Consider the following 144,179-nt stretch of genomic DNA (forward strand, 5'->3'; position numbering starts at 1 on the left):
CAATCCCTTCTTCTTCTTTTTTTTTTTTTTAGCATTAAGTCTCTTTCATTTCTTATTTTTTCATTTCTTGTTGCTACTATTATATATGTCCCAGATCCCCCCTCCTTGCCCTCCTTGAATCCATGCCACACTGGTGTGAGGTTGTCATGATCATATTCTCCATTGTACAAAAATGCAGACTGAGGCTGAAAGGGATTAAGTACCAGGATGGGTCAGAGCTTGCACTCCAACCGAGATTTAGCTCATTCCAGAGTGTGACCATTAACTGCAGCATATCTCGCTTCTGCAGTTCTAATTTGCTCTTTCTCCCAAGCACTTACGCTTCTAAAAATTAGATTATTTTACCAAGTCATAGGTCAGACTTAGCACAGTGCCAGGTAAAAAGTGGACACTTGAGAAATATTTGTTGAACAAATGTGTGAATGTATAAGGAAGGCCTCAGTCTCCTTGCTGAGAAGGTCCATGCTCTTTCTACACCAAGAGAAAGAGATGTCCTGCAGGAGGGACTTCCCATTTTAAGGCAGCTGATGTTCCCTTGGGGTCCCTAATCCCTCCAACCCTCATTCTACTTCCCTTTATCTTTGACTGATGTATTGCTGCAAATGCCCTACTGCTATTCTGAGTTTTTACTTTTTATTCTTGTGCTATTTTCTTAGATGGTAGTCTGCCAGGAGGACTGAAGCCAAATCTAGTGACATCCTTGGAATTTCTGAGCTATTATTTCAGGGATTCTGAGAAAGTCCCCTTAACCCTTAATCTCCCTTTACTTCCTGGGAATTTTAGAGCTAGAGCATCTTTAGGTGAGGGTTTTATGTTATTAGAACTTTGTATATTAGTGTCAGTGAAAGATCAAGGGCCAATCCCCGAGGTGGGAATAAAAGTTTATAGGGACCCTGGATGCGTGAGACTAAGAGGGACGGGCAATGAGGAAAAACAGACGCTGATCCAATGGGAGGTCATACTGGGAGAACTGAAGACATTGTCCTGTTGTCCACTTTAAAGCAGGGCTGGCTTTGATGAGGTACAAGGTGGCGGGAGCCAGAGCAGGGCAGGGGGATCCCCCTGAACATTCACCTCAACTATGCAGCTGCCTCCTTGTGTAGATTTGGTCCAGGAGACAAGTGCCACACCACTCTGGGTCTCATTTCCTAAGCTATACAACAACAGGGTGAGGGCGTTTAGGCATTTACTTCCTTCTGTTTGGGAGCTGTAATAAAAAGGGATTCGAGATTGGGAAAGTGGCAAGCTGGGCTCTGTGGAGACAGGCTAGAGAGGGCCAGGTAAGGAGGGGATAGCTCACTTCCGTTTCGACGGCTTGGCGGGTGGTCTCCTCCCTGGCCTGGGCCCTTTATTCTGGTCAAAGGTACTCTTGAATTTGGGAACTACCCCCACCCCCACCCCAACCACATGCTGCCTTATTGCACCAGCTGATCCTCAGACCTTCAAAGGCTTAGCAGGATGCTTGCTCCACCCGACATGGCCCCCTGGGGAGGGGACTGTGCCTGAACACTTAGCCTAACGGGGTGTTTTGGGATTTGCCAGAGGATATTTTTCAAACCTCTGAGCTGACAATGATGATTTTGAATTCCATCCACTATTTTACTGTTTTTAATTTTGTAAATGATTAATATATCATTATTATTATTAGTTAATCCCCACCCAAAGATTTTTTTTCCATTGGTTTCTTTTAGAGAAAGTGGAGGGGAGGGAGGAGGGGGGAGAGAAAGAGAAAGCGAGGGAGAGAGAGAGATCAGTGTGAGAGAGACACATCAATTGGTTGCCTCCTGCACTCGCCCAACTGGGATCAAGGCCCCAACCGAGGTACGTGCCCTTGTCTAGGATTCAAACCCAGGACACTTTGGTCCTTGTGCTGATGCTCCAACCACTGAGCCAAACCGGCCAGGGCATGATTAATATATTAAAAAGAGTCCCAGCCCCAAATGTATTTATTGATTACACATATGTGTTTGATTTAGTTTCCAGGGAGGAAAAACTCTTTGCTAACAAATTTATGGTCATTCAGCCGATACGAGAAATTGATTTAGGTCTCCTCATTGATCTAACCTAGGTTTGTGAGTCATCAACCTCCCACAGACTTTGTGCAGGAGTTGGAGATAAACAAAATACAACCTCTGCTTTTGGAACTCCTAGGATAGTGGAGAGGAGATGGGTATGCAAACAGGTAATTCTAATGCAGTGTCACAAATGTTACTGTGGAGGTGACAATAGAGCATTACAGGAACTAGGAAGGAGGGGCAGGGTCTGTTTGGGAAATTAGCTAAAGTTTCATGGACCACATGCTCTCTGGAGTTCGGTGAAGTCCCCACATTTCATCTCTAACCTTGAGATGACATTTGATTGTGTGAGGGCTCAGCAACAAATCTTTCCCCTCCTCTGCGCTCCCTCTGTAACCCAGCAGAGAATTACAGTCGGCTGAAAAGCATGAAGGCAAACCGCGTAGGGTTAAAGTAAGAGCCACTCTTTGTTGACTTGGGTTGGCTCCTGGAAGCTGCAGAGAGCACTTAATTTTATAGTTTTCCTGATTAAGGCTTTTCCCAGCAGCTCCTTCAGTGGAAACAGGTAAGCAAAACAAGCAGCTGGCCAGCAGCGTCACAGATCTTGTATTTCAGTCTTCTCTGCTTCTGGCATACTTAGCAGGATGTCATCTGCCTGGTGCATGAGGCAAATAAAATTGCTCACATGAGGCCTTGGTTACAGCGAAGAAGGGGGGAAGTAGGAAGGAATTCAATCTCTGGCTTAGAAAAATCTAATTCTCTCAAGGTATATTGAAGTCTGGAAAGCAGTTATCTTTCTGAGCAGCTCGGTGAAACCTGGCATGTAGCTCCTAATAGCCTTGGTGAGATTAAGTGAAGTTTCTGTGATTGTGGTCATCACACCCAGGTCACGTAGGGTGTGCTGCCCTTCCCTGCAATCAGCCTGGACCTATGGTCCCTTCCATATTCTTCATCTACCCCACACTTTTTACCTCTTTCCTGCTGCCCCAATCCACTGGCATCTCGACGGGAGGAAGGAGAAATGAGAGGCTTGACAGCTTGAAGGACACGTTTAATAGAAATTCATGGAAGTGGCCCAAGAAGGCCACCCTTCTATTATTCTGGCAGCAGGAAAGATTATCAGGGCTTGATGGAGCCACGCTCTCTAGCTGAAGTATTTTGTGACTCAGGAGACTTGATGTTTACTGGACTTGCAAGAGAATTGGGAGAGAAGTTGAAAGGGAAATGAATTTGAACTGTAATTGACATAAGGTCAGTCACGGTGGCGGGAGGAGAGGAGCTGTGGGAAGGTTTTTGGATGGGGTGAGCAATTCTGCTCCAAAGTTGGCACCAGGATCCTTTGTTGTAAGAAGTGTGATTTGGGAACAAGGGGTCAATTTGCGGGTCTGGTTTGATTATCCTGGAGGTATCAGCCTTTCAAACTGAAATACGTATTGGTAAACATCCAAACAGATTTGGTGGCACCATTTTCTCTCTACTATTCTTTGAGTACAACAGTTCATCTCTGAAGAAATTCAGACTCCTTAGACGAAGGCACTTCAGCAGCTGCTGCCTGGAATTACGCTTTAGACTGATTTCAGTTTAGTATCTCTTCTTTCTTTTTTTCCTCCCTCCCTCTCTCCCTCCTTCCCTCTCATTCTCCTTCCTTCTCTCTTTATTTTATTCTTATTTCCTTATGACTTCAGCAGCCTCTTTATACAGAAGGAGAGGGGATATGTCTTCCAAGGATATCCTAAAAATCCTCACCTGTCCCCTAACTCAGGCTGAGAAGTGACTTTCCTGAAAAGCGAGATTCCCAGAGATTCACAAGGAACATAGCTTTTCTTCTTTGACCATTTGCAAAACAGGCACACATTTATCATTACCTAATAATTCCTGTAATGTCAAAGACATAAGCCAACTCACACTGACTTAATGAAGACAAAGGGGGACCTGTTGGCTTATAAAAACAGAAAGTTCAGCAATAGCTCTGGGGTTGCCTCTGCTAGATGCAGGGTCTCAAAGGATGACGTCAGAGCTCTCTCTCTCTGCCCCCATCTCTAGACTGCTTCTCTTTGTGTTCTTCATGGTGATGGGTGATGACAGCCCTAAGGTCATTAAGAGTCAAAAGGATATACTTCATTTTCAAATTTTATGTCACACTCGCTTGCAAGGAAATTGTAGTCTCTGAGTTGGCCAAGTGCCCCAGTGTGGCTTAGGGAATGGGAACAATGATAGGTCAGATCTCATGTCCATTCGTACAGACGGCATGTAGGTGAGGCCCTGTGACCGACAATCTTGCTGGACCACATAGAATAGGAAAGGTATGGTTTCCAAAAGGAAAGACCGGTGCTGAGTAGACAAATATAACAGATGTCTACTACTTGAGCGTACCTGTGTTTCTCTTTCAGGTGGCTGTCATTCTTGGAGAAGATAATATTCTCTTGGTAGGGATACAGTCTGATTTGTCTCTCTAGACATCCCAAGTCCTATATATTATCTGACCTCTACCTACGTTTTTAATTTATTTTCTATTGTTCCTAGAGTCATATCTAGGCTCTGGGCAGACATGACCACTCATTATGCTTCAAATATTTTTTTCTCCATGTCTTTTTTTTGAGGATCCTTGGGGACAGAATTAGGGAAAATTCTGCTTTTACAGATTAAGGAGTAGAATATTATTTGATTGTTTCTTTATAAATATGTTTTTAATTGATTTCAGAGAGAGGAAGGGAGAGGGTGAGAGAGATAGAAAATAGATGAGAGAGAAACATCTACTTTCCGCTTCCTACACGCCCCCTACTGGGGATCAAGTGCACAACCTGGGCATGTGCGCTGATCAGGAATTGAATCAGTGACCTCTTGGTGCATGGGATGATGTTCATCCAATTGAGCCACACCAGCTGGGCTGGGCAGAATTTTTTTTAAAATGTCTTATTTTATTTCCAAACTTGAACTAAGATTCAGATTTCTTTTTTCTTCAAGATGCAAAGCCTGAATAGTATTTGAATAATGTCTCCCCACCTCCCCACCACCTTTGGTTCTTTTGTTACTGTTCCAGCAAAATGATTTATGGATCATTGTGTTATATTCTTTGCTCTCCTTATCTGTACTGTTTTATAGCCTTCTAATTAATTTTTTCATGTTTTGTTTTAAAAGTATTTTTATATCTCCTTAAAAATATATAACTACCTTGGACAATAGAAAAAAAAGCATACAAAGGCTTAAATTAATATGTGGTTACAGGAGAATGCAATAGAAATAGTGACTATAAACGTCTAAGAAGAAAATCAGGCCTTGGATAGAAAAGGCCATTTTGCTTAACGGTGCCTTTGTTCACTTATGAGTGCGGATTGTCATTGTGATGAAAGCACCAAAAGAGACACAGAGATTAGAGGAGATCTTTTAGCATTAATATCTTGAACAACTCTTTTAAAAGTTTGTTTTTTTGAATTTTTCAAGCATTGTAAAAATGGGAATATTTCCATTTTTTGTTTTTCGTTCTTGGATTTTCAAGGACTACAAAAGTGTAGGGGTAAGGAAAAGTCCCTGTAGTTTTAGCTTATTAATTGTGTTACTTCCATTTCTAATACCCCCTTTCTCTTACTTCCTGTGTTGCAATCTTTAATCCTTCAAGACCCAACTCATGGTTAACTCAATGAATTTATCTCTGAGAGCCTCAGATAAAAGTACTGTTTCTATCTGCCATCCTATAAAAACTGCAGGTCTCAAAGGGTAGTCCCTGAACCAGTAGTATCAGAAACATCAGAAAGCACTTATTGAAGATGAAAATTCTTTCCTCTTCTGCGCCACCCCCAACCTCAACCTATTGATTCAGAAACCGGAGGAGGGGCTCAGCAGTCTTGATGTAACATACCCTCCAGGAGATTCTGATATATGGTAAAGTTTAAGTATCACAGTTGTAGAACTTAGCTTTGTATCTCTTATTTACATAGGGAATACGTAACATCTACTCTTTTGACAACATGCTCCTGGGAGAATGTCTGTGTTATATTTGATTTTTAGGCCCCTATGAAAGGTAAAAGACATTGAAACATGAAAGTTTGTAGATGAATGGGCATAATAGGGCAGAGAGCTTACATAAAAGAGAGGGGAACAGAGACTAACCTGATTTCTCCATTTGCTTCGATGGAATGGACCGAATAATTACTAAATCTCTATTTTACCTTATGGCCAAATCCCTTTTTTGCTTTTTGTGGTGTCTCTCTGAACACAGAATAGATATGCTCTCATGCTATAGTCACTAGATATGTGCTCACTGATGATGGTCTGCTTTCCTTGATGTAATTCAGCAATTGCAATTCTGTTGCTTAGAGCTTTTGTAGAGTCTGCTGGTCAAGTTTAAGTAAAGGGCAAATCCACTCTAATTTAAATATATAGAACAGTGTATTAAACATTTTTGTTCTTTTGAAGGTACTGTTCTTTCCCATCAAAACAGACTCTCACTCACTTCAGGTGTTGCCCCTGAGGCTGGCTGAGCTCTCTGAGTGTCTAACCTTGCCCTCTTGTCATCAGCTATTAAAACTGCTAAAACAGAAGAATGCTTAAACGCTCCCGCTGTTAAAACATTAGTACATGCTTTGGTGAGCTCAAATTTAAATGCTTTGAATGGCCCTTAAGGGGATCTTCCTCCTCTTTTTTTACGTTAGTGTTCAGTCATATTTCACCAATAGTTTTAACTTCTTCAGTCCCTGGATGTACTCATATTTCTCCAATTTTCCCCCTCAAAAGGTCCAGTTAGCCATTAGTCTGCGGATTAACTTTTTTTAAAATTTATCTTTATTGCTGAAACTATTACAGGTGTCCCATTTGCCCCCCAATTGACCCCCTCCCACCCCCTCCCCAGGCCTTCACCTCATTATTGACTGTGTCCATGGGTTATGCATATATGCATATAACTTCTTTGGTTAATCTCTTCCCACCCTCCACCCACTTCCCTCTTTCTTCTACAATATGATTGCCTGTTGCATGTGTCCAGTGTCTCTGGATCTACTTAGTTTGTCAGGTTGTTTTGTTCATTAGCTTCTTCTTAAAGAAGATTCTTCAACATTTCCTGTAGTGCTGGTCTGGGGGTGATGAACTCCTTTAGCTTTTTCTTATCTGTGAAGCTCTTTATCTGACTTTCAGTTCTAAATGATAGCTTTGCTGGGTAGAGCAATCTTGGTTGTAGTTCCATGTTTTTCATCACTTTGAATATTTCTTGCCACTCCCTTCTGGCCTGCAAAGTTTCTGTTGAGAAATCAGCTGACAGTTGTATGGATTCTCCCTTCTAGGTAACTAAGTGCTTTCCTCTTGCTGCTTTTAAGATTCTCTCTTTGTCTTTAACCTTTGGCATTTTAATTATGATGTGTCTTGCTGTGGGCCTCTTTGGGTTCCTCTTGTTTGGGACCCTCTCTGCTTCCTGGACTTGTAAGTCTATTTCTTTCCCCAGGTAGGGGAAGTTTTCTCTAATTATTTTTTCAAATAGATTTTCAATTTCTCGGTCTATTTCTTCACCTTCTGGCACCCCAATAATACAAATGTTGGGCCTCTTGAAGTTGTCCCAGAAGCTCCTCATGCTATCTTCATATTTTTGGATTGTTTTTTCTTCTTGCTGTTCTGGTTGAGTGTTTTTTGTTTCCTCATATTCCAAATTGCTGATTTGATTCTCAGCATCCTCTACTCTACTGTTGATTCCCTGTAAATTATTCTTCATTTCAGTTCGTGTAGCCTTCATTTCAAATTGGTACTTTATTATGTCATCGATTTTCTCAATTATTTTCATCATAATCTTACTAATATCCTTGAGGATCCTTATAACCATTATTCTGAACTCTGTATCTGTTAGCTTGCATGGATCTATTTCATTTAGTTCCTCTTCTAGAGATTTCTTCTGTTCTTTCCTTTGTGACATGTTTCTTTCCCTCCACATTTTGGCTGCTTCCAGGTGTTTATTTCTACATATTAGGTAGAGCTGCTGTGTCTCCTGGAATTTGTAGAGTGGCTTTGTGTAGTAGGTGACTTGTAGGGTCCAGTGGCTCAGCCTCCTCAGTCACCTGAGCTGGGCCTTCTAGGTGCTCCCCTGTGTGGGCTGTGTGCTCTGACCTGTTGTAGTTGAGCCTTGGTTGCTGTTGGTGTCACTGGGAGGAACTGACCTCTCAACCAATCAGCTCTGAGGACCAGCTGCAGCTACAGCCAAAGAGCTGCTGTGCTGGAGACATCCCTATGGAACAGGGTTTACTTCAGTCAGGCTTTGGTGTTCACCAAGTGGGCCCCTTGAGTGTCACTTGTGGATGTGGTAGGGTTGTAATCCAGCCTGGTCGAGTCTGCCCACCAGGTGCACTGTCTCTGAGGCCTCCCGGGAGGTGCAAAGTCAGCCTGTGGCAGTGCCTTGCCCGGGGCCACCCAGCATGAGCTACACAGCAAACCGTAGTTGGCTGCTACTTGTGCTGGGCTTGGAGGTGCCCAGGAGAGGCCAAGCTATGAGCCAATGCAGCTGCCGCTAGTGCCAGGCCTGGGGCCACTTATCAAGCTGTATGGGGCTGCTGCTGCTTGTTTGAGAGATTTTAGGAAAGTCCTAAGCATGAGGCTCGAGAGGCCACTTGCGCAGAAAAGCCCCTGGAAACGGCCTGGATGAGCTGCAGGTGGGGGGGGCGGGGCCTCGGGAATCACGGGGCGGGGCCAACGGTGTGAGTCAGGTGCTGGCGACTCAAACATGGCGCCTGCCTGCCGGCTGTGCGGGGAGGACTCGCCACAGGAGCCATGGCCTCCGCCAGCCCTTCTGCCTGGGAGGAAGCCGCCCTCCGCCTCTCGCCCGGATCTCAGGCAGGTTAGTTCCCCCCCGAGTGTCCCGGGTCCTTTCAGGCTGCTGCCCGGCGCTGGGCTCAGAGGGAGCGTCCGAGTGAGTCCCTGCCGGGCCCTTTAGAGGAGCTGCTGGGGCTCCCGCAGCCTCCGCGACCCTCAGGGACAGTCCCCGCTGGTTTCACAGCCCGAAGGTGTGGGGACGTCTCTTCCCTGCCCTGGAGCCCTGGGCTGGGGGCCTGCTGTGGGGCTGGGACCCCTCCCTCCTCCGGGAAACCTCCACCGCCAAGATGCCCTCCCAGGTTTAACCCTCAGCACCGTGTGTGGGCCCTCGGCCATGTTTCTGAGGTTTAGCCGGGATCAGCCCAAGTCTCCGCCCCTCCTCCCGGTCTCGGTGCTTCTTCAGCTCCCTGGTTGTGGGGCTTCTGTGCAGCCCGATTTCAGGAGGCTCTGAGTGATGGTGGTTCTGGATTTTAGTTGTAATTTTGATGTGGTTGCGGAGGTGGCGGGTGCAGCTGTTCCGTACGCCGCCAGCTTATTTCCTCCCCTTGGGTTAATTTTTAAGCTGTTAGTCTGTATTTAAAATTCAATAGTTAAAACTCTAATGGCTTTTTCGCTTTGTTTTCTGTCTTTCACTTCAAGGCATCACGGGCTTTTTTTTTTTTTAACTCTAAAATTCCAAATGATTCTTATAGGGTGGGTCAGGATGGGATCAGCCAAAAGAGTGTCCGAGGAGCCTCTTCATTTTACCTGCCCAGAGGACCTGTGGTGCAACAAGGAGCTCACACCCTGTCTGTGTTTCCTGGACCTTACATTAATCCCTTTCTCCCTTCCTTGCACTCACATCTTTATTTCATAAATGCTGCCTTCTTATAATTCTCTACCAAATTTTATAGGATTTTCCTTTAAACTCTTGGTTTGTTAGTTCCTTCATATATTCATATATTCTCAATTTGGACTTTCCTTAAGGAAAGTATCTAATATTCCCAAATTTATATAACTCAATCCCTTCCTTTCCACAGAGCTCCAGATCTCTGTTCTGCTTGTACTCAACTTGGTTATTTATCTAAGGTCTTGCTAGTCAACATGTGGTCTGTGTATCGGCATCATTGGCATCATCCTGGAAATATCAGAAATGTTGGATCTTGGGCCCATCCTAGACCAACTGAATCACAATTTGCATTTCATCGAGATCCCCACGTGATTCTGTGCACAATAAAGTTTGAGAAGGACTGTTCTAAGAGGTACCCACGTTCACTTAGGCTACAGCGAAATCCTTGACTTCTTTTTCTGTCTAGCTCCTCCCTAGGTTCTCTTTCATACATTCACACCCCCATTTCTCTTCCCTTCCCTTCCCTTCCCTTCCCTTCCCTTCCCTTCCCTTCCCTTCCCTTCCCTTCCCTTCCCTTCCCTTCCCTTCCCTTCCCTTCCCTTCCCTTCCCTCCCCTCCCCTCCCCTCCCCTCCCCTCCCCTCCCCTCCCCTCCCCTCCCCTCCCCTCCCCTCCCCTCCCCTCCCCTCCCCTCCCCTCCCCTCCCCTCCTTCCTTCTCTCTCTCTCTCTCTCTCTCTCTCTCTCTGTCTCTCTCTCTCTCTCTCTCTCTCTCTCTCTCTTTCTCACTCATCTCATACAATCCATTAGGAAGCTCTATGGGATCTACCTCTAATGTATATCACAAATCTGCCCATTTGTATCTATCCTCTTGACAACTATTTCTTATCACTGTATTATGTTCATTATATTACTTATCGCTATATAGGGCTATCTTATATTTCTATACTTGTTTTTTTGTTGTTGTTCTCACTCCCCCCGTCCTCCTTTCCAAGTAAATGGTAAAGTCCTTGAGAGCAGGAACTTGTCTGTCTTGTTCATGGCTGTATTCCTAGCACCTAAGATGGTGAACAGTGTGGAGAAGATCCTCAAAGATACAGTGGTTGAGATTTTCATGTTACCCAAACAACAGCTGTCTTGATAGTGTGAATAACTGATGTGCTGGGACTCAGCACTGGCTTCCCTCTGGGTCCTATATTCTGATGTGGAGAAGTGGTCCATCCTGAAGAAGGAATTTTCATTCTGAACAAATCGACAGGTAAACTAACAATCAGTCCTGAAAATCAAATAATTTGAGTTCATATCCATAGTTAGTACATACAAACCCTGTGACTCTGGATGCTATTTAAATTTGGGTTTCCGTTTTCTCATCTGTACAAGGAGGACATTGCGACTACCGACCATGTATTTTCCTGGGTGAATACATTCTATAAAAAATGTTTTACCCACCCATTTTCCTTCCCCCATTTCTCAAAAATTACCTGGTACACATGAACTAATAGGCTATTTGTGCTCCTGTGTTATTGCTACCAGTTATTATGTTAACAACTTTGAATTAATTATACTTTTTAAATTGAAGATGAATATATTTCAATATAGAATTTTGAGCTATCCAGATTTAACTCCACAAAATTACATCAAGAAACTGGGCGACTGTGAGAGATGGCTGACGTAAAGGAAAAATAGTATAAATAAAGCTTTGAATGTACTAACTCACCTATTATGTTCTATATTTCTATGCTTGGTATGGATATTCTCTTTTTATTGTTCTTAACAAAATAAACTTTAGCCTACATCCATGAACATGGACTTCTGATCATGGAGCCTGCAGTTAAAAAACAACACAAATAAATTTTGAGGCATTTGGACAGGTTCTCTAAGATCTCTGTTTTAAAACACATAATCATATACACATATGTTACTTTACATGTTTATTAAATTATAATAAATTACGGACAAATCAGTAACTCAATAATGAAAGATGTTGATATAAAAAAGTACATAGGGCTTCCATCCGAGATGAAGAAACTGGGGCCAAATTTATTCTTCTACCTGAAACAATGAAAAATGAAACAAAATTTATGAAAAGACTATTTTTGAGACTTTAATCAACAAAGAATAAATAAAAGGAGACCTAAAATTTCTAGGCTTTAACTCATGGGAAAGAGCACAGTGCGCTCTCTGCGTCCAAGAGATAAAGCTGGGAGTCTGGGAGGTTAACGGGGCTAGGACCATAAGAAGAGAGAACTGCAGAGATAAGAGCTTCAGAGATCTGAAGATCTCCATCAGATCATACCCCTGAGTGTTGATCAGTGCATGTGTGAGAAACTTCTGAGGCTGGGGAAATAGTCATCCAAAATGAGTACCAGGAAGAGTGCTCAGAACGGACACAGAGCCAGAAATAGTTTCTGCTTCGTGAGCCAGAGCAGAAAATTTCAAACTTCATAAAAAGTTGGATAGAATATGCAGAAGGATTTTGCTTCAGTGGTGTGGTGAAATTGGATGTAACCTAAAGGCTGCTGTATTACTGCAAAACAAAGCTTCAAAATAAGATCTGGAAATATCAATTTGATTCAAGGTAACACTTTATTCCAGAACAAAGCTCAATAATATCTACAGAAAAACCAAATTATACAGGACTCAACAAAATAAAATTCACAATGTCTACAATTCAATCAAAAATTATTAAGTATGCAAAGAAGAAGCAAAATATATCAAACATATCAAAATCGACCCCAAAATGTCACAGTAGACTGAATTAGTAGATAATAACATTATAAAATTTATTTTAGCTGTATTCTATATTTTAAAGAATCTGAAGGAAGGATTGAACATGTTAAGTAGTGATATAGAAAATATAAAGAGACCCAAATTAAATTTCTAGACATGCAAACTATGTCAGAGATGAAAAACTACTCTAGATGTGTTAAACAGTTGATTAGACATTGCAAAAGAAATGATAAGTGAATTTGAAGACATAGCAATAGACATTATCCAAAATGAGACACACAAAGAAAAAGAAAAAAAAAAAAAAAGAACAGAAAATGAGTGAGCTGTGGAACAACTTCACTGACTTAATATATGTGTAATTGAAACCCTCAGAAGAAAGGAAAGAATTGGGACAGAAGTGATTTTTGATTAAATGTTGTCTGATAATTTTGTTTGGTAGTTTGATAATTATAGCAAGGAAAAAGATACATTATATACACAGAAGCGAAGACAATAGACTTCTTGTTGAAAATGGTGTAAACCAGAAGGCAGTTGAGCAATATCTTTAAAGTGAAAGAAAGTGGAAAAGAAAGAATAATACTGTTCTCAGCAGATATCTTTGAAAAATGAATGAAAAATAAAGACATTTTAGGATGTAAAAAAATAGAAATAATTTATGACCAACAGTGACACACTATAAGAAATGTTAACGAAAGTCTTAGAAAAAAATTCCAGATCAGCAGAATTGAATATTACAGAAAAGACTGAGTTGTTGGTCTTTTTCAAAATTAAGACAATTTGCAAAATTAAGACAAGCCATAGACTGAGAAAAAATACTGATAAGCCACACATAGAAATAAAGGACTTTTATGCATAATTAATAAAAATTCTCAAAATTCAATAGTAAGAAAAGAAACAACCATTTAAAAAAGTGGTTGGAAAAAAACTTCACCACAAAAATGATGCTATATGGATAGCAAATAAGCACATAAAAAGATGTTGAACACTGTGAGTTATTACGGAAATGCCAATTAAAACCACAATGAGATACCATTACAAATCTATTAGAATGTTCAAAATGAAGAAAAATTAAGACGTCAAATGTGAGTCAAATGGAACTTTTGGACCCTGCTGGTGGGAATGTAAAATGGTACACCCAGTGTGGAAAACAGTTTTGTACATGGTTGGGTAGATACCTACCAAAGGACCCTACCATTCCACTCCTTAGGTACTTTACCCAAGAACAAAGAAAACATAATGTCCATACAAAGGCTAGGTCATGAATATTCATAGCTCAGTTTATAACAGTCCCAACCCAGAAACAACCTACCTGTTTATTAAGGGGTGAATGGAGAGACAAAATGCTGCATAGACGTATAATGGAATGCTCCTCAGCAAGACTGCAGGAGTCAGTGTTCAGGAAAGAGTTAACACTCACAGGCCTGAGACCACTGACCTTGAAAAGGCCTGCTTAGCCCGGCTGGTGTGGCCTGGTGGTTGAGCATCGACCTGTGATCCAGGGGATCGAGGTTCGATTGCCGGGCAGGGCACATGCCTGAGGTTGTGGGCTCGATCCCCAGTCGGGGGTGTGCAGGAGGTGGCCGATCAGTGACTCTCTCTCATCATTGATGTTTCTATCTCTCTCTCCCTCTCCCTTCCTCTCTGAAATCAACAAAATATATATTAAAAACAAAACAAAAGGCCTGCTTACATGATTGGCCCTTTGCTGGCATCTGGGAACTTGAATTTGGACAGGGTTCCCACCATTCTCAGAACTGTTAAGGACGACTCAGTGCCCCTAAACTGTTCGTGCAGGCAATCTAGTTTATGCTGAACAGCTGCTTGCTTCGCAGAGTATGGAATTTTGCTACAAGCCAGGCAGAGGCAGGTACATGTCCAGCCTCCAGTAAAAACCTTGGGCACTGAGTCTCCTCTAAGCTTCCCTGGGAGATGGTATTACACGTGCTTTCATACTCGCTGCTGGGGGATTAAGAGCACCCTGTGTGACTTCACTGGGAAAGGACTCTTGGAAGCTTGTGTCTAGTTTCCTCTGAACTTGACCTCTTGCATCTTTTCCTTTGTTATTTATACTTTGTATTCTTTTTGTATCACAGACATGGTCACAACTATATGTTGAGTCTTGTGAGTTCTCCTTGCGAGTCATCAAATCTAAGGGTGGTCTTGGGATTCCTGACACAGTAAATCTTAAAAATATTCTGCTGAGTGAAAGAGGTAAAGTGGGGATAAACGTGATGGAAGGAGACTTGACTTGGGGTGGCAAACACACAATACAGTATACAGATGATGTATTATAGAGTTGTATACCTTAGACCTCCATCATTTTATTAACCAATGTCACCCCAATAAATTCAATTTTAAAAGAATAAACAGAGAAAGAACTCTGGGCAGTGTGGCTCAGTTGGCTGGACATTGTCCTGTGCACCAAAAGGTTGCTAAGTTCTATTCTCACTCAGGGCACATGCCTGTGTTTTGGGTTCTGTCCCTGGTAGGGGATGTGCAGGAGGCAGCCAATTCATGTTTCACTCTCACATTGATGTTTCTCTTCCTTTCTCCCTCTCCCTGCCTCTCTCTCTAAAAATCAATAAAAATCTTAAAAAGAAACTAGACTTTTCCCCCTTAAAAAAGAGTACATACTATATCATTTTATATGTATATATAATTTATATATGTAATATATATATATATATTATAATAAAAACTAATCTACAGTGATAGAAAAAATAAATTGTTTCTTGGGATGCTGGGGGTGGGAAGTGATGGTGTGGAGAGCAGAAGGGAAGAAGCAGAGAAAGGGGTGTGAGATAATTTTGGGAGTAGGGAGTATATTTATTTTCCTAGTTGTGGAGATGGTTTCATAAATGTATACACATGTTAAAACTTATGAAATTGTACAAGTTAAATATATGTAGTGTTTTGTAAGTCATTTATACCTGAATGAAGCTGTTCTTTAAAAAGTACATAGCACACACCTGTCAGAATGGCTACCATCAACAATCAAGATGTGGAGAAAGGGGAACCCTGGTGTGCTGCTGGTGGGAATGCAGACTGGTGCATCCACTGTGGAACACTGTATGGAGGTTCCTCAAAAAATTAAAAATGGAACTGCTTTTTGACCCCGTGATCCCACTTCTAGGAATATATCCTAAGAATCCTGACACCAATCAGAAAGAATATATGCACCCCTATGTTCATAGCAGCGCAGTTTACAATAGCTAAGATCTGGAAACAGCCCAAGTGCCCATCAGTAGATGAGTTAATAAAAAAGCTGTGGGACATTCATACCATGGAATACTATGCAGCTGTAAAGAAGGATCTCATACTTTTTGGGACAGTATGGAAGGACCTGGAGAATATTATGCTAAGCGAAATAAGCCAGGCAGAGAAAGACAAATATCACAGGATCTTGTATATGGAATCTAAAGAACATAATAAACTGATGAACAAAATAGATTCAGTGACATGGAAGCATGGATCAGACTGATGAATCTCAAAGGGAAGGAGGGTGTGGGTGTGTGAGCGGGGAGAGATTATTTAGGGAATCCATATGCATAAATGTATAACCCATGGACACAGACAATAGTATGCTAAAGGCCTGGGGAAGGGAGTGGGTGTGGGGTGGAAGGGGTCAATGGGGAAAAAAGGGGATATCTGTAATATTTTGAACAATAAAAAAAATACAAATTAAAAAATTTTGCATGATAGAATTACTTGAAAAATCAAGAAAACTGAAAAAAAAGACTACAGAGTTCTTGTAATGTGTCCAATTGCAAAATTAATATACAAAACTTAAGAGTAGTGATCACAACCTTAAACATCTTCAGGAAGACAACAAAAATGAATGAAGCAGACTGGTGAGGACCTCCTGTGACTGCAGGAGGCAACAGCTCCCCAGCTCCTGCACATTTTTGTCAAGAGGGGAAGTGAGACCCGAGTTGCTAGATATTCTGGTTTTTCAAGAGGATTTTTAAAGCTAGATTTTTGTATAAAACTTCTTGATTTTTATTAGCAGGTAACTAACGCAAAAATCATCTGAACTAAACATATTCAAAGACTAGATTTGACTATGGGCTCCAATGTGCAGCTTTTGATCAGTGTTTTCCTATATAACTCATCTTCAAATATGATGGTGGGAAATGTGAAATGAGACAAAAACTGATTAATCTTTAAATACCTAACTATTTGAGATAAAATTAAATTTCTACTTCTTAAAATAAAGTACATAGCACTTTCTATGTAATAGGTCATATGTTCAGCACTTTTGCTTTGGCCTTCTTAAACCTTGTGAGATAAGCAGTGTTACAATTCTCAGGAAGCTGAGTTCGAAATAAGCAAAGTGACTAACCAAAGCACGTAAAGTCAGAGAAAGGGCCTGGACCTCAACCAAGTTTGCAGAATTCCAAAGCATATTCTCCATGTACTGCTTCATATTCCATGGATGAAGGACTGAGAATTAATTATTCAAAAGTTTCTCTCCTGTGAAAGATCTTCCATTGGCACTTCAGCTTGGGGACTGCAGGGTCTCCTTAGCTCAAATCCGTGTCCTCTGGCTCTCTGGCCTGTTGAACACGGCTGCCCTGCCACGATGGCCCTGGGCCTTTGGGAAACAGAGGCCAATGGCTTCTGTTTCAGAAGCCACTTATGCCGAGCCTTGGTCTGCCTTCACTCAGGTTCCCTTCCTCATCTCCCTGTCCCTCTACCCTTGACTCTGTGCTTCAAGCCCCAACTTGTTTCAAGTTTCCTACTGAGTTACCAACTCATTTGGTCTCTTTTCCTACCTCATTACCTTTTGCTCTCTTTATAGTGCTTCAACTGTTGATTCTGTGGGATTCTTGGTGATGACAGCGTTCACTGCTCTGGGCGAGAGACCCTCTTTCAAGCCCTGCATGACTCCCATAGTTCAAGCTGAACCCCGTCTCTAGAGAAGAAAAATCAGACATTGAGGTCAGTGAATCGGATAAACTTTCAAAGATAGAGCTAAAATGTAAAAAGGCTGAAAAAGAATGTCTGCTCTGGTGTTTTGATGTATGTGACTTCTTGCTGTTTGGAGCTCTGCTTACATCATCTGCTGTTGTTACATTTGTCCTATCAGTGAATCCGAGGCAATTATGAAACTGCCAACTCCATTCTTTTTATTTAACAAGGCCGTGTCACTCTGCAGCTATTGACAACCTTCGCGTCTCTCTTAGTTTGACATCCCCCTTTCCCCTGCTGCTTTTCTAGCATTCTGATCACTGGTGCTGATATGGCTTATGAGATAGTTGCACAAAGAGGATATTAGGAAATTAAACAATACTGGTTGCACCAATCTGAAGGAATAGGAAATTATTTTCACAGAGCTACCTGGTATGTGCATTGTAACAAATTATGTGAGGCATTTTCAAATGGAGGGAAAAAAATCATTTTCTTAGAGCATGGACCACCTGAATGTCATGACTGACTGGGTCGTGTAAGGAATAGTTTCACTGGCATAGGAAATAGTTTAATCACCCAGAATTTCATGTCATGTCATAGACTTGCAGTCCGGCCAGGAATCGGAGAGTTCACCTTTCTTTATCTTTCTCGCATCTAGTAACACTAAGAAGTAGTAGTGAAAATATTACTTTGGTAGTAGTTGGAATTTAAAATTGGTGTCCAAAAACCTCATTGCTGTGGAGCCAGAGAGTCTATCTGGGAAGGTCAAATGCTAAGTGTGTGCTTATACCTGGGCTGCAGGTCTCTCTGCCCCATGATCTTTCTTCGTTTAATGAATACAATATAGGAAGAGAGGAATGCAATTTCATGGAAGCTTATAGGAAAGGGGGGAGGGGAAATCCTTGAATTTTATGACAACGTTTGACGATCAGACCAAACTCTCTGTCAGGATATTCCTTTCTTTTCCATTTTTTTCTTCTTTTTTCTTAAGTGAAAGATTGGGGACTTGATCTCTCAGCACAGCAAGAGAATTTAAACAGGGGCTATGAAATTTATCTTAATTCTACTTGTATCTGAATAATACCACTTAGATACCTTTCAAAAAAGGAAGTAATAAATAACTAAATAAATTGGTATACGAACTCAGAAAATGTAGTTAATTTCTCAAGCCCCCAGCATTTATCCTTTATATGGTGCAGATAAGTGAGGGACCAAGTGGTATGTAACTAAATTTAGCAGTGCTCATGATTTTGGCCCAATTTGTTCCAGCAGGCAGGGTGGGTAGGAGTAGTTGTGCAAAGTGATCAGATGCTTGACTTTTTAAAAGAGAATAGTAGAGGTATTAGTAAAAATAATTTTGCTTGCAAGTTATAGAAACCCAACTCAAACTGATTTAAGCAAGGAGCAAAGTAGGCTTGTTTAAAAGTTCATGGTTAGGTTTTGTCAGTCAAAGCTGGACCGAGGGGCTCAAATGATACCTTTAGATTTGGTTCTCTCTCTCTCACTTATGTAGGCTTCATCCCACATGGAATCTACTCATATGCATTCTCTTTCTACAAGATGGCTCCTGGAAATACCATACCTACATTCTGGTGGCTCTCAATTTAATTGGAAGGGCCTCTCTTATTTTTCCACAAACAATTCTCCCGAAGTTTCATTGGGCCAGCTTGTGTCCTAAACCCATTCTTGAACCAGTGACCTGGGGGACGCATTGCTCTGACTGAGCAGGCTTGGAGCATATGCTTATGTCAGGAACCAGGGTGGAGTTATGTCATAAAACCACACATGAGTAGTGGAGGAGAGGTTCCCAGAGGAAAAATGTGGCTTAATTTTTCTAGAAGAAGGAATAGATCCTGGGCAAGAATTAATAATCTTTGTGGACGATTGTATAGTGCTTACTTGGTGCCAGGCACTGACTGATCTGATTGCCTTAGATATGTGGAGTTATTTATCATCAAGATAACCTACCTTACAGATGAGGACATTGAAGGACAGAAGTGTTAGGTAACTTGCCTAAGATCATACAGCCAATAAGTGAAAGAGCCAGGTTCAAATGCTGGCAGTCTGGCAGTAGAGCTCATGCTCTCTAATCACTGGACGACACTGCCTCTCAGAGTAAAAACACACACACACACACACACACACACACACACACACCCCCCCCCCCCCCCCCCCCGCTTCCACTCAGGCTCTGGAATTAAAACTCAACTTTTGAGTCTTTTGCTTATAAGCCATTAGTCATGGGCAAGGTTCTTAACCTCTTTAATTTTGTTTCCTCATTTATAAAATAGTGGCGGTGATATTACCCCGGAGATGAAATAAGTAACTGTGTTGCTGGCACGGGGTAGGCACTGGACAGTTGGTAACTGAAATGACAGTCACAGTGTGACATGCCCTGGGGCGTGGAAAAAACTCCCCACCCCTCAGAATTCCTAAAACAGTTATCAAGGAATGAATGTGAAATAGTATTTCCTTCCCTACTCACCAAGAAAATGGTTCAGAAGTAGATCTTGGCTCCTCTCTCTTCTGCCTGATTTACCTTTTCGTGATTGCCTCCTCGCTGGCTTCACATTAAACACAGAGGTGTGACTAAACGGTTCTGCCTCACAGCATAAAGTTAGAGAACGAACACGCGTAGAATTTCACTCCCCCTCCGTTTACCTGACACCTACACGCCGTGTGGTGCTCCAGTCCGTGCCCACCCCTCATTTTCTTGGCTTTTCCTAAAGTGCCTTTTATTACAAAATGGAAATAAATCACTGAAAAGTAGGACATTTTCCCCCAGTAAATAAGTAAGGGTTTATATAACGCTTGTAAAGAGATAGCATAAATATGTATTTTAGTAACATTTTATCACAAACATGGGTGACAGGAGTTTTCTAAACAGGAACCGCATATTCAAAATAATGAGACAGAACTGTTAGCTTTTGGAAGAAAGAGACAACTATTGCTTGTTTTCCTGTTTCTTTGGCTACCTATCAAAATATGTTTTTCTCTCCTTAATGCATCATCTTGCTTTTCTCCTAAAAGAATTTTGCCAACTACTTTAAGGAGTAAAAACAACAATAAAGAAAAGTTATGATGGCATGTGTTAAAGTCTGGCTGTTGGAATGGGTAAATGATAAAGCTTTTAATAAAATACCGAGGAATCAGAAAATGGAATTCCTTTTTCATTTAATTAAAAGGATGTTTGGGAGATAATATTTAGCTGCCGATGTAGAAGACACAGCAAGAAGGTTTAACCTTTCACATGAAATGTTTGGGAGTAGCCCATATTGCCTAATATGTAGCCACAATGAAAATTTCACTTGTCCTGGCATTTGGTAATCTTTCATCTGGTAAACCTCACTAAAGTAGACTTTCCATTTGAGTTTCTTTGGCCCTGTATTCTTAGAGATGTTGCACAGAAAGGGGCATTATCAGTGTCTTTGGCAGATTTTGGTTCTAATACTGGCTGTCAGTATATGACCTTGGGAAAGTTATCTAGGAAGCAGGTTCATTCTCTTGATGATCTGTTAAGAAAATGACCGTTTTTTTGCCAAATTTACTTGTGATGGTATAAAAATGTTGTTATGGTTAACAAGAATATGAATTATACTAAAGTTGATATGCTAGCTGAGAAATTTGTCAAAGAATTTAAAAAATGGTAAAAAGTTCCTAATAGAAATGTTATTTTTCAGCCAACATTTTGACTTTTCATACATGTTAGGATTGTTTCTGCTCCTTCTTTTGGATCAATTTGGATGCTTTTGACTATCACTTTGTATTTTTTCAAACTTTAAATTTTAAAAAAAATATATATCTTTATTGATTTCAGAGAGAGAGGAAGGGAGAGGGAGAGAGAGATAGAAACATCAATGATGAGAGAGCCATTGATGGCTGCCTCCTGCATGCCCCTGACTGGGGACTGAGCCCACAACCAGGGCATTTGCCCTGACCGGGAATCGAACCTCAGTCTCCTGGATCCTAGGTCAATGCTCAACTGCTGAGCAGCACTTTAAAATTTTTATTGCCAACACCTCAAATGGCATATCAGCTTTTAGTGTGTATCTCTAGCCATTTAAAATTTAAATTAAAAAGCATGTTAAATAATCACAATTTTAAATTAAATTAAATTTAGTTTTAACTTTAAATAGAATCAACTGTTCATTCCAAATTAAGTGAAATTTCCAGTTACTATAATTAAAAATTAATTACATACATATTTAAATTAAATTAAAATTTTAAACTTAAATCCAGAAGCACCTTAAAAAGATAAAAATAACCTGAAAAAAAAATCTCAGCACAGAGAAAATGCAGAAATTATATTTGCTGAGAAGAGACCATTGGGATAGGCCAATGTGTTATAAGTTTATTGAAAAACCAAACATAAAAGGATTAAAAAGTTTAAAGTGTGTAACTGTTCATATTACTTTGCTAAAGTAGATCATATGATTAGTACCTCTATTTTTCCTTGACCAGAAATCAGAAATTGTGAAGGAAGAATATTAAAATTAGACAAAAAATTCTAAAATTGCTAAAATTTGACAAAACAGAAATAATGTTAAAATGAGTTTAGAAATCAGTAGAAACTGAAAAAAACTTTATGCTGACATTTCTGTTTTGCTAAAAAATGTTTTATTAGCAGAAATCAAAATTTAACCTTCCTTTTAAGCTCTTAAAATATTCCTGCTTGGTTTTCAGTTTTCTCACAATTCAAGCTCTAAAAACCATTTCAATTAGACCAGTAAATCTGATAAATAGAACAAATTGACACTTAGGAAGTTGAATTTTGCTGAATTCATTTTAAGGATATTAGCCTACTGCCAGTTGCTAAGTTCTCTCAGTCTCAGTTTCTATATCTGTGACATGAGAATGACAATAACATCGCCTTCTTTTTTCCTGTCATCTCATCTATATTTCTCTCTCTCTTTTAAAAAATATGTCTTTATTGATTTCAGAGAGAGGAAGGGAGAGGGAGAGAGAGAGAGAAAGAAACATCACTGATGAGTCATTGATCGGCTGCTTCCAGCACGCCCCCTACTGCGGATTGAGCAGAAACCTGGGCACCTACCCTGACCAGGAATCGAACCACAATCTCCTGGATCATAGGTCAATGCTCAACCTCTGAGCCATGTGGGCCGGGCTATATTTCTCTTGTACCATATATGCATTTCCCTTAAAATATCTTGTTTCATTTCTGTAAATACTCTCAGGGACTGACACAGTAGAATATTAATAATTTAATAATATTAATAACTGCTCATATCATGCCAGACAGTGTAAAAATGCTTTACCTAATTATCTCATTTAATCTCAACATAAAGCCAGTAATAAAATTACTATTATCTTCTTACTACATATAAGGAAGCAGATGCTCAAAAAGTGACTTATGAAAGAGAGGCACAGGTAACAGTTAATGGGGCTGAACTTCAAACCCAAGTGGTGTCACTCCATGTTTGCTGCACTGAATTCCCAAGGATACCAATAGCAATTCTTTTTTAATATGATATAGTCCTATGATATATTCTGGTTCATTTTTTTTCTTTTAGGACTAAATAGGTTTTCAAATGTAAGGCCCTCACAAGAGGCGTATAAATGCAGGTATTTCTTTCTGCATTTACTTGGACTGTGTAGGATAAGAGACAGGAGGAAGGTGGGATGGGTAATGTGACGAAATACATGATAGCTTACAAGGGGAAAGGGCATGAAACAACGCCTACAAGTGGAGACAGCTACCCAAGTGAACTTATATTTTGACTCACAGTAAGATGGTGTGGATTATTCTGAATTCAAGAGAACTTCTGGGTCATTAGTCCTCACTGTTTCTCATTAGCTCTGTGGAATTACATAAAGTAGATTTGCTGAAGATGTGTAATGAGCTAGGGCCACAGACACACCTCCTCTCTCTCTCTCTCCTTCCCTCCCTCCCTCCCTCCCTCCCTCCCTCCCTCCCTCCCTCCCTCCCTCCCTCCCTCCCGGGAGTTCCTACTGTCTTTGCCATGTGCAGTTTGCAGCTATAAATATGGTAAAACTTACACATTCTAAAAATTAGCAAAGAGCAACTGGCTGTCCTTTTCTAGGGTGAAAGTTTCATCTGATGTAAAATGTTAGCTTGCCCATTGAAAAGGACTTAAGTCATCCATCCCTTGAACATTTAATGTGCTCTTACTACATTTCAGACACTGCTAGGCATTAGAGCTATAAGGATAAAATGATATTGTCCCGGCCTTTGGGTTAATAATCTAATAGGAGAGACAAATGGAAATCATGATGCAATCAGATAAGTGCAGCCTAACAGATATAAGGTAATGATGATTTCCAACATTTGTTGAGAGCTTAATTTGTGCTAGACATTGTCCCAGCATTTTATATATATTATATCATGTCATTCTTATAAAATCCTATGAGATAGTTACTCTTATTATGCTGAATTAAGACAAGAAAACCAAGACACAGAGATTTTAAATAACTTGTCAAAGCCATAGAGGTAGCAAAGAGATGAACCTCTGTTTGAATCTAGATAATCTATCACGAAAGTCAATGTACGTGAAACACTGCAATGTTACCTCTTTATGGGAGTACAAAGAAGCTCAATAGAAACATAGAACACATTCTCATTGTATTCAAGTTATACTGAAGGCTGAAGACTTAAAACAAATTTCTGACTTTGGGAAAAGAAACACAAATCTAAATACACATGTCTCAATTGAGACAATAAGAAACTGCTTAAGAGCCCGTCTGCTGGTTTGAATCTGGGCTCATCCACTTATTTGTGGCTATGCAACCTAGGACAAGTTATTTAATCCCTCTGAACCTTAGTTTCCTCATCTGTAAAATGGAATAATGTTAGTATAGAACTCATAGGTTTGTGATGAAGGTTACATGAGATAATATTTGCAAAGTACTTAGCAAGGTGCTTAGAGATTGGTAGGCAGTGATCAATGAATACTAGCTCTTATTACATGCAGTCAGGAACTGTATGAATTATTTCTTTACAGCATAGAAACTAGTAGTGTATCTGTTCTGAGTTTTGAGAGGAAATGAAGTCCGGTAGTGGTGAAGTAACCTGCAAGGTGGATAGTGTAGCAAAAAAGTAAGAAAAAATACAAACACCAAAGAGGAAAAAATGGTTCTGAGTTAAGTTCTAATCTGAATAAGCTAAATTTCAAAACTGAAGAAATTTCCTAATGTGGATTTACTTAAACAATACTTAAACAAAAGATTGTTTCTAAAATGGCAGAATATGGAGCTCAGAGAACCCCAAAAGATAAACAAACAGATCTGCATCTAGATATTTATCACAGTGAAATGGTTGAAAGCCAAAGGCAAAAATAAAAACTTGAAAGCAGCAAGAGAAAGATGACAACACATAGAGGGGAATAATAATATAATAAATAAGTGCTTATAGCTCATCAGAAACACCGGAACCAGAAAGCAGTAGAATGCCATATTCAGAGTGCAGGAAGAAATGAAAACCCTGCCAACCAGGAGTTGTAAAAGTGAAGGCAAGATAAAGACATTCCACAACAAACAAAGACTAAGAAAATTCCCTGCAAAGCACCTGTCATGTCCTATCTGATTTAATCCTGGCCAAAAACTTGTTCGAGTTTCCCTTTTTTCTTGTTTCTTTTTTACAGATAGGGGCACTGTGAAACCAAAAAGTTAAATAAATTGCTTGAGGTCATACAGCTGGCGAATGGGATTTGAACCCAGATCAGTTGGATATCTGGGGCCATTCTGACTTCCCCACGAAGTTTTATTTCATTAGTCTCCCTGCCTTCAAACTACTGCCCTTAGAACTAGTCTACTTGCTGCTGCTACTTGGATCCTCCTGAATCTCATTTCCTTGATATTACTTTTGTATTCAGAATCCTCGAATGGCTTTTTCTTACCTATACCATGAAGACCAAATTCAGCGGCCTGACTTTTTAAGGACTTAAAATTTGGCACTTAAGTACCATTCAAACATGGTCTCCTAATATTTCCCAAGTTGAGGAGCACATCATATCTGCCAGTCCCTTCCTCTCCATCAATTGAAATCCTCCTCAATTTTTTTTGCGATTAGGAGGGGAGTGAGGGGGACACCCCACTCAAATTCAGCGGCCTGACTTTTTAAGGACTTAAAATTTGGTACTTAAGTACCATTCAAACATGGTCTCCTAATATTTCCCAAGTTGAGGAGCACATCATATCTGCCAGTCCCTTCCTCTCCATCAATTGAAATCCTCCTCAATTTTTTTTGCGATTAGGAGGGGAGTGAGGGGGACACCCCACTCAGAGCTCATGTATTTTAATTCTTCCCTGATGTTTCCACCTTTCTTTGTGGTCTCCTTTTTACTATATTGCCATGATCTTATTTGATTCTATGCATTGCTATATTTTTTTGCCCTCACTCGCACATATTTTGAGTTACTTATATGTATGATAATATATAAGATATACACATATATATGTACATACATATATGTGGGGGAGGGCATAACAGGATTGGAAGCAAGTTATTTTATTTCCTTTATGGCTTGAGCAGGACTTAGCACAGTATCTTCTCTATTATAGTAGCCTGTTAAACATTACTGAATGATGTCTTATGGTTTCTGGATAAAAAATTTAATATTAAAGTCAAATAATAAGAAAAATATTATTATATCCTGCTATTTAGAGTGGTTCCATTTACTTGGAAAATTATGTCAGTCTGGAGTCTTGCTAAAATCAAATCTGAAGAAAAAAGAAATTCCTCTTTTCTTGCTCTAGTCCCAGGAGGCTACCCCAGTATTTCAAAGCCAAACACTTAGGGATTTTTTCTTAACCATCATTGCTATAGACCTGAGAAAATCAAGACAGATGTTAGTGGTCAAGGAAGCTCACAGCTCATAAATTTGATAAACTAAAATGGTAGCCAACTGCAATTTTATGGGGCAGGTATGGGAAAGTTATTTCAAATTCGGAACATAAAACATTGTGTAATTCTCATGCTTACAAAGAGCAAGCTGATCCAATTAACTGACCGAAAGCTAGACGCTTAGATATGTTGTAAGAGTAATAGGGAGGGTTAGCATTCATGAAAAAGTAATTAATTTCCTAGTGGAGACCGAGGACTTAAACAATTGCTGTTTGTGGAATTTTTGTCTGTGGGTCTGTTTTCTTCTCAAAATGTGACCTATCTTTAAAGACACAATAAGGTCAGTCACTAGCATGGATGTTTTTCTGTTTCTTTTTTTCCTTAAGCTTCTCCTTTGAGCCCTTTCTTACCTCTCTCACTTTGAAAAAAAAAATCAAATCTTGTTAGGAATACCCTTTGCCCCAATACCTACTAGTTTCATTTATCCCATTAAATATGCTGTAACTATACCTTCATTTATCTAGGTCACCTTCTGGCTACATAGTCATTCAATTTACCAAAAGTAAAACACAGTAAGACACCTTGATTAGTGATAGGTAATTGATGTTGGTTTTCTGCCCGGCACCCTGATTAAAGTACTCATCATCTAAGGGAGGTGGGGAGAGGGGGCTGTGTAGAAAGAGGAGGGTGAGTTCAGGTAAAGAACTAGGAGGGGGATTTCTTTCTTGGGAAGTGTGGAGGCTGGGGCCTCATATCTCCAGTGTTCTCCCATTCCTGCCTGGATTGGGGCCAAGGAGGTGCAAGAGTATGCCTGTAACTACTGTCGCTATCCTGGAAACCCCAGCCAGCCAGAGGGGCAAGAGTCAATATTTATGGCAATGCAGATAGCTGTGAGGTGGGACCAGGCCACCGTCATGGGGCTGCATGGATTTGTATTGCACACTCTGTAACTCCTGGTTGGCAAACTGGGTGGACTTTTTGTTAATCTTGCAATAATGCAGTCAGGCATTTAATGTAAGTGAATAGTAGAGCTCATATAACTTTAAAAAAAAATATGTTTCTATTGATTTCAGAGAGAGAGGTAGAGAGACAGAAACATCAATGATGAGAGATAGCTGCATCCCCACCCCCCACTGGGGATTGAGCCCATAACCCGGGCACATGCCCTGACTGGGAACTGAACCCCTATCTTCTGGTTCATGGGTTGATGCTCAACCACTGAGCTATGCTGGCTGGGCTCACAGCACTTTTTTTTAAAGGGTTTTACTCAGCTCTTACTATACGCCAGGCACCGTCCTATGTGATAGAGATAGGACGGTGAATTAGATAGGCATGGACCATTCTTTTTACTGCATAGTTTAGTAGAAAGAGCAATCACCACTTTTCTCTTAATTATTTCTTTATATTTCGAATCAAGGAGAACAAAATTATTTACTTCTAATCAAAGTTTATTTTGTCTGTATTATGGTAATCAACCAGGCATAAAACCCTAATAGTTGGGTGGGATGATCTAACAGTAATAACAGCTATAACAAAATACCAAAGAATTTTGGTATTTATGACATACGTTCCCCTATCTGATCCCTTTTAGCCTCACTGAGTCTCTGTTTTCTCATCTGTAAAATAAGGCTTAACAGTATCTACCTTGCATGGATATAGACAGCTAGCCTAGGGCTGTGCCTGCCGATTATGAAGGTCTGCATTTTATAGATGCCAAACATGAAGCTCAGAGAGGCTATGTGAATTATCTATGGTTGGGAATAAAGTCAAAAGGAAAAAATGGGACTCTAAAGTTTATGGTTTTTCCATTACATGTCAGTTGTTGCTCAATCGACCCATCAATCAGTGAGGAGCCAGGAGTATCCCCTCAGAACATCTCCAGACATAGTTCTGGGTAAGCTGGTCCCATTTTCCCATTTTTGGCAGCCCATATAATAATAGTGCAACCAAACAGGGAAGAAATAGAGAGCAGAAACAGGGAACATTACTTTAAGGTAATAATAAAATTCCTCCATAAGCTGACCACCCAGAAATAATCAATTGTGTGCACATCCTTCCAGTCATTATCTTAGAATGCACTTATATTTCCAGGCTGTTCTTGTTTCCTTGAGCCCTAGTCACAGGGAGCTGTTTTTGCATTTGTTCCATGTAATATTAGAGCAGAAACTGACCTTTGAGTCCATCTAGCCAACCCCCCCGTTATTCCGATGAGGAAGTCGCAGTGAGAACGACTAAGGCAAAGTCCTAAGAAGAGAAAACGATTAGTAACTTAATGAATGTTTTTCTACACGTAATGGTTTGCTTACAAAATGAACATTCCATAGCCTAACTGTAGGATAGTATTTAAAAACTTCCCTGAGTTTATATTTAGAAAAGATTTTGATATGCTACGTCATTGTCTTAGGCCTCACAGAGCTTTTGCCTGGCTTGATATATGGAAGGCTCTCAAAAACCATTTGTGTGTGAGTGAAGGACATATGTTTATACACTTAGGAAATAATGAACACAATTTACTAATCGAAGACCATTTCCTTCATAGTCACCATCGCCAATGACATTTTGTTGAGTGTACCCTCCATAGAGTTGTAACAGGAATGGGAAAGAAAGGACGCTTATAGAAATACTGGGCCACTGGAACTGATTTGTGTGGCGATGGAAGTTTGAATCTGTGTGCTCTTTGGAGAAGGAGATGGAGGTAGGGCTCACTCAGGGGAGCGGGGAGTGTAAGATGCTACCATTTGTGGATACAGGAGTGACAGAACCTAATAAAGGAAATAGAAATACAGCGACCCCTGTTGTGCATGGAAAAGAAGTCGCCCGCATTCAGGAGTCCAGAGCAGGTGAAGGGCGGGGGTACAGTATGTTAATGGTTTTACTGTAGAACAGCCCACGTACGGGTCTGGTCACCAGTTTTTGAACACCAGCAACATAGAGTCCTGGTGTAATAGCAGCCAACACTTACTTACTGAAGACTTGCCGCCACCCATGGTGATAAGCGCCTCGCATTATTGAATTATTTCACCCTCATCAGAGTCCTGTGAGGCGGGCATGGTACTGCTCTCATCTTACAGGTGAGAAAAATGGAGCCTAGAAAGGCTAAATAAACTACTCAAGGACACTCAGCTATAATGTGGAGGATCCAGGATCTGAACTCAGACAGTCTGGGTCCAGAGCCTATGCTCTTAGGCACTTAGTTGTACTGCCCGCTAAAAGCTTCGATGTGGAAGGAAATTTGGTGACTCTGCGGTATAATAAGACTCATTCTACAGGTAAAACATCCAAGGCCCAGAGAAGGTCAGTGACTTGCTCATGGTCACTATTATTTTGACAGAGCCTAGACCATGCCAGTTTGCGCTCTGTGTGCAAGACTGAATTAATTGGAGACAGGTTAGGGTGACAGTAGCCTGAAGGTGCCATGTACTTTTATTATATCTGCCATTCATAAACCAATCCTGAAAGGCTGGAAAAATGGGGTGGCCCAGACAAGTTTTTAAGCTTTCTTTCCTCATGGGAGGCACTTCAGTAATTCTGTGACTGGAAACATCATTCTTGCCTGCTCTGGATAAGGGACAGATTCCTTTGAGGTGTACAGTAGCATCGATTCCTTGGCTACTTAAGTTTCTATGTTGAGGAAGGACCACCAAAAGAAAAACCGAGTGGTGGCTTTGTACCAGGGGGATTAACAAAAGATGAGGGACATTGAACAGGTGATCTTATTTCTCTCTCCCCTACCTGGACAGTTTCCTCCACCTCTTGTCACTCCAGAAGGAAATTTGTTCACAATATTCTTAGAAAAGAGATTCTACAACCTTCCTCTTCATTGCTGATAAAATAATAAGAAACCCAGGAGGGGCATATCTGGTGTCATTTCACCCCTTTAACTAGAAAATCTCCTCTGGTAAATACCTTGAGGCTCACTGGGCCATGCACATCAAAGAGAATTTGGCTACCTGCAGTGTCATATTTCATGGGGAGTTGAACGGGGCAATTTATCACAATTGACCCTATCAGAGAAGGACCAACCATCCTTGGTAGACCCTGGGTTGCGAAATGCCCCCATATTTGGCCAATCAATTTATCATGTCAGGAGATCTATGGTCACCACCATGTACTGTGAAACATGGCAGTGCTGCTGGGAGATTTGTCTTTGTTGGGTCTGACAGATTAGCCTTGCATTTCCACGTAGTCCACTCTTGCACCCCGGCGCCATCTATAAGGACCCATCAGGACAATCTGCTTGGAAACAAGACTGGCAGCTCCAATAAGCTAGGATGGGTGTAGGAAAGCCTCCACACATGCACCTATTTGAGGAGCACTCTGGTAACATGCTGAAAAATTATTCAGTGACTTCTTTCTCAGATAATTATTTTAAGAAAAGTAGCACATTACAAGGGAACTTAGGCTCTTGATAAATCAACATCATGGGAGGTATATATGTTTAACATTTAATTTTTTTTTTCTCATTTCACGGAAAAGAAGCAAAGGAACAGGCATGGTAGAATATCTTCCTTATACCTGAGTTCCTCCTTGGGCAGGCGTGTGAGGGTGGCAAGGCTAGTTATCAAAGTTTCTGCCTCTCAGCTCTCTGTTCTCACTGGTTTGTTTCCTTTGCACTTAGTGCTCTCGGAATCTCTGCATATGCAACTTTTCCTAAATTCTGTTGAATGCATTCACTTACACCAGCATGTTGTAAGAGAGAGATACAGCTTCATAGCCCTGAACTGTTGGATTGCTATCCAATCTCCAGGATGTGTGCCGATTGACCCTAGGCAAGCCCTGAAACCTCTAAGAGTCTCAGATCTGTGAAACATTTGGATAAATAGAAGCAATTCTCTCTTAGAATTGGTATGAAGATTAAAAAGAATTTTATACATATTTATATCTATACTTTTATAAATTAAAGAGCATAATAAAAATGATTTTTTTTGTTTGTAAAGGCAGCAAAAGAGAACTGGATGTTAAAATTCTAGTTGTGTGACTGCAGGCAAATCATTTAGTTGCTTTGAGTCCCTATTTTCCATTTGTTAAAAATGAGAGTAAGTGTTGTAAAGATTTAATAAGATATATATGATGTTCTTTGGATATTCTAAAAGTAGTATACAATTTTTTAAAAATTTACACCTCATCTTGTTATAGAAAGCATATCCATACCACAAAGAAAGTTCCATTTGATCCTAGGTAATTTGATTCTGAAATCTCTAGCAGGAAACCCCCAAAGGGACTCTGGTCACTTGGATCATTTGGATTTTATATAAGATTAAGATAGATGGCATTCCTAGATAAAGCATAGCTTTCCCCAGTACAAAGACTAGACAGAGACTTGTCCCTCGGGCCCTCAAAGAGAGGACATGATGATCAATATCTTCAACAACATCATTATAATAAACGCAAAGGCAAGAATCATTGGGCTGTAAATAAATGTTTATTTTACAGTTTTCTTGGTGTTGGGATGTTATAAAACAGGCAAAGGGTGAACTCAGCTCCAAAAGAATAGCTGTTTATTTCCACCAAACTGTCATGGTGAAATCCCCTGATACTGCCCTGAATCACTGTAGTCACTGTCACAGGTGCTCAAAGTCAGTTGCAGTGACTCCTAATGACTTTCTTGCGAAGTTCTTCTGGTTTCTATGCAACTCCCTCTACTACAGGTCCTAAATGTACTACAATTTCTGTAGTAAACATTTCCTTGGTGACCTATTTGATCTGCTGATTATTGCTGTCATGACTAAAAGAGAAGTCCATGTACATGGTAGAAATTTTGAGAGTTACCTCTTTTCTGAGAAGCCTATGTTAAATAATCTGAGTTCTTGTTAAAATTTTCTGCTAAATCAGAATCTTTCAGTAAGAGACATAGGAATCTGTATTCATAAAAAGCTAACAGGAGAGGTTTTTATGCAAATTAAAGATTGAGACCCTGAGTGGAAAGTGGGTAAAATATTGTAATTCGCTCTCAGGCCTGACAAACTCCAGAGGGAGAAATGCAAGACCCTCTGTTCCTGTTTGTGTACATAAAGTTGTCTGCAAAACTTTGAAAATGGGGTTGAAATTCCCTAGAATTTAATTAGACTCTTTACACACAACTCTTTTGACCACAAGAAGTAAATTAGCTACCTGGGAATAGTACACACCACAATTTCTGGATGACTTGCTCTTGGGCCAGGAGGTTCTGCTCGTTGCCTTGTGATCTAAAGAAAGGCTTCATTCTAGACATAGCCCAGATCTCCCCTCTGAATTCTTGGTCTACATTTATAAGCCTAATAAACTCCATAAAGATATTCTGCTGGTACCTCTGACTCAACATGCACCAAACTAACATGGTACTCTCACATGCTTCCTTTTCCTGTGTTCTGCCATCATAAATAGAAAGTCCATCTTTCTATGCATCCACGCAAGAAACTCTAGAGTCAAACCAGCTTTTCTTCCCCCACCCCATTCCCACAATTAATCTGTCAACAAATTCTGTTGGTTCCTCCTTTAAACTAACTCCATGTCTATTCCAACTGTCTAGTCCCTCCAACAGTGTCCTCGATCTTAGGCCATTATCATCTCGTATCTGGTCATTGGCTTCCAATTCCTAATGTACATTAGAATGTCAGATTCAAATTCAGTGAACTTCCCTGAAGCATCTCCTATAATTAATCACTGGGCTGTGTGTTTCTGTATATTTATCTCACTTCACTTTCATACAGTTCTGTTCTTAATGCTTCCATTTGCAACTGGAGAAATTGAAAATCGGCAGGGTTCTGTGACTTACATCAGATCACATAATTGCTGAGTGACAAAGGCAGGATTTCAACCCCAGTCTTCTAATTCCCGGTCCAGCTATTGAAAATTTCTCATCTGGAATCTATTCTTCACCCCGCTGCCATGGTTAGCTTCCTTCCACAGTCGTAACACTGCTCAAAACTCCCATACTTCCCGATTGTCTACAGCAGTGTTGATAAATGGTTTTTCATTTTGTAACCTTATCAATAGAAAAAATTTGACTACACATCCAATGTATGTAGATTTATCTATTTATTTATAAAATACTTGCATTTATTAAGCATACTAGTATTTATAAATTTAATAGGAAAGAGAAAAAATACAAATAGAAATTAGAATATATTTTCATGCCTCTGTGGATGTTTTTTAACTTTCTCGGGGGATTTCACTGCACTTTGGACATCACTGAATTCAAGTTCAAGGGCCTCTATGGTATTTCCTGAACCCAACTTTCTGCGCTCACCTTTTCGAATTTTCCTTTCACCCCCTGTGTTCAAGCCTCACTACGTCACTCTTGGCTTCTAGTGAGTACTGTACACTTTCATGTCTCTTTCTTTGCTCCAGTTGTTCCCTCAGGCAGAAGTGAGCATTACCCTTTCTTTGCCAGTAGAAAACTATTCTGTTGGACTAAGCAAAAAGTCCCATCTCCTCCATCAAAAGACCCCAGCCAAAACCCACCGCTCCTTGAGCACATGACTCGAATCTCCATCATGACATTTATTTTATTCTGCCTTTCTTTAGAGTTGTGTACTTCTATTTCTTTTTCAATATAGTGAACTCTGAGTACAGGGGTTATGTCACATTCATTTCTGTGTTTCCCATAAGGTGCATTATATTTAATTGAATAGTAAATATTTAATAAACATTTGCTAACCACTGAATCAAAACAGCATTATATAGATGTACTATCTTGTGCTCAAAGATTTGCTCTGTGTTGAATATATTCATTAGTTCCAATGACTCGATTATTTTTTAAAATTATTAAGAATTCATAATCACCAAAAACTGGGAGCAGGAAGATGTTCTTGCTTACAAACACAGAATGCAAGGTACTCGAGTGGTTAGAGCATTGGCCCACGGGCTGAAGAGTCCCGAGTTCAATTTTGGCCAAGGGCATGTACCTTGGTTGCAGGCTCGATCCCTGCCCCGGTCCTGGCACATGCAGGAGTCAACTAATTGATGTGTCTCACATCGATGTTTCTCTCTCTCTCTCTCTCTCTCTCTCTCTCTCTCTGTGTTTCTCTCTCTCCCTTCCACTCTCTCTGAAAAAGCAATGGAAAAAATATCCCCAGGTAAGGATTAAAAAGAATTATTTTTATTATTTTATACCTTAGGGTTTACTCTTTGTGCCAAAAAGTCCTATTGGTTTTGAAGAGTGCATGTCATACATCCACAACTGCAGTATCATACAGAAGAGTTTCACCACTCTACAAATTTCACTGTTTCACCTACTGAACCCTCTTCTCATTCCCAAAGCAACTGACAAAAACTCATCTGTTTATCATCTCTGAAGTTTTGTCTTTTATAGAATATCATATAATTGGAATTATACAGTATGTCACCTTTTTAAACTGACTTCTTTCACTTAGTTATATGCATTTAATATTTATTGATGTCTCTGCCCTGGCTTGATAGCTCATTCTTTTTATTACTGAATAATATTACATTGCATGGATGTACCACAGTTTATCCATTCACCCATTGAAAAACATCTTCCTGCTTCCCGTTTTTGGTGATGATGAATTCTTAATAATTTTTAAAAATAATCAAATCATTGGAAATAATGAATATATTCAACACTGAGCAAATCTTTGAGCGCACGATAGTGCATCTATATAATGCTGTATTAAAAGAGTTTTTCATGGCACTGAAGAAAGTAAATAAATCTTTGTAGTACACAGGTTATATACTCAATACGTTCTCAATGATGTGAAACAGGCACATGTATCTACATCTGGAAGAAAATACAGCATGATAGTCACAGACTTTATCTCTGGGAATTGGAATAATAAATAAATAATAAATAATTATTGCTTTTATAATGAGGAGAAAATAAACCAAAATTGTTTCTACATCATGATTTGAGCTCTAGATTCTGTAGGGAGTTGCAGTTGCTTGCACTCAGAAGGATTTTTGAAGTTTTCCTCCTGTTCCTTCCAGTTCTTAGAGATTGCCTTTCTGGGATATTTCTTCTATGCTCTAGACTAATTTCCATTCTTCTGGCTCTTCAAAACCTCTACGGATTTTTATGCAACTTTATTTCCCCTTACTACTTTCTTTTCATCTCTCTTTAAAATCATGACAAATATCACCAACCAGACACTCTGATTTTCCTATTAGCAGTGGTTCACTTGGTCCATGTAGCAATCAGGATCTTTATTTTCTAGAGTACCTTGCGTTCTGTATTGGTAAGCAAGATTATTTACATTCTCTTGGCACTGGGTGTCGTAAAGCTTCAAGCTATTACACTTTAAAGTATCTTTGGTTATTATTTTTATAGTGATGGGTGGAGGTCACAGGGCCATTAACATACAGGAAGAGAAAGGAAAAAATAAAATTAAAGTGAATGCGTGTAGATTTAGCATGCTACTTCTGAAAGGTAACTGTTTCTGTCACCTTAGCCAGGTGTATTTTTCCATAAAGCCAAAACTAATGATGAAAACTCATGTGGTTTTGTAGGTGGATGTTTAGAAGAATAACAAAGTACAGCTCCCCAATTCTTACACTTTTAAAGGAGCTCTTAAATTTCTGTTTCTGTTTCAAATAAGTTGATAGAGTATGTATTTCTATGACCACTGGCAAAACTATTTAGACAAACTGTATTTCTTTTGGAATATTATAAATTCATTATGTTTTCACCAAATATTGAAACTTTAATTTTAAGATTTCTTCTCTCTCAGTACTAGAAACACGGGGGGAAAATGTATATATTAATTTCAATGTACTCCCCTAACCACATTGGAAGTTCTGCAATTGATGAAAATGGATACACCCAGCTGACTGTCGACACCTGAGCTCTGCTCTCGGAAGATTTATTTTGAAAGAAGCACCTTTAAAATAGGGAGAAAACCACATGCTAGGGTATAAAATCGTTCTTGCCAATGTCTGACTCAGCAATGGTTTCCCAAAAAGCCCAATATTCTGGAAAAAGAGATGGTTCTGAGCCAAGTGAGGCTGGTTTTCTGAGCTTCTTCTTTATTATAGGCAGTGTGTTAAGTTGCTGGATTTTTGAAGGTGAACAGTCCTTGGTCAGTATATCCATTCAAGAAGTGTATAATCTAACAAGAGAAGTAGAGACAGAAATGATTCTATGAAACTGTGTGATGAATGGTACTCTGGGGCTAGGACGCATGGCGTGGTGAGTGCCATTTCCCAGGAGGTGAAGGAACTGGAAAGGATCTGGTAGCGCCATTCTCAACTGCTTGCCCATGATCATCTCTATACACACACACACAGAGAAATAAACAAAAATAAAGACTTAAACTTAGAAACATATTGGCTGTTTCTCTCATCTCTCTCCTGTTGAAACCATGGTACCAGATTGCCTATCTCTAAAATATCATTTATTGCCTAAGAGCTGAACATATATTATATATCCAAATAGAGTGAAGTTTTGGAGTACATACTAGCTGGAACATTTACTAATATAACACACAATTCCTAGTACAACTTCAGCCCATGATGGTTATTCAATTAATTATTTGTTTACAATTAGATTTTTTAAATGAAAAGAGGGATAACTAACATTTCTTAAAAACCACTTGAAAACAAATGGTTATACATTTTAGAAGCCTAAGAAGAGACTTCTCATAATCAACCTCGGGAACAAGCTTCTCCATCCACTTCTGAACCTGTTCGTTCCCTCCTGAGACTTCTGTGGTCTGTTTATTGAGGCTTCTGTGGTTTTGGTCTTGAATTTACAATGATGGACTAAATAAATGTGAACCTTTTAATCTAGGGCAGACTTTGAGATTAAGAAAAGAAATCAATTATTTAGGCAAAGAACAAGAACAAATAAGTAATGAAAGGGGGGTGCTTCTTTAAATTAGATGGTTAGGAATGGCCTGTCTCAGAAAGACACATTTGACTCAGGAACTGGTTTGAATAGAACAGACGTCCATTCAACAAAGGAGGGTTTTTGTTTGTTTGGTTGGTTTTCTACAAAGGGTGAGGAAATGGAGCCCAAATTGAGTTAAACAATATGCAGATCATACAGAGGTTTAGACAGAGTTGGAGAAAACCCCAGATAATTCTAAAGTTCTATGACTTAATGCTATTTTTCCATGTGTGTGCACACGTGTGTGTGTATGTCCCTTATTACTCAAGGTATGGCTTTAGATATATGTTTATATTTAAAAAAAGTGATGTATACGATTACCATCCTTGTTTCCAAGATACACTGTGCGATCAAATATGAGGGAAAATCTACCTTATAACCATTTGAGAGGTCACATCACAGCTCCCAAAGATGCTTCTCATCTTTTCCTTTGTGATGTTGTATGTGGGTTTTGCCACATCCATCAAATTGATGAAGGCTTCGGCACTCTTGGTGGTTCATGGACATTTGATAGAAAGTGTTTTGACTCCAACCAGTACTTGTTAAATTAATCAAACAAGGAGGCCATTAGGCTGGACAGCTCTAATGCTGTGGCACCTACTTAAGCAAACCAAAATCTATGCCTGGAAATACTCAAAGTTATGAAATTGAAACCTAAAGACAACCAATCACAAACAGACAACTAGGCTTTAAGCCAATCAGTTTCTTTACTTCCACATTTCCTCTGTAAAGTTTCTGGCCAGCTCTTGTGCCCAGAGCACTTCTAGCCCCTTCTGGTTTGGCCACTGTTCTATTCGAAACAATTTTTGCTCAAATAAATTCTTGAAATTTTAATATGCCTCAGTTTATCTTTTAGCATAGTTACTGCAATCAAATTAGAATACATCTATTGAGCATTGGTAAGGGCTTTTACGGTTTGCGTACCAAGCCCCAGATTCTGTTTAAGCATCTCCATCAGTTCTCCCAGTTCGTGCTTCTATGTCTCTAGTATCAGAAGCTGATTACCTCCCAAGTTTGTCTAGTTTAGCAACTCTAGTTTGAAGGACTTTTCTTATGTTAATGTAAAATCTGGTTTCTTGTAAGCTCCAGTCATTTTGCTCTTGGAGTGACACAGAATGAGCCTACTTCTTCTCTCACTTAATGGAATTTAAAACATATAAATGCAGTTCAGTCTCTAAATTATTCCTTTCCTAGTTAAACATAATTTCATTCACTTTGTCTCTTTCTCATGAACTGGTCTGTCTTTCACTGAGTAGATCATCTTCCTCTATCTCAGATACTCGACACTTGACCTCATAAAATTATCCTTTCCATTCATTCTGAATCTTCAAATTATCATTTAACAGCTCTCAAGTACTTGTTAATTTCCTTCTCAAAGAAAATTTAAATAGTTTTGACCCCTAGAGAACTTTGGCTGCTTTAGGAATTTTGTGAGCTTCACTAGAAATAAGTCCGTTCTTTCTTTTTTCTTTTTTAATGCTATGATCTGCTAATGTGCTCACAGATTTTTACCAACATGAAATTCCTGGCAGTGATGTTTGTCAATGAACATTTCCAATAATGTAAAGCAGTGTTTGCCAGGGGGAAAAAATGTATTTCACCTGTTTCCCGGGGAGTGACATCTTGTTACACAGAGATGGTTTTCTGTAGAATGATTTTTAAAAGGAGATGATTTTAGCCTGGCCGGTGTGGCTCAGTGATTGAATGTCCACCCATGAACCAGGAGGTCATGGTTTGATTCTGGTCAGGGCACATGCCCGTGTTGTGGACTCGATCCCCAGTAGGGGGCGTGCAGGAGGCAGCCGACCGATGATGTTTCTCTGTAATCCATGTTTCTATCTCCCTCTTCCTTCCTCTCTCTTTATAAATCAATAAAAACATATTTAAAAATAAAATAAAATGGCCAAAAAAAGAGATGTCTTCAATAGGCCTATTGTCAGTGAGCATAAATACTTTATCCTTGAATGTTCCTTGGAGTTACCCACACAGCGACCACGGGGGATGTATGTACACAGGTGGGGGGTCCAGCTCAGCTAGGGATGCTCCACTTTTATCTGGTGTGTGCGTGTGTGTTAAATTGGGCTTTATCATTAGATTTAGTTGAAGAATGACTAAAAATATCATTTTGAAAACTACTGGAACCTGCTGACTATTTTTGATACTTGGACTTTTTCCTTATAAATAGAATGTTCTCATTAAACCTCTTGCTAAAGCTGGACTCTTTCATGGCACTGAAATAGTATTTATAACAATTAATAAAGATGCCACCTACAAGGGCTAATGACCCTAAATGAAGAAGTAAAGCTAAGGACTAGATAAACTCAGGACGGGCTGAAACCCTGCTGCTGTGAAAATGTCCTTGATAACAAAGAAGAGGGGGTAGAACCACAGCTCTTCTGGCTTTATGGAGACGGCTTTGTTTCTGTAGAGAATGTTTCCCAGCGGTTCCCTGAGGCTGTGCAGCTCTTTAAAACAGCAAGCCCCCTTTATTTCCAGTCACAGAGTGGCAAAAAACACCACCTTTTCTCTTTTCCTCTTTCAAGAAACCTAAACTGTGAGTATTGTTGAGTCACCTTATCTCTCTTTGAAGAGGGAAATGCCATCCCTTTGTAGGTTGAATATAGGAGATTTATGAAGAAAAACAGAGTGGCGAAATGGATCATAACAGCGTTGGATTTAACATTTTCTTCGTTTTACAATGCTCTACCTTGCTTGACATGTTTACTTTGCAAACACTTAGATTCCGGGCTCAGAGTTGCTCTGGGAACACCACGGTGCATAATTAATGTCAAGGTGGAAGGCCATTATGCCGCAAATGTTGCTCCCTCTGCTCAGAAAAGCATTTTTAAAGCCAATTTAGGTCACACAGGGTTCATTCTCTTGGAAATTTTTCTTAATTGTTCAGCTAAAGAGAATGCCTCAGGGTGTTTATTAACAGACATTCCATTCAATGGGCTGTCTGTCCTGGGGTGTGCGCGTGTGCTGGGGAAGGTACAGTATCTCAAAGGGCATGGCGAGGGTGGCTTACTGTAGGAGAGAGGGAGCCTGAGAACAGTAGCTTTTTAAGCCTCAGAAACATAAGCAAATCAACAAAGAACACAATTTAGCTAAAAAGCATGTGACAAATTGTGCACTGTTTGAAAAAAGAAATGTCTTCTTGTTTTCCTCACTCCAGTAAGCCTCTGAGGATCATGTGGCAAGGAACATGTCAGGCTAGAAATTAGATACAAAATACATTTTTAAATGGACTATTTCTCTTCTGTTCAGTTGTCATTTGTTACTTTTTCCAGTCCTCTGCTGACAGGAGACTAGGCTGATGAGCTTGCAGTAGCAGTCTGAAGTCACCCTGATGGACAGTTCTCAAGCTTTTGTGTGTGTGCGTGTGTCTATAGTCCCTAAGGCTGGAGCCAGAAGAGGTGTTCTCCTAGGGGTGGCAGTCAGTATGACTGGTAGTGTTATTGGGGGAAAACATGCCTTGTTTTTCCCCGTTGCTAGTGGGAGTGGGGTTCTTGGGGTCCCTCAGGAATAAGCATTTCTGGAGGCCCCCATGGGAGGGTGAGATGTGGTAGGAAGCTTTATTTCCATGGAATTACATCCCTGGGTTTCCAAAGTCCCATTTCCCTCCGTCAGTCATAGAAGAAGTGTAGCTGGGGTTTCAGCAGAGCTAAAATTAGAGCCAGTGTCCAGAGTTTCTTTTCACTGTTGGATCCTGGTCCAGTCCAGCATCAGGCTAACTGCAGTCCATTAGGGTGTGGGGGTCCACATGGCCGTGGGTCATCTGGGAGGATGCCAGGAAGCCAAGCATGAGCCATGAGCCAAGCCTGCCCAGAGGAACCAGGAGAGCGTTAAGAGAGTGAGCTTTTTTGTTTAGGGGATTATATATCCCAAATTTCCTCCGGCTTATAGTGGCCACACTCATTCTGGCCAATGACCTCTGTCCTCACGTGTGACTGACAGCACCTTCCCTGTCACCCCAGCTTTACTAGGCATGTGTCTGTCTTCACTTTGTCCATTTTCCTGCCCCCTGTTTTGCAGGGAACATACCTATAATGTCTGGCCTTCCCTTTGCTCCTTTCCTGTTATTAATAACTAGCTAATTAGAATGGTATCGGTATGACAAGGAAGAAAATGGAGGGTTGTTTAGATTTATCATCTGCACAGAGGACTATACCAGCCTGGGGTACAATAGCAGCAGATGGCACCCACTTCCTCCTTCCATGTTGTGCTTCCCAAAGTGTGGTACATTCGGAACCCCAGAGCTGATATGGAAGGGGATCTGCATATGCCACTTTGGCATAAGGATTAATTTTAGATGAAGGCCATTGTGAAAGAAACCTTCTGGGAGCTTCCCTTAAGCAGCAACTCCTGGGAATAAGGCCTAGTTTCCTTTTTAGGGCAGATCTTCCCCTGGAAGGAAGAATGAGAATAAAACCTACCCAAATTCCTTATCAGGGGAGTTTTATGTCCCTAAAGGAAATAAAGTGTACTTATACCTGCGTAGACAAACGTCACATTTTCTTCGCTCCAGCTCGTTCTCGTTGAAGCCCACTCACCTTTCCTAAAGAAGATCATTTGTTCTTTTCATAAAGTCTTTTCTGCCCCTACCCTTTGCCTTGACTAAGTTAGGTATATGTGCCTCTCATCTCAACCACTGAAGGAGCCAGGTACTTTTATTATTAGGTCCCATGTTCATATAAATAAATCATTTTCTCTGGTTAGTGTCTCAGGCCAGTTTAGTTTGCACATCCCCCTCATTGAACCTAAGTGGGTAGAGGGAAAGTTTTTCTTTCTCTACACCAACTTTCCACCTTCACCACATCATCATAAAATACACACCAAATTTCTCCATGTTTCTCCTGAATCACTGTATGGGCATAATAAATGCTCCTTGTATATGATCACCATGTGGCTCAGGCAGGTAATTAAGAAGCGGGGCCTAACAAAGGATTCTTCTACAACGTGTTTGGCGAGGGAGTGCTGAAATCTGAAAAGGCGTGAGAGAAGCTGGATACGGTAGGGAAAGAAGCTCTGCAAAGCTGTGGATTCTGCTGAAGTCTAGCCTTAGCCTGATCCCCCATGGAGCTGTGGACCATGGCACTACATGCTGGTCCCACCTTGAAACAAGGGGAGCTAGTTTTTGTTTGTTTTTGATTACCTACCAGTCAGTAATTGGCTCTGGGCTGCCCCTGGAAGGGGAGCATTTCTAGGGGGTGGCTCCAGTTAGGCTCATATAGGCAACTCTCATGAGAAGGAAGTACCTGTGAGCTGCTAGGGGCCAAGCTCAACAGTTGGGGGATTAAGGAAATCTTGCTAGAGCAACAACATCTGCTATACCATGCAAAATATCCATCTTGTCTAGTAAAGTGCTTATGATAGGGATATTCCAGGACTCATTGCAAATATGTTAAATCTTTGTGTGAAGAGAATTATTAAAGCTACAGGGCAAGGGTCAACACCCTTGTAAGGGTCTAGATAATAAATATTTTAAACTTTGTAAGCCAGATGATCTTTTTGCAACTACTCAACTCTGATTGCGGTTGTACAATAAAAATAGCCATAGACAATATATAAACAAATGGGCAAGGCTGTGTTCCAATAAAACTTAATTTTAAAAATCAGGCAGGTGGCTAGATTTGACCTGTAGTCTATAGTTTGCTGACCCCTGATATAGGGGATAAAACAAAGAAGAATAATCAGTATTCCCAATTCATCTAGGATATTTTTATTTTTTATTTTTTTAATTAATTAATTTTTTAAATTTATCTTTATTGTTGAAAATATTACAGATGTCCCATATTTTCCCCCCAATTGACCCCCTCCACCTCGTTCCCACACCCTCCCCAGGCCTTCACCCCATTATTGTCCATGTCCATGGGTTATGCACATATACATATAACTTCTTTGGTTAATCTCTTCCCACCCTCCACCCCACTTCCATCTTTCCTCTGAAATATGATCATCTGTTGCATGCATCAATGTCTCTGGGTTTATTTAGTTCCTCAGATTCTTTTGTTCGTTAGCTTCTTCATAAAGAAGACCCTTCAACATTTCATGTAGTACTGGTCTGGTGGTGATGAACTCCTTTAGCTTTTTCTTATCTGTGAAGCTCTTTATTTGACTTTCAGTTCTAAATGATAGCTTTGCTGGGTAGAGTAATCTTGGTTGTAGGTTCTTGTTTTTCATCACTTTGAATATTTCTTGCCACTTCCTTCTGGCCTGCAGGGTTTCTGTTGAGAAATCATCTGACAGTCGTATGGGTGCTCCCTTGTAGGTAACTAATTGCTTTTCTCTTGCTTCTTTTAAGATTCTCTGTTTGTCTTTAACCTTTGGCATTTTAATTATGATGTGTCTTGCTGTGGGCCTCTTTGGGTTCCTCTTGTTTGGGACCCTCTCTGCTTCCTGGACTTGTAAGTCTATCTCTTTATCCAGGTAGGGGAAGTTTTCTGTAATTATTTTTTCAAATAGGTTTTCAATTTCTTGGTCTCTTTCTTCTCCTTCTGGCATCTCAATAATATGAATGCTGGACCTCTTGAAGTTGTCCCAGAGGCTCCTTATGCTATCTTCATGTTTCTGGATTCTTTTTTCTTCTTGCTGTTCTGGTTGGGTGTTTTTTGTTTCCTCATGTTCCAAATTGCTGATTTGATTCTCAGCGTCCTCTACTCTATTGTTGATTCCCTGTAAATTATTCTTCCTTTCAGTTCATGTAGCCTTCATTTCTGATTGGTACTTTATTATGTCATTGATGGTCTCACTTGTTTTCTTAATAGGCTTACTAATATCCTTGAGCATTCTTATAACCATTATTCTGAACTCTCTATCTGTTAGCTTGCTTGGATCTATTTCATTTAGTCCCTCTTCTAGAGATTTCTTCTGTTCTTTCCTTTGTGACATGTTTCTTTGCCTCCACATTTTGGCTGCTTCCAGGTGTTTGTTTCTATGTATTAGGTAGAGCTGCTGTGTCTCCTGGAATTTGTAGAGTGGCTTTGTGTAGTAGGTGACCTGTAGGGTCCAGTGGCTCAGCCTCCCCAGTCACCTGAGCTGGGCCTTCTAGGTGCTCCTCTGTGTGGTCTGTGTGCTCTGACCTGTTGTAGTTGAGCCTTGGTTGCTGTTGGTGTCACTGGGAGGAACTGACCCCCCAACCAATCAGCTCTGAGGACCAGCTGCAGCTACAGCCAGAGAGCTGCTGTGCTGGAGACATCCCTATGGAGCAAGGTTTACTTCAGTCGGGCTTTGGTGTTCACCAAGTGTGCCCCTTGAGTGTCACTCGTGGATGTGGTAGGGCTGTAATCCAGTGCGGTCGAGTCTGCCCACCAGGTGCACTGTCTCTGGGGCCTCCTGGGAGGTGCAAAGTCAGCCTGTGGCAGTGCCTTGCCCAGGGCCACCCAGCATGAGCTACACAGCAAACCGTAGTTGGCTGCTCCTTGTCCTGGGCTTGGTGTTGTCAAGGAGAGGCCAAGCTATGAGCCAGTGCAGGCTGCCACTGGTGCCAGGCCTGGGGCCGCTTATTAAGCCATATGGGGCCCATTGCTGCTTGTTTGAGAGATTTTAGGAAAGTCCTAAGCATGAGGTTCAAGAGACCCCTTGCACAGAAAAGCCCCTGGAAATGGCCTGGATGAGCTGCAGGTGGGGAGGGGCGGGGCCTCCGGGAATCATGGGGCGGGGCCAAAGGTGAGTCAGGTGCTGGCGACTCAAACATGGCGCCTGCCTGCCGGCTGTGTGCGGGGAGGACTCGCCACAGGAGCCATGGCCTCTGCCAGCCCTTCTGCCTGGGAGGAAGCCGCCCCTCCGCCTCTTGCCCGGATCTCAGGCAGGTTAGTTCCCCCCCGAGTGTCCCGGGTCCTTTCAGGCCGCTGCCCGGCGCTGGGCTCAGAGGGAGCGTCCGAGTGAGTCCGTGCCGGGCCCTTTAGGAGGAGCAGCTGGGGCTCCCGCAGCCTCCGCGACCCTCAGGGACAGTCCCTGCTGGTTTCACAGCCCGAAGGTGTGGGGACTTCTCTTTCTGGCCCTGGAGCCCTGGCCTGGGGGCCTCATGGGGGGCTGGGACCCCTCCTCTGGGATCCCTCCACCGCTGAGATGTCCTCCCAGGTTTAACCTGCGGCACCGGGTGTGGGGCCCGGCTGAGTCTCCCGATTCAGCCCCGATCTGCCCCCATGTCCGCCCCTCCTCCTGGTCTCAGTGCTTCTTCAGTTCCCTGGTTGTGGGGCTTCTGTTCAGCCAGATTTGAGGAGGCTCTGAGTGGTAGTGGTTCTGTATTTTAGTTGCGATTTTGATGTGGTTGTGGGAGGCGGCGGGGACTGTGGTTACCTACGCCGCCAGCTTGTTGTCCTACATGGAAATATTTTCTCTACCATTTTTTTTTTTTTAAATAATTGTTGAAAGTATTACGGATACCCCCTTCCCCCCCCCCCCACTGACTCCTCTGACCCCCACCCGCCTCCCCCCTCTCAGGTCTTCACTGCCGCATTAACTTTCAAATAAAAAGCTTGTAACTAACATATTCTCCAATTTTGGTTTACATTTTAGGCTTTGCAGTTATAGAGACCAGAATTTCACTTCTGCCACTTTCTATGCTATCCATTTCACAGGGTCTTGTTGAGAAATAAATTAGAAAATGTGCTCCGCTGGAGTGGCTCAGTTGGTTGAGTGTCGACCTGTGCACTGAAAGGTTGCTGGTTTGATTCCAGCTCAGGGCACATTTCAGGGTTGCAGATTCAATCCCTGTTTGGGGCTGGTATGTAAAGCAACTGGTCAGTGTTTCTCTCTCACACTGATCTTTCTCTCTCCTTCTTCTCTCTAAGCTTGTTCTCCGGCAAGGATTAAAAAATGAAAAAAAGAAAAGAAAATGTTTCTAATGCACTTATAATCTGGTGGCTGGCACTTAGTGTTTGATAAATACTTTGTTGTCATTGCTGTTCTTTCCCATTGAATAGTGCTTTATAATTGCTTCATTGGTGCTATCACTACTTTTATTCAGTGTCTGATGTACTTCTGAGATGTTATGAAATTGGAAAAAAGTTCTGCAGAATAAATATAACTGCACAAGAGAAGTTCTGTTTTCTTACATCAAGTTGACCCACGACTGACACATGCTATCTGATTTCCTAGTCTCCCTCTCTCTTGCTCAGCAGAGATAGATGGGATAAAGATTTATAAATAGATCCACATGTAGAGATGGAATTGATATCATGGAGGAATGAGATGGTATGGAAGTCTGGTAGAAAATCTGACATATAAATGGATCCTATTTTCTGTAACAAAGAATTACCCGAATGAGAAAATGAGATGACCTGAGATTGCACCTTAACATGGCCACTCCCTTGGTTATCACTTGCCTCCATTCCTCACTGAATGCCTGAGTGAGTTTCTCACTCCATTGCGTGTAAGTCAAAACAACTTTCACTTGTTTCATTTAACTTCCATTATAGGATGAAGACAAGCCTTGAATTGGGGGCTTGATTTAAAACAGAGCTGTCTCTCTCTGTTTCTTAGGCAGAAAAAAAAGGGGAGCAAAAATTACTCTTGTCTCCAAGGTCCCTGTGGAGTTGGCCCCTGTTCCGGAGAAGAAGCTGGAAGGACCAGTGCTGCTGATGTGGATTCACTGAGGACATGTGTTCCTCAGAGGCAGGTCATCCATCACTACTCACTTGCTGGGCTTTCACTGCTCTGACGAGTACATAATGTCCAGGATGGACATACAACTCTGCAGTGGCCCAGGGGAAACAAATGGCACCCCTTTGGTAGATGAAATGGATTGGCCATCAGAAAGAATCTGTTTTATGGAAGCATTTGGCGTCCTGAGCAGCCTCATGTTACAGATAAATGAAATCCTACAGCAAAGAAGCCAAACCTGCTTTTAAGTTATTTTTCCAGACTTAGAGCCATTTGTTGCCAGAAAAAGTTCAGCTTCATGATAACGGGGATCACTGGACTGTGACTGGACTGAGAGTATCCTTGGTTTTTCAACTAAAATCCCAAATTCTCATCATGGCTATAAACAACTCAGGGTCCTGCCACTTGCTTCCTCACCCACAGGCTCCAGCCACAGTGGCTTTCCCTTTCTCCCTCAACTGTGGCAGATGGATACCATTCCAGAGATCTTGCACATGCTGTTCCCCTGCCTGGAATACCGTTGACCTAGGTCTTCACAGACTGATTCTTTGTGATCATTGATTCAGCTCAAAGGTTGTGTTCTTGGGGCATTGTATGCTGATAGCTCCCACTGCAGGGGCCCCCACATCACATTGTCATGATTTCCTGAGCTTATCTCTCTAGCACTTTTCACCATCTAGGACTCTCACTGATTTTCTTTTTCTTTTTTTTTAAATTTTATTTTTTTAAATATATCTTTATTGATTTCAGAAAGAGAAAGGGAGAGAGAGAGAGAGAGAGAAACATCAATGATGAGAGAGTCATTCACCGGCTGCCTCCTGCACGCCCCCAACAGGGGATCAAGCCCGCAACCCGAGCATGTGCCCTGACCGGGAATTGAACTGTGATTTCCTGGATCCTAGGTGATGCTCAACCACTGAGCCATGCCAGCCCGGCCTGATTTGTTTACTTGTTTGTTGTTGGAGTCACCCTTCCAAAATCTAAGTTTCAGGACAGTTCCTTTTCTCTCTGTGTCTTTAGCTTCCAGAAAATGCCTGGCACAAGATGATACTTAATTAGTGTTTTCTGAAAGAGTAAATTAAAAAATGAGTCAGATGATCTGGATCATGTTCAAAACTAGTCCTGTAAAAGTGGGAAATTTTCATATTCTTTCTGGGTCTCAGTTTTCTTCAAATGAATGGAATGGAGAATCTTAAAGAATTTATACACATGTATTTTATGACTCTGTGGGGATTTTTCTTTTCACTGACTTCAAATTTTGTTAGCTATACAAAAAAATCATAATATTGGAATTGGGAGTTAGTATTCTGTATCTTTCTCTGGCTATATCCTCACAAGGCCAAAAAAACTAAGTGATTTCATCAAATATGTTATTTGACAGCATAAAATGTTTATTTTCAGGTTATATAAACACAATTTAAATAAACAGTTAAAGACAAGATAAAACTAGAATAGTTGGCCTTAACATCCTGAGATATCAGATGCAAATATTACTTTTCCAATTGTCAGCAGATTCTTTTTCACTGAGAAGTGAGCCTTAGTGATGACAGTAAATACGGCATGCACACTAGAATTTGCATCAATAACACTTAAGAAATCACTAACTTTGACTTTGATTTTTGTTTGTTTGTTTTTGAAGATGATAGAAAATCTCTCCAAACACACAGCTCCTACACAGCATCAACCTGTCATGTATCGTGAAGCTTACACCTTTTATCAGCGGCATGTTCCTCTTCTTAGAAGATTTTAGTTGCTTTGCCCAATTGCTCATTTTTGTGCTGAGATTACACGCTGGATGTTGGTGGTTAATATTATTTGGTTAACTCCATTCACACTCCATTCCATGCACATAGCAGTGAGTATAATTTATAATTAGAAATCAAAGAGTTTTCATCAGTATATTTCAGTTTTGCTCACAGACACTTAAGCGTCTACTACGCCCAGTGCTTTGGGGAATGTAGAAAAGAAAGTGGGCCACATGGACCCTGTCCTGATTTATGTTCCATATTAGATGCCGTGGACATGAAATAGCTACTGTTTACCAGGCATCAGTTGGATACTTTTCCTTTAAGTATGTCATTTGTTCCTCAAAACCATCATGCTTTAAAGGAGGTGCTATTGTCCACAGTGGGCAGATGGCAAAACTAAAAGTTCAAGGTTCTTGCAATTTTCCCAGGATTGAATGTATGTCAGAGTGAGTACTTAAAAATAGTTTTCTGATTTCAAGTCCAGTGCCCACTGCAGAAAGACAAATAAAACGTAGCAACGACGAAATGAATATAAAGTCAGAAGAGCTACTCTAAACACAGAAGACGAGGAGAAACATGTATTTCTATGTCCCCATTTCAAGGAGCCACTTGAATTAGGGTCCTGCAAGCTGATGACTTAGAAGAGCCAATGGTGTGAGTTCCAGTCCAAAGGCCAGCAGCCTTGAGACCTAGAAGAAGCTGAGGTTTCAGTTCAAGTATGAAGGCAGGACAGAACCTATGTTTCAGGCTCTCTGTCTCAGGTTCAAGGTAGGATGAGTTCCCTTTTACTCACGGGTCCCACTTTTTGTTCTAGTCAGGCCCTCAGTGACTGGATGAATCCTACCTACATTAGGGAAGGCCATCGATTTACTCAGTCTACTGATTCGAAGGTTAATTTCAGTCAGGAACACCCTTACAGACTCACCCAGAATAATGCTGGACCAAATGTCTGGGCACTCCATGATCCATGAAGTCCACGGGACAACATTAACCATGACCGTGGTTTGCCCTACCCTCTCTTGATATGTATTAGTAACAATCACTCATAATTGCTTTTGCATTAAAATCCTTATGTCAAGCCCAGCCGGGCGTGGCTCAGCGGTTGAGCATCAACCTAGGATCCAGGAAATTGGGGTTCGATTCCCAGGCAGGGCACATGCCCAGGTTGTGGGCTGCAGCCTATCAATGACTCTCTCATCATTGATGTTTCTCTCTCTCTCTCTCCCTCTCCCTTCCTCTCTCTGAAATCAATAAAAGATATATTAAAAAAAAAAATCCTTATGTCAAGATTTATTTTTCTTTCAGTTTAGGCAGATGCTTTTTTTTTTTTTACACTGCCCAGTATCCATTCTCTTTTTGTACCAGTTCCTGATATCTTTTTAGGGAGCTTCCTGTTTTCCCTTGCCTGTTCTTGAGGGGACTGTACGTCAAGGCACCCTACTTTTCTCTACCTGAAGGGCAGACAGGTGATTCAAGCTCATCTCAACAGACTCTCTCTCTGGGACTGTACATCTGAGTTGAGTAGACAAGGAGGAAAAATGGGTGAAATTGTTTTGGTGGCAGAGATTCTGAGTACTTCCTGCTGCTATGTACCTGGAACTGCTGGGCTTTAAGCCTGGTTTTTCATTTCCCCTTCAACATCCTTCTAATACTTTTCCCCTTGCTTAGTTAGCTACAGTTGTTTTCATTGCTTATGATGAAAGCACCCTATCAGATTCAAGTGTTATATGATTCCCCACCCTTCTGTGTCTAGTCTCAGTGGGGATGAACGTCAGCTCTTTCAGACATGTCACTGGGATGGATTTCCCAGAAGATTAAATATTCATCTGAAGCTTGAACTGCCACTGAGAATTCTGTAGCAAAGCTGTTTTTTTGATGTGCTTTCTTTTTTTCCATTGTTGGATTTGGCTGCCTTTGACTTCTATGGTCCCCGCATCCTGAGACTGGGACTAAAGCCATTCTTCTTGCTTAATCTTAAAATCTCCTATAATACTCACTTTTCAAGTGGGGTTCCTAGAGTGATTCAATCTTGTATGTTGCCTGCTTTAAAGAGGAGTAAAATGGCTGATTATGCAGCACTTTTTCTACCACTTAGTAGAGTTTCTGTACAGTAAGGGATGCATGACCAAGACTCTCCATCCCCGACGAGGCAGCAGAGGCCACGAGAGACGGGGTGGCTGGCTGGAGACTCGGCAGCACAGAAGACGATGCGGGAACTGAACTCAGAGTTTTCTCCTTCATGGGCTTTAACAGCCTGATTTGCAGTGTTGATCTTGCTCCCTCTGTCTTTCTCACTCGGACCTGCGCAATTTGTAGAATGCTCTGGTGTGTCTCCAAGTTGGACACTAGCACTGGTGCACTCGATCCAGCCAGGAGCCTGGGCTGGGCCAGGAACCAGCAACAACATCTGCTTCCAAAGGCCCGGTCCTCCTGCCCTTGCTTCCACCCTTCCGCTTTGCCTTGGCTGCCGAAACCGTCCCCCTTCCGCAGGTCCATTTGGCTCCTTAGGGCCTTACAGATCCTCACGTGGCATCAGGGTTCTTTCCTGTGGCCGTCAAGGGGGTCCCGCCATTGCTGCTTTTCTGTATTCAGTGCGTCAGGCCTCTGCCCCCTGGCTCTCTTTGGCTCGTATTTTAGCGGAGTCATACTCGGCACAGTCTCATCCTTACTTCTCTTATATGTATATAGAGTGTGTCATGGGTAAACCCTCTGCTCCCACAGTCACACCAGCAAACATTTAATGCTGCCTTTTATAACCTGAACACGCGTTGTTATTTCGCTCACATTTCATGCCTCAGTGGTTGTTGTAAATTCCCTGCTGTATTACAACTGCATTTCAGACACTCAATCCTCGTCTCCACTGGGACATCACATATTGCTAAGGTCAGAATTTTCCCTTCTGTGAAACTGTGCAGTTTTGCTCCTAAAGATATATGATGTAGTTAGGATTCAAGATTTTAAAAATTCAAGTAACTGGCCTTCCTTATTATGGCATTTAAAAATATTCACAGGTCTACAGGGACAGTTCAGATTTTTTCTGACCCAGAGAGCAAAATGAATGAGTAGGGGTGAAAGTCTATGCTTCACTGTACCCTTCCCACCCTTGGCTCATATCAGTAGCACCTATAACATATTGATCTGTCCAGAGTATATATTTTTACTTTTTCATTTTCAGGGACTACATTTGGCATTTCAAGTTAAGCATCTGAAGCACTTTCATACAAGGGTTTTCAACAACCTGACTTAATTCAGCATAACTTTGACCTTTATAACTCCCAGACAGGAATGACTGCCTTCTCAACTCTGCATTTCCATTCCTATAATGAAGGTGAGAAAGCATCGCTTTCTGGGGAGGTCGGAGGATGTCCACATTTCCCAGATTTATCTAATTCCTTGTGGGCTTCCGCTCCAAGATTATGATAATCCCACCTTTTCTTTTCCAAGGTTAACTCTTCCTTTCTTCTCTGATCCTTTGAATTGCAGTCAGTCCCTCCTTTGATTATTTCTTTGATCTCTATCTCGTCCAACACACGCAGCCCAGTTTCTCTATGTGCTCAGATTCTCCATGTCATAAAACCCATTTCTCTCAACTGATCTCATTTTCCACTCACCACCCAAACTTACAAGTTCTGTTTCATCACCTCCTAGTCATCCCTGAAGAGTTTATAGTAGACTTCAGCTGTCATTGCTCTTCTAAAACTGTAAGAATCTGCCAAGAGGTGGGGGAAATATGTAAGCTTAGACTCAATGTGGGAAAGGGGATATGAGAGAGAGCAAACGACAAGGACAGGAGCCTGGAGGTAGGACTAATAGGATGTCTTTTGTCAGAGTCAAGTGGAGTGATAGGTCTCTCAGAAATGAAAATAGGTTTAATTGGTAGGAAGCTTTCATCTTGTAAACTAAAGAAAATGGAAAGCAAAGCAAAACCTCGACTTGCTACACAGAGTAAAAGGAGCAGACAGGAGAGCCCTCTGTCACCACTGTCACCACTGTTCTCATGATTTGTCCATTGCCTGAGTGGTAATTAGGATCCCAGCTTACAGACTCCATGGACCCAGTGCACAGGTTTCAGCATCCCTTGGGAGGTTACCATTTAGGCAAACTCTTGGTTTATCCAGAAGCCCCAGTCACTGTCTACAAACTTCTCTGGCTTATGGATCCTGGTGTATTGTCCTGTTAATAGCTTTACTTTGCCCCTCTTTCAACAATACACAGCCTGGGAGAGTGTCGTCTGTCTGCTGGACACTTGCACATGGTGTCCAGCTCCATTCTGAGACCACAAAAATGGGATGTGAGTAAAAAGCAAAATTTGAAGGATAAGACTTGGAATGGCCATGTTGCCAACTGGTTCTGTTCAAGTCATTTAACAATCGTTCTTCTTTCTTTCTTTGGTGTCTTAGGATGTCTCCAATTGAAATTCTGGGTTCCCAAGTAAGCACAGAGGTATCAGGTCATAGCCGCTCCAGGTATTTACTCATGTTGTCATATATTGCTTTTCTCTTTTCTCCTACCCTGTGAGTAGAATGCATGTGGGAGAGCCCTCGCATCAGACGACCAATAAGCCTGGCTCCTGGGAAAGAACAGTTTTAATGGCTAAGAACATGCACTTTCAAGCCAAATCGCCATGGTTGAAACCCAGCCCTTCGCTTAGAGTTATACCACCTTGATCAAGTTACTTAACTCTTTGTGTCTTGCTTTCTTCATTTGTAAAACAATGATAACAGTGATTTTCTTATAGTGTTGCGTGAAGGTTCGGTGAATTAACACAGGCATAATGTTTAGAACAGGATTTGTGACACTGTAATTTCAAACCATCGTGACATTGAAATTTCAAGCTATTGCGTAATTTCAAACTATTGTAATTTTAAACTATCATTATTATTATGGTTGAGTTTTATAAGATGTCAAGAGCTCCTAAGTAAATTTTTAGGACACAGGGCAAAGTTCGTTGTGGCAAACCACCAGTTGATCCCATTCTTTATAATACCCTCCATTCGCTCCACAACAGGTTATAAGATATGAATAATTCCATTACTTTCTTGAGAGGGGGCTGGAATTGGGAGATAATTAAATGATGCTTTTTTGGGAGAAGTTTCTTATGACATGTATATCATGAGAAAAATGTAGACCTGTGAGATAGACATGAAGTGTTTCCCATGACATGTTTCCCATGTGCCATTTATTCATTCACTCCAGCCAAGGATAGTGAGTATAAAAAGCCACTAAGCCAGATACACATTGGTCTTCTTTTACATTATTCCAGTATCTAAAGGGGTACATGGACTGTCAATGGAGCCCTGATACTGATAATAATGTATTCACAAATTAAGTCAGGGCTCAAACTTTAGTCTTTGGTGATGGCAACTATAGTTAACCTTTGGATATATATGTATGTGTATATGTATATACACACACACACACACACACATATATATATATATATATGTATATATATATATATATATATATATATATCTCCAAAGTCTCCAATGTATATTTATATATAATCTTGGTAACAACTAAGAGGATAGTTGACTGTATAATTCTGGGGAAAACCTGGTCATGTCAGTTTCATAGAGTTTTGAAGTCTTTTTTTCTTTTTTCCCTTCCATGGATAGATTTTCATTCTCAGAACAAGCTCCTGATGTAAACTTTCTGTACCTGAACTTTTGGGTTGTTTATATTACATGTGTCATAAAAATTATTTGGCACCTCTCTTTCCTTTCCTGTCCTCTGCCCCTAGCTTAATTTCATCTTTCCTTTTGATGAGGAAATCTGGGAGGCTGTCAACACTTGATATTGTTCTGGATCCCAGTGGATAACGATAACAGTGATGGGAGGTTTGGGGTCTGCTCAGATGAGTCTTTGAGGCACAGATGTTCCTTGAAGAGCCTGTTAAAGAGGCCAAAGTCTCCAATATGCAATTTGTGGCTACAACAATTTTGTAGGCTGAACTGGTCTCCCAGCATTTCTGGCTCTCCTGCTTCCAGACAGAGCTGGAAACATGGCAGAGGCAGCCTTTCTGGTGGGATTCCCAAAATTTGCGCTCTGGCTAGTGGCTTGGAGCAGCAGTTTGGTACTTAGAAGCCAGCAAGGAGGTCTGTCTGTTCAACTCTAACTTTAATTTTACTCTTTCCTCTCAGTTATTGCAGTCATGCCAAGGATTGCCAGTGTAGTCTAGACTAATACAGGGAGAGAATTAAATGCTGTGGATGTTCTTTGTCCTGGGTCTTTTGTCAAAAGCGCATGGTGTTGAAGCACCCTTGAGAACATTGGTTTTCAACGCCGAAGACAGTGTTCTGATGTCTCTGACGTCTGGACTCGAGAAACAGGTTTAGTGTGAGGTGACAGACAGTTGTGTGACCTTCTCTCAAAACCTTGAACTGAATCAAATGTACTTTTGTTGGCAGAAAAGCAATGATGGGAACAGATGTCATCTGAAAATGACTGCACAACACTCAGCCCCGTTCCTGAGAGGGATGATATGTCCCCTCCTTGGATGATGGTCCTGTTTTCTCTAGTCAGGTTTTGGTTTGTGTTCAGAGGGAGGGAGATGATATTGTAGAGTTAGACTCAGACACCTTTGCTAACTAAAAGTAGGCTAAATGTATTAAAAGTTTGTTATGAAATCTCCGATGAGGAAAGCTCAAATGATTTATGTAGAATTCCTGGCCTCAAGAAGGTGGAGCATAACTCCATCTTAATAAAGTGTGAGCTGCACATGGTAACTTCCTTCCAAAGAGTACCCGATCCCCTGACCGGATGGTTCAGTGGTTAGAGTGTCTGCCCGCAGACTGAAGGATCCTGGGTTCAATTCTGACCAAGGGCACATACCTTGGTTACAGGCTCAATCCCTGGCCCTGGTCAGTGTGAGAGCAGGAGGCAACCAATTGATGTGTCTCTCTCACATCGATGTTTCTCTCTCTCTCTCCCCCTTCCACTCTCTTGGAAAAGCAATGGAAAAAGTATCCTCAGGTGAGGATTAAAAAAACAAACCAACAAAAAAACCCAACAAAGAGCATCTGATGAAAAGGGGGAGGAACAGTAACCTTATAGTAGAGAAACCTGATAAACACTACTTCAGCTAAGGAATCAAGGTCAACATCAACAGTCATAAATCATGTTCATAGCAGATACCCTGGTTCTGATATGATGAAAATGACACTTCACCTCTGTGACCTTCTTTCCAAACCCCATTACTCCAGTCTAATCTTGAGAAAAATATCTGACAAGTTCCAATAAAGGTACCTACAAAACACCTGACTAGTACTCCTCAAAACTGTCAAGGTCTTCAAACACAAGGGAAGTCTGAGAAAATGTCACAGACAAGAAGAGCTTAAGAAGACACGAAAACCAAGTGTAATATGAAATCCTGGAACAGAAAAAGGTCATTAGGTAAAATAACTAAGAAAATTTCACCTATAGACTTTAGTTAATTAAAAAAAGTGATTTTCTTATATCTCGGCTGATTTAATTCTCACAGTGAAACCATGCCTCCTTTAAGGGACAGGATATATGGCTGGAGCTTAATATTCTTTTAAAAAAATATGTGGTTTTAATGATTTTTTAGAGAGAGGAAGGGAGAGGGATAGAGAGATAGAAACATCAATGAGAGAGAGACATCGGTCAGCTGCCTCCTTCACGCCTCCAACTGGGGATAGAGCCCAAAACCCCGGCATGTGCCCTGACCAGGAATCAAACTGGGGACCTCTTGATTCATGAGTCAATGTTCAACCACTTAACTATGCTGGCTGGGCATGGAGCTTAATATTTTAAATCTCTGCTTTGAGAGGTAAAGTGACTTGCTCAAACTCACACATCTCATGAATGACTGAACTTGGATTCAAGCCTAAAACTTCTATGGATGCTTCCATGATAGAACAGATTTGCCATAATCCTGCAATGACTTACATTTTAGTTTTCCTTTGCTTCTGTAGTGAATTATCATAATGTTAGCAACTTTAAACAACACCCATTTATATCACTGTTTTGCATATCAGTAATCTGGGTACAGCGTGACCCAGTTGGGTCCTTTGCTTAAAGTCTCACAAGACTGAAATCAATACATAGGCAGGACTGCCTTCTTTTTTGGAATCTTTGGGGATTAATCTACTTTTAAGATCATTCAGGTTGTCTGCCAAATTCAGTTCCTTGTGTTCATAGGACTGAGGTCCCCATATCCTTCCTGGGTTGTAGTCCAGAGCCTCTCTGAACTTCTGCATTTCTCATGACATTGCCCTCTTTATCTTAAAACCAGGATGTCAGGTCTTTCCCATATTTAAGATCCTTTTGACTTTTCCTTTCATTTTCAGCTAAAAGTGAGCTCTAATTTTAAGGGTTCTTGTGATTATACTGGGCTCACCAGATAATTGGTGAATGATCTGCTGGATATGGTGTGGAGAGTTAGGTTTCCATCTCTATTATTTCTATCACAACACAACATCTTCACTGAAGGGTAGGATGACTTCTGGGCAGTTACACAGGAAAACTAATTTAGAGACCACATTCAGATTCTATCTCCAGATATTCTGAAAGTGATAAATCCATAATTTCTCTCTCCTGAGATGAATAGCTTTTTAGTTTAAAGTTTCTAAACATATAATTTATTTTCCAATCCTTTGATATATTTCCCCCCAAATAGCCATAAGTAAATTGCTTACAATTTCTTTCCTGAGTTCCTGTTTCCCCATCTGCTATGAGTTCTTCATACTCCCCTTCCTCCCTTGACTGGAAGTACCATGGGCACCAGGGCCATGTCTGTTGTGTTCACCTAGAGTTCCATACAGTGAACATAAGAAGCAGTCAGTCATTGCAGAATGAATGAATAAATGAATGAGCAGCACCTTAGAATTAGGAAAATGGTGTATTTTGACAAATGAAGAAGTCCTCACTTAAACTCACCCCCTCTCTGTTTTCTCCGAGGAAGGAGAAGCCCCCCAATAGGATTGCTGGGTTTCATGACCCTCAGGGGACCACTTTGTCACTGTCCACTGAAGGGTACAATCTGGCCATGGGGCTCTCTTTCTGGTGCTTAGGGTGTTCTTTCCCTTCCCTGTGGTAGAATTTGTACACCGACACAGTGATAACATTCCTGTAACCAGCTCTCCAGCATTCTCTCTACTCTGGGGTTCCTTCCTTTCATGTAATAGGGCCAAGCATGTTACATTTAGGCATGAGCTTAAGGGGAGAGAAGGAACTTTCAGAGGAGCACGGGCTTTAACGGTCAGACTGCCCGAGGATACACAGAGACTCTGTCCCTTACGAGCCATGCGAGCTTGGGGAAGTGAGTTACCCTCTCTCTGTTCCATGTCCTCATCAGTCAAGTGTTGATAACAATGGTAAATGTTTCACAGGAGGGGCATGAGATCATACCTATAAAGTATTTTGCACAGTGCCTGGCGTCTAGAAAGTGCTTCTTTCTCCCTGATAGCCACTTGGCTCATACCCTCATCTTCTTTAAGCATTTGTTCAGGTCTCATCTTCTCAATAAGGCTTCCCTTTGCATCCTACGCCAGACCTTAAACTACTCTGAGCCATGATCTTGTTGGCACTCCTAATCTGCCTTACTCATCCTGATTTTCTTCACTTGATAGCCTTTGTCTAAATATTCTGATACATTACATTTATTTTTTAATGCAGATTAGATTTTAGGGTAGAATAGAGGCTGAGATGGAGAGAGGGCTATTCTTCATGAAAATTTTGTTTTTCCCTTTCAGAGATTAAAAACAAAAACCCTCTAAGCTAAATACACCCCTAAGGGCATCATAGTTGAAGCTCCTACTGAGCTTTAATTTAGATGTCAAATTGCCCCCACATGGTAAATAAATACCAGATAGATAAATATCTGGTGACTTTGTAAAGTCTTTTATTGTTTCCTTCAAGTTCAACTCCTCTGCTTTTAACTATGATCACCACTCAGCAGATTACACCCACATTATATTTATACTGATAAAAGAGTAGTCTCAAGGTTCTAGTATTTGGATTAAAGGTGTTAGCAAGTAGTACTCCGTTTGGTCTTGGCCTGTCATTTGGGGAAGACTGTTTTGACCACAGAGATTCAAAGGGGCCTTTTTTTTTTTTTTTTTTAACTGAAGAGTACTATAAATTCTCCAGAGTTGAAGCTCTGCTTACTTGCTATTCCCCCTGCTGCACGGTGAACCCCTTTCTTCTATAATTCCTTTGGTTGATAGGAAGGTGCCAACCCTTCCTCATCTCTTTCTATGCACTTATCTCTTTCCATAGTCTCATCCTACTAATGCAACAGCATCTGCCTCCCTGGCCTACCTATACCATGTCATTTAGAAACCTACTTCCAACACCCCTTCCCTCTGGCCGTGATAACCGAAAATAAATTTTCCTCTTACGTTGCTCTGGTACCGGTAACCTTCTCCAATCCTGTGTCTTATTTAACCTGCACACACATTGTTGTAGTTTCTACTGAGGTTTAATTAAAACTACGGGTTGCCCCCACATGGCAAATAAATATTAGGTAAATATCTGGTAACTTTTTTCTTTTATAATCCTTTGGTGTTTCCCAGAACATTGGGGACCAACTCGGGTTTGGTAATTTCTTGCAACATCCAGTTCAACATTCTTCATACTTCTCAAGTGACAGGTCATTTTATAAAGATTTTCCTAGTCTTCCTGACAAACTGTGATCTCTGCCTTAAGTTTAATGTCTTCATTCAAAATTATGCCCCTTTTTGACATTCTTACTATCCACCATACTTCTCTCTTTTCTCATTTTAGTTGTCTCTAGTGTTTTAAAATGTAGGTTTTATTATTATTATTCAAGTCTGGCAAGGCCGTCAGATCAGGAGACAACTGCCATTGGAAAGACAGTTACTCATAGTTCCCAAGAGAAGGGGGCATGCCACACCCTGTGGGGCCACACTGGGAAGCATTGGGATTAGCCAGGAGGCAGAGGGAGCCAGAGAAAGCCTGGGCAAGTGCTTTTATTGTGGCTTCCATGGGAAGGAATGGATGAAGCAGAGTAAGCAGCTTCAAAATGGCTAGTCTGAATAATTCCCATGGGCTCTGGAGTGTAGAGGCTGTCCTGAGTTGTCTGGTACATGGCTCTGGGATGATTAGGGCTGGTGGATAATGGCTTGGTGTGTAGGAACCTGCTAACGGGAGGTAGTTAGGAGTATGGGCTTTGGATTGGTTAGTTGCCTATGAAAGAATCACTTGTAGGTCCTCTACTAACTCAAGGAATTGCCGATCCCTGGGAGGCATTAGCAAGGCCCCAGATGTCAAAGCATCAGAAAATACAAAAAATAAAACAAGCATGACTAATAAATCTAGTCTCCTAGATTCTCTCCAGGTCTCTTAACGATTGGATTTCTGTCTTCTTTCTGTCTTAAGTAGCTCCTTCCCATTTCCCACCCAGTTAACATGATATTCTGTTTTCATACTTGGGAATTTAACTTTCCACCAATACCCTCAGTTCCACTGATCACTGTCTGTACTTTTGTTGGCTTAGGTAGCTAGTTAGTTATTAATAAAGGAAGGGAGCAAATGGAATCAGACATTAAGCCTGATTAACTAGGGCGCTGAATCAGACATTAAGTCTTATTAACTAGGAAGCTATAGCATTCACAGACTCCCCAGGGGACAGCCACATCCTCAGACAAATGGATACTAATCCCCAAGCAGGTGAGAAGAACTGGCTTTCCAATCTCCCTGGAGGAAAGTGGGCTCATTAGTCAGGATTCCTGGGTGGGGTGGGGGTGAGAGATAGGTGGGGGGGTGGGGGGCACGAGGGGGTGGACAGAGTGGGATAAACCAGTGCAGGGAAATTCCTTTGCTGGTGTATGTACAGTAGAAACCAGATGACGGGGCAGAACTTTGAGGCAGGCATTGTTCCAGCCAAAATGGCAACGTGAAGGGGAGGACTCTAGCCTGGGAAAATCTAGAAAAATAAATGAATAAGGGCAGGAAACCCCCAGAAGACCCAGGAAAGGGATTGGTTAGGGGGAGGGCCCAGCACAAGCCCAGGAAAGCCCAGGAAGTAGGTTGGATAGTTTGAATGGCAGCCCCAGCCCTCTTGTTCCTGAAAACTAAGAAAATATATGGAGGATTGACAAGGATCTTGGGGCAGTTGCTGCTAGAACCTGCCCGCTCTCTACATCCCTGAGGGCATACTGTGTCTCTTCAACCTAATAAATCTTACCGCTATGCTTAAACTCCTCCCACATGTATGCCCTTGGAAATTCCTTTCTGGTGACACTGCAAGGACCCATTTTCACAGGCAACACTTGAACTCCCAAGATGAAGCCTCATATCAGACTGGCCATGCTTCCCACTCACTTCGGCTCTTGTTTTTGAAATTTCCTTCACCCTCTGCATACCCCTTGTCCACCTTTGCTTACTCCACTCAACAAGTTCTTCGCGCTTGAAAATTCTCTCAGCTCATCAATAGACTTCACCACTTCCTGTCAGTTCCCAGCGCCACTGATGACCCACATGGCATCTTCAGTTTAGCTGTTCCCTCCCACTCCCCATCCATCATGTGGTCTCTAGGCCTGGTGCATCCCTTCAACCAGGACCAACAAGCTTCCTTCTCCCACTCTCCTCCCTAAATAGCGCATACTGCTGCTGGATTAATCTCCCCTCAACATAATTCCTTTATGAGACTCTCCTGCACAGTTACCCTCCTTGCCTTCTCTACATCTAGAGTGAAGACAAACAGATTATTTCAGGATTAATGGCCCTTCACGGTGTAGCTTTTTCTCTTGATCAAAGTCTGCTTTGATTTTTTTTTTTCTGGCCAGTTATGAACTTTCTCTCCATAGGACTTGTAACTCTACAGAGGCCCTCACATTCTGTCTCGTTTCAATTATTTGCATACCATTAGACCTTATGCTTCTTAATGACAGGGTCTTTACCTTATTTATCTTTGTGTTTTCTAAAGTCATTAACAATAAGCCTTACTTACAGTAGGTGTTAAAGATCACTTTTAATGGAACAGAATCTCAAAACACCACGTTAAGAACCCTAGTCCCTCAGCTAACTATTTAATTAGGTGCCATTTTAAAGAAAATAAAGATATTTTATGAGTAATTGGATCTGCATTCTGAGTAATTACTTTGCAAATGTGTGTTTGATTCAAAGAGTTAAACAAAGCAACAAATTGCCACATGCACCTTACTTTGCATTATATTTTGTACTCTAAAGCTCTCCTTGGGCTTTCAACTGTACATTTAATGTTCAGAAAGGGTTAAACAAATGCTATGTGTTGCTTCCAAGAGAGAAGGGAAAGTGAGACGAATTAAGTTGTTTACATAAAAGCCAAATAAATCTGAGACACAAAACTAGTCTCATATATCATGAACTCCCACACATTGCAGGCTTTGAGAGGGCAATTACATGATCTTGCCTGGAGACAGTGATGGGGCAGAGAAGAGTGGAAGGTCTGATTTATGATCCCATTCAGAGGAGACTGGCCACTCCCTAATTATCCGCCGGGTAGGATCAGGGCAAGTGAGAGGACATAGGAAACAGAGCCATAAACTTTTGGAAGTAGAAAGGTTCTTAGAGGTCAATTTGGTTCAATCCCCTGCCTGTTCTCCTGCAGAAGTCTTCCCCAAGTGCCCCAGACATATGGCTTCTGTTCAACATCCCACTGAGAATGATGATTACCCTATTGAGGGATCTCATTTCACTTTAGGACTGAGCTAATTATTTGGAAATCCTTCTTTCTATTGAATTGAAATATGCTTCCTATAACTTTTACCCAGTGGCCCTCATTCTATCCTCTGGAGTAACACAGAATAGATTTAATTCGTCTTTCTTATAATTGCCCTCTGAATAGCTGAAGCTCCTATCATGTCCTCTATCAGTCTTTTTTCTAGAGGCTAAATAAAAATCTCCATTCCTTAAATGACAATTTCAAAGCACTTTATTTGCTTCTTGCATTTGGAATTCATATCATGCCAATTAGCATATTAATTTGTGTATATTTCTGTTCTCTTTCCTCCTCTTTGTCCCACACTGAATGAATTGAGCAATTTTTTTTTTTCTTTTCTGAATCTTTTATTCTTCTAGTCACCTTTTTCAACATCTACCCTAGGTCTCCAATCTTTCCTTTATAACTTTCAGAAGAGAAAAGTGACAGGAACACTGTATTTTCTCTTAAAGGAATGTCTCTCCAATGATTTTAAAGGGAAATATGTTGACCCCATGGTAGTTAAAACTGCAGTGAAGTTATTTTAGGGGAAGTACAGTTGACCCTTGAACAACATGGGCTTGAACTGCACGGGTCCACTTACATGCAGATTTTTAAAAAAAAATCCTCTAAATGTATTTTCTTTGTGATTTTCTTAATACTTTCCCAGCTTACTTTATTATAAGAATACCATATATTAAATATATATAAAACATACTCAAAATGTGTTAACCGACTGTTCATGCTATTGGTAAGGCTTTTTGTCAACAGTAGACTATTAGTAGTTATGTTTTTCTGGGAGACAAAAGGTACAGGTGAATTTTTGACTGTGCATGGGGTCGGTGCCCCAACCCGTGCGTTGCCCAAGGGTCAACTGTAATGTGGAGATGAGACCACGTGAGACTTGCCACAGAACAGCAAGGCCTCGCGGAGGGTTTGCCCAGGCATGTTCCCACCAGGGGTGCTGTCTGTCTCTCCCTCTGCCTGAACTCTAGAGAATTCGGGATGACTGTGACCTCTCTTGATTGTGTCAGTGTCGTTCTCTCAAGGCAGCCTCAAATTACAATCTGGTGTCTCTCTGTTTTCATTCCCTCAAGCATCTCCATGACTTGATTCTGTCTTCCAGTTAAAAGTTCTGTCATCTTTCACTTGATAAATATGACATGTACGTCTTAATCTAAGCGTTAGATAACATTATTGACTAGTAGAGAAACAAGAACTAGACCCTTAGATCTGCCATTGGCACCTCTTCTCAGACTTGATATGGACACTCTCACCAACATCATTGATGTACCAGCGTCCTACCCTTTGTGAAAACTCCTAACAGTATTATTAGTCAGCAAACATTTCTTCATTCTGCCCACAGGAGTATCCTAAAACTTTGTCACAGCTTTGCTGAAGTCTGGATATAGTGTGACTACTGCATTGTCTTAACCCAATTTCCTTACTAAAAGGAGAAGGTATTTTGTCTTGAGCGCAGGCTGGTTCCTAAGAATCGTCCCCTTCTCCTTTATGTATACACCAACATTCTCTGGTCATTAGTATGGTTGCAAAATACCTACATTTTATTAGTTTGCAATTTCTATCTTTTTTCATTTTGAATTTTTATTTTCACTTGGTACTTTTTGCGGTATAATAAGTGTCTCAAATACACTGACGTCACGATTGTCACTCAGGGTTCCTTTAGGACCACAGTTCAACTTGTCGTGGAGTAGAAATGGATTTATTTAACCACTTGTGATATGTCCAGATTTCCAAGTAGTCTAGAAAAATCCTCATGTTCTAGAACAGCGCTATCCAATATGACTTTCTGTGGTGTTAGAAGCGATCTCTATCCAAAGCAGTAGCTACTAGTCACATATGGCTATTGGGCACTTGAAATGTAGCTAGTACAACCAAGGGACTGAGTTTTAAACTTTTAAATTTTAACCCAACTTTAAACATCCGTGTGTGACTGATAGCTATTACATTGGACAGCATGATTCTAGTATTCTGGACTTTTTTAATTAACAAAACACATTTTTTTTTTTTTAGAACTGTCTCTGTTTGTTTTAGCATTGAAACCATTTGTAATTAGGTAGTCAGATTAAAAATATTTTAGTGTGTCTCCCTCATTGTGGGATTACCTCTGTCTTTTCACCAAGACGTTTCAAATCTGTTTTTCTTGGTGTATGTAGATGTGTCTATCTTCTGCTTCTCTTCAGAACAAAAAATTTAAGATTTAGCATGGCACCTGGGAAGAGCAAGTACAAATACAGATGGCTGAGTTTTTGCCCCTGGCCCCCCAATAGGGGTAGGTTCCTCTCTCTTTTTAATAGCATGTCCATTTCTCACATCAGACTCCCCCATTACGACACAGCCATCATCTTTTCAATTTGCGGAGGATGAATTCTTGAGGTTTCAGGGACTAAATACACTCTGGATAGGTAGAGAAATATCTTCAATTAGGAAAGTACAAGATATTAGCAAGAAATGAATGCTTACGACAGGAACACGTTTCTTAAATAATTTAAAGGTTGAAGCCACAGTGTTATTAAGAGAAATTAATGCTCTTCTGAGCCCCGATACAATCAGAACTAGAAAGATTTTTACACGGGGCTACTTTGGAGTGATGTAGCTGTTTGAGTCCACATCTTTGTTGTAGCCGGGGTTCCTAGATCGGCATGTCATGACTTGGTATGTGTGTGTATGTGTGTGCATGCACTTATGCACATGTGTTTGTACATGTTCAAACACATATAGTCATATAGGTAAGTCTGTATCTACAATGGCACTTGCTTACTCCTAGATCTGAGTTTGTATTTCACAGTGTCTTATGAATAATTCATTCTTATGACAAGAAAATTAGAGGAGCCCTAGGATTTGTTAAGTTTCTGAAACTGTGGGGTAGATGTTTATCCTCAGAAATTCATGGATTACTAATACATGGCTTGCTAATTACAATAATGATACCCTGCTTTTTCAGGCTTAACGGTGGAGAACATCTTGCTACCCTTGGCTTCCTTGATGCTGCATTTCTGTTGAAGTAGAAGTTAAGTTGGTCTGACAGGCACAGCTCACTCACTCACTGACTCATAGTGACAAATCTGGGACACATCACCCTCGCTGTCATTGCTTCCTTCCTAACAGATTTGAAGGATTAACAAAATGACCAGACCAATCTCCAAGGGTATTCGGTGGGAATGATGCATTAGTAAACGGTCGAGTGATTGGGAAATAATAGCTCCTAAGTAAAGTACTAAGCGCTACTTTATGCCTCCTGGTACACACAGACAGTTAACAGGCTCACTTCCCTTGTTGTTGTTGTTTTGACTCAGTTGGAAGAGAAACAATTAACTCTAGCCATTGTATTCTATCAGTAATTCCTGATTACCCCCATACCTTTTAAGGAAATTATGCAGAATGGTACATAAAATCAAACAGGGACCTATAGCCCGTTTCTAGAGTTTGTAGCTATCAAATGCTGTACCCCAGCTCCACGTACACCTGTGTCACTTAACTCTCCCCAGCCAGCGATGATGGACAACAGTGCTGGGGTCAGAGAAAGGAGCCCTGAGGCCCTTATTGCATCACTGCACTAATGGATCTTGAACTTGCTTATGAGAGAACAGTTCATTCTTAGGCCAGTTTGGCAGAAGGAGCTTCCAGAGCTAGCTTTTGTGTCCTGGAACCAACCATTCAATATCTACCCTTGGCTTGTCCTTGAAAGGGCAAACATATACCAAATGGGAGGAAAATAGGGAAGGTGGATGAGCTTGCCTCCCACCCCGGGTCTTCATTTCTGCTGTTGGACATACATTTAAACTCTTTGGTAAACTCCCTCCAAGAAGGTGGGAGCTCTCCTCTCATAGTGAGGAGTGACATCTCCTGCCTGCCCACCTGCCTTCCTCTCTCCTTCCTTCCCTCCCATTCACTTCATCAGTATTGGCTGAGTTCCCACGGTGGCAGGCACGGCACTACATGGAGAAGGGTGTCAGAAGATGCTACCCTAAAATACGCTATTTTGCCATAGGGGTTATTTTTAGATAAAAGCACCTGAAAAACAGAAGGTGCAAGAAGCGGCTTCTAATCCTTCCCTTTCTTCCTGAAAACAGGAAATAAAAACTCTCACATGAAAGATGCTCTCCCTGTATCAGGAAAAGAGGAACATTCTTCAATGAGGAGTCAAAGCCAAGAGAATTCTGTACAAACACACCTCGTCAAATTAATCCTTGTCTTCCTTTAGCCACTCCAGAACATTTTAGTTGCTTCTCCACAATTGCCTCTCTTTGTTCAACTTGGTATATAAACATTTAGGCTTTGCCACTTGCTTCTTTGGGGTTTGTTTCTTTATGAGGGCTCCTGTGTCCTGTTAAATTTATATAAATCTGTATGCTTTTCTTCTATTAATTGGTCATATATCATTTTTCGTTGTTGTTTCTTTTTTGTTTTAAATATATCTTTATTGATTTCAGAGAGAGGAAGGGAGAGGTGGAGAGAGATAGAAACGTCAATGATGAGGGAGTCATCGATCGGCTGCCTCTTGCACTCCCCCGACTGGGGATCGAGCCCGCAACCCGGGCATGTGCCCTGATCGGGAATTGAACCATGATCTCCTGGATCCTAGGTCAATGCTCAACCGCTAAGCCACGCCTGGCCCAGCAGTTGTATATCATTTTAATTCTCAGGCCCAGTTGAACAACCTTAAGAGTGTAGAGGGAAACTTTTGACTTCATTATGGTGGGGATGGTGGTATAGAGAATATAGAGATTAATAAGGTGCCTTTCTGAAGCTCATAGTCTCTCCACTGTTGTTGTTTCTTCCTCAAATTGCTCCCCTTACCCCAGCCCAACCCAGGTGTTCTGTAAAGAGGGATGCTGACTTTAGTAGGGGAGGGAGGTATACTGAAATCACGAGGGAAATTAGGGATAGGAGAAGCCCAAGTGGACAAAAGGACACAAGGCATTAATAGCCCTTAAGTAATACATTTAAAGGCGGCTTTTGTGTTAAAACCATTAGACATGATTAACACTCTGGGAGCTCCATAAATAAGAGCTTTAGTTTCTTTGAAATAATTCTGGGTTGTGGGTGGAGAGGGCAGAAGGAGAAATGAAATTAGGGGGTAGGTGGAGAGGCAGGGGGCCCCTTCCAAAGCGCTTACTTTTATAACATGTAACTCAGTCAGCTCACCCTTCCATTGTTACATGCTAAACGATGCTTTATTCTTGTTCTGTAATTGAGGGAGATTACAGTTTAGAAGTAATATTTAACAATGGATTATCTACATGTATACTGCTTATTATGTTCGCTCGGTACATCGTGTGTATAGGTTGTAAAGCATCTTACAGATTCATTTGTAATTAATTTTTTATCACTTCCTATGCTGTTCTCTATGTCCCTTTGCCTGCAATATTCTCTACCAGGAATTTTCTAAAGATACCTGAACATTTTTATTCAGCAGCTAAGAAATATCTCTTGGTACAACTCATGTAGAACCAACCCGGATAAAAATATGGCAACAGGGGAAAAAAGAGACAGCTTTCCTAGGCAGAGTTCCTTTTATATATAAATTGTGAGTGTCTTGTAGGAATACTTGAACTAGCAGTTTAAGCTAGATTTGTTTTTGAAAAGTTGGACTTGGGGAATTGAGTGGTGGTAGAATTTGTCTGTATAAAAATGTGGGTAATAAGCAGGATGCACATGGTGGGCACTTATGTACCAAATGGGTTATAAATGAGAGGGCTCCTCATGATGAAAATGACTTTTTACACTATCATATATTTAAATTGAGAGCTTTGTCAGATTAATGCAGTATTTTAATGGCAACCTGGAAGGATGCTTGTGTTGTAGATTTCTATGAAAAAAGGAAATGCCAGTTACTTAAGAGCCAGAATAGCATGTCTGAACACTAAAAGAGATTTCATTCAAACTGGATATTTCTGGACAGTCTGGTTTTAAATAAACAGCTTTGTTACCTCTATAATTATCCTTACTGACCATGTTATGTTTTACCTGAGCCCCTATGCTCTCAGGCAAGAACAAAAATTAAGAAATCCGCTTGTCCTTTGTATTCCTGGATATAATTTAGTACAAAGAACCGCTTTTCTTCATGTGACTTAGATAAGACTCATGGATACCTCCACATGATAAAGCCAGGCACATACCTCCCAAATTCCCTTCCTTCATTCTATAAATGTTTAGCTGAACTGTTTTTGCCCTCCACTCATCAATCAAGACAAAAATGCTTATTAGCCAAACTGTGGTTAAGATTCCCTCCTTCCCTCAGATCAATAAACTGCCCACCTTGTAGCCTGAGACCACCTTTATTTCCCATTTCCCCATACCTGGTTCTTTGTAGCTTTGTTTGCTCCTCTCTATAAAAGAAACATTCTTTTGGCTTAACTGTGAAGGTGCTTGAAGATCTTGGGGTCAAAGATTCTTCCTATCACAACAGCCCCCTAGCCCTGTTGCAGTAGTCTTCCCCCTGCGCCCCCAACCCTCACCCCTTGCAGTAATCCTTTCAGATGAAGTCTCTCCTTATGAAGTCTGGATTCATTTATTATTTGATGTCAATTATATTTGTTAGAAGCAGGGTCCCAAGGAACTCAGGGAAATTCAAAAATTTCCTAAGAGCTTTCAGGAAAATAAACCAGATATGAATTTTTTCTTGATGTTTTCAATGTTTTAGAATAAATGATAACTATAGGGTTATCAAAACTCTAGTTCCTCAAGTGGTCTACTCTCAGAAACTCTCAGCCCTGTCTCTATCCAGCCCATATTTTGTTCACTACTCAAAATAAAATTCTTTGTGCCACCTTCTTGAGAACAACTCTATTGAATAGACCTTAGGCAGTGAGGGTTTGTTTCTAGTTTCTATTATTTGACAGCAACCCCTGAGGTCTATGGCATGAAGTGGCTTCGGATTTAGCTACGGCCCTGATTTGAAACTCATGTTCTGTGAGACTGGGGTGGGTGGAAGTGAGAAATTTGGCCATCTGGACCTCACTGTGACTTCATTATCTGGAAACAACTGTTGAGAGAAATCATGCTTTAGTTATGTTCACTTATTTTGAGATTCCCTTGAATGCAGGCTTTCTGCTATTTTCATTAGCTTCCCCAGATCTCAGGAAAGTATTTGATATACTATATATGCTCAGCAGATATTTCTTTTAATATATTATTAAAAACTGTATCTCGGGGCCTCCTGCTGCACATCTAGAAGAATAACATTTTCACGGCTCTTTTTGCGGGGCTGGCTGATAACAGGGTGGGGAACAGGTAAATAAGGGAGGTAGCATTTTTCTTCTGACTCCCCTCCCAAGGTCAGAGCAGGAAGAGAGTGCCTGCGGTTCCAAGAGCATTCTTCATGTGCCTGTTACCTATCCCGTTGGGTTTAATTCTGTTTTTAATGAGTTGCACACCTGTGTCCCTGGCTGGCTGCCCTCACACAGTGGGAGGAGTCAGGGAGGGCAGATTCCTCCGTTCTGAGTCCTAGGATTCAGAGCTGTGCCTGCCTGTGTTTTGTTGAGCATCGCAAGTGTGGGTGGTATTCTGAACATCTTCCCATTATGCTAAGCAGCCAACATCTGTTTTGTTATGTAGATTAAGGTTAAAGACAGTGAAATTTCTCAGTTAAATCCAGGCTCCAACAAATTTCCCAATTGCAGAAGCAAATCATGCCTGACTTTTTTTTTTTTAATTTTCTGGCTAGTGGATGCTTATCTCAACTCAGAGGAGATGGTGGTGGAGACCACCCAAGCTTTGAGCTCTGGAGATGGCCTCACAGTAAAGAAGGCAAACTGAGTCTTAAAAGCTGAAAGACTTCTCAGCCCATTATTCTTCATGGGCTTCTTTATGAGTCAGGGATTAGGTGAGAGATGGACAGTAGCAAGTCAGATTTCATTTCACCATTATTACAACTTAAGAAAGTGGCTGGATGAATTTTTATGAAATGCACGGGGTATATTTGGGATAGTGGAACTAAAAATGTGAAGTATGTAGAATTCATGTCAGAAGGCCACTGTAAGGCAGTAATTTTTCAACCAACGTGCTGCAAGAATTTTTAAAACATGCAATTCCTGACTCTTTAGTCAGGGGCACTGACCGTTTTTTCCTTAAATTGTCAAATAAAAAAATGACAACAATCAACACAATAATAGCCGTCCGGTGTGAATGCCCTGTCTTGAAGCCTAAATATATACGTCATATAATAGAGTTGCATCTTATTGGTCACGTCCCATAATAAGGTTGCTTTTGATTGGTTAATTCTTGGTACCAGAAATCCTTATATACAAGTATAGGCACTTGATTATTTAAAAAGTCACTTCAGAGCAAAAAGGATAAGTAATTTCTATTATTTTTTTGGTAAATCAATCAACACTATACCTATATATTTTTTGTCAGATCGGCAAAAAATATATTTTTTGGTATGCCCATAATTTTAGAATCTGTTTATGTGTGCCACGAAATGAAAAAGGTTGAAAATCACTGCCTTGAAGGGATAAATAGTGTGTCCCTGGAGAAGCTGAAACAAAGACACAATTCAGAGTCCCAGGGTAAGCCATATCTGAAGACATGTGCCAGACATGTGGAAACTTGGAGGGCAGAGAAAGCAAATGGTTATCCACCTTATGGCCCTCAGATCCAAAATGCTGGAAGGATAACCTGACTGTGGGTGCTGGTTAATGATGAGTTTCTTCTCACATGGGCAACCCTATGTCGCGTTGCATTTTCCAGGGTGACGCTTGGCATGGGTATGACGGGGATCAGAATGTGCCACCACCGCAAAATATGCCCCTTTGGCATAAGGATTATTTTGAGCTAAAGACAACTAGCCATAAATGCAGAAAGAGCTCTTTGCCACACCCCTACCTATCTAAAAGCAGGTCATAAATGTCCCCCACCCCCATTCTATACCAGAAGGGGAATGACTCTTATCACCGGAGATAGAATTGGCAGAGATGGGTCTGCGTCAACAAATCTTACTAAAATAACCCTTGTGCTCCATTAGTTTCCCCCGTCTATCCACCATCCCACAGTTACTGCCCCTAGAACCCACAACCCCTGAGTCTGATTCTTTGGCTCTTCACTTCTTTTCCCTGAAGGCCTCTATGCATGTAAAAGTTAAAATATGAACATCATATGCAATCTCTATGCCCTTTCTCCTGCTAATCTTTCATCAGTCTAATTTGTATCCCTAGGCACAGAAGTTAAGAGGATAGAAGAAAGATGCTTCTCGCCCCTGCAGGTGCTATCTGAAGTCCATCTACCTCTTAATTTCTCTGTGGACTTCTAAGGTGCCTAAGCCACTGGTTACCAGGTTTTGTTGTTGTTGAGCCTGCACTTTTATCATTTTATCAGTAAGCACATAGCTCCAATATATGTTTATTTACTTATAAATAATATAGTACTGCACTAGTGTTCCTGTGCATTATAAAACATACTTTAAGTAAGGAATATCAGTATTCTAATATTCCTTTCCTAACTTCCCAATGGATCTTTGTATCCTGATCCCACTCTGGGAAGCCTGCTCCAAGAGCTCCTTCTTTCAAGAGCCAAGTGGACTTTTTGAAATGCATTCTAATCTCATCACTCATCTGCTTAAGACTAAAGTAGCTTCCCATGGCACGGAGAGTGAAACCCTGTTCCTGGAGCCCAGCAAGCCCCCCTGCCCTATTCCAATCTGACCTGTCTCCTTCTGCAGCTGCTCCTCTGCCACTCTGGCCCTGGCTCAGTAAGCTCCTGCCCTATTGGTTTCCATTCAGTTTCTCAAATGACAGCAGTCTTGTGCCTGTCACTGAGTTTTCACGTCAGTTAGTGTGAAGGCTCTTATTTCTGTTCCTCACCTGACTAATTTCTACTCATTCTTTGAATCTCTTCTATTATGTCATTTCTTCAAAGGAAACTTCCCCGACGCCAACTCTATGTTCTCCCACTAATCCCAATCAGTTTTTCCTATACTAAGCTCTCATCGTTTTTAAGTTTTTCTTCATAGCACTTATTACAATGTATAATTATGCTTGTGGCGTTGTTTGCTTGTAATCTGTTTCTACTGATAACTTTTGTGGGCTCTGGGTCTGTATCTTTTTTTTTAAATATGTTTTTATTGACTTCAGAGAAAGGAAGGGAGAGGGAGAGAGAGAAAATCAATGATGAGAGAGAAACATCAATCAGCTGCCTCCTGCACGCCCCCTACTAGAGGTCGAGTCTGTAACACAGGCATGTGCCCTGACTGGGAATCGAACTGTGACCTCCTGGTTCATGGGTCAACACTCAGCCACTGAGCAACACCGGCTGGGCTCTGTGTCTTTTTAAAAAAAATAATTTTATTCTGGTGCTTAGCCCAACATTTAGCACATAGTAGGCACTTGATATAATTTTTGATAATTGAACAAACAAATAGTGACCATATTTTTCAAACCAAACACTGGCATGTGGTTTTGGGATATCAGGCAGGGGCCTGTCTATTTGTGGTAGAGACTCTGCCATAAAATTCAGGACATAGGACTAGTGAATTTCCTCTTTGTTCTTGTCGATTATGTATCAAGACAGTATTTGTAGCTATTGTGATATGAATATCAGAAAGAGATTATATCTGTGTGATGAGCATATTGCAGAATGCTATAGGATAGTGCTTCTTCTAAATGTATCTATCACTCCCCTTATTTAATGCTGTCGCTTTCTGCAAGAAGCTGCTGATGCTATGAATCCAGATCTCGCTTTTATTCAGTTGTCTTGATTAGAGAATAGCCTAGCATTCCTAAATTATTCACAAGTCTCAGGCCTCGCTGAGGATGAGCAACTGTCAAATATGGTAATTATCAGCCAGGCAGGAGAAGGACCTGATTAAATGTATGCATTTAAATGAACAGTGACCCCTATCCATTCCTTAAGTTCCAAGACAGTTAAATGCAAATGGTGCTCCCTAGGGGTCCTGGGCCCACTGCCCCTTGTCCTTCATAGAGAGAAGAGAAATATCATTCACAGTGTAATCCTAGGGCAGAGGGTCTGACAAAGCCGAGTGCCTACAGTGCCAACCTGCATAAACACACGTGATGGGAACATACTTTAAAATATCAATTGGAACATTTTCTTTTTTTAACTACCTCCCGTGATAATCTAATTTCTGATACCTTCTCTGTCCCAGCCCGGACAGCTGTACACTGCTTTGAGGGGAAGAGAGAAGTCACCATATAATCAGAGCATACAAGTCAAAGAAACTTAGTTATTTGTTCATTTATTTCTTTAACAAATATTTAGTTACCGCTAAGTTGTACTAGGAGTTCTGGTTCTAGGGATACAGTGTGATTAAAGCATGGTCCCTACCTCATGGAGTTTAAATTCTACTTAGGTAGATAGATAATAAACAGAAACTAGTAAGTAATCAATATGAGTGCTGTAACGATGATGATAATATTAATAAAATCAGGTTAAAAAGATAGAAAGTGACGTAGGTGATGATATTTAAATACCTCATTGCATAAATGTCATTTAAAATGTATTGCCAGATTTAGCAAATAATAAATATGTGATACTCAGTATGTATGCTTAGGGGACATTGTTCGTTGTTAATCTGAGCTTCAAGTTTAACTGGACATCTTCTGTTTTTATCTTGCAACCCTATATTCAAATCGCATCATGAATAATATGAAAAAGCTGGCTACCTAGGACCTGGGGAAAGAGCGGCACAGGCAGGGGTGTGTGCGATGCCCCAACCCAGGAATGAGGGGGAGAGACTGTTTGGAGATGAGGGTCTAGGTTGTCCAGGCCAGGCTGCGTAAGGCCTTGTAAGCCACGGTGCAAAGGTGGATTTTATTTTAAGTGTGATGGAAAACCGCTGAAGAAGTCATTTGGAAAGATAAGTGACATTATCTGCTTTTTGTTTTAAAGACATCACGACAACTTTAGGGTTACTGACATCTCAGAGGTAAGGGAGAAAGCAGATGTAGGGAAGAAAAAATTAGGTATATTGGCTCAGACTTTGTAAATTAGACAAAAGACAGATTAAGAAAAGGAAAACAGATGGGCGTTGATTGCATGCATTGCATGACACACAGGAGCGCTCAGTGATGAGCGGCTGAAAGGGCCGGTTAGAACCTGGGCTTATGTGTCATCTTAGCAAAAGAACAATGACTTTGTAGAGAAGCAACAGGACAAAGGAGAGGGACTTTGAACTTCTAGGAGGCGGCAAATTGTGGGAAGGTAAATATCTGGGGGAAACTGATGAACTATAAGGATTGTTTTAGCCAGGTTAGATATGTTGATTCCTCTTTGGGCCCATGAAGGTATGGAGTTGTTTTCAGTGATTAAGAATCACCCTGCCTTTCCTGGTAGAGAGAAATAGGGCAGAGAGTTTTCTTGTGTCCACTTCTTCTTAATTGCCTTCAAATTAGCACCTCAAATTCATCCTTATGCCAAAGTGGCCTGGTTTGGGGTGGCATACTCTCACCCCTTCGCAGAAAAGCCCGTGGAGCCGGCTATCGCAATAGAACCAGCATGAGATGGTGGAGCTTGAAGGACACAAGGAGTGGTGGAGGTGATGAAAGTCCTTAGCTTTGGTATATTTTAAACGTAGAGGCAAGAATTACTTTTACCAGAGGTCCTTATGCAGTATTCTGGGAAATGAATTTCAGAGACACGTGTAGGAGGATTTTAAGTGATAGTGGCAGGTTTATTAGAGAGAAAAGCGATAGTATAGTCTCCAGCAGGCAGAGAGCAGGCAGGCCATAGGGCAGTGGTTGCCCTGAAATCCTTGCCAAGCCTCCGCTTATTTTCTTGGGTTTGGAAAAGAGCAGGCTTTCTTTCAAGCTGTCCAGTCTCTTTCCAGGCTCTCCCTGGAGTTGTGTTTGTGCCCTCCCCTATCAGTCCATTTCCTGGACCTTCCGTGGTTTTGTGCCCTTATACTATCTGATCTTTTCCCCCCAGATTTTCCCAGGCTAGTTGCCTCCCCCTTTATGGTCACCGTTTTTTGCTTCTGCTGTGCATGCCTCATCTTTCTGCTTTGTCACTTGGCTTCTACTGCACATGTGCTTAGTAAGAGGACTTTCCCCCAAGCTATCCTGGCTTCCACTGCACATGCACTCAGTAAAGGAATTTCCCCCTCACTGTCCCTTTCCCCCATTAATCCGGGGAAATGGGGAAATGGCGCCAGTTGTTTCCTGGGGTTTGGGTCCACTTGGATGTTAATCTGTTTGGTGGAGTGATGCCGGCTGTTCACTGGAGTGACTGTGAAACTGCCCTTTCCTAGTTAATCTGACGTCATCATATATCTGGCTCCCTTCTCTTTCATTAACAGCTAACTAGCTGCCTACTGTAGCATTACCAGAAGATTGCATGTGAGGTGGTGGGAAACCAAGAATGATTCCAAGGTTTTTAGCCTAAGTAACCATTTCAAAAGTTGCTAATGTCAGTAGGAATAACAATTTTTTATTCAAATTTCCAGAGTTTTCCCAGCTTGGTGCCAGATGCAAGATAGGCTGGAGAAGAAATGGGGAGAGACAGGAAGGAATCACTATTTGAAATGAAAAGGTCTTGAAGCTACATAGATTCTGAGCCACATTTGTCCACCTTGTGGCATTCTGATCAGACTGTTAATTGATAACAGGTAGCAAGGTGATTGCTATGTTCTGAGACTTGAGTTCTGAGACCTAGCTCTGCATCTGACCCACCCCTTATGAACTGTTATCTACATCCAATGGCCTGGGACGCTCAGAGGTATGCCCTCTCCTACATCCTGATCTTTTGGAGCATGGTAATGACAATGTGAAGGCAAAGCCCCCATAGCTGTGGTAGGCAGATTAATAGTTCCCCAAAGATGTTCACATTCTAATCCCCCAAACCTGTGAATATGTTATGTTAAATGGCAAAGGGAAATTAAGGTTACAGATGGAATTAAGGGGGTTAATAAACTAGGGTTCAGTGTAATCACAGGGGTCCTTTAAATGTAGAAGAGGGAGGCAGGAGAGTGATGTGATGGAAGAAAGACTTAACCTGCCATTGCTAGCTCTGGAGATGGAAGGGGCCATGAGCCTAGGAATGCAGACAGCCCTTGGAAGCTGGAAAAGACAAGAAAATAGATTCTTCCCTAAAGGTTCCAGAAAGGAAAGCATCCCTGCTGATACCTTAATTCTAGCCTCATGAGACCCATTTCAGACTCCTGGCCTCCATAACTATATGATACTAAACTTGTGTTGTTTTAAGCCACTAAGTTTGTGTTAGTTTGTTGCAGCAGAAATAGAAAATTAATACACTGATCAATATATAAGTAGGTAAAACCTCTGGGCAACTTCTGTTAAGGAGAGAGCAATGACAGAACACGCTGCCCTCTTATACACGGTGGAGTGTTCACATTTCAGAGGGAACTGAAAATGAAATGATTACCTAGATGGTTGAGAGGACATAAAAGATGCCATGTTTCTTCCAATTTTTTATATTCTCAACTTAGTTATTAGAAGCTATAGACTGAATGTTTGGGTCTGCCTAAAATTCATATGTTGAAATCCTAACCCCCTCAATGTGATGATATTAGGAGGTGGAGCCTGTAGGCAGGGATTAGGCCTGAGGGTGCAGCTCTCATGTTTGGGATTAGTGCCCCTGTTAAAGAGACCTGAGAGCTCCCTTGTCCCCTCTCCCATGTAAGGACATAGCAAGAGATGGCCGCCTATAAGCCAGGAAGCAGGCCCCTACCAGACATCGAATCTGCTGTCACTTTGATTTTGTATTTCCCAGCCTCCAGAATTGTGAGAAATAAATCTGTGTTGTTTATAAGCTGCCGACTTTTGGGCAGATTGTTATAGCAGCCCAAGCTGACTAAGACACTAGTTCAGCTTTCCAGAATGAATCAGAAGTGCATGGGTTCAGTCTGTTCTCCATAGAACACCGACTTTTCTATGACCTTTCCCCCTAGACTGTAAGCTCCTTCAAGGTTGAGACTGTCTTACTCAACTGTCTTAGTCTTAGCCTAGCACTTAGCAAATGAGTGCTGAACGGACTGGAGGAAGAGGAATGAATGAATGAATGAATGAATGCTCCCCTTTCCTTTCACTCTTGACAAATGCATGTGACAGGTCAGTGCGTATATAACAACTGTGCGTTGGAACATCACAGGTGAAGTTTGAATTCATGCAAGTCATTTGCCAGGCCTGGTTTGACAGATCCATTCATAATGCAAGGTTTTATCGCAATTGTCCCTTAGCTTAAATATGGGCCAGTAACCAAGCACTAAAACGTAGTAAGTCCTTGCATCTAATCTCTTCCTTTGTTGCTTGACCTGATCTCTGACAAGCTGAAGGAGAGCCAGCCTGAAAAGTAACCCGAAGTCCTGCCACATGGCTGTAAGATTGACAGCTTTGGCTCAGCAACAGGAGCAGGGCAACCTGAGGGGTGACCAGTCAGTCTACAGGGGAGGAGGTCGGAACTCAGTTGCCTTGGAGGACTGGGACAGAGAGAGAGGCTGCGTAGCGTGAGAGGACATTAGGAGAACTGGGTGAAGCCTTGGGTTTTTCCAGGTTAAATCTGAGATATATTTGTTCAGTGGTTGTTTGCTCTACTGTGAGCTTTGTCCAAGGCACCATGCAAAACCCCATGAGGGAGGCAATGATGAGTAGTCACAGCTGATACTTCCTTCCTCTTTGTTGTGTGTCAGGCACTGTGTGAGCACCATAAAAGCAGCATCTCATTTAATCCTCAAAACAGTTCTATGAGGGCAGAGCAACTATCACACTCATTCAAGTGATGAGGAAAATTAGGCTCAGGGACAGTAACTTGCCTAAGGGCACCCAGTAAATGCCAGAGCTGGATATTCAAACTGAGGTCTGATTCAAAAGACTGTTCTCTTAACTACTTCACATACTGACCTGGTCTTTAGTCGCTGAACTGGATACTTAAATTGCCCCGCTTTTATTCTCGTAGTGGAAATAAGATGCACAAATGCAGAAGTTATAATAGAGACAAAATGGGATAAATGCTATAAGAAAGGTGTGAGTGTGATTGAACACAACTCCTGGGAGTGCAGTTCAGGCAGCATTTAGGCAGCAGGAATACGCAAGTAAGCGGCAGCTGCTGAGTGCTTACTATGTGTCAGGTGCCTGATCTTCATTTATAAGTTTTCTGAGAACCTACTATGCATCTGGTGCCTTTCTAAGTAGTACCTGGGTTCCATTAAAAAATAAAACAGATAAATATACCTGCCTTCTTGAATCTTGCATTCTAGAAGAGGGAGAGAAAGAAAGAATACACTCTACATATATATTTTATGCACACACACATATTCACAAACACATTTTTAAATATTAGAGGGCATTACATGCAATAGAAAAAGAAAAAGTGGGAGAAGTCAAGAGGTATTTTAAATGGGGTGACCTTGAAACAGTGTGTCCTGACCTATTGCATTGACTCCTCACAGCACGTTTGAGGCAGGGGCTGTTTTTGTACCCCCTTTCCAGATGGGAAAACAGACTTAAAAAGGTTAGCGAATTAGCTCAAGAAAGTAATGGAATTGGGATACCAACTTGTGTAAATGGACTCCAGATCCTGTATCCTCAATCCCTAGGTAGGCTTTGAAAATCGTCTTCCTCTCCTTCCCTCCTTCCCCACCTTCCTCCCACTTCTCCATTCCTCCCACCTCCACCACTACAGTCTAGCAACATGGCTTTCAGGCCCCACTGACTTTCTGAGAGTCCCTTCTCTATGGGTCTAGCTCAGCCTCAGCTATGGAGTCCCCAGCAAAAGCCTTAAGAACCTCGCCTCCCACCATCTGTCCCAGAAGCTTCAGCCCTCACCACCTGCCTACCCAAAGCCACCTCCAGCACAATGGAACCATATCTGTGTGGCCTCAGGGATTCAGCAGCATTCTGCTTTCTCTAACTTGTGTGAGGTCTCCTGGTCACTGACCCATATTTGTACCTATTAGGCATTGGAAACTGGGTCTTGGGGCAGCAGAGGCTAGTACAGGGGGGATTTAGCTCTTTGTTGAGTTACACTAAGCAAGTAGTAGAAAAAGTTAGGCTTATGGCTAATATGGAGTGAACGTAGAGGCCTGAACATAAGCATTTAAGATTAAGATTAAAGGAGGGGTAATAATTTAGGGACCAGCTGGTCACTCTGGAAAAAAAGACCCTGGAATATGTCAGTAACTATTTATCAATAATACCAAAGTTAGCTTTAGCAAAGGCATTCAGGATGCTCTTCAGCCAGCAAGTGGAGTGAAATAAGTGTTATTTATGTTCACCTGGCATCATTTGTTATTCGACTTTTTCTGATGGCAGTAATGGAAGTGGAGCAGTTAAACCATGTTCTCCAGGGTACTGGTACTACTGCCAAGAGCGGAAAGCTTTCATCTTCCAAAGCCTCAATCAGCCAGTTTCTCATCTGCATCCCATAAATCATCGCAGAGGAACAAGCTCATTATCTCAGCACTAGGGACAAAAGTCTTTTACATGACACTGAACTTCTGACTACTGCAAAACATGGCAGCTTGCCATTGGATCTTTAATAGGTTGGTGTTGGTTCCTTTAACAGACTGGGCCAGAAGTTGGAGGCATGGCCTGAAGTTTCAATTCTGTTACATGCTGTGACCTGCAGTGGGTCCCTGTCCAGAGGAAATTGGGCCCGGTGGTCTGTGGGGTTCCTTGGACATTCCATAGTGTTAATAGTTTGCGGAAAGAGAAGTGGGGGTTTCTGATCCTTCAAACAACCTCTGTTAGAGGCTAGGACGTAGAGGAACTTCTCTGCACTACTTTGGGAAGGTGTTTCAAGGCTGCTACTTGAGAGATCTGAGTAGGAGTTTCCAAGTACAGGCTGTAAAAATTTCCTAAACTTCCATCCTTTAGTTCCTGCACTACATAATGGGCCTGGCTTCGTTCTGGAAACTTCCAAATTACCCAACATGTGAATCCTGTGTCATGGAGAATTTTCTATGCTTTTTAGTAAGATAATCATGTTCCCAAAAAAGGTCTCTTAATGTTCACCTCCTGTTGTAAGGAGAGAAATACTATGAGTATGCATGGAGGTTGTTGCAAATTAAAAACATTATGTTATTACCTGATCAAGAAAAGTTCATTGAGTAGGAATGAAAAGGGCATACGCTGTAGTGGGTGTGGCAAACCTTTTCAGTCACAGGCCAGATAACAAATATTTTTAGCTGTTGTGCCATGTCATCTTGGTTTTAACTGCTCAAATTGATAACAAAGGCAAAAACAATATGTAAATGAGTGTGTGGCTGTGTCCTAGTAAACTTTATTTATGGACACTGACATTTGAATTTCATAATTTTTACTTGTGATGAAATCTTGTCTTTCAGCTATTTAAAAATATAAAAACCATTCTTAACTCACAGGCTGTTAAAAACCAATAACAACTAAACACAACAGAGCAGACCAGATGTGGCCTGTGGGCTGTAGTTTGCTGACAGCTGCTGTTAAAAATATACACATAAGTAACTAGCATGTAAATATTTCATAAAATTATTATAGATATGATTGGAGTCTAGCCTTTTAGAGTTATGGAAGAATTTATGTTTCTGTCTTTATATGTAGAATTAAACATCATAATTTATTTTGATTTTATGACTGTTTTATAATGAGCATCTTTGTAAGTGGGAATTTAAAAAATAATAAAAGAAAAAAGCATGTTGTTGTGGCACAATGGAAAGATAATTGATCAAGGTTTGGGAGTCTCTGACACTAAGCATTGCACTTTCTCATCTCTAAAATGAGACTAGTATTTGCTCTCCTGTCCATATGAAAACCAAATAAAATGTGCTCCTGAAAATTCTGGAAAAGACCAAGTGCTACATGTGCACAGAGTAATTTTCCAGGATTATCCAAAAAGTTCCTGGCCTGCTGTATTGTATAATCTTTCTCAGCAGTTGTGTGGGAAAAATACTTTTGCATAAATGGATAGATATAGATGGATATTTTTATATTCATGCAGTGATAATATGTAGAGAAAAATCATCCACCCTGACTATTTTATCTTTCAGCAGCACTAGCAATGTTGCCATATGTGAATCTTTCACAACCATGCCTAAAAACTGCTGTTTCATTTAGAGCAGCCCACGCGCCGCAATAATTTTTAAAACATGCAATACCTGACTGTTTAGTCAGGGGCACTGACCTCTTTCCCCTTAGATTGTCAAATAAAAAATAACAACAGCCAACACAACAACAGCCATGTGGTATGGATGAACCAAAAATATAATATATTTTTTGGTGTGCCACAAAATTTTAGTAATTAGTTTATGTGTGTCATGAGATTAAAAAAAGAGTTGAACATCACTAATTTAGAGTATTATGTTTTCTCTGATTTATCCCAAACACAAAAATGGCCAAAGGGGATGAAATATGTCTGCGTACACTTCCTGGGTAGAAAGATACATGAAATGATAAGGACTGGATTAAAGAAGGGCGAAGATCTCCATACAAGTGGTTCTTCCTAATACTGAAAGGTTACTAGTTGACAGGGTAGGAAACATGTCCCTTTGACCTTCTGCTGTTCAGAAAGATATTGGCAATAAATGATATTGTACATGTGTGTGAATGAAAATGAGCGGATATATGCAGTACACAACGAGGGGGGAATAAAAAATGTCCATATTAAAATCATTTAGTTTCATTTTAGTTTAATCGATTTTGTAAAGGATTTTTCTTGACCTGCAAGAAATCATTCAGTGAAAGACTAGAAAACATTGTGAAAATGGTAAATTTCTGTTTATGTTTCTAAGGATATGAAATCACTTGTCCCCTAAGTAGAGAGTTTTAATTAAAATAGATGACAACCCAGAGAAGCGAAGGAGAAAGATATTTAAACATATTTTTCATGTGTAAGTTTTTGTCATGTTTTCTTCATAAACGTTGAATTTGCCTTCTGGGCTTTGCAGTATAGTTTTTTATAATTATTTTGGAGAAATAAGAAATGTGAGAAGGAAAATGGGGTACTTTAGAACTTATCCAAATAACATGCTACATCTGGCTGATTTCAGTTAACTCTCCAAGCGCCGCTATAATGGTGTAGATGTCACGGATTATGATGATGTAAAGTTTTATTTTCCCCACTTCTGATGTGCATTGTCACAGTGCTGGCATCTCTGCCACTTGCTCTTACTCTGTCTGTTGCCAATGTATAATTACATGACCCTTATCCCTTTTTATTCTTCTATGTTTTGAATATCATTATATTCTTGTCAATAACATTCCTGACATTTTCTGATTTGGGTGCATGTCTGTGATAGTAGCAGCCATGCTCAAGAAATCCGCCTTTGGGTGAGACCAGCCTAATGTTTCTCTGTAATAAATATAGCGATGAAAGAGTCTTTAGTGATGGATCAATGCTAACAAAAGTCCTTCTCATTAGATCTGCACCACAGAGTCCTGGCATAGTTGCTGTCAGGTTCAGCATTAATTAAAGGAGACCGTAACACACACTGATATCAGATTCAATATCTCATAGTGTAGAACTTGTAGGGGCTATAAAACCTAATGACACCAAATGTAAGTCCAGAAACCTCCATCCGCTCTACCATCTTGTTATGTCAGAAACTCAATGAAGGAACAGCTAAACAAAATACAAAGAACACAATGTGTTGAATTCCAAATCCTTAGGAATTTTGAAAATTGGAACCAAATTTAAACTCAGAAAGTTTTGTGTATGCTCTTGCATTTTCCTGTACGCCTTGGATGCCTGGTCTCTTAAGGTCAGCGTAAGTTGCTTGTGCTGTGGAGAGTCAGTACCAACCCAGTGGGTGAGAAATCAGCTGTGGACTCAGACTTACCTGGTTTTAATTCCAGCTGTGCTCTCTGTTAGCTGAGCAACCTTGAGCAAGATGCTATGGTCTCTGAAACTCAGCTTCTCCTTCTTTAAAATGGGGATAAAAATTATATTTTGCAGGGGGAATCTTATGAAGTAAATCCTATTGCTTAAAGTGCTTAGTACAGTGCCTGGTCCATAATAAATTATCCATAAATATCATTAAATGTTCAAAGTGTAGCATAGGGTCCTTCTAGAGGAGTACAAAAGAAAAGAAAAAAAGATTCAGCCTGCTTTAAGGAAGTAGCGGTCTTTCTGGAGACAGACCCCCGACGTGCAGGAATGATTTCAGGAACAGTGTTCAGATATGTCCATCAAGGGCCCCAAGAATAGATGTTGTCAACTTCAAGTAGATTAAAGATTCCAGGGAGGGAAAGATCACTGGGGGAATGGGTTGATCTAGGAGGGTCTCTTAAGGGTAGTATTTGGGCCTCACAGAATTTAATAGTCAGGTAGGAGAGGGGAAGGGCAATGAGGTGAAGAAGTTTTAGGTTAGGAAAGTGGGAACCATCACTTAGTGATGTCTAGCTGATGGAGGTCTGACCTCAGGTGAAACATACACTGCTTTTAGATCCTGTTCCAATGGCAGTCATGATTGAGTTTTCAAAGAAAATGGTTGATCCAAAGATGGAATAATTGGCTCCCTTGCAAGTGTTATACATCTGGGAGCCAAATTCATGAGCCCTGGGTTTGAACCTAAGTTCAGATATTGATGAATTGTGTGACATTGAGCAAGATTCTTACTCATTGGTGCTTCAATGGTCCCATCTGGAAAGTGGATGCAATTGTATCTCATTCAGAGGAAGGTTTTAAGAGTTAAAGTCAGTGTTATATAAAAAGAGATGACAAGTATGACACTTTGTAAATAGCTAGGCGTTATGTAATGATAATCTTTCAAGTCTTCACTTCCCTGTTTTCTCTCGCCTCCTGTGTAGATAGTGATTGTTTGGGAAAATATATTTGGGATTTTCTTCACTTATTCTTCAAAGATAATGGCCTTATGTCTTTTTATTTGCACTATACTTAGAGTTACAGTTTATTACAATGAAAGGGTATAGATTAAAATCAATAGAGACAAAAGGCACATAGAGTGGAGTCCAGAGCGTCCACCAGTCCCCTCCCATTGGAGTTTCAGGAACAATGTTTAATTCTCTAAGCAAGCACATTCTATAACATGTATGAACTATTGATGGCCTTGTGTTTTTAAGAGGGTTTTGGCATTAGAGCACCCTCCAATGCATATCACCTCATTTGATCCTTACAATGCTGCAAAGTAGATGGAGAATTCCAGAAAAGGAGGTCAGGCAGAGTGCAAAGGGGTCAGCTCCTTGAGGGACAGTGGGACTGTCAGGAAAGCCACAGGCCTTGTTCACTTCAGCCCCAGAGGGATTGGTCTAATACCCCATCTCTTCCACGCTGGGAATGCTGTACCTCTGAGAACAACACTATCAGCAAAGCCACACGGGGGGCAGCACTTTTAGCTTTTCATATGCTGAAGGACTCCGAGGGTGGGGTGCAAAAGATAACTGCTTTGACAGGTACATATTTTATTTCATAAATGACCTTTTTAAACATTAGCTCTCCTGTGGCTGCACAAAGTTTTACTTGGAAGACTTTGCAAAACTTTAAAAAATATACCATGCTACCTGGACAATCTGGACTGGAATAATGGCATGCAGAGATGCACCACGTATAGTACTGGGCTCATCTGTTTGCTTTGGGCTGGGGGTTTGGTGAATGGGGGAGAAGGGGAGAATAGTAGGTGTTTTGTCTGGTGTAAAACCAGAAGGCAATTGATGTACCAAAGAGAGCAGAATATGTATTCTGGGATGCACCTCTAGGCCGGGCATTGTCCTTGGAGATTGCCTTGTGCCTCCATGCTGTTCAGTTCATCTTCTTCCCAGGCTGGGCCTTGACAAGTCATTTGTTCACAGTAGACACCTCCAGAGCTAACCTTCAAAATTTACAACGGAGGATCCATTCTCTGAAGGAAATACATGCAGAATATAGATATGCTTATTAAAAAGCAAATGTTCTGTTCTGGGAAAGCAAGAAATGGTTTCTCTCTTCCTTTGCTAGCATGTGCACAAACTCTGGGCCTAAAAGCCTGTTGCTTGCCAGGGCATGCAGAATTATTTACTTTATTACATTATTTACATTTTCAGATTGTTCCTGGGATTAATTGCTGTTGAAGCCCAGATTTAATTAGCAAAAACTTCAGTAACAGCTTAATATAAATTAAACTACAAGCCATTTCTCTTTGAGAAATATTAGGATTTATTAGCAGTCCCCCCCAAACTAATTAGTTGCAACGGATGCATTTCAGCATTAAGCAATGGAGGAAGCTTTGAGTGCAATGGTTTGTAACTGTATTGGGCACATTCCCTCCCGCCCCTCTACCCCTTTGGTGTCTATTCTGGTGATTAGCCTGGGTGGGAGATGCCTTGTCTTTGCGCCCAAGGCACTCTGGAAAGCAATAATGGTCACAGAGAGAGAAATAGGCTCTACTGAGATAAAGGAGGAGAGGGGGGAAGAGCCTGAGAATAATGAAATGGTCAGGTCACAGCTCATGACTTAAAAAATAAAATGTGGAAGCAAAAAGAAATGAGCATTCTTAAATCCAAGAAGTCTGAAACGACTTTCTCATAAATCCCACATGGCTAAAGGAAACTGTAGTTAAGCATTCCTGCCTGTGCTGTGGGCCCGGAAGAGGACAGTGCCTGCTCCGTGCTGTTGCCAAATCCGTCTTCTAGAAGAATCACTGGATCATGTCATCCCCCCGCTCAAGAACAGACAGCTATGGGAATGAGCCTTGGAGCCAGACGAGCCTGAGTCCCAGTAATGCTATTTGTCCATTTGACTTGGGGCAACCTGCTAACCTCTCCTGCTTCAGTTCTCTCGTGTGTGAGCAAGGATTTGATGGAGCCTACCTCACAGGGTTATGTGGGTAAGGCTCTTAGCACCGTGGCACGTAACAAAATCAATCAGTGTTGGCTGTTGTTAATAGATAAGGTGCATTTCTCTCGGCATAGCGTTTAAGGTCTTCTATCATTGTCTGTAAGCGGGATGCCCTGCCATTCCGTTCCCGAATGCTTTCCCTGCAACTAGACCAGTATCTCGCTTTATAATTTGAAGTGCGTCTTACTGCCTCTATTACACGGAAAGCCCTTTGTGAGGGACAGGCCTTACTCAGTTTCAGAACTCCCAGTGTGCAGGAGAGTCCCCAGAAAATGCAGCTGCATCTCTACTTATGAAAAGATTGGCTTTGCAAAGTCTTTAATTTTAAGTCCACGTGTTTGTAAATCCCGAGTGTTGTAAGAAGAGTTCGAGTTTGCAGGTCGGACACTAATTTGGCTTTGAGTTTTCCTGTATAAAATGAAAGAGTGGGATGAGATGATTCATCAGTAGCGTTCTTTCCAACTTAAAAAATGTGATTTCACGTAATGTGTTTTAACTTCATTGCTGTCATGTTCCCACAATGCCAAACATCACCAAAGTCAAGCTTGAAAGAGTAACCAAAATAGCAGTAGTTTCAAATGCCCAGATGTTTCGTATCACATGGAAAGCATGTCTTTTGTTTTCTAACACGCTTTTCTCTTCTCAGCAGAATGCTTGACACGAGACCATCCTTTACTGTGAACGTGGGAAGGGAAAGGCAGCCAAAATGAAGCAGATGGTTGGGGGATTTAGAAGATGTAGTTCATCCTTATATATTTTTTGTCTGTTTCATGCCTTCTTGAATATTTCTTATAAGAAAGTAGCAAAGGCAAAGGTTTTTTTAGCTGTTATCAATTGTCCTCAATTTTATTAATGGAGCGACCTTGTGGAAAACCTTCAGAGAGGGTGGCAAAACCCAGATAACACCCCCTCTTAAATAAGAGATGGTCACTAGTCATATAGCTTCACAGTGTTGCAGAAGGTTTTAGTTTTCAAATTTGTAACTGACCTAATCTCTAGAGGTGTGTTGATGAATCAGACAGGGGACGTGGTTTCTGAAAACTAGAGTAAATAACTAATGTTTAGGAAATTACCTAAATCCCTAAATGGGACATTAGATTCCTTGGAGAATTAAATTCACCTCATGTGAATGAGTGAGCAATTTCTTTCCAAAGGAAATTTATTTAACAGTATGCTCAGCCAGTGTTTGGTCATATAGGTCAAATCCCCTTAAAGAAAAAGAATTTGCATTTTAAAATGCTTTCCAATTTCTCAGCCAGTGGCAGGATTCTTTGATACGATATCTGAATGTGTAAATCCAGAAAACAGGCGCTCTGGTCAGCTGCTCATTGGTGGATGACAGTGTTTGGCAGAATATCAAATCAGTTCCCACATAATTGTTCAACTCTTTTGGTAAAAGTACTAAATGATTCATTTTAGAAAATCTTTTTTTGTATGGTTCAATGCAATCTTTAACTCGAAGTAAAAAGTGAGAAAGCCAAAAATGTGAATTAAAGAATTGAAAGGAACTGAAGGAAAGCAGTTTCATTTCCTTTAAGTTTTGTGGGATGATATAGTTGAATTAGCAACTGATGCTTCTTTCCCTGACATTTTTCTGAAGCCCCAGCCCTTCCTGCAGTTTGTTTCCATCAGAAGATATCATAAGTGTACTACCTATTTTTATAGTATTTTATATCCCACCTGGTCTTAAGTACTTTACATTTGTTGGCTTATGTAATCACTGCAAGAGCCTTAACATGAGGTAAATACAAATATCACCCCCATTTTATAGATGCAGTAACTCAGGAAGGCACAGAGATGTTAAGCCACTTGCCCAGGGTCACACAGCTCATAAGACCCAGGCAGTCTGATTCTAGATGTTAACCAGGCACTATGTTTGTCAGATTTGGCATGCATCAGAATCATCTGAAGGGCTCTCTAAATCAGATGCTGGGTTCCATCCACAGAACTTTGGAGTCAGTAACTCTGGGATGGGGCCTGACATTTTACATTATAACCAGTTTCCCAGGTGATGCTGCTGCTGCTGCTGCTGGTCTGAGGGCCACACTTGAAGGCCACTGCACTATCCCTCTCTGTAATACCCACAGACAAGAAAAAAGTTGTGATGGCAGAAAAACAGTTAAGACTTTTCCTTTTTGAAAGTCCAGACTATGGGGCTACCGAGGGCATAGGAAAACACGTGATCACCCTTATCTGGCTCTTTTGGATCCTGCATCTAGAAAAGCTTCCCAAAATGGAGGGAATGGAGGAAAGGATAGACTCTGGTGGGTTCCCAACCAAACCTGTCTCTTCTGGACTCTTTCCTAGGGGAGACTGGAAGGAAATGGGGGAGAAATAGGACCCCTAGATAGGTTTGGTAGATCTGGGAGCAGAGAGAGCCCATGGAAGCTTCACAGGCCTGGAGTTCCCATTGCTGGATGGGGTGTGCTTCTACTTGCTGTCCCCATCCAATGAAGAAGTGACGACGAAGGGCATAGACAGGCTGGAGACACTATTGCAGAGTTTCTTGGAGCTTCAGCAAGGGGCAGGAAAAGGAACATGATCCCCATGAGCCTTTGGAAGGATGCAGATCGGGCTGGCAGAGTGGCTGACGGGATGAGATCATGGGGCTGGGAGGAGGCCTGCCAGCCGATCTGCGCTGACGGGTGAACAAAACCCATAGAGGTGAGCATGTGTCCTGGATGCCGTGTGGACAGGTGACCACACCCAGGACTAGTGCCCTCTGCCACCTGTCCCACGCCACAGGAACCATATAACCCCTCAAAACCTCAGCTGCATCCCTTGACAAAGGAGGTGGAAAGACCACTATTGAACTGTAAAGAAACTTAGTTTGAAAGAGAGTAACCAAGTGCTTTAAATTTATGACAAATAAAATAGGTGACTGAAAGGAGGCAGAGGGCAAAGGTCTGCCCTCTTGTAAGAGTTTACTGATACAGTTCATCCAGGGCTCAGGCTTTCTTTCCCTGGGAAGCGGAGGGCCTTCCCAGTGGCACCAGCCCAGACCAACAAGGCAGTTAGAGGCCACTGTCAGGTACCATGAGATCACCTCCCAGTAGCTGAGGGCAAAGGCCAGACCTCTTTTTGGTAAGGTTCATTCTGCACTGCACAGAGGCTCAGGACTCTTCCTTCACCCCGCTGCCTAGGGCACCAACCCAGTGGGCAGAGCTCCCAGTCGGGACGAAAGCTCATCGGAGAGTTGTTGGAGCCGTATCTGAGGAGGAACCTGGGCCTCTGACGCCGTCATGTAGTGAGCTCTAAAGTGAGGAATAAAAATCCGTCGGACTTAAGCCAGTTATTTTTACTTTTTTCTCCATCATCATCATCAAATATAGTGCTAACCAAAACTGCATATTTTTGACTTTCTGATTTAGAAAGTAAAAAATGACTTTCTACCTACTATCTTACTTTAAAAATGCCCTTATTTTTTTTTAAAAAAAGTCTCACTAATTGTCAGGGACATATGATTCCAGTTTTTCAATCTCCAAAATACACATTTTTGAGAAGTATTTTAATGGCACTGAAAAAACATTTCCTTGTGAAGGTGAAAGTTTTCTGAGTGTGTGGCTCAGTGGTTGGGTAGCTCCAAACTTCCATCCGCGTGGTCAATGTCCATTTTTACTGAGGATTCATTTGACTCTTTCAGGCAGGCTTGCTTTTGGGAATTTAGACTTTTATACCAAGACTAACATTTCCTATAGTCGTATTCACCGTGTGCTTATATCATGGTGGCTTCTCTCTTCTCATCCATCGTAAGGGGAAGCTTTTAGTGACAGGTGGCAATGGTTTCCTCTATAGTCACCTTTTGGTGTGCTTGTACTTGCTGTCCCCATCCAACTGTGTCTTTCTCGCCATTCACTCATAAATGAGTGATAATAGCCGTAATTCTCTCCCAATCAGTCATTTGCTGCAGTTAACAAATGGTTTATTAGAGTGTTAACCTCCATTAGCCGAGAGGCTAGGTCATTAACTGCCTCTGATAACCATTTCTCAAGGTTTATGACTTAAAGAATCACTTAAACAATGACTTTTACTCTTTTACCTGGATTAAAACAAAGTTTTGTAAGAACTTAGAATTTAGGGATAAAATGAGTAATATTCATTAATAAATATATGTAGATGTGGGCCTTCAATTTTGATTTAGAACCTCCCAGCAGAGATGAAATGCACACCCTGTAACTGCCAGGCACCAAGGAAGTATCTCAATTGTGTATTTGTCTTCTGGGGACTGAAATCTGTAGGTAAATTGTTTTCCTTTTAACTTCTTATTTATTGTCCCAGAAATACCAGCAGCTTTAACATAAACTATGTACCCTGAATGTTTTGTGACTTATTTATTGATAAACAATTGTATGCTATCTATACTTAGTTTTCTGTGGTAAGAGTAAAGGGAGCTGTTACCACCAATCTGTATTTGACATGTCTAGTGATTCAGGATGACAAGTCAAGACATGAAAAAGACAATGAGAGTCACAGTTTTCGTCATGCCACCCCAGTGCTCACATAACTTACCAGTTCTCAGTTGCTTGGGAATAAAGATTTCGTAGGTAGAGAAAGTGGTAGGTTGGGGTGCTAACTCATAGAGTGCCAATTTCCCTATTTCTAAGATGAGAATGATAGTATTAATATTTTTATTCCTAGATATTTTGAGGATGAAATCAGGTAACGCCTATGAAGCATTTACAAATGGTATAAAAGATTAAAATGCCACATCTATTTTCATATTGCTAATATGCCTAGAAATTATTATTTTAGATTAGAAAAATACATATTTTCTCATTGCTTTCTCTCATTCACTAATTTAAATACTTTCAACTATATAAACCTAAGAAAGCTTTTTAAATATTTTTTTTCTTTTTACTTCTAACATAGACTGCAGCCAGTCTTATTTCTGTTGACTTGGCTCTTACGCAAGACAATTTATCAACAAAACTGCATGAGCAATTTCTTTTTCTCTATAGCTACTTTGCCTGCTACTATGCCTATCACACAGTAAGTTTTGAATAAATATTTGTTGAATTCCTCAAATATACCTGGTCAAAATTAATCTCTCTCTTTTTTGTGATCCCTCCATGATGTTTGTATGAAGTCGTTTTTAAGGAAATACTCTATCTCGTATCAGTTCTTTATGCTCCTGCATGATCTCTTAACTTGCATAGACTTAGAGCATAGGCGGAGTCTGTCTCTCTTTGTATCCCTCCTAATCCCTAACACCATGCCTTGCCTATATTGTAGCATTTCCCAGAAGGTCTTTCATTGAAGACTAACATAATAGGGTGTTGTATTGGTACCCCACTGCTGCTGGAGTCGATTAGCACTCTCTTAGTGAATTCAAACAATACACATTTATTATCTTACTATTCCAGAAGTCAGATGTCCAAAATGCAGAGGAAAATACCTCTCAGGATTGATCTTGGTGCATGAAGAATGCATGCAGCGTGCCCGGCATCACATCTGGTGTGTAACACTTGCGTAGAAAACACCCATTTTTCCTCTGGCTTCTCATAGAATAATATCTCACTTCTTTGCCTCCTTCCTTGGTCATCATCTTGCTATTTTGTAGAAATCCTTTGTTCCTCTCCTATCTCTTTATTAAAACACTCATTTTCACATATTGCATCCGTCAGCCCACTGACATCCTATAGAGTGATGATTAGATGAACTCAACAGTTTAGACATAGACTTAGCAATAATTAATAAAGGATTATGGCAGTATTGGAGAATTTAACACATGATCCAGATGGGTTCAAGTCATTCTCTAGCGATAACTTCCTCCTGCTCCAGATTGGAAAAGAAATATTTAGAGCATATGAGTAGCTAGAAGAGGCTCTGCCTTGAGTTTGGTGGTTGGCAGGGGGCAGGATGCATAATTGTCAATGTGGCCCGAGAAGAATGGAAAGGAAAGCTGTCCCTTAAAAATTAATGGCAAGGAGAAGGGGCATGATATAGCCCTTCAATAAAGTCTGAAGAAATTCATAAAAATTAATTCCCAACGTTAAACAGTAAAGTAAATAAATTGCTTTTTTTCCACACTTGTGGCTTGGAAAATAAAATGCAAACCTTCAAACTCCCAGTTGCCAGAATGAATAACAATAATTATAGGAAGCCTGCTGCATAATGGTCATCTTAATTGCCATGTTTTTGCTTTTGTGATATAATTAGTTGGTTGTTTTTTTGTTTTTTGAGAAATTTGAAGGAGAGGCTCTCTCAGCTGGTTTTAGGTCCTGTCTAGTCTAATGAGTGTAATTATATCTTCCAAGCAACAGTGTCCAGAATCCAAGGAAGTAAGAAGGATTAGACACTGAACATCTTGTATTGCAAAAAAGAATTCAATGACATTTGCTAAAGCCAGTTCCAGAGGCATTTTTCAGCTACTGAGCCAGCGAAGGACAAACTGCACTCCCTGCTTTGTCACTGGCAGGGCTTGAGTGGCCATGCTGGAAGCTGTACCCTGCCACGTGGGTGTCACAGTGTCACAACTTTCCCACTCTGGTTCAGGTTAAACACCAATATTGAGTGCAGTGACTAAGCAGTTATTGAACAGGAGGCTACAAGGTCCTTCACCAAGTTTTCCCATCCTTCGCTGGCAGCTAGAGTTTCCAGTTGGTCTTGATATTGTTCTGAACTCTATACATGACCAGCCACACTGTCTCAGTCAGATCACTGATCCTGGACAAGACCAGGGAGAGGCAATGAAGGGGCTTGCCGTATGTAGCGTAGCTCTAGCCATAAAGAAACAGCTATAGATCACTTTATTAAGTAAGAGGCCACTTGCACAGTATGCCACCTGGGGATGGCCCTTCTGATCACTGCCCGTGAGCAATTAGAGTGGGTAGCAAACTCTGGGAGGGGCTGTATCTGCCTTTTGCACTACACGCTGTGACCCCAGTTGTTCTTCTGGAGCTGCGTGGAGGGCTCTGAGGTAGTAGCCCAGGGTGGCAGTTCCTGGAGGCTAATTAAGAGTTGCATAGAAAATGAAATCCCTGTATCTGCTTGAAATGAGCTGCCTATTAATTTGGAGCAGTCCTTGGTTCTGATGTGATGGGTTAGTGCAATTAGCAGTAGTTTATGGCTCATTTCTGTACTGTTTATTGTTTTATGGCTATGTCAGGACACAGCCTGCCGTTGTTAATGAGGACCCCTCCTGAAATGAAGGGTAACGAGATGACGATAGTGCTTTCCGTTGGTGCCACTCCTTAGTTGTGACAGAACCAAGGACCCCAGTCATTATCCTCAGCATGTGCTGGCCGCTCAAGGGCAGAGGTTAACAGGAAAGGTTTATCAGTCATGATTCTAACAACAGAGGACAAGTCCCCTGACCACTGTCATCATCAGGACTCTTGGAGTCCAGCTCCATGTAGATTGCTCTTACATCTTTTCTCTCCCCAAGCCTCAACCCCTTCTTTGCTTTCACTCCCCTGTTTTCTCCCGTTTACAGAAGAAATTTGCAAAAGCCAAAAGGGAGAGGCAGGCAGCATCTCCTTGTGTGTTCATCTCCTATTTGAAAACGAACAAGTATTCTCAGAAGCTTCTACTAGACTTCCGTTGGGCCAGAACTCACACCCCTCCCTATAACAGTCACCTGCAGAGGGCTGTGAAATCACTGAGATTGGCTTAAACCAATTGTGATTCTTCCCCTAGGACTGAGTACATCACCACTGAACAAGACAGGGCCCCTGATGACCAGGAAGAATGAGCTGATTGCTGGGCACCCAAAGTTGGTGGCCACAACTACTTATGGACTGTGGTCTCTTTGGAAGCTCTAAGCCTCCATCGTCTTCTAGATTGTCATGGCTTCGTGCCTGGGGTGCTGCGGCAGAAATGCTCTCAGGATACCAGAAACTTTCTCTCAGGTTTCTCTATGCTGGAGCAAAGTTGTGTCCCACACAAAAACAGGGGGAGTGTGGTCCCTTTTCCAAAACAGCTTTGTTGTAGCCACACAAGTTTTCTCACACGAAGAGCTCCTTCCACAATGCCTGGCATTCCTTTCTCTGTGGAGATCAGATCCAGGCACAGGAGTTGGAGCTGGGAGCAGATACCTGTGCCTCGCAGGCTTAGCTTTCTCTGGCAGGAGATTGTCCATCTATCTGAATATCATTTCAGGGACAGTTGTATGTTATGCTACTTGGAAAAATTAGTATTAACAAAATAAGACTAAAGTTGAAGTTGTGGATTTTAAGAGATCAAACTTTGGGATTAACAAGCTTGAGGAATGCCCTCAGAATTTTTGACTCAAAGAAACAAATCATAAGTTGAATGTACTTGGAAAAAACCCTACCAGAAATTTTGTATTAGATCAGGAGCTTGTAATGTAATGGAGACAGGCCACGCCAGAAACATTTGGATCTGGAAAACTGTCAGGTTTACAGGATGGGGTACTCTTATGACTTAGACCATGTTTCGTGTGATGAGAGGAAAACCAGGCTGGGAAAATACGCAAGTCAGTGATTCTGGGGATAGTATTACCACTCAGAAATACAGATGGTGCCTGACTTAACAATGGTTCAGCTGACTATTTTTTGATACTAGGATGGTGTGAAAGTGATATGTATTCAGTAGAAACCGTACTTTGAATTTTGTCTTTTATTTTTAAAAATTATTATTTTTTACATTCTCACCTGAGGATGTATTTTTATTGATTTTAGAGAGAGAGGAATGGAGGGGGAGGGAGAGAGAAACATTGATGTGAAAAAGAACATTGATCGGTTGCCTCCTGTATGTGCCCCGACCAGGAAATGAACCTGCAACCTAGGTATGTGCCCTGATCAGGAATCAAACCCACAACCTTTTGGTGTTTGGGGCAACACTTCAACCAACTGAGCCACTGGCCAGGACAAAACTGTACTTCAAATGTTGAATTGTGATCTTTTCCCAGGCTAGTGCTGGGCTACGGCAGCAAGCCACAGCTCCAGCCAGCCGTGTGATCACTGTGGTAAACCACTGATACTCTCCAGTGGCCTGTGTTGTCAGTGTTTTTTGAATAATGTGTTTTGTGCTTTTGCATCCCATCATGTCTACAAAACGCCCGTCTGTGTCTCCTGCTTCCGGTGAGAAGATGAGAAAGACAATTACCCTTGAGATGAACTTAAGATAATTGCCCAACTGTAGGCTAATGTAAGCGTTCTGAGCACATTTAAGGTAGGCTAGGCTAAGCTAAGATGTTTAGTAGGTTAGGTGTATTAGATGCCTTTTTGACTTGTGATATTTTAAATCCACATTGGGGTTATCGGGATGTAATCCCATTGTAACTGGAGGAGCATCTTTAATTAGAATCAGAGAATGATACAGGTTTGTGGGGTTGCCTAGAGGCAGATGGAAACAAGAAAACCAAGCATGTAGTAAGTACTTAATAAATTCTTACAGTTAACAGAGCCTCTATGTACCCTCCACTGGGTGTTAAATTTACTTTGGACAATGTTTGATTACTGTATGCCTCCCTCTGTAGCCTATACTCCATGAGGGCAGTGACTATGGCTGCTTTTGTCCATTATAACATCCCCAGACCTACCATAGTGCCAGCTAAAATAGTTTAAATAACTAAATACATAATAAATGTATGACCGAATAGATTTTAGGGTAGATCTTTGATCCTTGGGGGGAATAATGAGAGTGGAAGTGCAAGGGTACAATTGAAGCTAAAACTTTTATTGAGAGTTGGATACAAGGTCAGATAGGACCAGGTCCATGAGAGATTTGAAGCTGAGAACCCCAGCACTAATGGGGTCTGTGTAGGAGAGTGAAAGTCAGGTGAGCCCTCCTTAGGGGTGGAGATGAGGTGTCAGAGAAGTTGTTTAGGCCATCAGAATTACTTGACAATGTCCCTCCCTTTTCCTGCTTGATTGGAGCTTATTTAAAGGTAGGCGTCTTACCTGGTTGATATTTGCATCACTTTGGTGTCTTGCACATACAGGTAGGTGCATGCTGATTGTTGAGTGAATAAATCAATAAGTGAATGTAAAAAATTTCATGTTAAAAACTATCAAGACACATGAATGCAAAGTGGAGAAGTGCAGCTGTATAGCTATGCAATAGAGAATATATCCATCGGATGAATATGTTTCTATTAGCAACTTTCCAATGGGCAATACAGTATTACTAACTATAGTCACCATGCTGTACATTACATCCCCATGACATTTATTTTGTAAAAGTCCTAAATTTTGATGAACTCAAATTTATTGTACAGTTTTCCTTTGTTGCTCATGCTTTTGGTGTCAGATCTAAGAATACATTGTTAAATCCAAGGTCATGAAGGTGAATGACAACTTGCTTGACTTTTACAAGTACAATGTTAACATTACATGAGTGTTTTTTGTTTCTTGTATTATCACCAAACATCGATTTTCATTTAAATCTTAGGAATCACCATGTCATTAACCTCTCCATCAGTTGTTAGTATCACAGCCACATACAGAAGGAAAAAGAGTGGGTTGAAGTAGGATCTAGCATCTTGAATACTTGGCTTCTGTTTCAGGCTCTGCCAGTATGGCAGATACTTGGTCACCTTCCTGTCATCTATTTTCCTTCCTTCTCTTAACAGCCTCTACTATTTGGCACTCGATGCCCCTTCCACTCTCAGTCCATGTGCTACCTATGGCGTACCACTCCTACCTTAGGGCTAGGCACATGGTCGAGTCACACTCTAGTCCTGGCTGTCCTATCCACAGGACATTTTGGTTCAGGCAGGACATTTTATTTTTAATTAATTAATTAATTTATTTATTTTTAAAATATATCTTTATCGATTTCAGAGAGAGGGAGAGAGAGATAGAAACATCAGTGATGAGAGAGTTGTCATTGATCGGCTGCCTTTTTCACGCCCCCAACTGGAGATTGAGCCTGCAACGCAGGCCTGTGCCCTGACTGTGAATCGAACCCCGATCGCCTGGATCCTAGGTTGATGCTCAACCGCTGAGCCACACCCAGCAGGGCAGGACATTTTTTTTTAACAGAGACATTGAGATACAATGAATTTTTTGTTGATAATTACGGTGCAGAAGCAGCTGTTCCTTCCTACTGGATTTCACCCCAACAGAATAAAGTCCAGAGCTAATGACAGATACCTGACATTATAAGGAGAGGAGCTACCTGAGAAAGAAGCCAACTTAGAAGATACAGAATCAATGAGAAAGAATTAGGTCCTGGTGAAGTTTTTTGAGACTTTGCATCAAGTGAGCTTGAAGCTAGTCTTCCTCTTTAACTTGAACCAACAACTCCTCTTTTTGCTTGAACCAGTTTGGTTTGGGTATGTAGTCATTTGCAACTGAGAGTCCTTCTGGACAGAGCTCATAACCAGCTATGGGACCTTGAATGTGTCACATCACATCTCTGGGCCTCTGCTTTGAATCTGAGATGCATGAGTTCTCTTTTGGAAACTGTGAAATAAAGGCACTATAAGGTGAAGTAACTACCTTCAAGGTCACACAGTATATCCTCAGAAGCACTGAAATCTATAAGCTCAAGTCTTGGATGTTTAGTTCTAGTGCAGAAAGAGCATTGTTTTTTATTAAGCAGAAAGCTGACTGATGATGGCTTCTGCAGACTTGCTCGGACCTGAAAATTCCAATATTACAGACAGGAATCTGAGCCGTTAGGTAAATTGCTTCATATGTTCACCCCGCTGAGCTGCAGATGGACAGTACGGTACAGAATGTACCAGGAGAGATGCATGCACCCACCCTTGATGTCCTATGAGATCTGCAAATTGTACTTGACAAAGGAAATTAAATTTGGTTCAAAGAAAGCTGTAGGCAGTTCTGAGATACTGAATGAGCTCCCACTCTTTCTCTCTCTCACTTTTTAAACATCTCAGGTTCATGAACTCATTTTCTTTGCCTCACATTTCATCATTTCCCTAACAGATGGGATTATTACCCAGGTCTTGGCTAGGATAAGAATCTAAGACTGCCACTTTCTCTGAGACAGTTCCCTTTTCCTGTGGCTACCTTCAACTGGCACAAGCCTGCGTGATGGAAAAGACCCCTGCATACACTGCAGGTGCTTAGGTTTTTCCTTTCCCCTCCCCACTCTTCTTTTTTCTCTCCTTTTCCCCCCTTCCCCCCTCCCTTCCCCCCTCCCTCCCTCCCTCCCTCCCCCCTTCCCTCCTTCCCTCCTTCCCTCCTTCCCTCCTTCCCTCCTTCCCTCCTTCCCTCCTTCCCTCCTTCCCTCCTTCCCTCCTTCCCTCCTTCCCTCCTTCCCTCCTTCCCTCCTTCCCTCCTTCCCTCCTTCCCTCCTTCCTTCCTTCCTTCCTTCCTTCCTTCCTTCCTTCCTTCCCTCCTCCTCCCCCCCTCTCTCATTCTTAGAGAAAAGTCAGCGTCAGGAGTCTCCTCCAGCCCCGCCTCTCGGGAAAGGATTTTATTTTCTCATGGTCTTCTGCATGGCTTATGGTGTGAGTAGTGGCCCTCCTTTCAGAGATAATGAAAAAAATTACTTAAAAAAATTTACAAAGCAATTTTTTTTTTTTTTTGCTTGAAACTTGATAAATAGGAAAAAACAACAACAACTTGGATTCCTACGGAGGCAGAATTTGCAGACAGCAGGAGCAATCATGAAAACATTTTAAAAATCTAGCTTCTAGCTTTATCTTTTCATTTTAAAAATGACTGCACAAAGACCAGAGTGACAAAAGGAGTTGCTCAGAATTGTGCAAATAATCCCTGGCATGGCTAGTCCCATCCGCATCAAAGCTCTTACTGATACTCTGCCCAGAACAGAGCCAAAGTTCCTTCGTTATAGACAACTCCTGAGGTTTCTAGGTTTTACATTAGGAAATAAGTAGGATAGAGTCATGGTATTCAGAAGGATGCTGCAGATGGCCGGTTTTATGTGACATATTTTAATATGTATAACTGTTGTGCTATTTACATAACCTCTGGCTTAGTCTTTCAATATCTAAATTTATTCTATTTTATCTTAATATGTATATGTAGATTTATAATTTTACATAAATGTATAATTGGCCTATCTAATCTATTCTCTTATCATTTTCTTGTCTCTGTCTTTTTCTTTCTAAGCAAATCAATCCTCACTCTCAGCAATTTCAGGAAAAGTAATTACTTTCTTTTATTTTTATGCTTATATATTATATAAAAGTTATCAATGCACCTACATAGTCACCACACACATATACATCTCCCTAAATAGAGATTTTGATATTATGTTATAAAAATAGGATAATATTAGGCACACTTTAATACCTATTACTTTTAGATACTAGTTCAACTTTAATATTTTAACATAGGTGTGAGTCCTTTAATTATGAATTGAAGGAAGTCTTGGATGTATTAGTCTTGGTCATTTTGTAGTCTTTTGTGAGTGGCCTGTACTCTCTTCCACACACTGGCCCTATTGTCCTTCACGTGCTCTATGCCAATTAAGATAGACACGAAGAGGGCTCGCATGCTGCAAGTATACAATTAATAGTTGTCGAATAGGTGGGAGAACTCAAGTTCTAAATGGAGACTGAATTTCAGTGTCATAGGAGTGGTGGAGTGAGTTGGGGGTAGAATTTATCAAGTGTTGTAGTTTAGATTGAGTGTGTATTTTGGAGCAAAGAATATTGAAGCTTGAAGGCCTTGGAGCTAATCTATTCCAGTAGTTCTCATACTTTGTGAGGACAAGAATTGCCTGGGAAACTGGTCCAGAAAAATGACACTCTTGGAGCCTGATTCAGTAGCAGTAGGTATTACCCAGGAATATGCATTTTTAAGAAGTGCTCCAGGTGGTGCTGTGTATAGGTGATCCTCAACCAGATTTTGAAAAACTCTTCCTTTGGATTCAAGGAAAGAGATGTCTAGCGACTTATTGACTTGTCCAAGGTCAACCATATGTGTGGCAAAGAAGGGACTATAAACTAATTCTCCTTCCTTGAAATGCAGTACTATTGACTCTTAATGTTCCTCCAGGTGTTTTATTTTCATAATCTTTGGTAAAGGCTCTAAAAATGTTCCAGCTGCCCTGGCCAGGTGGCTCAGCTGGTTGGAGCATCGTCCTTTACACCAAAAAGCTGCGGGTTCAGTTCCAGGTCAAGGGCATATACCTAGGTTGCGGGTTCAATCCCCGGTAGGGGTGTGTATGGGAGGCAACCAATCTATGTTTTTCATATTGATGCTCCTTTCTCTCTCTCTCTCTCTCTCCCCCCATCCCCCTCTCTAAAATCAATAAACATATCCTTAGGTGAGGATTTAAAAAAATCTGCAAAAATAAACAAATAAATGCATAAAAATGTCCCAACTGGCTCTTTCCCCAAGTCTTCATTTGCAAAAAACCATTCTCCCAAGCGAGAGATTGGAATTTGAAAGTTAGAATGGTTCTTAGGAGATGGTGTCTGAATTTTATTAAATAAGTCATCTGAAAGTAATGTTACTTTTCAGATAATCAAGGAAAAGAGATTTAGGCAAACGACTTGTCTGGCCATTCAGAATATTCTGTCAAAAGAATGTTAAATAATCTCATCCCACTTGCCGCTTGGTTATTTTCACTTAGAATTTGAGGAAATAACTCTGTTGATATCTTTGAAACCGGCTTTGAATCTTCTTATTTGAACATGGCTTCATGCAGGTGGAAGAAGAAATCATTTGGTGAAATGAAATAGGGTAGTAGTAGTATTAAACTTGGGGGTTATGTTATGTATTCATGGCTCATTATGAAATATTTTTATATCCCCTGTGCTTCAGGGGATGAAGAATATTGCCCATACAAATTTACAAAGCTTTATGTTTAACATAAAATAGTTTAAGACCTCATGGGGCAGTCTAGTTTACAATTAAAGTGTTGCAGGCAGTGAGTTCCTCATTAAAAACACAAAGTAAAACTTAACTCACGCCATTAAAGTACCTCCATTCGTTACTACAAACATGCACCATCTGGGGTTGTTTCGTGCCTCCCAATTTCTTATTAGCAGGGGAGAGATCCGGTTGATTTCTTCCAGAAATCAGTATGTCTTACTGCTGATGGCAAGTGGTCCATAATTACTGATGGGAGCCTCTGACCAAGTGCTAATGCTGAAAAATGTCCTTTCACTGGTGCTTTGAAAATGACTCAACTTGCAAATTTTTACAGAGGTTTATTTTTCTCAATGATATTGCCTTTTATGACTAGAAAGATAAAGTTTAATTGTTAAAATTTAAAAAGAAACACCCACTTTTCTAAACTCAGAATAATGGTAAAAGAAAAAAAGAACTCATTACTAGGTACCAACTTTTATGTACTAGCATGATTTTAGCATGATCTCTTTCATCTTCTCATGGCTCTTTTAGGTGTATAAAACGGGCTCAGAGAGGTACATAGCTTGTAAAGGCAAAACAACTGGTGAGTTGCAGATGTGGGCATGATGCTTCTCTGGGGGATATTTAATCATAAAGATAATATGAGGCTGCTCTTTGGGGCTAATAGCTATTGGTATATAAAGTGACTCCAGCTGCATTGAAATACCTTGGTGCCTTAGGCAGGGATTGTAGTCTACCTCTTGCTCTCAAAGTGTGGTCCATGAATCAGCAGCTTCTGCGTCACCTGAGTGCTTGTTAGAAGTATAGGATCTCAGAACTATTGCGTTAAAATCTGCATTTTATTTGTTTTTATTTTACTTATTTATTTTAAACTTTTTAAGTAAAATATTCATTTTAAATAGATCCTCAAGTGATTCATACGTATCTTAATGTTTGAGGAGCACTGGACTAGATGATCTTTAACTTATTTTACCAGTAGTACTGTGGTCCATGCAAGCAAGGAGGCTCCAAGCCTCTCTTATGTACCATCCATCACTTGAGAATAGCAGCCCTGTCTTATATAGTTATGCAGCACCCACCGCAGTTAGCGCTATGACTTTCCTAGTATTTATGTTAATGCATTCTTGATGAATAAATGAATAAATAAATGACTATCTTCCTTATGGAAATATAATGATTATGGAAGTTTGAATATTAAAGAAATCAATAATGGATGCCGAAGCCTTTTTAAACATTTGATTAGAGTCTCTAGATATGGTACCATTCCATTCCATCTTTCCCCCATTTTTCAGCTTTGGCGGGGTAGGGCAAGTGATTTTATTCAGTATGTGAGGCTGAACATTAGACATTTTAGACCGAGGCTCCCAGGCAAGGCAAGCCTCCTCTATTGTGCCCGTTCCTGCCCCTCCCCAGCTCAGAGACAAGCCGTACTTCCACCTTCCCTGTGATCTTGTCCACGTGGTTGATTATAAGAAGCCTCTACTTTGAATCAGTCTCATCGCCCTGTCTTTTGACTATTTCTAACCACGATGAGCTCACAGTTTGGATTTCTTGGACAAACCCTTATCCTCACACTTACTGCGGAAGGGACCCGGTAGCAAAGCAGACACAGAACTGATAGTGTTCCCCCCTGGAACACATCCTGCACCCAGGATGGAATTTGGACTTTCAATAAAGACACAAACAAAACTAATTTTTAGAACCATGAAAAAAAATGCAGAACACTGACAAAGGGCAAAGGAATAGGTCTGGGCACTGCATGAACCTCACTGATGTGTGAGAACATCTGGAGGGTAATGAAGAGAGAGCACAAGCAAGGCTGCAGGGGGGTCTTTCCCGGGTGTCCGTGAACCCGGAGTGGCTGGCTGGTCACGGGCTGTTCAGCTGCAGCCATCAGCCTCTGGGTAAATTCCACTCGATGGATGCCTGAGGTTCAGAACTCCTATGGCTTGGAGGTGGCAGCTGGGACTGGGTCCGCGAAGGCAGGAGATGAATTGGGAATATGGAGGAGACGGCACCGGATGACCAAAATTGGTCTGATTTGTATTTCTAACTTTACCTCATTGCCATAGAGTTAGGATCTTTGAAATTGATATGCTAATTTATGTATAGTAGATACAAATTCCTGTTTGGTGTTAATGAGTGCTATTTTTAATAAGCCTGAAAAGCAAAATGTGTGAAAGTGGGAGAGGCACTACACACACACACACACACACACACACACACACATTTATTTTTTATATATATTCTGTTACTGCTCATTATTGTAGATGACTTGAGAGATGAGGTTGGGAGAAACAAAAAGTGTAGCATTTCATATTTTTCCTGTGCTTCACGCTGTGGAAACCATTTTCCTGGCTCCACCGCCCTTCCACCCCATGCCTGCCTAGTATTCTTATGCTAAGAAGGCAGATAATGAAGAGTTAAGAAAGAGCCCTTTGTTAAACCACATGAAGAAAGTCATTCTGACTCTTCTCTTTCACTTCCCATTTCCCTTTATTTTAACGATCATCAAAAAGAAGATCGTGCCAGCTCCTTTTCCAGAAGTTGGGCTGGATAAGCCCTGGAATTTACTGGCCCTCTAAGCCTCTCTCCGTGATGTCCTGGCTGGAAGAATAGAGTTGCCTAGGGTGTGGGTTTCCTGGGCTGACAGCCTCGGGTCCTAGCTGTGGACCATAGAAAAGTGAGGAAATTTCACCAGGCCTAGGTTTCCCGTATTAGGAATGTTAGTAGCATCTGTTTCCTTCGGTTATTAAATGAGATTAAATAAAAGTGCTTAGCATAATGCCTGGCACATAGCAAAGGATATTCATGCCTAGCACAGAGCAAAGGAACATTAGATGTTCACGTCACCTGCCATTCAGACATTCATAGAACCACGGATATTAGAGCAAAGAGGTCCTTAGAAATTGAGTCATCTGTTGGCTCTTGTTTGGGGGCACCCCTAAGTAACTGAGCAAGTTCATATACATAAAGGGTGCTGAAAATAGAAGGGTAAAGAAGTAGACCCATGTGAAAGAAGTCTGAAGACCATCTCCTTTAAATCTTGTCTAGTTCACTATCTAAGATGGGACAGCCAAAGTGATTCTATGATTATTTTTCTTTTTTTAAAAATTTATTTTTATTGTTGACAATATTACAGATATCCCCTTTTCCCCCTCATTGACACCCCCCTCCCAGGCCTTCACCGCACTGTCGTCTGTGTCCATGGGTTATGCATAAATGCATATGAGTCCTTTGGTTAATCTCTTCCTCCATGATTATTTTTCTTTGGCTCCAATCACGAAGATCAGGGCTGACCACCCTGACAACATTTCTTCTTTGGCCGTATTTTACCCAGAGCTCAGAATAAAGCAGCGCTGAGATGTTTTCCTGAGTGATTATATTTGAGCTTCCCTGGAGAATGTGAAGCATACTTTTGCACTGTGTTGTTAGCCACACCATAGGTATTTATCGATTGTGTGTTAAACAGCTCTAGCTTATACTTTATTGGAAATTTTTACCTCTAAGCTTTGGATAAATAGGAAGGTAAAGTTTGCCCCATGTACTATCAAAGGCTATAGGTTTTAACAGGTATAGAGGGAGTCGGAGTTATATAGGTGTAAATTATCCATGAAAATAACCCTGAGTCTAGTTCTCTATGGTCTGAATTTAATAGAATTACCATGGGGTAGAATTTGGTCAGTAATATTGTAATCATTCTGTATGGGGCCATGTGGGTCCTAGAACTATCAGGGGGGCCACTTTGTAACATGTATGGTTGTCTGACCACTATGCTGTGTACCTGAAATGGATACAAAATAATATTGAATGCCAATGTAATTGAAAAATAAAAAAATAGAATTACCCTGGGATAACTGACAAATCTGTGGATAGTATCCTATAGAAGGGGCCTGATTTAAATATTCTGTCACATGTGTGTGTACTATATGTCAGGAGAACTAGAATCTACCTCTCTTTCTCCATTATTTTTTCCTAATCCTCACAAGTATGTTAAAAGATGATATTCTTAACCCTCAGATTAAAAAACTGCAGGAATCATAGCTGTTCGGTGAGCAAGTGACATAAAAGGGACTGGCCCTTAGATCTATCATCAGAGCCTCCACTTTAGCCCATTGTTTTCTGCTCCCATAGCAGGTGGACATGGAAACGTGGCTTTGGTTGAGGGCAGCTTCCTCTCCTAAATGATGAAACTATATTTGTCAAAATTGCTAGTAAGTTCTTTACCCTGTTGGTTGACTGGACAGAAGAGATGAGGTTAAGGGCTCAGGAGTTAGCTTTGGCTCAGAAAAGCTGCCCTGGGACATCCTATGACATCATGTGAGTGTCTAAGGGAGTTTTGTTGCTAATAACAGCAATAATTTCCTGGAATTCATTTCACAGATATCTGAGTTCCTACCACTTGCCATACATTGTTCTAAGCAAAGGAAATACAGTAAAAGGCAACATTTATAATAGTCTCTGCCTTTAGAATGCTTTGAATGTATTTTTTCCATATCATCCAATGCGTTGGCTTATAGACTTCTATTTGGAAACCGTTTTCACTAGTTACAGCTTCTTGATACTTTTAGTGCCTGCAATAAAGATGCTTTTATTAGGCAACTTTAAATCTCACTTGTTTACCACTCACTAATTATTGAATCAGGAACTACCAGACAGTAAGAGCTTTGGGCATTAAAGCAAAGAGTAAACAGAATTTGGTCTTAGGTTGTTAGGAGAAATGGATCTTTTCTTCTTCTTCTTCTTTTTTTTTTTTTTTTTTGAAAAAAATGCCATTATATAATGAACATCTTAAATCTTATTCGTGGAGGTTTCTAGAGGCTGCTTGCTTTTACAGTTTAATTTGTTGCTGCAGCCACTTTGCTAACTTTTCTTCCCATTACCATTCTCCAGCTTAATCTTCAAATAATTTTTATTTGTACGAACTGAAATAGTTCTTGATATTACTGAAAGTGTCTTAACATGGTCCAGTACTCAGAGTAGAGAAAGCCAGGTGTTAGTCCAAGAATCACCATTTTGCTAGTCAAATAACATTGGAGAAGCCACTTAAACTTTCTGGGGTCAGGTTCCTCATAGTTTCAATGTTTCTTTGAAAATCAAGAGAAAAAAATTAATGAGGGATTTTTTTCCCTACCCTCCAGTCATGGCACATTAATACTAGTTTATTTTTATTTAGGCTTTCTTTGGAAGTACGAATTTTATCTCCCAACCTAGGTTATCAGGTCTTTGACATCAGAAATATTGTCATAGGCCATTTTGAATCCCCTAATGCATTTAATATGCTGACAATATATGTTTTGCAATACTTGGCTGGCTTAGGAGAAGAGTGAATAGAAATAATGTAAGGAAAGAAATCACCCACTTTAGTTGTTTGCACCCATGAGTATACATGGAGCTTTTTTGTTTTTTTAAAATCTAGGAGAGGAAGGAAGAATTTTGGTTGGAAGCTAGGCTAAGAGAGCAATGTATGTGAGCAGTAAAGTGAGAAATGGCTCTCACTGGGTACCTCGACTGGTTTCTAACTTTGGTGGAGAGAAAGAATTGGAGCATGGTCTTTAGGAACTAATGGAATTGTATTGGGGTCCAAATGTCAAGACAAGTCATAGTTGGGAGAAAAACCGCTCTCACCTTTGTAGGAAGCTCAGTGGTACTCAGAGATCCTAATGACTGGAAGCTTTGGAACATCGTGAGGTCACACTCCCATAGTATTCATTGGCCTTCTCATGACAGGTTATAGGAGTGGCGAAGATTCTGTGAGCAGCTTCTAGGGCAATACACAAGGACACGTGTGAAGGGGGTGGGGTATTTGTTTGACAATCAGGGGTTCCTTTTGGTGGCTGCATCTGACAGACTTGTTTGAGGGTACAATAATATAATTCTTCAAGACTCCAAAGCATGATATGAAAAAGGCTATCTTTTAGCATTAAAATATTGGGGGAATATGCCTTCACAAAAGGGGCACAAAAACAGGTGTGGCACTAAACTTCTGCACAGGGGAAATAGATATACTTTTTCCTGTTCCTCCCATTACTACAACTAAAATTCTAGGACAAACATCAGAGAACTCTTCAAGGTGGAAAGAAGAAAGGTAGGGACCTCAAGACCCAAGGAACATCAACATGGTGATAAATTTTCCTGGGTTTGACTTGGAGCTAAAGAAGCCAGAAACCTAAAGTCCCAGCTCCCCCGAGTGCTCCCCTACCCCTCATCAGCCCCCATTCCCCACTGACAATATTATACTCTCTCTAGCCACAGGACCAGGAAAGTGAAAGCCTAGGAAGGCAGAAAACTTGTGCATTTTATTCCTGCCAAACACCACAGAAAAATCTGTGCCCCACCTTCACCGTCATACCCACCAGCAAAGGCCTAGTGAGGACCTAGATCTTAACAACTCACTGGGCTGAAATGAGGAGTCCCCAACCCACCACTGGGGTCTTGTCAGAGAAGACCAAGTAGAAGCTGGGACTTTTATCATCACCCAACAAGCATGAGGCCACCCTCCCCCCCATGGTGGCAGAGGAGACCGTGTGGGGAGCAATCGTGAGGCACTCCCACTCCTCCTGGCCTTCGAGGTATCAGTGGAGGCGTAGCGGGAGCCAGAACCCTCACCTCCATTCAGCAAGAGTGATGTCAGAAGCCAGTTAGGACAGAGGAAGGTTCAAATAAGATTCACAGTGTCGTGACATAACACCCAAATGTTCAGACTACGATTGAAATTCGCCGATACAGCAAGATCAATGGCGATCTCCAACTGAATGATGAGAGCAGTCAATAGATTCCAACACTGAGATATGCGAGACCTTAGATTACTCGACAATAAATTTCAAGTGGTCATCATACAATGCTTCAGCGAGCATGATGACCGTGCTCGAAACAAAAAGAAGTAGAAAGTCTCAGCAAATAAGTGGAAGATTTAAAGAACCAAATGGAAAATTTAGAACTAAGAAATACAATAACCATAATAAAAGAAACCCTTAATAGATAGACTCAACAGTAGAATGAAAGGAATATTGAAAAAGAAATCAGTAAACTAAAAGAGTAATAAAAATTATTCAATCTGAAAAACAGGGAGAAAGTAGACCAAAATAAATAAATGAGTAAATGGGGCCTTAGGGACAGACTGTAATGAAAGATTCAACATTCATGTTGTTAGAGTCCCTTCCATAAGGAGAGAAGACATAGGTAGTTTGAATAGCTGTATATAACAATTAAGGAAATTTAATTACTATTTTCAAAACTCCATAAAAAGAGATTTTCAGGCCTAGATGATTTCAATGCAGAGTTCCACTAACTGTCTGGAGAATTAACACAACTCTACACAATCTTTTCCAGGAAATAGAAGAGGAGAGGCACCTCCTAATTCATTTTATGAAGCTAGTGTGACACCATAGCCAGACTAATAGTACAAAAGAATTTATAGACCCAAAGTGGAAGTCTGGAATATTTGACCATGGGGTTGAGTTAGGACATCTGGATTCTGTAGTCAGGCATGTTCCTCCCTCACTGAATCACTCTGTACAAATAATTTTATTTGTTCATTTGCTTAATAAATATTTCCTACATTTTTTCTTTGAGCCAGGTCTGAGCAAAGTAATGGGGTTATTCACTCTGCTGACCTCAATTTCTTCATTTTTAAAGAGGACATTGGACTCTAAATGCTCTTCTAACTTTATAAATAAAAAACCCAAAGATCTTCAAGATGATCTAGTAGCTAAGAATCATTATTAAGCTTTGATGGTAGTTTATATTTGAATTACAACTTGCCTAATAAACTCTGTAATTGAGAGATAGTCTCTATACCTCTTCATTTATCCAATGCCCAGCAAAATAGCTTTTCACGTAACAGCAAAATAGCTTTTCACGTAATAGATGTTCACTTAACTTTTATTGAAGATTTATTTTATGAGTTTATCACTGGGTCAATAATTTAGGACAAGTGCTCCCTAAAACAATTACCCATTCAAATGCACACAAAACTTAAATGCCAGTATTTAAAATCGCTTCCTAAGCCGTCGCCCACCAGCTGTTTTAATACAATCATGTACTGTTTAAATGTTCCGTATTAAAAGCTCATATAATTAAGCTCAAATGTATTTCAAAATGACACCCATTTTTAATTAATCTTATCATGGTTATACAACTATATAGCAAATACCATAAGCATCTATATTATAGAAGATCGAACCCTGGAGAGAACATCAAACCACAATGATGGCTTCTAAGTCTGAAAGCTGAATCTGTGATGCTTGATGAGGACTGGAAATGCTTAGAGAGCTATACATCTCCCAGCTAATCCAGCTGATTTTTCTCTGATTTTCAGAGTGAAAAGCTTTCCATAGTCTTAGGTATTTTTATAAAACATGTGCTGTTGTAATTTTCAAAAGTGATGTAGTGGATCTTTTTCATGATTCTCAGATATCTGTTGAAATTGTAGAACTAGTGTTTATTTAGGAGATAAAAGCAAGTTGGTTTAATTTGGTTTTGTCTCAATCTGCCCTTTTCTTCCAACTATGACTTTGTCCCGAGAAGTGAAAACAGATGGACTATGGACTATTAGTTAAGATTCTAGGGTATACTCAAGAAACTATTCTCCAGCCCTCATGCAGTGACAACAGACTCATTCTAGATAATGTTATAAAACTTATTTACTTGTTTTTAGAGCGCCCTGGAGGTCAGAGGCAGAAGAAATCACTCTGACAGTAGCAAGAATGGTCAGAAACCTTTCTGACAGTGTGGGGGGTCATCAATCATACAGATTTTATTTAACCCCATTCCTCTTGCCATTTTCCACCCTCTCAACTTGTCCTCACCAAGATATGAAACAAGTATGACAAACACGTGAGGAAAGAATGGGGCCCTACGGCATAGAACCTGGCACCCATACCTCTTCAGAACTTTATTCCATGCTCCACACTGTGTTTGCCATTGCGACAAATTTTATCTTGCAAAAGTACCATTTTGCATTACTTTACCAAGGAATTTTGAAAGGTTTTCCACTACCTTTTAAAAATTGAGGCTGAGTAAGGACTTTTTGTTCAGGGTGGAGGAAACCAAGTCTTTAAAAACTTATTTCACCTAAGTGACAGTCCTACAACTAGTACATTTCATTAAATCAGTTCCCCAAAGGTCTCTATTTACTTCCAAATATCATCTCTAAATTATATATCTTGAAGGATTCTCATCAGCCACCTTCCCTAAAGCTCCATGGTGCCCGTTAAGTTGAAGTATAATAAAAAAAATGACAGATTGCAATTGGAATTTTATTTTCAGCTTGGGTTAACTCAGAGTTCTGAGAACATGAGAGCAGGTGAAATTGAAACTTCAGTACCTGCCAGAACTGAAGTTGCTTTGTCAAGTTAGCTTGAATTCTCCAGAGTGTGATCTGCTTCCTGCTTTTCCCTAAAGTAGAGCCAGTCTACAAGTTAAGTTTTTAACATCCTGGATGATCGATTCCTAGCCTTATAAATCCTTAAGCTTTCCTGGACACATGGGGCCACACTCCATATGCTATTTTACTAAAAGAAACTTTATGTCTTGGCAAACATTTTTCCAACTAGGAAATAATAAGTAACTAATCTATATTTATTGATTAGCAAATATTTATTTATATTAATTGAGTGTGTTGACATTATACTAGACATTGGGACATATCTCCTACCTAATGGAGATTAATTTCATAAATGAAAGTTTTATTAAAATTGATGTTCTGAGAAATGCTTTGTTAGTTGATTTTGTCATTGTGCGAACAGCATAGGGTGCACTTACACAGACCTAAATGGTGTAACACCTACTATACACCTAGGCTATATGGTCTAGCCTATTGCTCCTACACTACAAATCTACAGCATGGTACTATACTGAATACTAAGGCAATGGTAACACCATGGTATTTGTGTATTTAAGCATATCTTAACATGAAAAATAGTGCAGTAAAAATATGGTCTAAAAAATAAAAAGTGGTGCACCTGTATAGGGCACTTACCCTGAATGGAGCCTGCGGGACAGGAAGTTGCTCTGGGTGAGTTAGTGAGTGAGAGGTGAGTGACTATGAAGGACTAGGACATTACTGTATACTATTGTAGACTTGAGAAAACACTATCCCATAAGTCCTCTTCCTGCTTCCTTTGCACAGGGTCCAAAATAGAACACTGAAGCTGTCAAGGCTGTTCCATGAACAGGGATGTGGGCTGTATTGATTGGTAATATCAAGGAGACACTGGCTGGGTAAGGTGTAGATCACTGCAATAGTGACTGTCAGGAGGGAGTGAAAGGTGGCCTGAGGATCAGTAGGAACAGGAAATCAAGATGAAGAGGTGAAGAAACACAGGGATTGTGATGGCCGTGTGGCCATGGCTATTGCATGTTGGAGCAGTGGTCAAATTGACGAACTTTGTGGTATTCATGAAAAATAGGGTGTTTAATATGGAGAAGATACAGAACTGAGGACTTCATATTTTTACTTTGAAAATTTGCTTTTGGTTTTAGTGACCATATCTGGCAGAAAAGTATGGCATTGAATTGCTAGAACAAATAACACTTATCTACGTTTTACATCATTACAACCTGAAAATTGTGATGTAAGTACAGGGGCAGGCTGGCCCCACACTACCGCAGAAAGCTTATACTAATATGGCAGTGGCACTTAGTACTTGTTAAGGTAGCTCCTGTTTCCTTGTACAGGGTCTTAGGTCCTCAACAAAGAATTTACAGAAATGTTCTCTGAAGACCATCGCTCTAGGTCTGGGAGGGCTTCCGTGTCCTCTGAAGGTGCAGTGCTGGGGGGACAGGCTCCCCTATGCTGACACAGGTCAGTGGCTGATGGACTGGGATGTCGTCTCTGCCCTAAGAATTGAGCTGCTGTGAGTGAGGGAACCCACTGAAGGTCCCACAGATATGACTCCATCAGAGAAAAAAAATTCCTCCTGAACCACGTATCCTTCCATTTCTAACAGGAAATTCAGTTCCATTACAATCTTATGGGACTATTGTTATATATGCAGTCTGTCAATTACCAGAACTTTGTTATGCAGCACATGAAAAAATATACATATATATTTTCACATATACCTTAGATTTCTCTTGACATTGGATTTAGTCAACTAGAAAAGGAATTGATTCATTCACTAGTCAGATAGAAGTTGGATAAATGGGATTTCCAGGCTTTCATTCTACTTTTCTCCTCCCTACCTATCAGATGTCTGAATTGTATTCATTCTCACTCTCAGGATGATCCAGCAGATAAACATCCAGTGGATGTTTCTCCCATAACCTGGGCACCAATGTTATAATAATGGTTCGCATTTAAGGAATGTGTGATTATTTGCATGAATTATTTAACTCTCACAGTAATTATAGCAAATCATATCATTACCCCCATGTTACAGATGAGTAAATAGAGGGTCATAGACTTGCCCAAAGTCACAAAACCAACAGTGTTAGAGTCAGCTCTGCTTGTTCCAAAGCCCGAATTCCACTGTTCTGTGCTGCTTACGCTGCCCTTCCTATGCGTTTGTGATCGATCAGGACCTCATAACAGCAGGTGCGAATGTAATTCAATTAGTGGCTATGCTACTGGGGGGCAAAATTCAAGGGGGTATACAACTGCTCTGCTGGGTTGGAAATCAGCCCAGGGTCAGAGTATTCCAGAGGGCTATCCTGTGTTGCCCAGTGACCTGCAGGATAATCTGCTCTGAATGATTTTTAGTAGTTGTCAAAAAGCCAGCCACTGCTCCATTTCTAGAGTGTGATTGAGAGAATTCACTTGACATACTTTACTCAAGTTTGTTCTGTCCCAAGGGGGATCTCCAAGTCCAGGAAGTAACCTTCTCTTCCCATCAAAGGAAAGCAATACTTCCAGATTGCTTGTAGAAGGCTGCTGGTTACTTCCAGGCAACACAAGTACTTTTGAGGACTAATGTTTAATGTGTTGGAAGGAACATCACCAAGTGGAATTATCATCACCTGCTAGTGAGAGTCTACATTTTGAAACCTTGGAAAATATCTCCATATTGACATAATGAGGATTTTCTCTCTGAATCCTGAAGCATTTATCAACTTAATTTAGCACAATTAGTGCAAATTATCCCTTATGGATGGGCCTTAGTTCATGAATTATTTGGTTTGTAATGAGCTCTCTTTAAATGATCAGAGAGACTAATGTTGCTTTGTGTGAACTTGCATCTTTGCCAGTCAATACAGCAAATTGCACCAATTATTCAGTAGGCCCCATGCAACTTCCAAGTTGGCAGGAAATAGAAAAAGAGAGGAAACTTAGGACTGGAGTGGAAAAATACATTGAGGAGTAGGGTTTTCCAGGGTCTGATTTGAAAGCTGCCTTTCCACAGCAACTGAAGCTTGAAGCCAATTAAAACTATGCACGACTAAACCTAATTTCCCCCCTCCCCATCCTTAAATTAGAGGGAATTTGAATCTTAACTATATTTTAGATTCCATGTGCAAAACAAAAACAAACAACTCCACCTGAGATTTCAAGACACTGCTGCTGTTGCTTTCCTCTCCTAACTTAACTGGGTTTCCCCCATTGGATCATATTTTTCTCTTGATATTTTTCCTAACAGTTGGAAAGCCCTCCAGGGGCCCACCTCAAATGAAAGACACCTGTTCTACATGAACAATCCAGGCAGTGGAGCAAAACCAACAAACAATGGCAAAGTCATCTACCTTGGGGTGAATTTGGATTTTGCCTGCAGGATGTTTGTTTTTAGGTGATGGCATTTAATAGATGCCATTTATATCCCAGAGAGATATTTTCTAGGTTAGGACTCGACTCTTTACATTCATTTTTTTTGTCGCCCTCTGTATTCGAGTTAGCTGTTGTTATAATTAGCCCCATTGTACAGATGAAGAAATTGTAATTTAGTGGTGTTACATAATCTTTCAAATGCACCCTCCCCCAAAATTTTAGAACTGGGATTTTAATTCATTACCCAAAATTACCTAGAGCTGGTTACATAAGAAAGAAGCTATAGTGGGAATACATTCAAGAAAGGGTTAGTAGAAATGTGGTCTATGTACCACCATTGTCTTGACTAGTTATTAGTAGTATTAGGTTTGTTCAAAATTAGTTAACACTTTCAGGAAAAAAAATGTATAAACTTCTCTTTATAACTTCTAAGGTCTTGACTATTTGACCTCCGAAGATCCTCCCAGAATTAACTTTTAAAAATATTTCCACCCTAGCCAGTTTGGCTCAGTGGTTAGAGTGTCGGACCGTGGACTGAACGGTCCTGGGTTTGATTCTGGCCAAGGGCACGTACCTCGGTTACAGGGTTGATCCCTGGCCTGGGTTGAAGAGGGAGCTAGAGGCAATGGATGTGTCTCTCTCACATTGATGTTTCTCTCTCTCTCTCTCCCTTCCAGTCTCTCTGAAAAGCAATGGGAAAAATATTCTCCAGTGGGGATTAAAAAAAAATAACAATAAAAATAAAATAAAATATTCCCACATACCTTTCCACTTTATCTCAATGGCAATGGAATGCTTACTATTATTGGATATGTCATTTATCTCATGCCTTGTGCCTATGTTCATGGTGCCACTTACGTAAATTCTTCTCATCCTTAAGTGCTAAAGTGCTACTTTCTCTGAGAGGCCTACCTTAATAATTAGTCAAAATTAAATACTCCCTCATTTGGATTCTTCCACCAAATTGAGTGTACCATTGTGTCGCCCTCTGTATTCGAGTTAGTTATGGTGCAAGTTAGTCTTCACTGCAGTTCGTAAACTCTTTGAAGGCCGGTCATTTGTCTCATCCAAATGCAAGCTCCAGACATATTTCTACTAGTTTTAAGTGAGACAGAAAGACAAGGCCAAAATGTAGAATAATTAAGTAGAAAGACAGACCTGAATTTTTTTGCTTAGGCATGAAAGGAAGAATGAACTTCATAGAAGAGGTCACATGTAGCATTGCTTTTCTCTACTTTCAACATTCTTGGAAACAAAGATTTTACCCTCTCCATTTGCTTTCTGAAAATATTCAGAAGTTTTTTCTTTGTGAATGAAATTTAATTATGTCCTTGTAATTTCTTGGAAGAGGCAAGAGTTTACCGGGTCTCCTGATACTGTCTAGTATTTGGGTCCCTCCTGCAATCACCCTCGGGGCCCCAGTGTGAACATCACTGTGCTCCTAGATAATTGGATCTGGGTTTAGAGTTTCATATACTTGCCCAGAGAGGACTGGCTTAAAGGGGGAGGCAAAGTTTAAAATAGTAATACTGGAAGGGGTAAATTAGGAGGACAGTTTTTTTTTTTTAAGTTGTTAATTGAATCATTAAAAATGCCATTTTGAAACAGGGCAGGTAGTGTGTATTAACTGCAAGTATTAAAAGAGCAATAAATGTTATAGCACCTCTTTTAGCCATGAGTGAGTGTTGAGAGCTGTTAACAGAATTTTACAAGTGGGAGAGTCACCTAGATGTATTGGATGATCATTTGCGTGCTTGCTATGTGCGTGGATTGTCTTGGGTTTGAAGAATCCTCATTCTAAAAAAGGTTGAGATCTCTTGTGGGAGACAGATCATAAAAAAATCAAAGAGGTGTATGTAGAACTCCAGAAGCACAGGGGAGGGAGCAAATAACTCTCTAGAAAGAAATCCGGGAAGGCTTCACCTGGGAGGTGGTATCTAAGCATTATTTTGAAGAATGAATTTGTTTGGCCAAAAAAGTGGAACAGAGCATTTCATGCGGAGGGTACAGTGTACACGGATAATGGAATTGCCAAAGGGTATGTATGCATTTAGGAACAGTAAATAATCCAGTGTGGTTAGATACAGGGCGGGTGACGGTGTTTCCTGGAAAGTGAGGCTGAGAATGCAAGGGAGGCCTGAAGGTGAAAGGGCTTCCATGTCACGACAAGAGGTCTGACCCTTATTACAGCCAGTAGAGCCTTGACATCATACCTTATAACTCAGAAGCATGGAAGCAATAGTCAAAATCAGAAGGAGCCCTGGCTGGTGTGGCTCAGTTGGTTGGAGCGTCTTCCTGTATAGCTGAGGGTCATGGGTTCGATTCTGATCTGGGCACATACCCAGGTTTCTGGTTTGATCTCCTATGAGGGTGCATATGGGAGGCAACTGATTGATGTTTCTCTCTCTCTTTCCTCTCCTCTCTCTCTAAAATCAATGAAGAAGACATCCACAGGTAAGGATTAAAAAAAAAAAATCAAAAGGAAGTGTTCATGCTTTAAAGCTGGAGACACCATCAAGCAGATTATTGTTGAGGGTAAAATCATCCCGTCTGTCCCAGACCGGGTCTGCCATTGCCTTTCCCTTTCCCTGAGTACAGATTGTAAACTTTCAGGGAAATGACCTCTGCAATTACAATGAGAGAGCTAGTTAGTGCTGAATTATTCAGACCTGAATAATTGCTTGATCACTAGTAACTGTGGACTTCGGGACTTTTACAGAGTTAAATTTAAGGACTCTGAAAGGTCACAGAACTTCCCTGAAGTTTCTCCATGTTCCAGCCTTTTGGGTCTTTATAACTGCAAGTCCTCAGTGGGCAAAGAGCAACGACTGCCTTTGGAGGCTGCCTAGAAAGGGCCACATAGATCTAGCTTGTAATAATAAAAACTGTACGAAGCTCTTAATTTCTCCTATGTTGGAAACAGGCCACATCTCTTACCACAAGGAACCTACGTGCTGGGAAGGAGCTGCTAATTAGCAACTCCAGCCTCCGGTGGGAGATCAGTAACTTTTCAAAGATTCTTTGTTCAATGTCTAACCCCCCCCCCCCCCCAAGCCCTTCAGCTAAACAGATGAATCTTAAAATTTATTTTCTTCCTCAGTGCTTTTCCTTACTGGTCTTTTCTTTCTGTGTCATCAACTGCTCATAACATGGACTATTTATCTCGAGATTCCAGTAGGACGAACAGGAGGGTTTGGGCAGGGTTAGAAGTTGTCTCTCCTTGACTTCTCCATTTCAAGTTCCCTCAAGGAATCATAGATGCAGATGCAGATTTGAAAACCAGAATTAAGACTTGGAAACATGGTCTTTACCAGGCTTTTCCCCTTGGACCTCCTTCCTGTTCTGAAGGATGTGAAAAAGTGGGAATTTTGAGACACTTACCCAATTGGTGCAGAGATGAAATTAGGTTAAAAAAACAACCACCCAAAACTCTAATGATAAAACTCTACCTATATTTTCTGAATGTAAGATACTTATTTGATAAATAAAAAATTAAACTCATCAAGTGCAAAATTGATGGGGGAAGAAGCATTCATAAAAAGATACCATGAAGATTGCAGGGAGCATACAAGAAGTAACTAATCTCAGAACAGTCTCCTTTTTTTTTTTACCCTAATAAGGCCTAGAAATTGGTGGGGGAGGCTGTATAAGTCTCTATGTATAAGTCTATTCTTTTAAACAAGCCATAAGAACGTCTCCCTTCTCTGTAGGCTGAGTTGAAGTGGGAAGCCTGAGGAGGAAGCACAAGCTTGGCCCTGGGGGTGGGCTTGTCATTTTTCTATAACCTTGGGGAGGCTGGGGGTACTACTATTCGTGTTATATCAGTTTCCTGCCATTCTGGTTAACAGGGCTCAAGTTGTACTTAAATGGTATTATTTGATCAGTAAATACTACTTTTGTAATGATTACATCTTTTAGTGCATTCATAAAATGTCTAAAAATAATAAAAATAATTATCATAGGACTCAATTTACTGCCAAGATTAAATTTACAACCAACATGCTGATCGACTCAATTCCGCAAACACTTGTTGAGTGCCTTCTCTTTGCTAGTGCTGGCGTTAGACCAGTGAATAAAAGAAGGGCCTCACCTGCAAGGTCACCATCTGGAAAGATCCGGGAAGAGCTGTCCTGAAGACCCAAACTAAATGCTACTAACTGTATAGGTAGTTGGGGAATGTAGATTCTAGAAGGCATTTTTTTTTTTTTTCCATGCTGGTAGTGAACATGGTTAGGGCAACTGTAACTATTAATTGTCATGTATTAAGTGACAGCTATAAGCTAATTTTAATATTAGGCTTAAAAGAAAATCATGAAATAAAAATATAAAAATTGGGATTATCCGTTGTGTGATAGTGGCAGGGAGGAAAAACTTTGCTTCTGCACTTTTAGGATTAGTAAGTGGGACATGCAGATTAAGCTGATTAAAGACACATTCACAGGAGAAAAAGTTTATTTGCATGTATACAAAAGAATACGAAATAAGTAGCTCATTAAATGGATAAAGTCAGAGGCTTAGTGGAGGAAATCTGGTAGGAGAAAGAGAGTGGGGGAAAAAAGGCCTCTATGGGGACAGCACAGAGACTTCTTTAGAGAAGACACAGGAGTTTTTAGGAAAACAGGAGATAAGAAAGTTTGTGATGACATTTGTCTGTGCAGATAGGAATGGACTTTCCAGGTTTGCTCTTTTTTTCCTCCTGGGAGTAAACCCACCTGAAGAGATAATGAATGGAAGCCTCATTTCCCAGAAGTTGTTGCTTTGAATCAGATAAGGGAAGTTCTGAGAAGGGTTCTTTCTGCATCTGTTGAATCTCAAATGTCTTCAGCCTAAAATAATCTTTAGACCAACTATGGGGTTCCAAATGAGTCCCCACAATAGGAAAAAAAAGTTTTCTTTTGTGGTTGCATTTTGTTTGTTGACAATTGAGTTTGGGTCTCCTCTTAGGGAGAGGCCTGATTTTGTTTTGGGGTGCAGAGTAGTAGGCATGTTTGATTTTGAAGATTAGTCCTTCCAAGCACAGCTGGAACTTGCTAGGAGTTGGGCAAATGGCTCTTCACTTGAACTGATGATAATTATGAGTGTTTGTAATGAGGGGCTCCAGGAGGAGAATGGGGAGCTTAACAGGGGGAAGCTGGGGGCCCCACAATGCAGCAGAAGCTGAGACTCAAGTGGGGGAGGAGATAGATGACCGAGAATGTCAGTCTAGAAGTGAAACTGGCTGCTGGGCCTCTGGAAGAGCAATGTCTGCTACTGATGTCTGTTCTTTTGATTTAAATTGTTGGCCAGGCTAAGCTTGAAAAGTGATGTAAATTCCTCACCCCAGCCTTCTCAACTGGCCTAAGCCTTCAGGATTATCTTCTACATGAAACAGTTACTTGGTGTGTGACTCAACATGCACATTCTGAGACACAGAGAGCAGGTGGGGCGTAGGGGGAAGAGAGTGAGAATTAGATTAATTCCCATTCATATACAGAGTCCACCAACAGGAAAATTTATTAGGGAGCCTTTTTGTTTCAGCATACATGTAAATTGTGACATTTCAAATACGTACTTTATTTTGATTTTTGAATTAAATATAGGGAGGTTGTGGACACTGATTTTTTCAATGCTTATGTTTTTTATATGACTTAGAGAATGGCAGGACTGGGGTGGTGTCCCACCAGGTCACAAGGAGAGAGAAGGCAGAATAGACTCAGGAAGTCAGAGGAAAGACAGATTGTTAACTCAGCAGATGCAGGACCTTGGACCCTGAGATGCTGAGAAGAAAAATAAGGAGTAGTGCTGGGATAGAAATGTAATTCAGTTTTAAACTTCCATCTAAAAGGACAGGAAAACTCAGCAAGCTGAGTGATTTTGGAAAGTCTAAGGCTGCTGGCCAGCTCACATATGCCACTGGTGTGTAGTGAGTGCGTAGTCAGTCATGACACCGTCCCCAAGCATACCTGGAAGGGGAGGGTTAGGTTTGCAAATGGGAATCTGAAAGTAGCCTGTGAGAGCTTTATTAATTACTTCTTTTTGTCAAGAGCATATAAGAAGAAAGCTCTGGCTGCTAGATAGAGGATGGGTTGTAAGAGGTGAGAGTGAAAACGGGTACCCATTAGGAGGCCATTGCAAGCTCTGTGTTGGAAACTATGACAAATTAGAAGTCCACAGAAAGCCTTCCTGGCATGGCATATTTGAAAATACTGGATATAAAAAAAAAGTTAAGCTCATGGTCCTTAATGTCTGGCTGAGCCTGAGGAAAAATAATAGAATTCTTTCCAAGTCAGAAAGAAAATATGAATCCACAGGGTAAGCAGGCCCTGGAGCAGGAGTTGGCCCCAGTGTTCTGTGTTATCTACCATCCTGACAGCCAATGGTTTGGATTTTAATCAGGTCAAAGCACAGTAGGAGGTCATATCTGCCAGTTGTGCACAAAGCTAGGAGCCTTAAGGGCTAATGACCTCATTGAGTGAACTAGGGAAAACCTGCCCCCCCAGAGGGGGGCTGATGGGACACTTGTCTATACTGAGTTTGGCTCTGGGCACAGCAGAAAAGTCTCTCCTGAGAATTGCTGACCACAACTACACTTAGGCAGGTGCGGTCTCTGGATTCATAATAGCTGTGATGCCTTGAAACTGTGAAGCCTAAAATTTAGTGTTAATCAGATTCCCAAGGTCCTGGAAAACTCATTTACAAACTCTCCCAGGAAGAATGCAGTTTAAAATGCAACTTCAAAATTGTCACATTATTTTATGAGTTCGAAATCCTAAAGATATGAGAAGACAAGCCTCTGTGAGAAAACAAGACTACAGAGTCAAAAACTACAGTTATTGAAATGATAAAATACAGATTATAAAAGTGAGTATATTTTATAAGTTTTTAAAGAAATAAGAGAGGAGAAAGAAGCTATGAACATTGACCTGGTAGGTTTGAAAAAGAACCACCTACAATTTGTAAATCAAAGTAATAATTGACATTAGGGTCAAAGGCTGATATAAAACTATAGATTGCACACAACTGAAGTAAAGATTAGTGAAATGAAATATGAAACTAAAGAAATTACATGAAATGCAAAAAAAAGGTGGAAATATGTAAGAGATTTTCAGGGACATGAAAGGGAGTGAGAAGACCCAACAGGAATCTAATCAGAGTTCATAGAGAAAACAGGATAAAGCACAAGTTGAAAATTTGGTTGAAGATATTATTGCAATTTTTCAAAACTGAACAACTCTGATCTTCTGATTCTGGAATGCCAGTGAGTCCCAGTATAATAGATAAAAAGAACTCCGCATGTAGATATGTAAACTGGAGAGCCCCAAAGGCAAAATGAAGTCGGTGAGGTAAACTATGGGGGCAATTGTAGAGGCAGAAAGTTTGGGCAGATCCAGGCAATGTTTCAGTGCTTAAATTGCTGCAGTTTGCTGGTGAGATAAGTTTAAGGCATGAAGGAAATGGGATTCGGGGATGACCGCTGCAGCTGGGCTGGTGAATGGTGATGTATTAACTAGGGAAGGAAAGAAGGTTTTGCCCCTTTTGACCTTGGGATTTGGCACCCTCCCTTGAAATACAAGAGTGTGGCAGAGGAACAAACTCTTTCCTACCCTCAAGCTTCTTCTGGTTGGTCGAATAATCACATAGACATGAGACAGAGAACCAAATTTAGTACATGTGTATGGGAACCCCACATGCCCAAGAGGTTCAGATATAGAAGGGGAACGTGTGTACATAAGACATCCTGAGCTAGGGATGAGGTAATGCACCTTGGGACTTCAAAAGGTCATTGCAGGATGGTAAGAAGAGCAGATGTTTAGTCAATAAAAGTTTGCCCTGCCCTATAGGTGGGTCAAAAATACATTATCGCTGATAATCTCTAATGGGCAAGGCCTCTAATTCAAGTTCTTCTGCATAATTAAAGGTAGGGGCAAATGTTTCTCTTGAGTCTAAAGCTAAAATTGCCTTTAGCCCAAAGTAACCTGCATACCACTGAGGCACATCTTGGGGTGGCTTGTTTTGAACTCCCACAGGAGGGGGAAAAGGCAGCTAATATTTCACATTGTTGCTCCCCAGGTCCAAGGTACTCACTTCTGCCCACAGAGCTCCCATGCCAGTTGGTTGGTGTGAAAGGCAGAAAAGGGCAGTAAGCTCAGCCTCCAGACTGTTGTGTGGGAGCTGTGGGGTTTATAGAGAAAACGTGCTGTTGTTGTTGTTTTTTTTCCAGGAAGTTTGGTCAATGTGACTTACGGACAGCCTGAAGCCAATGCCCGGCATGGAAAGGTGACATGTCTGCCCAGGCTCTTTTCTGAGATAGCAGGCAATTTTAGTCAGATTCCCACCTGGATTTCCTGTCATTTTATCCTCAGGTGCAATTTTAATCTTGCATTGTTCAAGCCAGTCAGTCACTGTCACTTCTCCTTGTTTCAGCAAGATTATTATTTCAGGCCTTTCTGGTTGTCCTCAAAATCTTCTGAAGGGCAATACGCTGTCATGAGCGTGGCTGAAGGAAGGAAATGCTTGGTGCCGAGGCCGCGGCTCCTCTGGGCTTTCTAAATGCAAAGTCCAGTCTTTCCTTGCATGACACCTTAAATTATTCCTTACATGACACCTTAAATAAAATAAGAGCCAATCATTTCGCAAATACCTCGAAGTCATGTCCTGCTTTGTGGCGACTGTGCCTTCCCAGCTGTCGCCTCAGCTCTGAGTAAGTCCTCAGACCTCTAAAGGGCCTGGGGACTGCTTTCCATAACCTCTCCAGGCCCATCTCCTTTTTTTTTTTTTTGCTCTGAAATTACTTTGATCATATTCAAATTCAGCATATTGGCTGTGGACCTGAATTTTTTGTTGAAAAAATAAACTTTTATATTTTAGAATAGGGCCATATTTACAGGAAATTTGCAGAGAGTGTAGAGTTCCCATGTACCCCACATGCCCTATCCTTTACATCTTACATCACTGTAGCTCGTTTGTCGAAACTAAAAAAAGGAACATTGGTACATTACTATGAATTAATCTCCACATGTTATATATTTTTCCAGTGATGCCTTTTATCCACCAGAGATTCCACGTTGCATTTAGTCGTCTTGTTCCTTAGGCTCCTCTTGGCTCTGGCAGTTTCTCAGCTCTCCTTGTTTTTGATGACTGACAGTTTGGAGGAGCATTGGTTAAGTATTTTGTAGAATGCTCCTCAATTTGAATATTTCTGATCTTTTTCTCGTGATTAGGCTGGGGTTAGAGGCCTTTGGCAGGAAGATCACAGAGATAAAGTCCCATTTTTTATGAACATGCTTTGTCATTATTGGCCTCGATTACCTGACTGAGGTGGCTGCCTGTCTGGTTTATCCAGTGTAGAGTTACTTTTTTGTTTTTCCCTTTCAATACTCTGTTCTTTAGAAGTAAGTCACTAGGTGCACCCACACTCAAAAAAGAGGGGAGGGGTTAAGCTTCCCTCTTGGAAGAGAAATTATTATGGGAATCAAAATATGCCACTTTGGCATACGTATTATTTTGAGATGAAGGCATTTTAGATTCAACAAATGCAGAAAGGAGCCTTCCCAAGACTTCCCTTATATCTGACTATAAGAAGAAACTTCTGAAAAAATGAGGACTGCCACGAATTTCCTGTCCTGGGGAAGTTTTGTTGCCATGAAGAAAAGAAGCTGGTGCCGAGACGGACCCGCAGAAGCAAACGATATCCTGCATCAGTGGCCCCGTGTGTTTAACACCCCACAGCCGCCTGCTCTAGGAAGCCTCAAACCCTTTTCTCTGTCACTTCTCTACAAAGTTATTATTCTTTGCTAAGATGCTAAGAAGCCCCAATTTTAACCACTTCTTTCAGTTACTTGTCACTGAATGCTCTCTCTACATATTAATATACTTGTGTTTGTTTTCTTTTGTTAATCTCAAAAAAGTCTAATTTGCAGGGCTCCAGTCAAAGAACTTAGGAGGGTGGAGGGGAAAAATGATTTTCCTTCTCGACAGTTCTCTTATACATTACTTGGAATTCTTCTGTAAAAATATGTCTCTTTTCTTCCATTTATTTATTCAGCTGTTGATTTATGTCACTGGACCTGATTTTCATTCCTCTGCCCAGTCTCCCTTGTTAGCTCGATACTTGCTCAGCCTACGCCTTGGTTCTCAAGCCTGCTTTCCTTTGGATACTGTCTCTGTCATCAGTTCTCTGTTTTCTCCAGGTCTTATCTTGCTTGTTTTGGGGGGAGGGGGAGGGGCAGAAAGGAGTAAATAAGAAAGAAAGGAAGTCTCACATTGTAGGGAGAAAAGGTGTGCAAAGAAGTGACTATGGTTGGACTTAAGATAAATGAAGAGATGGGAAATGCAGCAGAAGCGGGATATTAGAGCAAGAGGTGACGCTGAGACCATACATTCCCGGGTAACTTGTAGAAAATGTGGGGAGAGCACAGGAATTTCTACACTTTAAGGTGAAAGGTGATTCTGGGAGGGTTCTGTGGACATCCAGGTGGCAGACATCCAGGTCATTTGAAAGCTAAGGAAATAGGATCCGGAAGGTCGTAGATGTCAACCCATCAAGTTCCTAAAGATGAAGAAGAATGGATGGATCTGAGCTTTTTGTGGATTGCCAAAGGACAAAGTTGTTCTCAACAGAGCCAGAATTAGAAGTGAGGCTTCCTGATTCCCCACCTAATTCTAATTCCAGGATGCTGCAGCTGTTTCCTTGTAAGCTGATTCTGATACTAATAGACTGAGGTTTTCCATCCCCTTGGAAAATTTGAGGCTATAACTAGAAATAGCCTCAATGGGATAGGAACAACGCAGAGGCCAAGCTCCCTTTTTGGTGATTTAAATGTTAATACCTTGGCCCTTCTCCAGGCAAGTGGGAGATTAGAAGGCAGCTAAGGAGTGGTGCCTATTCTAGAAAACCCCAGCCCCTGCTTTTGGTTAAGTGACTCTTTGCAGTCCTTGAAGGCAGGATTAGAGGTTTATAAGAGATTCATAATGGAGCCCAACTATCCTTTCATCTTGTGTCAGTGGCAATATTTCTCTCCTTCTCTCTAGACCAGTAGAAGCCTCCAGTAAGCTACTGTACCAGACATGCTTCTATTAAAAAGCTGGACCTTTCTTTGGAAGCAATTCATTGCCCTAGTACAGATGTAGCTCAGGCAGGTGCTGGGTAAACTTTTGTCTGTGTGTTTCTCTGCCAGAGCCCCCGCTCCATTCTCTCAGAAATCTCAGCTGCTGTTGATTCAACACCCGGCTACCTAAAGCCAGAACTCCAAATGGGCAACAAAACTAAGCAGTTAAAGATCTGGTGATTTCGTTTACTTTCCAACAAACATCTGGGATTTGGGAACATCTGGAGTGTTTGGTTTGAAATGCACAGTTTTCATCTGGTTTGGTGTGCTGTATATTAATGATGCCTTATTTATTTGGGGGCATTTGCCAAGCCCTGGTCCAGTTTCAGGCTGTGGCCAAAAGAACATCACTAAGGTACCAAATGTGGCAAGGGCCTTGGGTTTAGCAGCTCATAAACTTTTGTACAAGAACCCTTGGAAAGTACTGAAAAATAAAGAGAAGGAAATGAAAATTGCCCTTTAAAAAAAATCAAATATAGTCACTGTTTTCACATTTAGTAATATTTTCATCTTTCCATCCTGTTAAAACATGATTCATAAAAATCACATTATTCATCTCTTATCTCAGTTTTGCTTCTTTATATAACAAATCAGCATTTTACATGCTAACAGAAACTAAAATACTATTTTAATTATTGTATTAATTGAACGGTACACCATAATCTACTTAACCGATTTTCTACCATTATTTATTTTTTAGATGGTTTTCAATATTCGGTTGTATAAATAAATATTTTTTTTTATCTTCAGCTTTTTCTAAATTTGAAATTTTTATTTGGATAATTACCCAGAATTGGAATTGCCTATGACTTTTCAAAACTTTTCAATTGACCAGGTCTTAAAGATACTCATATCTTCCAGATTTTTCCTATGAGGCTGAAATCAATACCTGAATTATGATAGCTCTTCTCAAACTTTTTATCACTAGAAATTAAAAAAAAATACCTATGTACTTCATCTTTGAAACTACCTTTGTCTGCCCTAAATTAAAATGATCATATAATAAGTGGTTTACATTTATTTGCCATCAAAAGCATATATAATGAAGCACCTTTTCACCCTTTGTCTTCTTTCAAATGACCAAGGTAGGCCAGATAACTCAGAGTTTGGGTCTGTGAGCTGGAACTGTGTGTTTTCTTGGTGCTATTAGATTGGAAAAAGATCCAGACAAGGTAGGAAGTGTGGAGTTGTGGCTAAATTCCTTAGGGAGAACCAAAGTTTAAGGTAGGGAAATTAGGTATGTTGTCAGTAGGGCCATGTGGCTCCAAAATTTCTCCATAGTAGAGGATTAAACCAGAAGAACATTTTGTAGTCAGTTAAACAGAAGTTCAGAGGCAGGACAGTTCCAGGATTGTGCAATGGATCAATGATGTCTCCTCGAATCCAGGCTCTTTCTAACTCCTTACTCTCCCATACCCAGCGCTCTGACTGTCTTTGAGCTCGTCTACTCATGGTCATAAGATGGCATTAGGTCCTTGTCGAAAGAAGCCCAAAAGGGTCCCAAAACATACAAGACATCATCCACAGGCAAGAAGAAATAAAAGAGTTCTTATTGGGCGTGTCTTTTTGTATCATAGGGAAAAATATTTTCTGGAAGCCTCTGGCCAATTTTTCCTCAGATGCCAATGGACAGAACTGGATCTAGTTTATACATCTGAGCCAATCACCGGCATGGTAGTTTTCCACCCATCAGAGTTCAATCTCTAGGGGAAGGGAAGTGATCCATCTTTTCTGAGAACTTTGTTGTACATTACCTGGACAAAAGCAGGGCTCTTTTAGCAAGGGTGGAAGAGTGACTTTGTCAGGGAGATCATAAAGAGCATCTACTATAGCCAACATCCTGGTTAGAAGAGGAAACCAAGTGATTTCTTTACATAGTTTTTGTATAAAACAACATATTTCTTTATTAAATTTTGAATTTCTTTTTTCTTGGAGTATCTTGTGTGTGTGGAAGGGGGAGGGTCATTAAAATTATGAAGAGCTAAAATTCTCCCAGAGCCACTCCATAGCTCCTCTACAGAAATATGGGGAAACACATCCAACTCAAAAGTAGTTTAATTGAAGCAGGAGAAGTCTAGATTATGAAGCAAAATAAAGAAGTCTGGGGTAATTTCTGTGTTGGGGATTACATGTTTTATAAGTGCCATCTTCTTGAGTATGTTAGCTGGGACTGATATAGAAGTTCAGAGTCAGGGTGGCCAGTGAACAGCAGACAGGAGTGAAAGAGAGCTGCCCTGTTTCTACTAGTTTGTTTGAAATATTGGAACTAGTTTATGGAACCGTAAGAATTTGGGACCCCCAGGATGGAAATCATGACAACCATAGAATTCTTGCTTATTTTATGTCTTGCTAAATGCCATAGAAAGCCTTTGATGCTCACACGACAGTTAAAGAAGCTGGGTTTACCATAAGGGAAGCGCCTGTTTGTTCTCCCCAGGTTAGATATTATCTCCTCTGGCAAGCTGGTCTTGATGTTCAGGGTGGCGATTTGTTCCCTTTCTGTGGGACCTCTTAGCTCACCCGCGAGGTTACACTTATCACTCATATTTCTATAGCCTGTGGTCAGATGCAAGGAACGCATGGTAGTTACTATATGAATAATGATGATTGAGTTAACAAGTGAATGAAATTAAATAAATGAAGAAATGAATTCAATAAATGACAGCATTATAAAAGAAATTACCTTTGTTGTTTCAGAAGAGTCAGGATAATCAGGGTAGAAGATTTAAAAAAGATACATACTCAATAAATTTTCTTGAGCATTCTTCTTTCATGCCTAGTAATCCTATTTAAACAAATTCTTTATTTCTAATGCAGAATTTTACCCAGCCTTGAAATTAACAGCTAAGTATTCAAAAAAATAAAATAAATAAAAGAGACAGATTGTATTATCCGGTTTGTGCCCTGAAACCAACCCTCCCCAGCTTCTTCTGTACAGTTGTAAAGACCTAACTATGCTTGCGAAAAGCCGGTTTACTCAGTCCGTGTGCTAATAACAATGGAAGTCTGGAATTTGACTTTTTAATTTTTTAATCCTCACTGGAGGATATTTTTTCCATTGCTTTTCAGAGAGAGGGGAAGGGAGAAAGAGAGAGAGAGAGAGGGAGAGAGAAACATCGATTGGTTGCCTCCCGCACATGCCCCAACTGGGGCCAAGGATCGAGCCTGCAACCAAGGCACGTGCCCTTGGTCCGAATGGAACCCGGGACCCTTCAGTCTGATGCTGATGCTCTAACCACTGAGCAAAACCAGCTAGGGCTTGACCTTTTTTGTTTAAACACATTTTATTGGAATGTGTTTGCTTCTTAATCTCAATAATGAATACGATAATTTTAAATTCTGAATGGCTAAAGAAAACTCCAAAAACTTACAATCAGATTGTATTTAGTACATTAGCTGCTCCTAGAATCCTAGCACATGGTAATATTAAAATAGTAGTATCATACAAACTATGTTCTGTAGTCCATAGTTCTTATAGTTCTTATAGTCCATAAGCATGCTTATGTCAAATACAGAATCAGATGGCTGAAAAAGATTTGAACATGGCCAGTGTTGCAGTTTGATTATTGGTAAGATTTGCATAAAATAAATATTATTATAACCTCCTACAGAAGCTTTCGATATAGGACAGTCATCTTGGAAAGAGCACTGGCCAAGGAGCCATAAAGGTTAAGATTGGGTCTTGGCTCTGCCTTAGATTATTCATTAATTCCTTTTGAGCCTCAGTTTCCTTCTCAAGAAACAAAAGATAATGCTATAGATCTTACCTACGTCAATAGCCATTCAGAGATAAAATGAGGTAATTGTACGAAAGGACTTTGAAGTGGGTAAAAGTTATAGTTTTCAAGTATTATAATTATTAGTCACAAGAGCCAGAGGCAGACAAGTTGAAAGGAGATTTTTCTATTCATTAGCAAGAGGCAATTAAAAACACACACATTAGGTCAGTAGAATCATATCCATGTATGAGACATATTTTTTATAAAAGTATTGATTAAATGTAGCCTATTTGCCATCTTATCTTGTCTTAGACATTACTTCCATTGTGACTTGATCAGAGAAGATGCGAAGTTAAGCAGACATCTAGGAAGAGAGGATCCCACGTTTGCTACACATTGAAAAATTAGCGAGGAAAAAGAAAACCTAGCGATACAAAGAGAAAATGGGGGCATGGGAAGAAAATCTATTTTCTATTAAGTAGTGCACATAATCTCTTTGCAATGTGTGTGTCTGGGGGGAAGCAAAGAAGCAGCCAAAGAAATAAGAGCCTACTGGCTTTTGATTGCTGGGGATGAAGTAGAGCTATTTAATCTCCAGATTGCCCTCACACTGTGTGCATCTATTGTGCTGTGGTTGAACTCTAAGAGGCAGTTCTGTTCCCCGTTAATTTCAGCACCGTGTGAATCCCCTCCTTACGTAAAGGGAATAGTTAGTTCAATTGATGCACATTTCTCTGAATCCACAAATCAATAAACCACTTGGAAAGAAGTAAAGTGTGAATCTTCCTGCAAGGTCTCCTGATAGGAGAGACAAAGAATGGCACTAAGATCTGAAATCCCCATCTGGGATTTAAGCCTGCTTTCACTTGTCTGGTTTAGCAGATGGCATCAATTGGCAATGGCTTATGAAAGTTATCTCTATAACCCTCTTTCTGTGGGCCTCTCCCTTTTCCAGCTGGGCGTCTAGGGGCTGGCATACAATTTCATGTCATATCTTGAGAATCAGTGGAGCATGGTTTTTTTGTTTGTTTTGTTTTGTTTGTTATTTATAGTGGAACTGGGCAATGGGACAGGAGCTGGTGGAACCAATCCAGCTGCAGGCTCTGAAATGTGAAGTAAGGTACAAGATCATGGAGTATGGCAATCTTTGTGCATAGTCCAAGTCATGGATAAAAACCAATCTGCATGTAGTCCCAGGACACAGAACTGGGGTTAAGAGGCAGGATTCCCAGAGTGGGAGCCAAGGCAGTAGTCTATCAGCCAGAGCTCTTGATCGAAAGCAGCAGAAACTTATGCCGGCTATCTAAAGCAAAAAGAAGATTTATTATAAGATGATCGGGGACTTGTGAAATTGATTGGAGGTTGCAGAACGTGGCTTGGGAAAAAAGCAGGAACATTCACACACAAAATAATCAGTTCCTTAAAGACCTCAATGTGAAAAGTAAACTATAATGCTTTTTAGAAGATAGTGCAGAAAAATGTCTCCATGAAGTCAAAGTTGGGAAGGATTTTCTTGTAAGACTCCAAAAATACTATCCATAAAGGAAAATATTGCATTGCCTACTATGCTAAGATTAATAACTTTATCTATCAAAAGACACCTTAAAAAGAGTGAAAAGACAAACTACAGAGTAGAAGATATTTGTGATATTTACCTACCAAATATCTAGATCCAAAATATATAAAAAGCTCCAACAAATATGAAATAAGGAAAAGACATATAACTCAATAGAAATTTGTATATAGAACTTGAAAGGCTATTTAATGAAAGAGAAAATTAAAATGGCTAATAAGTATATGAGAAGATGATTAGCTTCATTGGAAATAAGGAGAAGGCAAAATAAAACCATAATGAGGTATCATTACACACATACCAGATTGGCAAAATTAAAAAAAAAAGAATCAGACAATACCAAGTGGAGGTGAGGCTGTGGAACAACAGGACTTTCTTCCATTTCAGGAGCATAAATGGGTGCAAGCTCTCTGGTAAGCTCTCTGCCATTATCTCCTCAAAATTGATCATATGCACACCCAGCCAGCCAACAGTTCCACTTCAAGAGAATGAGCCTATAAATAACTCAACAACAAAACCAAAGAACCTTCATCTTTACACAGCGTAGACAAATCTTACATACAACATAAAGTTCCAAAATACGTAAAGAGACAAAACTAGTTATTTAATTTAATTCTAGGAGGTAGAATAAAAGAAAAGCAAGAAAATAATTATCACAAAAGGTAGGACTGTGGTTATCTCTAGGAGAGAGAGAAGATTGTAATTGGGAAAGGATATGTGGGAGTGGGGCTGGAGTGCTGGCAATGTTTGCATCATGCAGGTGAGGACAAGTCATGGAGGCATTACACATGCTGTCCCTGCCAGAGTTGGGTTCATTGGGAGAATCTCACAAAGACACTATCAGTGGCACATGTGCAGGTTCCTGGGCAGCCCACAGGTGGCTAGAAGACCCAGATGTAAGACTCTGGGGGAGGGATTGCAACCCTTGGGCTTTGGGATTTTTTAGCTGCAGTGATAGACCCTTGGCTCCAGCCCTTGCCATGAGCTTAGTCTTGTGTTGGAGGTAGCTCCATGCCTTCAAACCCAGGGGATGGTGTCTAAGCCTGGTAATTGTAGCTCTACAACATAGCAAGTGAGTGACGGGCCTTGTCAAATCAACATTCACCCTCTCCTGGGAAACTCGAAAGACTGTGATCCAAGTCTCACTCTTGGCCAAGATCAGTTGCCTAAAACACCAGGCCACAGCCCATTTCTGGGGAGCATTGCAGGAAACCAAAGCTTTTTCTAAGAGGCCAATGTACAGAATTAGTCTTGGGCAATTTTAACTCCTACATCTGGTTTTAATTTTCCTACCTGCTGGTGAGGTTTCATGGTTGTTTGTATTATAATTATTTGCCAATTTTTACACATATTTTATATACTTTTCTTATGTATGCCATCTTTTACAATTAAAAAAAAGAAAGAAAACATATTGGAATCGGGACTCTAGAGGCCTTGGGCAGGCACTGCAGCCAAGATTCAAATGCAAACACAGCCTGGGCCTCTGGCTGCTATACCCCAGCCTTGTATCATTCACACTTGACTCAAAGTCCCAGGACAGAGGAGAATTACCTCGAGGCAGTGATAGCTTCCAAATATACTACAGGTCAGGCCATCCCAGAGGTCATGGAACAAAAAACCTCACAGACCAAATTAAGAAGCTTGAATACAGTGATTTATTAACTGAAATTAAAACACACAGCGAGAAGCAAGGGGAGAAAGCTGGGGAAAGGTAGCCCACTTAGGATATGTGCACATGGAAGGGCCCCACATTCTGTATTCTAGGACTTGCAATGCCCATATGTCCCACCTCTCTATGCGACGTCAGTTTTCTGCACCAAAGATGTGCTTAGCGACGACCAAACTTGAGGTTTGAGCAAATGAGCCCACAGAGGGCTGATGTCTTAGGCCAATGACACACACTTGCTCTACTGAAGACACACAGGGACAGGTATAACTAGTCACAGCTGGAACTGGCCAGTTCGACTGAAGAACAGCCATGGGCTTTATTTGTGTTTCTTGGGCAGAGGACACAGGAAGCCTGACTGAGTTTCACTGAATGGCGATGAATTAAAGCATCAAATGCATTAAGTGTTCATATGTAGTTAGTGTACTCTGAATATTTGGTGCCTCTTGTATATTTAGGCACATCTATGTTTAGTACACAGGTGCTTTGTGAATATTAGACGTCTCTTGGTCCTTTCATTCCTCTCTGTGTTGGACACACACATGCTCTACTCGCTACTTCTTATCTTAGGCTTATCGCACCCCGTAAGTTCTGGCTACATGCAATAAACTTTTAGCTTACTAGCTATCACTAGCTATTTATCTGTACTGAAAACCCCTTAAAAGTTTTTGCCTATTTTTATAAACTATACACCTATTTATCTGGTAGAATTGAAAATTCTCAAAAGCAAGTGCACATTACATATGTGATTGGCTGAGACTAAGTCATGCAACTATCTTACTGGTTATGCCAGGACTGGGAGAAAACAGTGCAGCCCCTTTGGTTTATGAGGCAGGAGGTGAGCGCTTCTTCCTGCCAACAATACTCACACAGAAGAATCTTCCCATAAAGGAGCTCAGGGTGCAAATGGAAAGGAGAACACTAAACTCTAGATGGCCCTAATAAAACTACTGAACAAACGCTACATATATATATATATATATATATATATATATATATATATATGCAAGGCAGTGGGACTTGGGAATAAAGTTAAAGCCTAGCTATTGGAAGTAAGACATTGCAACTGTGTTGACTAAGTAGCAGGAACGGTTTGAGTCTGAATCCAGGAGTTAATGGACTGGGATATTTAAGAGCCTCTTTCTTTAGGTCAGAGTAGCTGCATGACTGCTACTGTGAAAGCTGAGCTGAGCTTCCAGATGGTGATTCAGTGTCTCCCAGGATGGAGAGTAGAAGGAATGCCGTGGCTATGATTAACCTGAGAATGTCGCTCGGATTTCCTGGAGTTCTGGCCACCCATGAATTTCTGCATTTCTGATCATTGTTATTGGAACTCCTTAGTGACAAGTCTAACAATTTCCACCACTCATTCCTCTGGAATGTTATTTAGATAATGGAGGATCTATCTAAATAACATCTCTGTGTGTGTGTGTGTCTGTGTGTGTGTCTGTCACACTCACGCATTTAAAAGGAAGCTATACTAGAATTATCTCTTAACAGCAGGGTACATAGTGGGCAGTAACTACCTTTAGATGATGCCTGAGGCTCTAGAGGAGCCTGAGGTTTCTCAGCAATGTAATTTCTGAGTTACTCTCTGAGGGCATCTTGGTAAGTTGCTTAGAGTACTATTCAAAGCTTCGGTGCCTCCCAAAATTTGAAACATCTTTGAGGAAATTGTTTATAGCACTTTTCTACTCTGATTAAAATATGTTCCTTCATTAACCGCATCCAGGGCACAGAAACACTCTTTACAGTGCCTTTCCCCTCACCCCCCTCCATACCCCAATTACAGAACTGTGCTCTCTAAGTAGAGTGGGTACCATGTCTGAACTATGATATATAAGACTATGATATGTAAGCAAACATATGACTTCCATCTTCTCATGTTCCTCCCACAGGGCACAATAGAATTAAGGCCCTGGGAATGGCTTTTTTGAAAAAGGTAAAATCATGACCATTACACAGATTTAAAAACTGACCATGCATTAAAGATTTTTATTTTACACCTCTATGAGGTGAAGGCTATCAGAATAGGCATATTCCAATAAATGCCACTTATTATTTTGAGCTGATGGCAATTGAGACCCAACAGATGCAGGAAGAGTTCTCTGCACGCCCTCCTCCCTGCCATCCACCTAAAAGCAGAGCCTAAATTGCCCTTTGCAAAGGTATCCTGTCCCCTTCTACCCACGACCCCCTCCCCCACCCAGGAAGAGAGAGTACTCATCACTGGAGACTGAGAATTGACACTGAGGTGATTTTACTAAAAATGAGACTTCCGTTAGTTTGCTAATATATTTCCTGGTACCTTCCCCATGACTTTTCATCTCTTGGAGCCCAAACATCTTTTCTTTGTTAAAACGGTATACAAGCCCCTAAGTCTCCCCTCTTCTTTGAGATTCACTTCTTTTTTGTGAACTCCAATGCACATAAATGTTAATATAAATTGTGTGCCTTTCTCCTGCTACTCTGTCTTTTGCTAGTTTAATTCCCAGGCTTCCCGGCACATACCTAAGAGGGTAGAAGGAAAGACAGAGGGAACCAGGCAGATGTTATTACTGGTTCAAAGGAGAAGTTAAAATACTGTAAACTTCTCTGGAAAGCAAAGGGATGTTGAAATAAATTGCCAATGGAGGTAAAACTATTTTTTCCTGGGGTTAATAGGAGGAATCAATTAAATCTCTCCTGGACTGGACAGAATTTGTATGGCTATCAGTCACCTACAACACAGAGGGGTTACAAAATAGCTTAAAAACAATAAAAAGTTAGAATCCGATAGCCTGAAAGGATGTGCTATATGTAGACAATGCAGTTTTTCCTATAATATGCAGGAGAGCTAATGCTATTTTATTGTTGACTTCTCCATGGCTGGCATTTGCTCGACTCGAGCCTTTCTTTCACTGGTTCATTATACATCATGGTTCTACTCCTAGCGACTTATAATATTCTCAAGGTTAATGTGCTGCAGGTTTGAAGATTTTTGGAAGGACACATTGGAAAGCCCTTAGGGTTGCTTGAGATTGGATTTTAGATGCTTAGTTTTACGGGACTGGGAAATCAATTACTATGCCAGCTTCCTGGATGTCAAGAATGGCCACTGCTTCACACAATCCCTGCCAGGTAATGAAGCAGTCAACATTTTCCCCATTCACAAATCATTCATACCAACTGTCCAACTTGACATTCCCTTAAAGAATTCACAGTATTTAATACTTGTGCCCGAAGCCTTTAGGATTAAGAAATGTTTATATTATTTATTCTGGCCATGCCGATCTGTTTGTGTTATCCCAAAGGTGTTATTTGCTGCTTATGCTGTTTCTGGGGGGAAATTGTTTATGGATTCTGTATTTGTAAATTTGTCTACTTGCAAGAAGTTATTTGTAACCACACAATCGATACTCAAGGTGCTTTTGTAATCATTCACAGACGTGCACATGGGTGGGTGGTGAAAAATTTGAGTCACCTGACACACATGCTCCCAGCTGAGGCCAAACAAGGCCATGCTCTGCTTTCTTGTTTCAGTTCTCATACAAGTGTCCTTTTGATTAAATATAATTTTTAAAATGTATTGATTTTTGGAGAGAGAGAGACACAGAAAGAAACATCGATTTGTCGTTCCACTCATTATGCATCATTGGTTGATTCTTGTACGGGCCCTGACTGGGCATGGAACTGGCAACCTTGGCGTATCGGGATGGCGCTCTAACCTACTGAGCTACCTAGCCAGGGCATGTGGTTTATATAGTTCCATGGTTTTTACATTTTTGTTGTTGCTGGTGGTGTTTTCACTGTTTAAAATACCTCCTAAGTGCAGTGCCGAAGTGCTGTCTAGTTTTTCTAAGTGCATGGAGCCTGTAAGGTGCCCCATGGAGCATGTGTTAGATGCAAATATGAGTGTTAGATAAGTTTTGTTCAGGCATGAGTTATAATGCTGGCCATGAGTTTAATGTTAACGAATCAACAATATATCTTAAATATGTAAACAGAAACACACAATAAACAAGGTTATGTATTGATCAATTGGCAAAAATACTTGTGGGATCCTTCCCCTGGATTTCCGCTGGGAGCAATGATTTAGTGTTCTCTAAGCCGGTGTCTCTGGTGACTGCAGACCTTCAGTTCCACAAACCAGAATCGATTGTCTATCTCAGAGGGCTTGGCCCGTACAGTGATGAGTTTCTTCCTGCTCACCTTGCAGTCCACCTCTTAGCTTTCTTTTTGTGTCTGGAACTTACGTCATTTGGATTGTTTGAGGAGAGATGCCTGTTTCCTCAAGACTTGGTTGAGGTAAGAGGGCAGTATTCTTTGATCAAGTTTTTTCCTCCTCATTTTGGAAGGAATGGAAGTAAAGTCCCAAAACTGTAGCCGTCTGTTTCCAGGTTGTGCTGAACTACTAGTGAATTAATTGCCTGAATGTTTCATCCTTAGCAGTTTGCAGAATTTCAAGGGGAGCCCCATTTATATGGTTTTCATTGCCCTTTTAAATTCCGATTAGCCTTTGCATGGACATCTTGGCCCTTTCTCTTCTTTGTGCGTTTTTGAAATGTTATAATTAATACACGAGTGCCGAGGAGACCTCATTTATTTTACAGTTTTGTGCACTTGTTCTTTAAAGTGAAACCATGTGGGCCCTCCACACACACACACACACACACACACACACACACACACACACACTAATTGGGGTCATTCGGAGGCAGGGAGCTAGAGATGGGGGGGTGAGGAAAGGGAGGGATGACAGCATTCCAAAAGGAGAGTTGTTAAATGCCACTTCACAGAACAGTTAGACATAGCTATTGCTCCTGCCACTTCAACCAGGTCCTCAGCAGCTGACACAGGCTAGTAAGGGGTTACAACATCTTACCCTCACTTTTGACAACAAAATGCAAAACAGACTAGAGGTGGTGAGGGAGAGGAACGATGGAGGTTTGATAAGTTAGGTGCCTCTCTGTCCTTAGGCAACCTCAGTTTTGGTTTGTGCCAACTCCCCTTTGAGCATCACTCCTTTTGTTTGTTTGTTTTCTCTCTCCAGGTGCAAATCAATGACTTGTCCTCTTTTCTACTCAGAGAGCAGGGTCTGTTCACAGTCATTACCACCTTCATACAAACTTAACTTTCAATTTTCCACTTTTTGCCTTTTTTATCATTGCAACATGAAAGAGTGATTCCTTCCTAAAGAGATTCCGAGCGTGAGTGGGGAAATAGAGGCAGAAAGGGCCTTTCTTTAAAGTTACTTCATTTGCTACATCGGAGCTGCTCTGGTTGGGGACAAGTCAAAAAGCCCAGGAACAATGAGCTCTAAGGAATATACAGGGAGGGAGGCTTAAGAGTGTGGGCTGTGCCACTCACTAACAGTGTGGATTTCGATAATTTTCATAACTTTTTGAAGCCTGTTTTTGCATCCATTTCAGGATTCAGCAAACTTTTCTGTAAAGGGATAGATAATAAATTATAGGCTTTGTGGGCCATCCCGTCTCTAGCGCAGCAGTCACAGACAATATGCAAACTAAAGGGCACACTCTGTTCCAATAAAATTTTACTGATGAAAACAGGCTGCAAGCTGACTCTGGCAGGATAGATTCAGCTCACTGGGCTGTCATTTGTTGACTCTTGATCTATAAAATGTTAATAATAATTGTACCCAACTCCAGTTGTTGGGATGATGGTACGGATGAACTATATGTAAAAGATGTAGTATAATGTCTAGCTTATAATAAGTATCTTTGTCAAAAAGATAATTAAAAAAAATATAAAATCATGATTTTCACACAGATATAAAATAAATATATGTTAAAGATTTTACTTAACTTATTATTAGTGCAGGAATTAGGCAGATATTATATCTGGTTCAAAAGAGATGTATAAAAACAACAAACAACCCAGAGATTTATAGATCAGAAATAATAAAATTAATTTACAAATGACACAAAATTTTCTTGGAGGAGGGAAGTTGTTTTTTCTCTAGACGATTCATTTACGTGTTCATAGCCAAGAGTCATTTTCATCTCGTTGTAATTTTCTACAACTTACGGAGTTGAAAATAGCTCAGAGGTGATGAGAAGCCAGAATCAGATGACTTGGAATAATGGGCTTGAAACAGTGTGTAATTTGCCACTGGAGAAATCTAGTAATCGGACTTGCTTGTTCCAAGCTACTCTGCACACTCAGACCTGACCTATTATCGTTATTTTCAGTTGTCAGCTAGGACTACCCTGTCCTTTGGGGTTGAAGTGGAATTGGCTCAAATTCCATTGGTGTGTGCGCTAGGGTTTTCTTCACGTTAAGGCTGACTTGAATTTCCTGACTGTGCCATGCGACTTCAGTGAGTGGATTGTTTTCACAAAATGTGTGGCGTTGCTCACTTTTGGCAGATGTGACCCTGTGAGATGCGTTCCAGTGGCTCCATGCTCCTGAGAGATCACCAACCTGAAGCTCTATGAGTGCAAGGGGCAGTAGAACACATACATCCCAATCATGCAAAGGGTTTGAAATGCCCACAGCTCCCGCTGGCTTCCCTGTCATGAGGGATTTCCTACTGACTGACAGCTCTCTGGAGACGCCAGCCGACCTGGTTCCCCAGCTCCTTCTCCCCTGCTTTCTCCCCCCTCACCTCCCTTTCTCCAACAGTCTTCAGTTCTTGTTCATTTCTTATGTTCAACAAGAACTGGAGGCAGGGGTGGGGTGGGAGTTCTGCTCATTAGTCGTTTTTGGATCTAAGCTAGTTGAACAGCCAATATCTTGAATATTGCTGCTCATGGCCCAGAGGAAAACAAAAATTTTATAGCAGTAGGTACTTCCCTGTCTGTGGTGAAAGACCAATTTTCACTTATTATTTTGTTTCTAATCTGTCCAGGACCCATACTTTTATAAAATACGATAAATTTAAATTATCGCATGAGTAGATGTTACAGCAATGTTAAATTACTATTAAATTTTCTAAATGCTTATTTCCTTTTCTGTACTATCTTGTCATGGACTGGGAAACAAATAGTTTATGGACCACTTTGCAGCTCACATTCTGAGTGGTATTGACTTGGAGGGTTTCGTACTGATAAATACTCTGGCCTGGAAATAAAATACTTTATTTTTTCTCAAAACTCGTTGGCCAACACTAGTCAGATGTTCCCTTCCCCAACAGCAAGAGAGTCAAGGAGTTTAGTCCTGTCAGATGCCCTAAGGAATGGTGGAGGGATGAATAGAAATATTGAAGAACTCTAATGGCTACCACACTGATTACAAGAGCCTTTTTATAAAATGTAGAGTGCTAGGTATAAAATTGGGAGTCCTTGATTCAGTAGGTATAGGAGAGATAATTGGAATCAGTACTTTAAAAATTCCCCAGTTGATTTAATTCTTCATGGGAACCGTTGTCCTAGGTGAAAAACATGAAATCATTTCCTAGATAATGAAGGAAATTTGATACCATCTTGTATTAGTCCAGGTCCTCTGAGAAGTGGGTACAAAGATAGGACTAGAAGTGCAAAGATTTTATTAGGGTCAGTGCCTGTGTAAAAGGAAATAGGGAGAAAGTTAAAAAAATACTGGGGCACCCATCAGATCATAATGTATATATGATCCCAAGTGGAGGAGAGAGGAATAGAAGGTTGAGTTGAAGCATCGTAGGCTGCTGTGCACTCTAAGAAAAATGGAGCAAAGCCGCTGAGGAGACTGAGCCAAAATTGTGGGACAACAGAGTGCTATGTCTCTTAGGAATGAGTCTGCCGCATGCAATTCCCCCCACCCCATTCTCAGTCATTGTCTGGGAATAGCCTTGGCACAAACCAGACAAAGAATTTCAAAGCACAGCAGCTGAGGCCTTGGGTCAAGTTTACTCCCCATGGAGGAGGTCTTTGAGGCACATGCTCATGGCAGCTACATGCCTGCTCTAGTTTCCTGCCTTCATGAATTTTAAATATTTATTCCCATTTTATGAGCTAGTTGCCGAGGTCACAGAAGTTTGGTGGGTTAAGGTACTGGCACAAGATCCGGAGCTATTGAAATTGGAGACGGAGACCAACACCACTTATGCCTTGCTGTCTCTTGGGATATACTCATGGTTTCCCTAATTGAAAAAATTTTTAGTGGATATTAAATTATTTTTAATTTTTAATATGCTAAGCACTTCTTTCTGCTGGAAGTTGCACTTCCTTTTTTTCAGTCTTGAAATTTTTCCTCCTGAGGTCTTGGTTGCCTGACCAGGAATGAGCGCCTACTCAAGTTGGGCCAATTATGTTCCTTCCTGGGACTTCAAAGCTTGAACATCCTTTGAGTGCTGGGGGTACAGGGCAGGGAGTTGTTGGCAGTCATGCTTCCCACTGTGGTTTAAAGTTAGTCTCCGAGAATGAAATAAAAACACACAAAGGTGCAGATATGAGAGAAGCCGTGGCAATTCTGGAGGTTCAGCTGCAGTCCCTTTTCTTCTGGCTCTTATATAACACACCTGCCACCAAATTCTCTATTTTTCTCGAACTGCTAGTGAGTTTCTGTCATTTGCAACCAAAAGACATGACTAATACAGTTTCTCAGCATTGTAGACTTTGAGATCTTTTATTGTAGTGCTAACATGATGAGGTTATTACTTTTTTTTCCCTATGTCCTGATCTCTTTTATGTTTTACTTATTTATTTTTTAAAACCTTTTTATGATTTTTATTATTTTTAAATACCCTTAATCAGCTGTCAGGGACAGCAATTAACACCTAGACAGGCAGCAGGGTATTCAACCTAGCACTGGGAAGACAAGGAGGTGTGGTACACCAATGACCCATGAATGAACCATTAGAAACTCATTACTCCTTTAATGAAGGGATTGATCCCTCTGTTAAAGCTCCCACCTAGCTTCACAATTAATCCATGTGCAATTAAATGCTGATAGCACTGAGTGTTCACTGAGAAGTCAACATTTTGTTTCTGAAGGGAAAAAAAAAAGATATTAACAAGCCAAGCATATTGAATGAATTTAAGTTTAAAAATTATAAAACAAGTAGATTTTTGTTGTGAGTAAACATAGAACTAATATTTTGAATTGGCGTGTCATTGGTACATGCTCCATAGAGTCTGTATCCCGAATAACTAAACCTTAAAGTTAAATATTCTTAGCATCCCAAACTGAAATAAGTAATTACATCCTAGAGATGAGACTGGCCTGGGCCAGGAGAGCTGGATTGGTGTTCAGTGAGCCTCTGATATGGGTATGATTCTGCATCTGCCGGTTAGGTTATTTGGGTTTCTGTTTTCCTTATCTCGAAAATGGGGCCAGTAGAATAAATGATTTCTAAAGCCTCCTATAATTCTCTTATTTAAAAGAAAGTTCTATGTTTGAGGAGACTATAATGTATTTCTCTCATATTCTGTCCTCATTTTATACATAGGAATTAGACATCTGGGGAAGCCAATTGATATACATGCAGTGGGCTTTTTGTCTTCATTGGAAGACATTTGTCTTATCTCTCTGTAACTGATTCCTTGTATTAACATCTAATCTGCTGCATATAATTTGTGACAGGGCTTGATTTAATGGCAGGGAAAAGGAATATTCGATATGATAGCTCTAGAGGTAGCAATAATAAAATTTCCACTAGAAGTAATGTAACAAATGATATTGCTCTTCTATTAATGTATACTTTATATCTTAGCATAAAATTTTAATTTTCAAAACATTTTTCCAATAGTTTTCCACTTAATTTCTTACAAATTTTTTGATGCCTAAAAACTGGGAAAACGTTTTCTACTCTAAACAGCTGCATGTAGTTTGAGTTGGTTGGCAGGGAAAAATGAATTCTTTGAGAGAGAATTGACCTCCCTTTTTAAAATTTAAATACCTGAATAGACTTATTTTCTTATAGTGTAACCACACTGCCACCCCAGGGCATTTTCTATTTGGGATCTATTTAGACAAAAATGATGAAAATGGATCCATACAATAAAGTTAAGAAAGGATTTAGGAAACTTGAAGAGAAAATGGGAGAAAGGTTCTAGGGAGAAGACCCCCAGTGAGGAGGAAGCTTGGGACTTATGGACATGTATGGCTTTAGGTGGAATAGTTCCTGGGCAAGACATGTCTGATGAATTTTGAGGCACAGTGTGGTGCCTGATTTTTATTCGGTGTAATGTTTGGTCAAGCACTGTGCTGTAACCTTCCTCCGTTACCAAAATATTTAGCAGAAACCTGCTTTATAAAGTATCCTTGTCTAAGTGCTGTTTTACAGAATGGAGTAAGAGGGGCTGTAACCTAGCTAAGTGGGTGTCGGGAGTGAGATATAAGCGGGGCAGTCAAGATCTTGGTGCAGGAGACCTTGGAGAGAGAGAGGGCCGGGAGGTGGAGGCTCTCTGGGAAGTCTCAGTAAGTGGGGTGAGGGGAGGGAAGAGCTTGAGCCATTTTGTATGGATAGTAAAGAAAAGGGTCTCCAGAAGGCAACCTATTTTCAGCATGAAAAACCCAAGAAACAGAGAAATTCCCTTATTTATGGTTAGAAGGTGTTATGGACATACAAGGTAGAACTTGAGAGCACTTTTGCTGCAGCCCGACTTCATAGCTCCTTGCTGGACAACAGTGTACACTAGGTGACCTTCTTGAGGCAAATCGATTAACTTGCACTTCTGGGCAGATGGAAATCCTCATGTTACCCATGATGTGTTGTTCTTTCTCACGTCGCCACCTCCCCTATGTTCCATCCTATGTATCGGTTGCTCTGCATATGTGGAGTTAGACAGCACTTGAACCTGAGAATGTACGATGCCGCATTTGAGGCCAGCTGGCAGGGAAATCCAGTTCCCAAGGGCCCTGAAGCGTCTACAGTTTGGGCATGGGCCTCTTTAAGAAAAAGAAAAAAAAATCATGCATATGTAATTAGATATAAAAGTGAATATTATGTGGAAAAAGAAATCACAACCAAGCACACATTTTAATCAAGGTAATGAATACTACAAACATCAAAAATACAGAAAAATTATGATTTTTATATTATTTAGCCACCTGCCGCTTGTCTCTCATCGTTTTTTCCTGCAGCTGTTTTGATGATTTTTTCACATAACAGCATTGGTAATATCATTTCCTATTGAGGAAATAGAAAGCTAATTCAGTCTTCCCTCTAGAGAGGTTGATTGACACTTTTAAAATATTTTTTGATAATAATAAAAATACAGATATACTTCTCTGTTTGTAGAATGGCTATAGATACGTATCCTTTAACCATAGGAATTCTGTTCTGTTCTTATTTTGCATGATTCCCATCAAAAAGAAAAGACATGTGGGTGTTTGTAATTGCATCTTGTGTATTATTGAGTCAATTTCTGATAGAAGATAACTTTTGTTTTGATCATGCATTTTTGAGATCTGAATCTACTTATAATTTTACCTGTCTGATAGTAAAATTGTTCACATTACTGCACGTATTAGCTTCTGCCTCTAGACCTTTTAATCGTTTTTTTTCTCCTCTTATTTCCTCATGCTACTGGTCTTGAGACCCATGTTCACGTCACAGTAACATTTTGGCCCAGCACCTTTGTGTCTGGTGCAGGGTGAGGTGGTACCATGGGAAGAGCAAGTATTCCTGAAGTCCATTCCTACAAGGAGAGGGCTTGCAATAACTTAACTGTATGCAGAAGAGACTGAGAACCATATACATATATCACTGAAATAAAAACTAAATGTATCCCCAACCCAACTGCTGATTAGTCAAATTATAAAAATGCCTAGAGCTACTCAAACACACCCGACACAGCTGGAAGTCCAATGGCGGGGAAAGTGGGGTAAAAAAATAACACTCTTAGTAATTATGATTAAAATTCTTATTTTGGCAAATTTTACAAACACACACTGACCATGTGAACATATTGTTAGGATTCCTCCTGGAGCCTTGGAAAGAGTTCGTGCAGATGAGTAACTCTGAAACTTAAGCCTCATTAGCTTTGTGGTAAATGCAGCTCAGCTAACTGGTCAAGCGATTGTTTATTAGGTGAATTCCACTTTGGGCCATTTTTTTTGGGCAAAGATGTATATTCCAAAAACATGCTATTGCTTACTTGGGCTATTTTTCTTCCTAAGATAATTCTGGCTTTGGCAGGTAGTGGTGCGTAATGATGACTTGCTTACTTGTCTCCCTGGTGAGACTTTATGATTAGATGTGATAAACCTAATCATAACTTTAATAAGAAACTGCTCTCACTTTATTCTTTGCTCAAGCCGTGTGTGGGATTCTATTGGTTGTAAACTGTGTTTACTAATTCCTCAGGTTCATGAACAAGAGGCCCTGGCCACTTTGGAAAGCTTTCTGGCCTAGTGGGTTCTGGGCAGACCAACTACTATGTTGATCCAAAGACTCAAAAGGGAGGTGTTAGCTGAGGGACATCACTGAGTGGGGCTTCCCTGGCAAAATTAAGAGACTTGTTGCTTCTCATCAAAGTCAGCCTTATTAATTGTGCCCTAAGAATTTTTCTCCCTACGTCCACCCCACCCCTTCATTTGTTATAATGGGTCCCTTTATTGCCTTGGGTGAATTAGCCAAGGTGAGAGATGGGGTAATCGAGGACAACTCAGTAAAGGGAGTTTTTGCATAGGCATAGGCAATGTTAAAGGAAACCAACATGGGATGGTAACACTCGTCCTGTTGTAGCAACAACCAGCCATCACATCTGTAAACTTGAAGAGTCTACAGGAGGGAGCCATAGCTGTAGAGGAAGATCATCTAGCAGAATCTGTGACATCTAGAAGAACACTGCCAATCTATAGCCTGGCAGCAATGACTCAGTGAAATAAACACCCCCACCTTCTTCTGCTGACCTTTGATGTTCCACATGTAATTCTTATTGGCTGAACCCAACAGGAAACCAAAGGGCAAGAAAACTCATTGATACAATCAATAAAGGTCAGCTTCCTGGGGCACAGGTGTAGAGGAGAGGGTGGAGAGTGTTTTTAGAGGGGCAAAGAGAAAAATACCCAGCACAGAGGCTACTTACATTGGCGTCTTAGCTTTACCTTAGAAGTTAAGCTTGCATTTCTGCCTTTCTGCATCCAGAACTTCTCTTTTTTCAAAGAAGGAGGG

This window comes from Miniopterus schreibersii (assembly GCF_964146895.1).
Source record: "Miniopterus schreibersii genome assembly, chromosome: 1".
Classification (NCBI taxonomy): Eukaryota; Metazoa; Chordata; class Mammalia; order Chiroptera; family Miniopteridae; genus Miniopterus; species Miniopterus schreibersii.